This window comes from Canis aureus, chromosome 19 (genome assembly GCF_053574225.1).
Source record: "Canis aureus isolate CA01 chromosome 19, VMU_Caureus_v.1.0, whole genome shotgun sequence".
Classification (NCBI taxonomy): domain Eukaryota; kingdom Metazoa; phylum Chordata; class Mammalia; order Carnivora; family Canidae; genus Canis; species Canis aureus.
Window position 1 is genome coordinate 44,373,108 of NC_135629.1, and position 127,986 is coordinate 44,501,093.

Here is a 127,986-nt window from a genome sequence, read left to right on the forward strand (position 1 = left end):
CTGAGTGAAGGAGAAATGTTGGCAGAGCACCTTAGATTGCTGTGCTTTCGAACGGAGTTTCCAAAAAGCCATCAGGGAGTCGTGAGCCAAAGTTAGGGGACCTCCAAGGCATCCATGGGCCAGCCTTGGTATCCCTTCTGTACTCAGTATTGATGGGTACCTGGGAAGCCTCATGGCCACGGCACAGATGAGGGGGTGGATTCAAGAGCCAGCAGCTGGGGCCCTTGGTTGATTTACTCCCTGTGGTTGGAGGTCTTCCAGGGGCTTGCTCGCAGAAGGATCAGTCGCAGCTGCCTTGGGACATCTGTCTTCTCGCCTCAGCCTGACCTCCTTGAGGGCCCCCCTCACAAGGACTCTAGAAAGAGAAATGGGTGATATGGATGAGTACTTCTTCACCCTCGGGTCAGAGTAGGTGTGTGCTGACTGGATCGGCCTAGTCCAGAACCAAGTCTCTGGTGGGGACTGGGGCTTTGAGCAGGGACGCTGACTCAGCCCTTCGGAGACTTCCCCCTGCATCCTTGATAGATGTGACCACACCGTACCTGTTTCCTACAGACGTGGAACCCCAGGTCTCTGAGCTCTTGCATCTGTCTCTGGGAACTGAGATACCAAGGGAAGCAGAGAAGAGAGGTCCAGAGGTCAGAGCTGTCAGTGTTCCCAGGCCTGAGCAACGCACCCCCTCCCATAAAATAAATAAATACATCTTTTTCTTTTAAGATTTTATTTATTTATTTGAGAGAGACAGACAGCGAGTGAGAGCACGAGCAGGGAGGAGAGAGAGAAGCGGGATCCCCACTGAGCAAGAAGCACCAACTCAGGGCTCAATCCTAGGACCCTGGGATCGTGACCTGAGCTGAAGGCAGATGAGCCACAACTGAGCCCCCCAGGTGCTCCTAAATAAATCTTGAAGAAGAAGAAGAAGAAGAAGAAGAAGAAGAAGAAGAAGAAGAAGAAGAAGAAGAAGAAGAAGAAGAAGAAGAAGAAGAAGAAATACTGTGTGATCCCAAGATTGATAATAAAAGGCATTATGGCTTCCTCCTTGCGTTCTTTCTTGGACCGCTGCCCAGGGGGAAGCCAGCTGCCCTACCAAGGATGTACTCAAGCTGCCCTGTGGAAAGCCCAGTGGAAGGGACCTAAGCCTCCACTTGCCCCTGGCCTGAGTGAGCCTGGTTGGTATTGGCCCCTCCACCCCCAGTCAAGCCTTCAGATGACTGCAGCCCAGCGATCACTGTGAGACAACATCAAGAGGGGAATCTGAGCCAGAACCACCCAGGGAAGCTGCTCCCAGAGTCTTGGCCCACAGAAACCATGACAGTCAATGTTTGTCGTTCTAAGCCACTGGGTTTTGCGATGATTTGTTATGCAGCATTAGATAACACATATCAGTACTACTATCCCAAGTTCAAATCCCAGCTCTACTTAGCAGCTCTGTGCCCTGGGATGAGGTAGCTAACCTCCCGTTCCCTCTGGCTGTCCCCAAACAGCAGAGGAAAGCCACCACTTGATCTTCATGTCCCAAAGTATGCACCAAGCTGGAGTCAGAGCTGGCCAGCTAGGGTGCCCTGAGGGCAGGGGCCTCCCCAGACACCTCTCCTGGTTCCTTTAGGGAAAGAAGAGAGATCCCATCTCCTTCCAAGTATCTCCCATCTTACACCTAACAAGGTCTTTCATACTAGAAAGTTAAAACGTCATCAACTTTATTCTCTGACAAGGCAACGGGTCCTGGGCCCAGCAGTCTGGGCTTGGGGACGGCCCTTGGAATACAAGTGGGGAAATTCAAGATCATGCATCCAAATCTTTCATCAGCTCTGTGCATCCTTCCCCTAGGTTCTGCATGCTTTGTTCCGAGGGCCTGACCCTGCAACGCTCAGAAGATTGTCTCCTTGCACCAGAGCCATTCTGCTCTTATGCAGAACTAGAGGAGCCTGGGAGCCCATCATCTTCTTTCCTCCTGGCAGCCTGAGGCCAATAACTGACTTATGTGGAAGATAAAGCACCAGCTCCTTTGCCTCTGGGTGAAACAAGCCCAGAACTCCCCCAAAAGGATCAGGCCAAGGCAAACTCTTCCCTTTGGGGGAGCTTCCCCCCCTTCCCTTGCGTGCTGTTCCCAAGCTCTCCTGAGAACACTCCCTTAATAAACTGATGGCACATAAATCGTTAGCCCAGGTTCTGGAAGAATCTGGCCTGAGACTGTGGGGAATGCACTGCTTCAGCACCTCCCAGGCGTCATGCCAAGAGTTACCACTATTGGACACATCCATCTGAGCTGGGCTGTGCCCTCCACCTTTACAGCTGAATGTCAACAGCAGCACTTGGGGTTCCAAGTCACATCTGGAGAAACTGGGCATTCCAGGGTTTAAGAGAAAAGCCCAGGGCCCCATGGCAAAGCCAAGTGCCAGAACTCTGTCTCAGATCTGTTCCCCCAAAGCCACACTCCTGGCTGCACTTCACCGCCTCCCTCATCTAGGCTGGTTGGGCCGTATTTCTATGTGTTTGCTTTCTTAACCCAGAAGAAACACCAGCCCACTCATCCGGTTGCCACTAAAACCACATACATGCCAAGGAAGAGGCAGCCTTCAAAACCCAGCCCGTTCCCAGCGCTGCTGGGATCTCAGAGGGCTGGTTCCATCCCCGGCAGAGTGCCAGAGGCAATGCTGCCACCTGTTCCCTGCGGGATGGAGCCTGGTGTTAAATGTGGCTGCTGGTGATGGCGGACGCCCCAACACCATGCCCCAAAGGCCCTGGCAGGACAGAGAAGCACGCTTTCAAAGGAGGCAGCCAAGCCCAGCTCCAGGCTCCCTAGGGAGAAGTTCTCAGCTGGAGGCAGCCCCCCACAGGCACTGGGAATGTCTCAGGGGAGAGGCTGAGCCTTCTCCTTCCCTGAGTCTCCCCAGGTAATCTTGGCACCCTCATGCTCATCTCCACGATCTCTCTCCCACTGTGTCCTCCAGTGACTCTGAGCACAGAGCACAGCGCTGCCTCCTCCTCTGGGTCCTTGGTTGGGCTGTTCCTCTTGCCTGCAGGACCCTCACCGTGCTTCACTCTGCAAACCCCTCCTGAGCTGTTTATTGTGCTGATGGTATTGTGATGTACCGGTTAAGGGCTTTCCAGAGATGAAAAAGATGCAAAGGCACATAGCTTTCTAATGGCGCACTTTGAGGCACATGCGGGCCAGAAGAGAAGTTGCTTTTGGGAGTAGAGACCTCCCCAGTGAGTTGGAAAATCAAGACCTGGATGATTCAACTTGGATGGTCTCACATAAACCGGATTCTGGGCTCAGCCAAAGCTCCACCAGTCCATCAGCAAGGAACTCCATGCAACCTGGGCATTCAGGGTGAAGAATTCTTGATAAAATAAAGCTTCCATTCAGGAAAAGCTGTATGTGGAACTATGCCAGGCCCTTCTATGTTTTACAGTGGCCCAATTACACTCACAACTCTGCAAAGCAGATGCCATTATGCCCATTTTACAGATGAGGGAACTGAAGCACAGAGGCATGGCCACCTGCCCAAGGATATGCACTCCATTCTTGGTGGTGCCAGGACTCCAACCCAGAGTGGACGTTCCCAGGATGAAAAATAACAACTGTGACTTACTGCATGTTACAAATCTTTCTCTCTGTGTCGTCTGATTTGATCTTTTTTTAAAAGATTTTTTTTAAATATTTTATTTATTTATTCACAAGAGACAGAGAGAGAAAGGCAGAGACACAGATTCCATGCAAGGAGCCTGATGTGGGACTCGATCCCAGGACTCCAGGATCACGCCCTGAGCCAAAGGCAGACGCTCAACCACTGAGCCACCCAGGCGTCCCTTTTTTTTTAAGATTTTATTTATTTATTCATGAGAGACGTAGAGACATAGGTAGAGGGAGAAGCAACCCAGGACCCCGGGATCATGACCTGAGTTGAAGGCTCAGGAGCTCCAGCCCTGGAGCCAACTGGTGGTCATTTCCCTAGCCCTCAAATGAATGACGTGAATGGATCTACTTGGGGGTAAGAGCCCTTCCTGGTGCCCTGGCCTGGGGGGTGGAAGCTAATGTGAAAGAAAAGACCAAATGGAAACCCCTGAAAGTGCTCCCCCCGAAAGTGCCCCCCACCCTCATCACATCCCTAGGGGCATGGCAGACTGGTGCTGCTCTTAACGTGGTAAAAGCTGTAAGGATGGTGGTGCCCTACAAAAGCCAGATAAACTCTGGAAGATGACAGTGAACTTCCCCAAACTCAACCAAGTAGTAGCGCCAACTGCTGTTGCCAAATGCTCTTGCTTGAGCAGATTAAGAAGAGCTTACATACATGATATGCAGCATTAGTCTGACAAACACATTCTCCCCGCCCCCCAGACTTAGCAGAAATGATTCAGGTGGTTGCCAGTTTCTACCTGCAACAAACTTCTTCCTACCTGGAACTTTTTCCAAAAGCAGAATGACTTCCTCAGGCCAGATTCCTGAAAGAGAAATGACTTGTCCGAGGTTGTGGGGATTCTTATGTCTCTGGATATTCAATCTTTGTCAAATGACCAGAGACTTTATTTTGTTTTTTGTTGTTGTTGTTGTTGTTTGTTTGTTTTTTCTTCTTTTTTAGAGACTTTATTTTGAATTGCAGTTGTTGTAGTTGCTGCCATTATCATTATGAAAATACAGAGCAAATAACAATCACCCATATTTTCCCCCATCTAAAGATAATCACTATCAGTAACATGTTGGTGTATTTTTTTTCCTGTATTTATTTTTCTTTGTGTAAGTTTCAGGGTTTATTTGTTGCAGTGCATGCGTGAATTAACATTTTTTTTAAATATTTTTTTTAATTTTTATTTATTTATGATAGTCACAGAGGGAGAGAGAGAGAGGCAGAGACACAGGCAGAGGGAGAAGCAGGCTCCATGCACCGGGAGCCCGACGTGGGAATCGATCCCGGGTCTCCAGGATCGCGCCCTGGGCCAAAGGCAGGCGCCAAACCGCTGCGCCACCCAGGGATCCCTGAATTAACATTTAATTATAGTGGTACTCTCTATAAATCGGAGATCACAATTTTCTTTGAACATTATGGCGAAGCATTTTCCATTTATTGCAAACTCTTCATCAATACCAAGCTTAAGAAATGCATAATTTCCACTTGGGGAGACAAATCCACATTTACTTGCCAATTATCCTATTTGGGGCACTTAAACTGATACCCAATTTTTGCTTTTAAAAACATTTTCTATGAATAAATTTACAAGTTACGACTTAAAAAGCAATTTGTAAGTTGGGTAAATAGAAAAATTATGGAAACTCATAATAGAAGAGTTCACTAATTGGTCTTGATTGTGGAAAAGATTAATTTAAAAACTCTTTCCTTAGACTCACAAGTAGAATCTGAATAACCAAGGGTGGTTTTTTGTTTTGGGTTTTTGGTCTTATCTCATTTTCTGACAATTTAAGCAAACCACTGATGAGGAGTCAGGACACCTCTTTTCCCAATAGCTATACCTCCTGCAGTATGACCTTGGGCAAGTCACATGTCCCCCCCCCCACCCCCCACCACCACCCCTGACCTGATCAAATGAGCAAATGGATGATGCTGACCCTAAGCACGGCACTCCCCCTGGCTGGTTCCCTTTCCTATGACCACATCTTTGTAGACAGTGCCTTCGCTAAGCTCTCCTGGACTGCCACATTTGAGCTGCCATCTGCCTCTGGCCCCCTGTGACTCACACGGCAGCCTGGGGACACAGGGCCACAGTCTGCAGGCCTGGGGACAGATGGCAGCAGTGCCCCAGAGCAGAAAGCGCACTCGATGCACAAGTCATTAAAAATGATTCACGTTGCTTCCTCTGTACAGACACGGAAAGATAAGCAAGAATCTTGTTATGCTGGAAGAAAGGAAAAACCCGAGGGGCAGAACAGGTGATAACGCGCTATCATCTGTACACAAATAAAATAGAGCCAGAGACACACAACACATAGTCTTAAAAATGAGGAGCTCAGGACTGGGAAAGCAACAAAGGGTGACAGAGTCACCAGCGACAATTGCAGAAAATGTGGGTACTTGTTCCCCAGGTAATCATTTTATTTTACACATGGATGAGAGTGTGCTCACTGAAGGGGTCCCCTGGGAAATGACAGGCGTGGTTGGACAAAACAAAGGCAGTCTCCCCAAATGCTTCCTGGACCCCCAGGCTGACCTGTGGCTGAGACCCCCACCCCTACCCCACCACCCCCAACCCTTGCCCAGCCCTATCAGCAGGTCCAGATGCAGAGCCCTTAGAAACCATAATCAAGGGGTGCCTCGGTGGCTCAGTTGGCTAAGTGTCTGACTTTGGCTCAGGTCATGATCTCAGAGTCCTGGGATCGAGCCCCCTTATCAGGCTCCCTGCTCAGCAGAAAGTCTGCTTCTCCCTCTCCCTCTGCCCCTCCCCTTGCTCATTCTCTCTCTCTCTCTCTCTCTCTCTCTCTCTCTCTCTCAAGTAAATAAATAAAATCTTAAAAAAAAAAAAAAAAGACAACAACTATAAAGAGCTGGAAGGAGAGAGAAAGGGACAGGGCCGGGGAGAGAAAGAGTGGGCATGGGGGAGGAAAGAGAGTGAGAAGGAGAGATGTTGGCCATCTTTTGAACAACCAGAAAGATCTTGGTAAAGCTTTGATGATGTGTCATTTAGGATGAGCTTGTTAAAGCTATATTCTTTTTTTTTTTTTTTTTAAGACCTGTGTAGGGACACCTGGGTGGCTCAGCGGTTGAGCATCTGCCTTTGGCCCAGGGTGTGATCCTGGGATCCAGGATCGAGTCCCACATCATCAGGCTCTTTGCAGGGAGCCTGCTTCTCCCTTAGCCTATGTCTCTGCCTCTCTCTCTGTGTGTGTCTCTCACGAATAAGTAAATAAAAATCTTTAAAACATAAAAAAAAGACTTGTGTATTATTATTTTAGAGAGAGAGCACGTGCACAAGACAGGAGGGAAAGGAGCAGAGGCAAAGCCTTCTCAAGCAGGCTCTGCACTGAGCGTGGAGCCCGACTCAGAGCTGGATCTTGCAACCCTGAGATCATGACCTGAGCCCAAACCAAGAGCCAGACACTTAGCTGACTGAGGCACTCGGGTGCCCCTTAAAGTTATATTCTTTAAAGGCAGCCTGCCTCTGGGGATGCCTTTCTATCTCTTAGCAGCTCAGAAAGGCAGGGACTGCTCCTGGCTGGGATGGGACCAGAGGCCTCCAGGCCTAGCTCTTGCCTCTCCCGCACAGCAACAGGTGAGCAGGCCCTGCCAGCATCCAGCCTCGGGCAGAGCTCAGCACCAGACCCTTGTTAGCTCACCTGCCGAAACGAGCCACTCCAACAACCTCACAAAGCTCTGGAACAGAGCCGAATGTACTGAAGGCCCCCAGAGGGAGGATAAGAAGTAATAGAGTCAATATTCTCCAGATGTCTTTTTCTTATCTGTTGGGATTAATCTCTGATGACAGAGCAATTAAATTGGACAGAACACATGGGGCAATGAATAGAAAGCAGCCCTCCTGAATAACAAGGAGAGGAGGTGGGAACCCAGGCGACAGCGTGAGTGGACAGAGTCCTGCCCAAGGCAGGGTACACCCCAAAAGGGACCCCCAAAGAAAATTGTTCCCTTGGGGCCTGAAAGCCACTGCTTTTGACTCTTCTGGCGGCCGTTCTGACAGCCTCTTCCATTCAAGGGGCTGGGCCTGCCAGAAGAGAATCACTTTCTTGCTTTCTCCCTTCACTTCCCGGCTGGGGCCAACTCTGCTGGGCGGTCCAGCAGGCCCGAGGAGAACCCAGAGTGAGGAAACATCGCGCATGTCCCAGCTTGCTCAGGAGTTGGCAACTGGCCATCCTATCACTGAGTTTCTGCAGCTTGGAGTCAGAAGCGTCCAGTGCAGCCCCAGGTGACGGACACCCAGCATCTGTTGCTGACTTTTCATATCCTTGGGAGATGGCCCTCTCCACCACTCTTGATTACCTCTCTTGACAAGCAGCTCATCCTTGAACGAAGCTAAAAGCCTCCTTCTACAACATCCCAACTATGCCCAGAACTCTGCTGTGGAGAGGTACAAACATGAAGTCTAGTCTTGCCTCAAGAAAACAGCCCTTCAGACACTAAAACCAATCCTCACGTGTCCCAAATCTGCTGTGATCTGGGCTAATGACTTTCATTTTCTCAAGTGCTGCCTATGTTGCCTGTTCCAGCTTCTCATTACCCTTTCTGGGTTCCTCCATGGACGATCATTACTTCGCCAGGTACCAGAGTGACAGCCATGTGTCCACCAGGCCCTGAGTTCTGTCTCTACCCTATAACACTGAAAAACAGACATTGTGATGAACATATAAAGAAGCTGAAGATCAGAGCTGTACGGTAACTTGTCCAGAGCCACACAGCAGGGAGTCGGTGGAACTGGGATTCAGACCCAGGCCTGCCTGACTCCAGGACTCATCTCCCCAGATCTCCCCTGCTGGTCCTGCCCAGAGGCTTCCCGGACAGCAGACACTCTGATCATCCCAGAAGCAGCGGAACCTCCCTTGGCTTAGAGACTCTCCTAATCTAATCAAACATGAGATTGGCTTAATCATCTCTGTAATGGCCAACCCCCGAAACCCCAGAAGGCCCAACCAGATAAACACTCTCAAAAGAAATTAACTCTGCCACCGATCGCCTCATCTCCCCTACTCCACCTTGGGGGCTGTAAAGATTGTCTGACTTTTCCTGCCCCAAACTTCCCTCTTTTTGCCACTTATTTTTCCTGCACTTTCCTTGGAACTAGCCTCGGATCCTCCGAATATATTTTATTATTTGGAAAATGCAAACAACAGCCCTAGAAAGCAAAACTAAAGCAGCCCATGAAGTAATGAAAATGTTCTGGAATTAGATAGTGGTTTAATGCACAATTTTGTGAAAACTCACAAAAAAAAAAAAACACCCAAAAACAAAACAAACTAAAAAAGACACTGAGTTGTACATTTTAAAATATACATTAAAAAGTGGTGTACATTTTAGGACTCAGTACATTGGTGGCTCAGTCAGTTAAGTATCTGCCTTTGGCTCAGGTCTTGATCCAAGGGTCCAGGGTCCTGGGATCAAGTCCCGCATTGGGCTCCTTCCTCAGTGGGGAGTCTGCTTCTCCTTCTACGTCTCCCCCTTACTAGTGCTCTCTCTCTCAAATAAATAAATAAATAAAAATCTTTAAAAAAAAAGAATTGTGCATTTTAAATTACTTTTTTAAAGATTTTATTTATTTATTCATGAGAGGCACAGAGAGAGAGAGGGAGGCAGAGACATAAGCAGAGGGAGAAGCAGGCTTCCTGCAGAGAGCCTGATGTGGGACTCCATCCCTGAGCTCCAGGATCACACCCTGAGCTGAAAGCAGAGCTTAACCACTGAGCCATCCAGGCGTCCCAAATTACATTTATATGAGTTATACTCTATGATATATGAACAATATCTCAAGAGAACTATTAGTTTGGGGTTTTTTTAATAGCCCATATTTTAAGGGATTACAGTGAATTTGGAAAAGTCTGGAAAGAATGAATGAATATAAGCCTTGTGAAATCCTTAAATACTATTACACTGTGGACATGTTCTGTTTGTATAAGTTAATATTGCAAAGCTGGCCATCCCTAACATCCCCTCAATACATAAAGGAATATTCATTCTGGTCATTGTGTAAAGTAGAGAAGGCTGGGGCAGCATGCCCTGTGAATCTAGGTTGAAAAATAAACTGAAGAATACCTAAAACCAGGGAGGCATAATATCTAACCAGGGAGAAGTGGGGTCTGAGGACCAGGCAGGCTGAGTTTCTTTCTTTTTTTTTTTAAGATTTATTTTTTTTAATTTTATTTATTTATGAGAGACAGAGAGAGAGAGAGAGAGAAAGGCAGAGACACAGGCAGAGGGAGAAGCAGGCTCCATGCTGGGAGCCTGATGTGGGACTCGATCCTGGGACTTCAGGATCACGCCCTGGGCCGAATGCAAGTGCTAAACCACCGAGCCACCCAGGGATCCCCTACAGGCTGAGTTTCTTAATAGAGTTTCCACTTTCCACTGGTTCTGAAGAATATCCATAGTTGTGCCATGAATACTGCATTTCCAGGGCCCCTGGGTGACTCAGTCAGTTAAGCGTCCCACTCTTGATCTCAGATCAGGTCTTGACCTCAGGGTTATGAGTTCGAGCCCCACTTTAGGCTCCACGCTGGGTGTGGAGCCTACTTAAAAAAATACTGCATTTCCTCAAACCTCAAATACCATCAGATATATCTGACGCCATGACTGGAGGAACTTCTAAGAAAGAAAAGACATATTATTTTCTTACCTAATCAGCTGTAAGATGCACCCCAATTTTGGAAATGTTAACGTGTGAGGATGAACATGTGTGTCTCTGAATCAATGGAATATGATAAAAGGCCTCAAGGTGAAATACCTTTGGGAAACTTTTGAGTTGAACAGGCCTCCTTATTGCAGGACTTGTCAGAGCATTTAATATGTTTACATGCACTAGAAGTCCCTATGGATGGGTGAGGAATGAGCTAGTTTCCGCATACATTGCCCCATAGAACCCTTTCTAACTGAGTATCCCAGAGAAGGGGAATTCTGTAGGGCCAATTCAGAAAAATTTTTCTTTAAGGAAAAGAGAAGCATATAGGGACTGAGCCAAAAACCTGGGAATCTTTATATCTAAAGAGAAAAAATATCAAGCGTATGTTGAAAGAAAGACTTCGGAAACAAGACTTTTGGAGAGCAAGGGAAGGAAGAAAAGATGGAGAGAAACACCGGAGGCTGACCCTTAAAAAGAAATCCAAGCTCCACCCTAACTGAAAACGAGCATAACTCCCTATTGCCTAAGTGCAGGCTGAGAAAAGTGACTTCCTTCCCAAGAGTACTGCATGGGACGGTGGGGGCAGGGAGGGAAATCTGACACACACACCCTCAGCCAGGCAGTCAGGAGTCATATTAACAGTGCTACGTCAGGTTGATCATTTAGACCCTTGACAAGATGTGCTGCAAATGCCATTTTACCTCTGTGATCTTCCTCCCCCAAACTGGTCTAACATCCTCAGGGGAAAAAAATCAGACAAATCCCACTACAGGGGCATCTTACTGTACACCTGACCAATACTCCTCAAAACTGTCAAGGTCATCAAGAGCAAGGAAAGTAAAAGAAATTGCACAGCCAAGAGGAGTCTGAGGAGACATGAGAACTGTAAGGTGGTATCCCAAATAGGAACAGAACAGGGAAACTAAGGAACTCTGAATATGGATGTTAGTTAACAACGTACTTACTCCTGTAACTGTGAGAAACATAGCAGAGTAATGAAACATATTAACAGGGGGATACAGCAGGGGGTGGGGTGTACGTGGGAATTTTCTGTACTATCTGCTCAATTTTTCCATATAAAACTGTTCTAACACATAAGATCTGTTAATAAAAAGAAAGAAGGCAGGAAGGAAGGAATCCAAGGAAATGATTATTTGCCCTGTGGGAAGGAAAAGGAAATGATAGAGCTCCTTAAACATAACTAGAAATCACCTACTCTGGTGTGGATCTTTCGAGGCTCAGGCAAATCTTCTGGTTGAGTCCTCAGAAGTCCATGGAGGAAAAGGGACCATGGCTACAGGGTTGTAATTACCGTGTAACTACTGTAACTACCGTGACTGTCTTCTGATTCAAAAATCCAGTCAGGTCCCCTGAAAATAAGGTTATCTTAGATCAGGACCCTTGTAGAAAATCTAAGGTGGACAGTTGAGCATATTTATTACTCAAGTGGAAAAGAAACCGGCCACGTGGCATAGCAGTGGGAGATTTCAGCTTAGCTACAAACATCTGCAGAGATGTGATGAGAATCAGGACAGCAAATTAACACGTTAAGAAAGGGAACTGATTTGGGTTTTCAAAAATTTATTCCCACTATACCTTGTTCCCAGAAGATGCTCATTAAATATATATTGATTGACTGTTGGCTTTATTCCTCTGACAAATATTTTTGAAATAGTCATAAGCACTGAGCTAAGTTCTATGGGGAGGTCACCCAGACAAATCAAATGAGATTTGTGCCAGACACATAAGCAGAAATTCTGTGTTTCATCAATTCCAAGACACATGGTTTTAAAATTTCTAGTATCTCTAAAACTGGGCGGCATCCTCTTGCCCACCAATGGCAGCCCTGGCACGGCCTTGACTGTATACACACACACACACACACACACACACACACACACACACACACACTTGGCCAGAACTGTTCATATCACGTCACCTTCGAACGAATGACAGGCATGGTTGGTTCTATGCTTATGGAGTTCAATCACCATTTTTTAAAAAGTCTTTATTTATTTATTCATGAGAGACACAGAGATAGAGAGGCAGAGACATTGGCAGAGGGAGAAGCAGGCTCCATGAAGAGATCGTGATGCAGGACTCGATCCTGAGACTACAGGATCACGCCCTGGGCCAGAGGCAGGCGCTCAACCACTGAGCCATCCAGGCCTCCCTTAATCACCATTTAAAATAACATCCAAGGGGCACCTGGGTGGCTTAGTTGGTTAAGCATCCGACTCTTGATGTCGGCTCAGGTCTGGATCTCAGGGTCATGAGTTCAAGCCTCACATTGGGCTCCACACTGCACATGGTGCCTACTTAAAAAATAAATAAAATAAAATAACATCCAAAAGATCACAACACGATTCAGTAGGGAAACAAAATGTTGATATAGGCACAGAAAGGCATGGAAACTGGGCAATGGGGCACAAATTAAATAGCAGAATAGCAAATATTTGTCATTATGGCAGTGATCGCAATTCCTTATTTTCTTACAAAGCTATAACCAAGTGCAGTGGGTCTTAAGAAACAGAAGAAACAGAATGAGATCAGGCTGTTTTGTCACCAAGAAGTGTGCAGAGAGCAGAGCACACACCAACAAGGCGAGGGTGGGCGGAGGAACTGCTGACTCCACTGGGATGATGAAGGCCCCCATCCGCTGCACCCCAGGAAGGTGGGAGTGATGGATGCCCCTTCAGCCCAGGCGGCCCCAAGTGCAGATGTCCAGCTGTCAGAGGTGGCCTGCTGACTTTGACTGGACTCCCAGCATGTGCAATTCATCTGAGGAAAGAGTAAACCTCTGAGTTAGTGAAAAAGGAAAATGCTAAACCAACCTTGGTATTCTTCTGCTTGCCTCAAAATCACACTGACGATGGAGAAGGTCCAAGTGGTAAGAAGCATGGTGCCATAGATTAATTCATATAATTTTTGTCTTAGCTGCATAAGATAATAGTGTTTCTGGCCAAAAGTGGTGACTTTGATTTACTGAGATCTACTGTGTGGTGGGGGTGGAAAACTATCTTCATTTAGGAAACACTATGATAAGGTAAGTCCTGAGACTCGAAAGGTGTTGGTACAGAGGTAACACAGTGAGCTCCAAAGGAGCTAACATCACAAAAAGGAGACAACTGGTGGCTCCTGACAGAAGTCCCCATCCCCACCCCGTCCTGTTGAGAAACCAGCTGTGAATCAGGCCAGGCACCTAGATCCAAATATCCGTTTACAGCAGCCATCAAAAGCAAAGACCCTGAGAAATATTACCAAAGACCTGATTTCTTCAAAAATAAATTTTGGAGGGGAAAAAAACAAGAAAGATGGGGGAATTTGTTGACTGAAATGGATTTAAAAGACGTATCACAGACTTAAGTGATTTGCTTTCAAGGAACGGAGCAGGGAAATGGGAAGATAGTAACTTTTGATGGAAGAGCCTAGAGAAGCCGCGTCGCCAAGCAATGAAGAACACTACCAGTGATGTGTGGTGTGTGATCCCCTCCCCCACACAGGAGAGATAAGGGGGCTCCCCCTCTGTGGTGTTCTTACCAAAAACCCACATCCCCAGTGTAATCATGAGGTAGTCGCCAGACAGACTCAGATCCGGGGACATCCTACAGGATGCCTGTCCTGCGCTCGAGACTGCCAAGGCATGAAGAATGAGCAAAGACTCAGAACCACTCACAGATCAGAGAAGACCAAGGAGATATGAGGACTAAATAAATGCAATGTGGGATCCAAGATGGAATCTTGGGATAGAAAAAAGATTTTAGTGGAAAACCTGGTTGAAGCCCAAATAAAGTCAGAGTTTAGCTAATAGTGAAGTACTGGTGTTAATTTCTCAGTTTTGATGAAAGTGTCATGGTTTGCAAGACGTTCACATGAGAAGAATATGAAAGAAGAATACATGGCATTTCTCTGTGCGATCTTGGCAACTTTCCTGTAAATGTGAAACTATTCCAAAATAGATGGCTTATTAAAAACAACAACAACAACAACAACATACCGGGGAGCCCGGGTGGCTCAGTGGTTTAGTGCCGCCTTCAGCCCAGAGCCTGATCCTGGAGACCCGGGATCGAGTCCCACGTCAGGCTCCATACATGAAGCCTGCTTCTCCCTCTGCCTGTGTCTCTGCCTCTCTCTCTCTCTGTCTCTCATGAATAAATAAATAAAATCTTATAAATAAATAAATAAATAAATAAATAAATAAATAAATAAATAAAATACCAACCAACTACAATACCAAAAAAAATCGATTGTTGGGTGAGGACTGGGCAGGAGTTGGAGACTTGAAGCTGGATGATGAGTGCATACAGGTTCATAGTCTTATTTTCCCTATTTTTTCATAATTTTAAAGTTCTACATAAGACAAAAAAAAAAATCACAGTGACAAGGATAATGAAGCCAATCTCAGTTTCCCTGCTGGCAGATCAAAGAGGGACAGAGCCCATGTGTGCATGAGACGGAGCAGAAGAGTCTTCCCAGGGGGGTGTATATGGATTGTTTTCTTAGACCATTAAGTGGCTGTCGGATAGGAGGGCACTGCAGGCAAAAGTGGGGACCAATGGCTTCTGTGTTGTTTGGTTAACCCTGTCTTAGCCTGCTCAGCCCAGTCTTAGCCCCTCGCACCTCCTGAACTAATCTTGGATGAGGCAGCAGGAATGTCAGAGCCTCAGCCCACAACCCTTCCTCACCCTTTCCTCCTTCTGAACCCATCTTCCTGTCCCCAGACATGGTGGCACCAAGGGGAGGGGCTTTGGCCATTCTGGGGAGGAAAGTGTCCTCTGCAGAGCAATGGGGGGTGGAAGCCAAGCTGCAAAGGGCTGAGAGGTCAGGGGCAGGTGGCAGCATGGTGAGTGCAAGCAGAGGGCAGAAGGATACTGGCCAGCCCGAAGTGCCAGCAGAATTGGACCAGGATTATTTAGGAATGAGAACTCATGGGCTCCTGGATGGACATCTGGATTCTGCTCCAAAGGTCACTTGCTGGGTGACTTGTGTCCTACACCCCCCTGAGACTCCATCCAGCAGGAGATGACAACTAGATGAGCTCCAAAGCCTCCAGCTCAATGATTACATGACTCAATCCCTTCTCCAAGGGGAAGAAAATCCCTGAAAGCATTTAGAAAGGCCTTTCCCCTCTGAAACTCCAAGTGGAAACGTAGAAAAGAAAGAAGCAAGGCAGGCAGGCGGCAGGCACAGGCTTGACGTGGGTATGGGTCATATCCGAGGGTGGTGCTCCACAAGGAAGGGCAGGATGCCTTTCTTTGCCCTGCAGGCAAGTGACTTACAGGGAACCGCTTGCATAAGCCTGAAGAAGGGAAGAGCGGAGAGCGCTGGCTCCGGGTCCACTTTCCCATCTTTCCACAGCTTGACGTTCACCTTGACCTCCTCAGTGGCATCACTGGGGAGGTGACAGGATTATGCATCCCTGGGCCCCTGGGGTAGGCACAAAAGTGCTCCCCTCACTACCTGCTTGGTGAGTGCCTGAGTCCGCAGCAGCGTGACTAGCTGCTCAAAATCCTCCGTCTTACTCAGCCTAGGACTGAAATTGTTCCACGTGGTCACCCTCGGGCAAATGACTTGGCTGCCCAGGTCATCCCTCCCACCCCCACCCTCCCCGAAACACCCATCTCATCCCAAGACCACAGCAAACTCCTCTGTTTCAAGACTCACAAAGGGGCTTCTGCCCAAACTGTGCCTGGACGGTTTTCTCCCTAAAACAGTAGTCGGTGTTGCGATGACAGTAGGGGCTGTTTGTGCCCTGGAAGAATCTCCACTTTGTTAACTTGCTTAATTGCCTGGAAAGCAAAGTCTCAGAGAAACTGCCTGATTCAGACAGATGTTCCTCCCACCCTCTGTTCAAACCAGATGAAGTCCTGGCACACCAGACACTGGCCAATCCCACAAGGCCCGGGTTGCTGCCAGACACCTGGTGTGAGCCACAAAGGCCTCATTCTGGAAGCCAGGGGCCCCAGCCCTTTTCCAAATGAACGGTGCATTCATCCTTTCAGGGTCCCAGTTTCCAGGAGCTCCCCAGGCTCAGCTGGCTGGGTTGGCCGGGCAATCCACGCATTCATTGGCTTGACGAATCCATTCATTCCTCAAGTATTTGCTGAGCGCTGATTAGGTACCAAGCGCTGTTTTGGGCACCAGGGAACATCCAGATGAGTAAAGCAGAGACGGCTTCCTGCCTTAGGGAGCTGGCACTTGCATGCTTGAGTGAAACCGTGAAGGTGTTTGTCTCCAGACCTCTCGTTCCAGAACTCTCTCTTCCACCTCCATAGCTTCCACTCTCACCAAGCAGAAACTCACTTTCCTGCCAACCCCCAGGGCGAAGGCAATCTCAGCCAGCCTCACTGTGCATTTACCACATGCCAAGCACTGTGCTAGATGCATATTACATGCACTGTCTCACAAATCCTTACGACACCCCAGGAAGGACACCCTCTCGCAGTCCCGGTGTATGGATAAGGAAACAGAGGCACACAGGGAGTTGCACGTGCCCGTAAGTAGCAGAGCCTGTATTTGAACCCAGGACATCTGACTGCAGATGTAATCTCAGTGTCATTGAACTTCAGCCACTTAGGTCAGGGTCCTTTTTGTAGTGATTCACTTGGGTCGGCTCTCCCTTAAATGTGCCACGGCACCAGAAAAACCTGCTGTGTTTGCCTTAGGATGAGGTTCAGTTACAAGAGACTAGAAGCCCAAACTCAAAGAAGCTTTAAAGAGAGAAGTTTATTCCTCTTTTGTGTGAAAACCCTGGTCAGTATCCAGAGCTGGCGTGTCACTCCATGGTGCTGGCTCCTTGTCTCTTTTTGCCCAGCTGTATGTGGCTCGGGTGCCTCTGGAAAGCACAAGTATGCTGTGGGGTGAAGCCACACATCCTGGCCAAAGACCATTATTATTTGAGCATTGCATCCATAAAAATAATGCTCCAGTTGACTCCATTCTGTCCATCTGTTCACTTGGGAGGGGACCCCCCCACACTATCCCTGGTCACACATTTTACAACCTGACTCTGTCTGGACTCAACTCTAGGCTCTCTAAGCCCGGAGCACGTCACTCTGAGGATTTCTTGCCTCTCCTTCCCACCGGATCTTGTGCTTCCTGTGTGCAAAGGCAAATATACCATGAAGTTAAGAAAACTCAAAGGTCACTTTGCAGCCCCCTCCAAGGGCATGTGCTCACCTGGTCAGATGTTTCTTGTACAATTTGCAAAGGCACATATCTCAACTGCAAAGAAAGTTCTCCCCCACCTCCCCTTCATCACACTTCCCTTATGCAATGCAGTACTGACTAGTTGTGGGCATTTGGGGTCTGGCTAAGGAGAAGTGGAATTAAAAATACATTTAGGGATGCCTGGGTGGTTCAGGAGTTGAGCATCTGCCCTCAGCTCAGGGCATGATCACGAGGTCCAGGATCGAGTCCCTCATTGGGCTCCTTGTCGGGAGCCTACTTCTCCCTCTGCCTATGTCTCTGCCTCTCTCTGAGTCTCTCATGACTAAATAAATAAAATCTTTTTAGAAAAATAAAAATGCATTCAATTGGGATTTAGTAAGATATAATGTAACTGATTCACAGTCACTTCCCTGTACAGTTAAATCATTACTTATCCTTATGTAGCAGTGGCTTCCAGGAATACACCCACCCACTTGGCTGACTCAACAGGTGAGATGACCAAAAGGAATAAAGTCAGAGGTGGTATCCCATTATGAACCTGTCCTACAGTGCCCAACTGGAAATATGTAGGTAGTGGAGGAGGAGTCAAATTTGACCTGTGTAGAGCCAAAAGCCCATCTGCGGAAAATTCTTCCAACTATCAAAACCAAAATTTTAAGCAGAAAATTCTTCTGATTATCAAACTCCAAATTTTGAGACACCTGGGTGGCTCAGTGGTTGAGTGTCTGCCTTCTCAGTTCAGGGCATGATCCTGGGTCCCGGGATCAAGTCCCACATCAGGCTCCCCACAGGGAGCCTGCTTCTTCCTCTCTCTCTGCATCTCTCATGAATAAATAAATAAAATCTTAAAAAAAAAAAAACCACCAAAATTTTAAGCAGAATATTCAGTTCTCATTATGCCTTATGAAAAAATGGAAAGGTTTTTTTCTCTGTCAGAAATAAATGGATTCTGCAGCATATAAACTTATAAACGTGCCATACTAATTTGTTCTTTATATTTAATTAGAATCACATAAATATAATCTGCCAGAGTTCTGGTATTTGTAGGGCACAACAGTGTAGTGTTTCTATGAACAGTGAGTATTTCTGTATGAATTCAACACAATAAATCAAGATGGCATCTTAGCTTAGCTGATGCATCTTGTCGTGATAAAGTCTGGCAGTTCAAGAAGAAAAGAGCACACACGGAGGCAAAACGACTTGAAGAAATGAATGAATGAGCTGCACCTGTGAGTTCATAGCAGAGACACCAGGTTATTTTGCTGGATCTTGTGACATTGGTGGTATTTTTCCTTTTTTTTTTTCCCCCAAGTTTTTAATTTGTGGTGATTTCTTTCCTTGTTCTATATAGTCATTTTTTCATTTTGTTTGTAACTCTGTATTCTCTTTCTTAAGGTGATAAGTTCAGCCCCACAAACCTATATCCACTCATTTCTCTGTTTTATGCATTTCTTCTTTTAATGGAACACAGCCTGCAGTATTCTTCTGACAAAAGGTGTGTGGGAGGGGCTCCTGGCTAGCTCAGTCAGTAGAGCATGTGACTCTTGATCTTGGGGTTTTGAGTTCAAGCCCCACATTGGCTGTAGAACTTACTTAAAAATAACAGAATCTTTTATTTTTTTAAAAAAAGGTTTGTGGGAGTTTGATGTTTGGGGTTGTTTGTCTTAGATCCTGGATATCTAAAAGTGCCCTTTTTCTACCTTATAATTAATTGGTAGTGTAGCTGGGTATAGAATTCTTGGTTGGAAGTTATTAAACCTTCAGCATCTGGAAGCTATTGCTTCATTATCTTCTAGCTTCCAGGGCTGCTGTTGAGAAATCCAAATCCATTTTGATTTCTGTTCCTTTGCATGAGACCCATTTCTTGTCTCTGGAAGTTATAGAATCTTCTTTTTGATCATAGGTTTCCATGCCTTGATGTGAGCCTATTTTATCCATTATGCTGGACATTCCATGAATCTTTAAATTTGGAAACTCACATCAGGCAGGCTTGGGGGATTTCTTGAATTATATCACTAATGATGTCTTCTCTGTTTCATTTGCTCTCTCTTCTTAGCATTATCATTACTTGAGAGATTATTCAGATGCTGGCTTTCCTGAACTGGATCTCTAATTCCTTAATTTTTCTTTTCTATTTTTTCTTTTTGTCCTTCTACTTTGCTTTCTAGGAAATCTTCTAACCTCCTATTTATTTGTTAATATCAATTATCTTTTTTTTTAATTTCCAAGAACTCTTTTGTAGATATCTGAATCTTCATGTTTCATAACAAGCTGTTCCTTGCTTCATAGATGTAATGCTGCCAGCTATCTCTCTAAGGAAGTTAGTAACTGTTTTTGTTTTGCTTTGTTTTGTTTTCTTCTTCTTATATAGTCACTTTCCTCCAAGTTACTTTTTTGTGTTTGGCTAGTTGGTTGATTTTGACTACATGTTAGAAATTTTCCTCAGATGTCTGTAAATTCTAATTGGTCATATTTTTTTAAAGATTTTAATTAATTAATTTGAGAAAGAGAGAGAGAACGCAAGCAGGGGAACAACAGGCAGAGGAAGAGGGAGAAGCAGTCCCCTCACTGAGCAGGGAACTGATGTGAGATTCGAGCCCTGGACCCTGAGATCATGACCTAAGCCAAAGGCAGACATTTAACTGACTGAGCCACCCAGGCACCCCTGTCTGGTCATATTTAAAAGAGAGATTAAAAAACTGAGTTGGTGGGAGTTACCAACTGGGAGCCTCATAACTGTGCTCTGGTTACCCTGCTGATGGGGACAAATGTCCCTATCTTTAGCTGTCTCCTCTTGGGCTGGTCAGATTCTCCAGGAGAAGATTCCATCTCCAGGATGGATGATAAAGTCCTCTCTGTTGCATTCTGGGAGGCAAGTTGGGGCTAGGCACCTGGAGTGTTCAGCATTCAGAACGCATAGGCATACGCTCCTTTTATCTATCTGTTATTCAGAATGATTCCTAGGCCTTCAACTATGCCTGGCCCTTCTGATCCAGATCCCTTTGTTTTAACCTCTCCAGCAAACAACACTTCAGACTTCTGCTGCTGCAGAGGGCCAGTGGCCCAGCCAGGAAGAATAGAGGAAAGGTTCCAGGGATTGAACTATAGCACTTCTTAGATAGTTTTCTGCCAGTTTTCCTTGTTTTAGCTCTCTTTTATGGTCCTATTCCATACCTTATACTACTACTTCCTAAGTTGTTTTTTATTTTACAGGTTTTTGTGGGGGTTTTCTGGGTTTTTTGTTTGTTTGGGGGTTTGTGGGTTTTGTGGGGTTTTTTGCTTTGTTTTTTAGTTTTGATTTTTCCATGGTATAAATCATACTATTTCTCACTTCCCCACCACCACTACCACCACCAGCTTAGGGTTCTCCTGCCTCCAGGCTCCTATGGCAGTTACTGCTTATCATGCTTTCCAGCTTCTAAGAGGATCTTGCCATTATCTTCCCTCTGTTCTCTTGTCTTTGTAGGCTTAGGTTGTTGTTGTTGTTGTTGTTTTAAGCTCTGTTTTGTAGCATGTGTAGAGTTTCTGGAGGGTCCAAATTACATGGAATAGTTTGTTTTAAAATCCACCCTTCCATCTGTCATTTTTCTCTGGCAATAGACGTGGCTGCCTATATTTCTTTCCAGCTCAGAAATAACCTTTGAAAACTGACTCCTTCCATTCAGCCACGTTCATAAAACAAAACATTTCCATACCTTGACAATGCTTTGCTCACATTCCACTCCAAGAGCCAAGACTTTCCTCAAGATATCTTGACTTCAACTGTGTGGTTGGGTTGTCATGCAAAGGATGCAGGAATACCTCCCTGCTTTGCTCACCTCTTTCTCATTGCTGCCACTGCTGTTTGCGACCATCATCAATCCTTCATATCTGAGAATTATCAACACCATTGACGGAAAGTTGGTGTCACTATCCTGGGGAAGACATTTAAGCAAACTTCAGAGAAGTAAGACAGTAATGAAGTAATTTGTTCCTTAGGCTTAAATTTGTCAAGCAGTCATTATGATATTTTGAATTCAACATACCACCACTCTAATAATAATAATAATAATAATAATAACAATAATAATAATTATTATTATTATATGTGGGAAACAATGGTGCTATGGATGCTAGGAGATCGTGCTGGGGTATAGAATTAGGAAAACAGACAAAATCTGTTTTCACTCTCTGGGTCGGCATAAACATTTTGAAAGAGTATTGGAACACCTGGGTGGCTCAGTCAGTTGAGCATCTGCCTTTTGGTCAAGGCTCAGGTCATGATCTCACAGTCGTGGGACTGAGCCCCATGTGGGACTCTGTGCTCAATGCAAAGTCCCTTCAGATTATTTCTCTCTCTTCCTCCCCTCTACCCCTCACTGTCACACCCATGTGTGTGTGCTCTCTCTCTCTCTCAAATAAATAAATAAAATCTTAAAAAAAAAAAAAAAACCAGGGTAGCCCAGGTAGCTCAGCAGTTTAGTGCTGCCTTCGGCCAGGGCATGATCCTGGAGTCCCAGGATCGAATCCCATGTCAGGCTCCCTGCATGGAGCCTACTTCTCCCTCTGTCTGTGTCTCTGCCTCTCTCTCTCTCTCTGTGTGTCTCTCATGAATAAATAAATAAAATCTTTTTTAAAAATCTAAAGGGTGTTTAGATTTTTCTGAGCTTGCCCTCAGCTCATGGGGAGAACCAAGATCTTCCCTACTCTTCTCATCTTCCTTCTCCTCTCTAGGCCTGTTTCCCGAACTATCTACCTGATGAGGGAAGTGGAGCAGAAGATGAGCTCAGAGGTCCATGCAAGCTCACAGTCCAGGCCTTTCTAGGAAGAGGAAAGGGTGGGGTCCATGCCCTCAGTCTGGACATCTCTGCCTCCCTAGTGGACTGTGGGCTCCAGAGGACAGAATTTGCTTTATTCTCATCAGGGAAGACACAAAGAAGAAAGGGCAAGAAGCTCCTAAGAGATGACTTCTTACCCCATGTACAAGGAGAGCAGGGGCTGCTGGGAGATGTTCAGTGCCCCCAGGTATTAGACAGAAGTTGGGGCTGAACAGTAGGATGATGGTCTTGCCTGGACTGGGATTCCCCTCCCAGCTCTCCTAGACTACTCTGGATGACCCTGGCCCAGCCTCCGGCTGCCCATTGGCACAGGTAGCTCGGGGTGGGGGGCATGGAGTCATTCTTGGAGACCCTTACTCTGCCAGCTGAGTCCCTGAACGTCTACTGCCTTTCCTTGCAGCCACCTGCCGCTAGGCTTGGTGTGTGGCCTACAGGGTGAAAGGAGAACCCACAAGACCACGGAAGCCAAACACAGGAAGCACACAGGCAGCTGGGAGGAGGCAAAGGACCCAGGGCAGTTGATTTTTACAGCCCCACGACTGGCTTGGAGGCTCTGTGCCCATACCGCACATACTACTCCACACGCAATTCAAGGAAGGTGCCCTGTGGACGTGTTTAGATTTCTTCTCTTGGACCTTTCCAGCCTCATGCATTCATTCATTCACTCATTCGTTCGTTCTTCAAACACCTACATTCTTCAAAGCAACTTCGTTTGTGGAAAACCCTTCCTGCTCTGTCAAACCCTGCCTCTGTATATTCCTAACTGGCCTTGGGCAGCGTGTCTCCTCGTAATGTGGCAGGGGTGCTGTGAGCCTTAGAGACGCGCCAGGTAAGGTGCCTGAGGCTGCAGACTCAGTTCCGCAGCCAAATCCGGTAGGAGGCCCACAAGAAATCAGGTCTTGGGTGATCCACAAGTATGATTCCCTTGCAAAATAGGGCTCACAAGGGCTTCCTTGTGGGCCGGACAGCGAAGGGGGAGAGCGGACGGCTTCCCCAAGGGCGACCTCCGCGCCTGTAGACTAAAAGACTTGAAGGCTCGGCCTTGAGAGGGAGGAATTACCCGGGAGAGTGGCCACAGGTCCCCGCGCCCTGGAGGGAGGGGCGGGCGCTGCGGCGGGAAGGGGAGGAGGAGGCAGAGGAGGGGACAGGCCGGGCCAGCTCTGGCTCCGGGGCGCAGGGCGGAGCCCAGGCCGGCCCGCCCGCGCGCAGGTGAGCTAGCCGGGGCGGAGCGCAGCGCAGCCCGTGCCAGGCCCGCGCGCCCGCGGCCGCCGCTCCGAGCCGATCTCCCGCCGAGGCCGAGGCGCCGCCGAGCCATGGGCGGCCAGAGGTGCGGGGTCGCGCTCGCGCTGCTGGGGGTCCTGCTGCTGGGCGCCGGGCGCCTGCCGCGCCGAGCCGGTGAGTGCGCTGCGGCCCGGGGTGGCGCGCAGCGGGGACGGGCCCCCGAGGAGGGGAGGAGGGGTCCCGCGGAGCCCAGGGATGCCGGGTCCGGGTGACGGCGACGCGGCCGGGACGCCCTGACTGGACGGCCAGGGTCCCCGGCACCGCCGGCTCCGGGGCGCGCCGCGTCGGGGGGTGGCCGTGCGCTCCTGGTTCCGAGCGCCGCGGCACCTGGGAGTGTCCCCGAGGCGGGGGAGCCCGGCGCGCGGGGGGGGGGGGGGGGGGTGAGCGCCGCGCGCGCAGACGGCGCAGGAGGAAATAGGGTGCGTGCGCCCCGCCGAGCCCCGGGGACCTGCCGCGCGCCCGGGGCTTTACCTGGGGGCGCGGGGGCGGGCGCGGGGGCAGGCGCGGGGAGCGAGCCGTCCTGTCGCCCGGGCCGGGGAGGAGGTGCAAGACACCTGTGACTCGGCGCCCCGTAGCCCGGCGGATCCCCGCTTCCCCGGCCCGCGCTCTCCGTCCTCAGCTCCCCCGAAGTTCGGGAACTTTGATTTGAAAATGAAAGCGCGGGGCTGGGGAAGGCCGCCGGGCGTTAGTGCCTCGGGGGCGCCGCAGGCCCGCCGCGCCCCGCCCCGCCTCGGCCTCGGCGTCGGAGTCGGAGTCGCGCCTGCACTTTGCCCGCCGAAGGGGGTCGGCGAGGGGGCGCTCCCGAGGAGAGTGTGCGTTTCCAGTTATCCCGGTTGCGGGGAGGTGCCCTGCGGGTCCTGCGGGCATCGGAGCCACAAAGAACCTGGGGTCTCCGTGTAAGGACTTGAGGCCTCACTAGCGCAGGTGTTGTGATTTTTAAAGAGCTGTCCAGGAAGCGATTATGGCCTTTGATTATTCTTTGCTGCACCTAAGGGGGGAGGGGGTGTAGTTGGCAGGCGGGTAGGTTAGTGTGAATTAAATTAAGGAACAAAAAGAAGAAGAAGAAAAAAAAAAAAAAACAACCAAGCGGGTGCGCTGAGCTTTGGCGTTCTGGCACCTGCCACCATCATACACCCACGGGAAGGCTTCCTGGTTCCTGCCTCCGACAGCATCGGGGTGACATTGCTGCACATTCCATAGAACGTCTTAAGGCCTCATTTAAAACCTGGTGCACGGATGCATGTTTACTGTAATACACGTTCCCCGTCAGCCTTAACTTTCCAGATTTCCTTTGGAGACGAAAATCAGTTTAAGAATAAAGAGGTGATTTCGCTAGTGAAAACATGTGGCCTTGTGTGTGAGAGAAGGAAAAAATACATGTGTCCAATCGCACTTGGGAGCTGTGCTGAAACTCGGGATGGTTTGAGAGGTTTTGCATGGTCTGTGACAACCAGAACTCCTCCGGTAGGAATGTGGTGTAAATTAAGGCATTACTCATGACAAAGAGGACAGGCTGGCCCCAACTGGCCTCTGTGAATGCGCCTCCTCTGCTCCCCTGTGGCCTGGAGAGGCTGCCATCTTGGTCTCCGGAAGCTCCCGCAGAGTCCCTTCCTTCCAGGAAGTTCCTGACGTTTGGGTGTAAACACCGGGAGGCCTAGGAACTACCCGCTCACTTTCTTAAATCCTTCCTGTGGTCCCCAGACCTGGCTCTGTGTGGCCAGGTCACTGGGCCGAACTGAGGGCTGCGTCTTGGAGGTTAGAGCTGTTGTGGGGTGCAGGGGCCTTGCCTGAGGTCCTGCAGCTGGCCTAAGGGGTTCGGGGCCTTTGAGGAGTCACTGGAGTCTGTCCAGAAAAGGTGGAGAAAGCCAGAGAGCCCCGCACAGTGGATTGGTTTTTTAAATCTCTGAACTTTCCACGCAAAGACTCAGCAGAGTGAAAGTGAACTCGGTGTCCCTGCAGAGCTGAACCGCAGAGGGGTGTCTGTGTCTCAGGGTGCTGTGTTTGGGTGGGTTTGGTGTAACCAGCTGCTCTCCCACTTCCACGAGTGAAGAACTGGTTGAGCTGGAGTCATAACCTTGTTAAAACCTCAACCGGGGTGGCTTTTTGAGAACTGCGGAGGTACCAGAGTCTGGGCCAGCGACCCCATTCTTGCCGCCATTGTTTTTTGTCAGAACTGTGAGTAGACGTCAAGGCATGTGTTCACTCACCCTGGATGAGTGTGTGTTCATCATTCTTCAGATTCAAATGAGGAGCTGGCAGCTGTTGTCTGGAATGTGTAACTGGTAGGACCGAGCAGTCTCCCTCACCCCCACGGATCTCCGTGACTTACGGTCACAGACGCGGCTCTGCTGACTGTGGGGATGTGCTCTGGTGCTGGCCCATCGGCCTCCGGGCTCCCCTCAGATGCTGCCATTTTGTCTCGAAGACCTGCCCTGCCCCCACGCGTGCTCCTCTGGGGGTTCTCCCAGGCTCTCAAGGTAGGGGAAGGAAGTTGAAAACAGCAATTACAATGTTTCAAGTAATATATACTTATTGTAGAAAAATTGGTAAAAAGTATAACCAAAGTAAAAAATAATAATCTGTGAGCAAAGCACCTTGGTCACTTTGGTGCAATCTTATCATCTGTGTGTGTGTGTGTGTGTGTGTGTGTAAAGCCAAAACTGGGGCCATCCATCGTGTGGCTTTAACTAGTCCCCCATCATTGGACATGTAGGTTGCTTTCCACTTTTCCTGCTAAAAAGACAGAACATGTCCGACGATAGGGGACTACTTGTATCAAGTTTGATAAGACATTAAAAATTACGTAGCACAGTTCATATACTGACATAAAATGGTGTCATCTTTGTGTTGTCGAAGTTATAAAATAGTATAAGCTGGATAATCCCATTTTGATATATCTGAGAACAGGTTCTTGTTTACTATATTATTCTGCACTTTCTCGATGATTCTGTCCCACTGAAACTCTAGAAATGGAATTCCCGGCGTGAAAAGTAGAGAAAATGTTAGGGAGGTTGGACACCTCCTCCCCTTTGGCCCTGTGGTGAGCTCATCCTGTGGTCCTGGTGTACGTTCCAGCCCGCGTGTGCGAGTGTGTGGTTTCCACACTCGCAGGCTATCCTCACTGTTTCAGTGACATCTATGGAAGAAGCCTTTTCCTCCCTCTAGTTCAGCAAGCAGGGTCTGACAGTGTTGGCAGATGTTCAAGAATCTTAGGGGCACCCCAGCTAGATGGTACTAATAGTCCAGCAGTGGTTTTTGTTGTTGTTGTTGTTGTTGTTTTGCCAAAAACTAACCAAACAAACAAAAACCCAGGGGTGCCTGGGTGGCTCAGTCGGTTAAGTGTCTGCCTTTCATTTCAGATGATGATCTCAGGGTCCTGGGATCAAGCCCTGTTCAACAGGGGGTCTGCCTCTCTCTCTCTCCCTCTGCCCTTCCCCCCACTTGTCTGCACTCTCTCTCTCTCTCTCTCTCTCTCAAATAAATAAATAAAATCTTAAAAAAAAAAACCCAGAACTGAATCCCCTGGCTTATAACACAAGTCTTACCTAGGACTCTGACTTGGGTTTAGGTCGGGGAGGGGATGGAGTTTGCTGGTCAGAAGGATTCCTGATTGAGCTCAAGGTAGGTGGGGCGGTAGGGGTGACAGGACCCCTGATGTGTGAGACCCATGGCTAAGGCTCTCCACCTGAGTGATTAAGAAAAGTTCATACCCTCTAATTATCATTCTAAATTATAAAAATTATCCCACAATCAAATTATTTCAAACCACTTCCGACAGCCTTGTAATTAGCCCTTCACCTTCTCCCAGGCAGCTGGCAACGTTCTAGACAAGCAGGCTAGGAGAGCCAAGTTTGCTACCTCATCTCCCTTTAGCCTTGGGTTTGTATTCAGTACATCATTTTTTAAAATCACTAACTACTACTTGTCATAGCTAACACATATTGAGCATCTGCTCTGTGCCAGCCACTCTTCTGAATATTTTATATGTCAGCATGGCTTGCTTACCATCAGTAAGTAATTCATTCTTTAAAACCAGGCATTCTGCATGAAAATACTAACTGATGCCCTATGTTTCATTATTTCATATGGGAAAAACAATAACAACCCAATGCACGACAACCTAACCCCACACACACACACAGTGTCCAAAAGCATAATGAAACACAGAAAGACACCCATCTATAATTAACACCCAATTTTATTCAGTGTGAAATACATAAGACATCACTTCCGGATTGCCAAACCGTGTATATGGTTCTTTGCAGACAGCTGCTTTGTGTGTAGGAGCTTGCTGTACCCCCACCCCACAGGCACTCGGGGCATCTCCACTAGATCCTGACACTCCACCTATTGTATTTGCATTGTAGATTGAGACCTTCTGAGTTCCATTTTGTTTAAAATGTTGTGTTTGAATCTATAAATATTCATGTTTCCTCTATAGACACCCAGAAAGAACTATGATGGAGGAAACAAGGTTTGAGTAATAACAACTCCTCTGCTTTCTCCTGAGAAAATGTAAATTGAGGAGGTGCTCTTGAGTAAACCTGCTAGTGTTTTACCTCTCCATCCTCAAGCAAGTACCCCCATGAAGACCCCTGTATTGAGCACAGAGAGGTCAAGTAACTTGCCCAGGGTTACCCAGCTGGTAGGTAGTGGTGCTGAGATGGCAGCCCAGGTAGCCGGACTGCAGAGCCCAGCTCCTGTCACTGGTGTGCCGTAACCCCTTTGCACAGTGGGGCTCCTGAAGGCAGCATTCGCTAGTGCTCTCAGAGGACTACACATCTGCGCTCCAGACGTGTCTTTTCATTTAAAACAAAACAAGCAACGCTTATCAAGTGCTGTGTTCATATTTGTTCTGGGGATGTGTATGTGCTTTTAATATTCAAAGAATTTAAGGACTGTGCTTTGAAAACACCTGGACATGGTAACAAAAATTCAAAGAGTAGGAAAGGGCACATGGGAAGAAGTACGTCCCTGTCCACCACCGACCCCAGGCTTTCTCGCAGAGGCAGCCATGGTTTCCTGTGCATTGTTCTTGAGCTATTCTATGCGTGTACACACTTACAAATGTATGTGCCTCCCTTCTTTACACAGCAGGAGCATAACCATAGTATATGAGATAGGATATGTCTCACATGCTGCTTGATTTTGTTCATCTTTTGTGATTTTGTCCATCCCGTGCTCACTCCAGATTAGAACACATTCTTTTTGCCGGTTGCATAATATTCCTTGTCATGGGTGCACCATGATATATTTCACCAGCCCCTGACTGGTAGGTTGTTTCCAGTCTTTTGTTCTTATTTATTTAAAATTTTTTTAAGATTTTACTTATTTATTTGAGAGAGAGAGAGAGAGAGCGCGTGTGAGCAGAGGGAGGGAAAAGCAGACTCCCCACTGAGTGTGGAGCCCAACGTGAGGCTTGATCCCAGAACCCTGAGATCATGACCTGAGCCAAAGGCTTAACCCACTGGGCCAGCCAGGCACCCTGGTCTTTTATTTTTATAAACAGAGCTTCAGTGACCGTACTTGCAGTTGACTTCATTAGGCATATAGACAAGTTAACCTGTGAGTGAAATTCCTGGAGGAGGGAATTACTGGGTCAAAGGATTTGTATAGAAAGTATCAAAGAACAAATGGAGCGAAGTGAGTAACAGAAGTGAGATAACCTGCCCAGGGTCACAGCTAATGAGTGGTGGCTCGGATCTGTGAATCTGGGCAGACTTGTTCCAGAGTGCAGACTCGGTACCTCCCCACGCTGGGGTTTACTCCTTCCTTTAGTCTTTCCAGTTCAAACTAACCATAAGTTTTAGGGGAGAGAAACGTTTTTAACTTCCTTCTAAGTATCTACTTTCCCCTAAGCACTCAGCCTGCCAGGAGTCCTGCAGATAGTGGTAGCTTGAGAGCACCTCATGTTGACACTGAAGAGTGATTTGTTTTTTACTGACTTTTTCATAGGTGAGTCTCATGGTTAAGGTATAACCCACTCTAAGCTGCTGTAACACAAAAACCCAAACATGGGTAATGCCTTGACCACATCAGGTGTGTATTTATTGCTCATCTAAGATCCCAAACAGGGGATCTTCTCCAAGCAGTGATGAGAACCCAGACTCCTTCACCTTCTGGCTCATCCACATCAAACTGATGGAAGACAGAGGACTGCAAAGTGGCTCACGTGGGAGGGTTTTATGGCCTGAGCGTGGGGGTTGTTTCACATCCTTTGTGCTGCCTTTCTCTTGGCTAGAACTCAGTGGCATGGCCCCATCCCCCTGGAAAGGAGACAGAAATGTAGTCCAGATGTGACCCTGGAAGAAGTTAGCCTTGTCCAATTGGCAAGTCAGTGGGCAGGGTAGGAAGAGTACCAGACTTAAGAGTCAGGGGCGCATGGTGGTGACCTCAAGTCTTGTTAACGGTGAGCTTTCAGACATGAAAAAGTTGCCTCGTCTCTCTAGGTCCCGGTTTTCCAATCTTTAATGTAGGGATTTGGACCATGAAGAGGAAGCACCAGCCCTAATGTTGTATGATCTGATTTAAACCAAAGCTGATCTGTGGACTCCTGGAGATCCCTGAGTTGGAGGAACAGATCAGACCGGTTCATATCCAACCCCCATGAGTTTAGCGGGTGGAACTGACTGGCACATGGCTGGCATTTAATAAATTATGTGTGGAATGAATAGACGGGTACTCCAAGTCAACTCTCAAGCGAGTCTTTTTAGGAGGCAACAAGCTCCAGAAGTTAGATGACTTCTTTGGGTCACATTGTTGGAAGGAGCTGAGGGCCGGAAGTAGTTTTTTTTTTTTAAGATTTTGTTTATTTATCCATGAGAGACACACACAGAGAGGCAGAGACATAGGCAGAGGGAGAAGCAGGCTCCATGGAGGGAGCCCGATGTGGGACTCGATCCTGGGACTCTGGGATCAGGCCCTGAGCCAAAGGCAGATGCTCAACCCCTGAGACACCCAGGTGTCCCAAGGGCCAGAAGTTCTAAACCTTGGGTCTTCTGGCTCCAGATCCAAGGCAGATCACACAGAAGGGGAGGAAGAGGGAGGCTCGGTCCTGGAGAGTAGAAAACAAGAGAATGTGGATTGACAGAGAGAACCATAGCTCTCTGTGTTCCTGCAGAGGGTAGAGGAGACCTCCCTAGTGATCCAGGTCCTCGGCCTCTCACCAGGACCTGGGGCCTTCACTGCATAGAGCATGTGCTAAGTCTCTGCTGGTCCCCTGAAACCTGTGCTCAGGAAGCAGTGGGTGGGGTTGGCAGTGGATCCACCGAATGCAAACTCCCTCCTGGAAACTTGCCAGGGAATCACCAGAAAATGATGAGGACTTGCTTGTGATGCAGTGAAGGAAGCAGGGAGTAAAGTTGTGTGCGTGTGTGTTTGTGTGTGTGCATGTGCACGCAAACATGACTCATGTCATCTTACTATCTTTCTGTCCATCTTATGTGAGCTCAGGAAAAGAGACTGGAAGGAAAGAAGTCCCACCATGAAGTGCCTGGCCTCTCGTGGTGGCTCAGCACAGTCCCCCTCTGTGGACGGTTTGCTGGTGGCAGTAATGATTGTGACAAGGACTTTGTATTGTCCTGTATGTTCTCCCCATTTTAGCCATATTGCCCCCACAGCATCCTAACTGGGTGGTTTGGTTTGCTTTGGTTTTCTCTAAATAGTGATCCTGGAATCTGTGAGAGAACACAATAGAAAATCAGAATTTGCCTTACAGAGATGCGCTTCACAAACTTGTATGAAATTAAAAGTTCTTTCTTCAACTGCTAGACTTACAAAAAGTAATCTGCCCTTCTCGAATCTCTCCTGAGCAGAGGAGCCCAGGACCGGGGCACCTCTGATGGCCTTACTGGCCTGACTTTGCCCGGGAGGGGCTGTCCTCTTGCATCAGCCATCCAGTGCAAACACCACTCAGCACTATGACTCCAAAGCCATTACATGCCCCACTTCACAGGAGGAGCATCTTTAAGTAATAAATTTGGAAATATCTTGAAAGAATAAAATAAAACCCTTCCATAAACACAGACGATGTAGCTTTCTTTAAGTTTTAAGTGAAGTGCAGATACTTCTGACCCTCCGTGACAGAAGACCAGAGGATTCTGGGTGAAATATGCCATTTCTACAAAAATATGCGAAGTACCAATCTGCTGCCTGTGTCTGGGATGATAGAACATAGTCTCCAGAAATGAGTTTCATCAAATTTTATGAGTCCCAAAAATCACATGGAGCATAAGTTAAGCTGTTGTTTTGGGTGTCGGGTCTGCCACGTGGCCATGCACGATACCACACAGTGCTTGAAGCCACAAGGAGCCTTCTGTAGCACTCAATAATGTGTGGTCCAGCTGGGAGCTGGCCTGGGATAGTGTCTGTCCAGGCACATGCTGTTCATCCAAACAGATACCTTATCTTCTGCTGCTGATCTGGTGGAAGGAACATCAGGCTATTTCAAACAGAAATGTTTGGCTAAAAACAGCGTTGAACCTGAAAACCATTTGCAAATGTTTGGTGAGAGGTCCAGAGACATCATGAGGGATGCAGAGATAAAGGCCCTGATGGGAAGAGCTCGTGGCATCTCCTGGACCGAGATAGACACCTGGCTCTTGTGTGGAGTGGTACAGCACCATGGAGGTGAGGCCAAGAGCCAGCAGTGCAGTGGGAGGCACTCTTATATGTGCTGCTCCTGCTGGAAGCCTCTGCTTTGCTGGAGGCCTCCGACAGCTGCGAACACGGTCGTCAGGAGGATTCAGCAGTAGTGATGGGCTGTCCTCACTGCTGAGCGCCATGTGACAAGTCTGACTGGAGCTGGCCTTGAAGCATCTCCAAGTCATAAGCCCAGCACTGCTCAGTCACCATTGGCTTCTGGGTTCTTGCTCACCTCTGCATTTCTCACGTCCTCAGACCATGCATCCCCAAGGGCCCAGGAAACTGGCAGAGGGAGAGGGGAGCAGAGAAATGGAAGGATTTGAGCCAGAGGTCTTAATGGGATCACAGTTACCTGCTGGCTTCTCAGAAGCAATCTCATTCAGACAAGCATTGGGATAGGGCAAAGCTTGGTTCAAATCCTGACTCCCCCACCTCCTAACTAGGTGGCTTGGGCTAGTTACTTAGCCTCCTTAAGACTCAATGTCCTCAGTTCCAAACAGGGACCCAGCAGCACCTCGTGGGTAGCTGGAGGTTAGAATGAAATCATGTCTGTAAATCACTTAGCACCGGGTCTGGACTGGAACAGATTCCTCAGCTAATGAGAATTGCTATTTCTTTGATTATTTGATTATTTGACTTGAGCCCAAGAAGAACTTGGAGATTTTTAAGAGCAGACAGTCTGGATGTAGCTACCAAGCCATAGCCTCTGTAACCAGGTCACTCGTGAGAGACATTTAGGTAGTTCTCAGGCCTCTGCTACCACATGCTGTGCTTGGGTTTCTATCCCAGCACAGTTGACTTTGGGCATGTGTGAGGGCATCTCATGGGAAGTGCCTAGCAGTGAAGCTGCTGGATTTAAAATTGAAAGAAGTCATTGTCAGTGACACTAGAACAAGTTTTTAAAAATTGCAAGTGAGCACCTACACACACATACACACATTATATGTGTATTTCTTGTTAGCCAAGGAACTGACCAGACCAGTTTTATATAACTTTAATGCCATGCTCAATTACTCTGAGGAATGAATGAGAACACCCCAGTAGGCTTCTGAGGATTATAGCTATTCTTGTGAGCAGGTGTCATACCCCGAGACCTGCCAAGCTGTGGAAGCAGAGCTGGACCCCTGCCTTTAATCCCCTCCCAGAGATGAAGAATTACCCAACCAGCCTAGAAGTTGCTGACAATCTTATCAGGCACTTCAGCCTTGGGCTAAATCTATCAGGAGCAAGTTCTCAACTTGTCAGAACATGGAAGACGTTTTCAAATTGTAAACAGTGCTTGGGTCGTCTTACAGACCATCACTGAACACTTGCATCAACATCTTCCAGCCTCCCTGGTCTGTGCCTGTGTGGGGAATATAATCCAAGTTCAAGCCAGGACCCTGGGACCCAGGGAAGGTATGTGTCACTGGCACCTTGAAACTCTAGGTAAGCATCTAGATAAGCTCCTTGTCCTGGTAGCTAGAGACTGGGAAAAACCCAAATGTCCATCGTTAGAAGCCTGGTTAAATAGATCATGGTACATCGCAACAGTAGAATGCTATGTAGCCATTTAAGGCAATTGGGTAGTTTTTAATATACTGATGTGGAGTGACATCAAGATATATTATGGACAAAAAAAACGTAAGATTCAGAACAGTGAGTATAGCATGTTGCCTTTGGCAAAAGAAAATGAAATGAAATATAATCAGGGTGGCATATAGATATATCTTACATATTCACAGATTCCCTGTGTAAGGACACACAAGAAGCTGGTATCAGTGGTTGCGCCTGTAGATTCAAGATAAAAGTAAGGCTTTTTTACTGATCAAAAGACTCGTTTTTTCTTTGTGCTTCATGTATTATTTATATAAATGTAAAAGATATCTTTCAGCCTTATTAAGATATAAAATAAAGCTATAAAATTAAGCTCTAAAATACACGGCAGAAGATTCACCAATCACAATGGCACTATTCCATGAGTCCTGTCAAATGCAGGATAACATCCCTACCACCCTGCAAAGTTCCTCCAGACCCCTCTGCAGTCAATTTCCAGGCAACCATTGATTGGCCTTTAGCCTTCTATCACCAAAGTTTTCTTTAAAAATAATTTTAGGGCACTTGGGTGGTTCAGCCGGCTAAGCATCTGCCTTTGGCTCAGGTCATGGTCTCAGGGTCCTGGGATCCAGCCCCATATTGGGCTCCCTGCTCAGTGGGGAATCTGCTTCTCTCTCTTCCTCTGCCTGCCACTCCCCCTGCTTGTGCGCTCTTTCTCTGTCAAATAAATAAATAAAATCTTTTAAAAATAATAATAATTCTAAATTTAAAAAAATGCAAAGCCAGGTATGCATCAGCGATCAATAGTTTTGTTAAAAAACAGATCTTGTGGGCAGTCCGGGTGGCTCAGCGGTTTAGCGCTGCCTTCAGTCCAGGGCGTGATCCTAGAGACCTGGGATCGAGTCCCACGTCAGGCTCCCTGCATGGAGCCTGCTTCTCCCTCTGCCTGTGTCTCTGCCTCTCTCTCTCTCTCTCTCTTTCTCTCTATCTCTCATGAATAAATAAATAAAAATCTTAAATTAAAAAAAAGATTAAAAAAAAACAGATCTTGTGAATATAGATACTGTCTGCATGAAGCCTACAGTTGCTTCCTGCAAGAATTTGGTTGTGTAGAAAGATTGCAGTAAAGGACAGTAAAAATTCCTGTCACTAGGAATTAGGGAACTAATGACGAAAGCCACCTTCTCCACTTGGAGCAACTTTTCTTGAAGAGCAAATTGCTGCATTTCTCCCCCAATGCACTCTTAGAGTCTAGTACTGAGCAGGCCTAGAGAATTTGATTTTTGCCTAGGAAGTCTTTGAAAAATCTTGTCCAGCCTTAAGCCATTTAGTAATAAGTCCCAACCATTCCACAGACCTTGCAGGGCCCCTGTGCTAGATGGTAGATATACAGAGGTAGGAAACTTGAGTCCCTTGCTCTGCAGGGACTCACCATCTAAAAGGGATTCAAACATGTAAACTGGGGGCTGCAAATAAGAGGTCTCGGCTTGATGTGTTTTGAAATAAAGCTGAATCACAAAGTATTTAGTAGAGCATGCACCCTCTGATTCCGCAAATACTCCATGTTGGCTTTTCCTCATTTACTCTGCCTGCGGCCCAAAAGCTGAGTTTGAGACACTGTCCAATGTGATAAGTACACTTGAAAGATATATGTATAAAAACTGCAGTGAAGTTTGGGGATGGAGACTAGCTCTCATAGGCAGGAAAAGAGAAGGAGGAAGACAAGGTGTTCTGGTGTCTGAGGTCTGTGGGACATCACAACAAACCGTGAGGTTGGCTCTGTCATTCATTAACAATCCCACAGTGTTGTTTTGACATTTCCAGAGCAACCTTCCCACCAGTTAGCAAGACAACTTGCTAACTGATCCATTATCTGGAAAAATGTAATTAAAGGTGATCCTTCAACATCCAGATGGCCAACAGACACATGAAAAGATGCTCAATATCACTCGTCATCAGGGAAAGGCAAATCAAAACTACAGTGAAATACCACCTTACACCTATCAGAATGACTTAAATCAAAACCACGAGAAACGACAGGTGTTGGCGAGGATGCAGAGAAAGGGGAACCCTCTTGCACCGTTGGTGGGAATGCAAACTGGTGCAGCCACTCTGGAAAACAGTATGGAAGTCCCTCAAAAAGCTAAAAATAGAACTACCCTAGGATCCAGCAATCATACTACTAGGTATTCACCCAAACAATACAAAAGCGCTAATTCAAAGAGATACAAGCACCCTGATGTTTACAGCAGTAGTATCTACAACAGCTAAATTATGGAAGCAGCTCAAGTATCCATCAATTGATAAATAGGTAAAGAAGATATGGTAGAGATATAGATATCTATAGATACCACACACACAATGGAATATTACTCAGTCATAAAAAAGAGTGAAATCTTGCCATTTACAAAACATTGATGGAGCTAGAGAATACCATGTTAAGTGAAATAAGTCAGCCAGGGAAAGACAAATACCGTATGATTTCACTCATATGTGGAATTTAAAAAACAAAACAAACAAGCAAAGGGGAAAGAAAAAAAGAGAGAGACACACCAAGAAAGAGACTCTACTATAGAGAATAAACTGATGGTTACCAGAGGGAAGGGGAGGTGGGGGGGGGGGAATGAGTGAAGTAGGTGAAGGGGATTAAGGAGCGCATTTGTCTCGATGAGCACCCAGTATTGTATGGAAGTGTTAAACCACTATATTGTATACCTGCAACTAATATTACACTATGCGTTAACTAACTGGAATTTTAAAACTTTAAAAAAAAAATCATGATCCTTCAATGTATGATTTATAACTGGAACCAGCTCTAGGAGCAAAACAAAATGTAGTTGAATGAGGATTAAATGCCCTGTTGCTCTGGGAATTTCTAGCTGGTTTTGTTCCCATCCTCCTCTTACTTCCTGATAATAACACTTAACAGTAGGATCAACTCCTGTTGTACGGAAGGAATGTGGCTCATGAAATGCAAAGTGCTCAGAACCACAGTGTCTTCTCTCCCTTTCAGGAATAACCATCTGCTTTTTTCTTCCACCTGCCAACACAATGTGTTTTGGGGCCAGGCTCCTCAAAACCCTCATCTTGGTATTCTTGATCCCTCAATGCTGTTTTTTTATCTCCCTGAATGTTTAGCATGATAACCTTAAGATCACTGGCTAGTCCCAATACTGGCACTGTCCAGGTGTCAATACACCTAGCCTTGTTGATGTAACTTTTTCCATGATGGTTGAACCCCTATAATATCCATTCTTATTGGTTTAAGACCTGCCATGTCAATATCTTCTGTAACATACCTCCTTGTGGACATAACACTTTTCCGTAACAACCACCGTTCTCTTATAGTGGTCCTCCTCAGTGATGAGACATCTTCCATAATCTTGTTGACACCTCCTATAATCACCACCTTCTGATGTAATGATGTAATGTATCCTATAATGGCCCTCCTCATTGACATAACACTTCTTGGAAGCTGTCCTAGCCCCAAGGTGAGGAAAGCATATGCCTGTCTGGCCCCAAAGATTTCCGGGAATGTGCAGCCTTCCTTCGCTGAGCTATTTTACCCTGGGCCACCTGGTGTGCCAAAGAAATCACTTTATTGACCTGGCCTGTGGTCATTTGAGATAGCCTCATCCAGAGACTTGTGTTGACACCCCCTTACCCTTTAAGAATGCTGGAAACATCAATAACAGCAAGAGGCACTGATCCCTAATCACTAAAATGAGAGATTCAAACAGAAGGTTGTATTCCCTGTAGGCTGCCCTGGCTTCTGCAGTGGTGATACATGCACTCTCTCTAGTTATATCCCCATGAATAACCAAGAGTTTGGGCTTTTGCAGTCAAGAAACTGGTAGACCTAAGGCCCCCCAAAAATCCATTTCACCCCCCCTCTCAGCTGCCACTTGGTGACAGCTGACATCCCCTGGCTGCACATGCTGCTGTCTGTCCTTCTGGTTGCAGCAAGGTTGGAGTGAGGGGTGAGTCAGCTGGTGGTCACCCTCCAGACTGTGATAAACACAGAGTAGATCCCTGCCAGAGTATCAGGAATAAAGGTAGGGAAGGAGGTGGTAAGATGTCAGAGACGGCAGGGTGAGTGGACATCATTCTTTGCCTAGGACTTGTCATTCATGAGGAGAATTGGGATCAGGGCTCTGAGGGGCAAAATGACAGGCCAAGAAAGGGGCTCAAACGGGGCAAACAGGCTTGTTTTGGATGACTAGGCTCCTGCCTACCTATAGAACACAGCCTGTGTCACAGGGGCCTGGACACCAGGGCAAAGGGTAGTGTTGATATTCAGAGTGGGTGTTGGAAAAGCAAACATGACACTTCTCTCTGTGTTGGTGGTGCTGAGTGCTATAACTGAAGCAGACCCCTCCCTGGACGGGGTTGGGGCAAATGCTTGGTTTACCCCAAACCTACCCAGCAGCCTGTGACCTTGAGTGTGATATCTTGGAGTAACAGGCATGCCTGGGCTTTGGAGTCAGGCAGTCCTGGGTTTGAATCTCAGCAATGCATCTTCCCAGCTGTGAATGTGAACAGTTTACCAAAAGGATATATAGAGAAAGTACCCAGTACGTGGCAAATATTGAACACATGAAGGTGGTAAGTTATTGCCATCATTCCCAGAGGCCACCCTCCACCAGCCCTTAGCTTTGGCCAGCCCCTACACAGCCTAACATTTCTGGACTCTTGGGGTGTTAGGGCCAGGCTTCCCGCTGGCTCTCTCCTTGGTTTCTGGGTTTCATCAGAGGATACTCTTCTTACTCTTGCTCTGCCCACTGGGCCAGGTGAGATGACCAGGCATTAGCTCTCTTGACCACATCATCACCTTCCCTCTGACCCACTCACCTGTCTCCCTGTCACCTTCCAGCATCTGGACACTAAAGTTTTACAGTAAATACAATGTGTTTGGACATCCTCATTGATGTACACTTCCAGACAAGCAGTCCACTTGACAAGCACCATAATGGTAACTCAGCTCAGAAGGGAAAGCTCCAGAGCACCTGAGTGCTTCAATTGGTTGAGCATCTGACTCTTGATTTTGGCTCAGGTCATGATCTCAGGATTGTGAGTTTGAGCCTTATATCAGGCTCTGCACTTAGCAGAGTCTTCTTCTCTCCCTCTGCCCTCCCTGCATACTCTCTCTCTTAAATAAATAAATAGAAGAAGAAGAAGAAGAAGAAGAAGAAGAAGAAGAAGAAGAAGAAGAAAAAGAAAAAGAAGAAGAGGAGGAGGAGAAAAAAAGAAGAATGTATGTGGGGTTTATTTGTGGGTAGTGGAAGGATGAGTACTCTCTTCCCTTTTTTATTTTTTACCACAATTAAGTGAAGCACCCCTATGGTCCCAAGCCTTGCTTTGTAACATGTACCTACCAGCACATCTGCTTCCAACCCTACCCTCAAAGGAAGTCTTGGCACACCCCACAGCGTCCCTCCCACATGGATGCACAAGCCTAACTCATTGCACACCAGGTTCAGACCACTACTCAGGCTTCAATCAGAGCCCAACAGGTTTTCATCCTCCTTCTTCGGAGTTGAATAAACAACAGTTTGTTGGGGTGCCTGGGTGGCTCGGTGGTTTAGCGTCTGCCTTCAGCCCAGGGCATGATCCTGGAGTCCTGGGATTGAGTCCCACATCAGGCCCCCTGCATGAAGCCTGCTTCTCCCTCTATGTCTCTGTTTCTATTTGTGTCTCTCAGGAATAAATAAATAAAAATCTAAAAAAAAAAAAAAAAAAACAGTTTGTTGTAGCCAGAAGTGTGAAACTCTGCAAGAGCCTAAGACCTGGAGGGCAGAGATTTTGAATTGTTTGTGGACAAGAGCTGGTACTCAGCACTCTGCAAGCACAAAGAGGGACTCAGAAGAGGTTTGGTGCATGCCCAGGAGGACAGAAGGAGGCCGGGGTAGAGGGTTTGAGTCTCTCATCAGGGCAGGTTTCAAATAGCCTTTTGGGGGTGGGAGATTAAAAACTTTTTTTGAGGCATAAAAAATACATAAAAAGTGTACAGCTTGATACATTTTCCATATGTATATACATGCATACATATTTGTGTGTGTGTGTGTGTGTGTGTGTGTGTATACTTCCAGTACCCCAGAGTTTTTCCTTCCTTGTTAATACCTGTCTCCCAGAGGATCACTGTTCTGACTTATGTAAGTACAGGTTGGTTTTTCTTCCGAACTTGATACAAATGGATTCCTACCACATGTAGTCTTTTGTGTATGGATTCTTGTGCAGTCATCTCTGCTAACTTTTTGTTTGTTTGTTTTTGTTTGTTTTAAAGATTTTATTTATTTATTCATGAGAGACCCACACAGAGAGAGAAAGGCAGAGACACAGGTAGAGGGAGAAGCAGGCTCCATGCAGGGAGCCCGACACAGGACTTGATCCCGGGTCTCCAGGATCAGGCCCTGGGCTGAAGGTGGCACTAAACCTCTGAGCCACCCGGGCTGCCCAACTCTCTGCTGACTTTGTATCAGAAGAACCTGGACAACTAATCTCCATTGGCAAGGCAGGGCCATGGGAACAAAGTACTTTAGGGCTGGAACACTAAGGAAATTAGAGATCCAGCAACTGCTAAGCATTTGGCAGTTGGGCAAGGGGAACTCTGGGTCCGCTGTCCTGTGTTTGTCCATGAGCATGCATACAGATGGGTTCTTCAACTTGCTTCTTTGATTCTTCCCCATCCATCCATGGGATCTTTAGTGACTTTCACAGTCATGGTAACTCACACTTCAGGGTCTAACAAAATGAATCTTTTTAACATTTCATAAAATGTAAATGTGATTTAAACTGGCCTTATGGCATGTTAGCATATCATGAATTATTCATAGTGGTCATAAGCTGAGTTATGTTTGTTGTTTAATTCTGCGATTCCCATGTTCGAAGTCTGTTATGATGCAACTTTTTCTCCCTCTGTAGCCCTCTTTGAAATTATTCCTTCACCCAGTGCAATTTGCTTCAATCTGGAATTAAATGTGAAAGCCCGTGTTTGGGGTTGGCCACAGTCCCAGAGAGATTTATATGTAGATGGATTCATTTGCTCCAGACCGTGGTGCGGAGGATAGTCCACAGCCTAGTTGGGGTCTCTAACATGCATCTCTAAAATGGGGTGTGTCTTTGATCATAAAAGGGAAGAATACAGCAGAAGGGTTTGGATATGCACACCCATCACCATTTTGGAAAAATAATTCAAATCACAAGCCCTGCAGACAGTTGATTGCTCTTGTCCTCTTCAGAGGATCATTCGGTTACTTTAGAAAATGAACAACTGGGAAGCCTGGGTGGCTCAGCGGTTTAGCGCTGCCTTCAGCCCAGGGCGTGATCCTGGAGTCCCGGGATCAAGTCCCACGTCAGGCTCCCTGCATGGAGCCTGCTTCTCCCTCTGACTGTGTCTCTGACTCTCTCTCTGTGTGTGTCTCTTATGAATAAATAAATAAGATCTTTTTTAAAAAATGAACAACTTGCATCTGTGTGTATAAATTTTTGTCTTAAAGAGTTTGGGAATTAAGAGTAGGAAGTGAATGGGTAGACATAACCGTCCTCTGTTTTGATCAACTATTTCAGCAAGTTGGATTGACTCGGGTTACACACAAATTGCTTTTCACATTGCTCTTTGAACTTTAGTTTATCTTGTCCTTTGGAATTACTCTAAGAGCCATGGAAATGGTAAACTATTTTAAAGATACCTGTGGGTCTCTTTCACTGAGGGGGTGGGAATGTAACATCCTTGGAACCCTGAAATCCCCAGATGTGACTCAGGAAGGCACCTGGCCTGGACAGCAGCTCATCATTACCTTGGGTCATGTGGCCAGAAATCAGCCTTCATCAAAACTGCAACACCAATTGTCTGTGGCCCTTCTACTGTTGCTGTGCTTGCCGTCTTCCCTGCCCTGACCTCCCCAATGAGGTCCTATGTCACAGTCCTACCCTTTCCCTGGTGGGAGGTGGTGCTTATTCACCCCCAGGCCTTTTATTTATAACTGTGGTCAATGTCCAGCCCTTGCAGGTAGGTTAGCTGTTCACTGCAGTGTTTAGTACATGAGCTTAAAGTGAGACCCTTACCTTTGGAGAACCTGTAAGCTCTAATGGGGCCATGGTCAGTGAGTTCTTGTGGCCACCATGGCCCAGCATCCTCAGTTGGGAGGTACCCATGCTGTTTGGAGCTGGAAAATGGTCACCTGTCCTGTTACCCACCCCCTCCTCTGGACTTCCAATAGTAGCCTGAAGCATTCCCCCAGCCCAACCCCTACCACCACACTTGCCCCAGCATCTTTGTGGGGTGCCTTGTGGGCAGCCATCATTCCATATCCCTTTGTCTTGCTGCCTCAGCAGGCAGCTTTGTCCCAGCCAGTCTGGGGAGTGAGGCTGCTGGAGTGGAAAGGGAGACTAAGTAGTGGTGGGAGGTGTTGGTGTGCCTTATCAGGGCTTGCTTGATTTCCAAACCAATGAAGAATGGGTGAGGGTCTCTATCCAGGAGCATATATTCCCTGCCAAGCCAAACTGGAGGCCTGGGTTGAGATTCATCCACTCCAACTAAACAAGAAGGAAATTCAGTAGATGGGGACTTGGGGAATTCTCCTGAATTTGCCTATTGAGTCTGAATTTGCCTGCTGAATCTGACAGTGGCCTCAAGAAGTGCGCCCAATGGGTCCAGACTTCTGCAGGATGCTTTTCCACCGAGACCTGGCATTAGCTCTTTATACCCAGTTCTTTCTACCAGAAATGTGGCTGCTCTTTCTTTGCCACCAGCTTGGCCACATGCCTCCCATCCCACAACCCCTAGGCAGACCCCACAGAGCTGCGAAACCGTTAGCACCTAAACATGCCAATTTCCTTTCCTTGTGTCCTTGCGCTGAGACCTGTCCAAGAAGATGCACAAAAAGAGAACCACATCCCAAACATTTTGAGCTCCAGGGAGCTTTAAATCTTACGTTTAAATTCAGACTAGAGTTGCAAATTACTTTGACATGATGAATGATTTCTGCTAATGCAGGGTGGCTATTTGGCCATTTTAAACTAACATCTTTCCCTTTTGATAATCCCGGAGATCCCCTGGAGACCCAGCAGCCAGAGCATGTTTTATTCCATCCTGACTGATTGGCGGTGAGAACAAACCATTCTCACAAAGTCCCTGGCTGAGAGTGGAAGTCCTTGGGCAGAGCCAGCTCCGCAGAGTGGTCATCTCTCACGCTGGGTGTCCTTCTGGGCTCCAGTGTCATACCGCTTGGACACAGAACCCGGCCTCGCCTCTTACTAATCATATACCCCTGAGCAGATTACTTAAGCTCTCAGAGCCTCAACTTCTTTGTTTGTAAAATGGGCATTAATATTAGAACCACTCTGTGGGGGTGGTGGGGATTTATAAATACTTTTACCGAATATGAGCAGAGACTGCACGTACTCATCACTCATTGGGTGTTCATCATAATTATTATGTAGGCATGCCTGGTGCCTAGAGTCCAGAGGCTTCTCATCCAAGAGAGACTGGTTAGTTCCAGAAACAGCAACTTCCATTGTGTTCTGTTTTATGTAACTGTGAACGGTTAATTCTTTACGGGTGGGCAGACAGGCGACTTCCTACCATTGCTAAGACTTTCCCTTCAGCTGACCAGGATGTAAATAGACCTGGCCAAGCAGATGCCAGGAGGACTTGGGGTGTCTAAACCAGATGTCCCTCCTCTGTCTGCTGGCCTTACTGCCCCAGGTCCATGGGATTAGTAAGATTCTGAATTTGGTGGTGTGACAGTCCAATACCCCCTCCCCACAGCAGACCCCCTTAAATGGGTTATGTTGTTGGTGATGCCTAGCCCCTGGTGTCAATCAGCAACTCCATGAACTTCCTAAGGACAGCGGCACTTCGACCAACCTTGGCAGCTTCCCAGAGGGCAGCTCAGGGGGGCCTTCCGGGCGAGCAGCCAGCACAGGGGTGCTGGGGTCAAGCAGAGTGTCCCAGCTGCCTCCTTTGTTCATCAGACATGGGGAAGCAAGGTCATATCTCTGAGCCACAAAGGGTTACTGGATCCCACAAGTCAACATACATAGAAAAGGTTCGATAAGCAGTGAATAGGGCCGAGCCAGGGCAAGGAAGGCGTGGAAAAGCTAGGGAGGCCTCCACACTTGCACAACCCTGCGAGGGAAGGCTTCCTTCAAGCTTGCCCCAAGGTGCCTCACCTGCCTCACCCTCCTCCCCGCCCAGCCCTGGGCTTTCAACTATCAACAATAATAGCAGCTAACCTTGATCTCTACCTGGCACCGTTCTAAGCAACTTCATAGGTATTAACTCTTTTAGTCCTTACAATAATGCCAGTATTCTCTCCATTTGCAGATGAGGAATGTGAGGTACAGAAAAGTTAAGGTATTTGCCCAAGGAGACACAGTTAGTGAGTGATAGAGCCAGGAATCCATCCCAAGCAGTCAGATTCTAGAATCTAAGCTCTTAACTATCATGCAAAGCTGCTAAGTTATGCTAGTCCACAGAGGGAAGCCCAAACTGCAAGGCCATGACCACGCCCCTTCCCAGCCTGTCCCCTGTCTGTCTCCAGCCTCTTCTTCCCACATATTTCTTGCCCTCCAGCCAGAACAAATACCTTGGATCCATGTTCTTCATACCACTGTGTCTTTGCACCTGCTGTTCCCTCCACCTATCCTTCCTGACACCCATCTCACTATCCCTGGCTGGCAAACTTCTATTGATTTTTCAAGATCCACCTTAAGTTGTGCCTCCAATGGGAAGCCTTCCTTGACCACCACCCCTAGACTGTGAATAGCTGACCCTCAGTGTCTTCAGAGTTCCTCGATTTTCCCTGGTGCCTTCAAGTCACTGGCTATCAGGTGGGGTCTGGCGGGGCAGGCAGGCACATGTATACTCAGCTTACATGAATTCAGCAACTGCTTTCTGCAGGGACTAAAAGCAGAAGAGACTGTATAAAAGGTGTGAATGTCGCCACAGGGTGGATGTGAGGCGGAGAGGTGTGAGGCTCTCTTTATTTGAGAGCACTGTCCCTTCTGCTAATGTCACTTCCTCAGGCTCTCGTGGTCTGAGCATCCCATGCCCCGAGGGATCATCTACAGTTTAACAAAATGTATTTTGCAAACCTGGTGCCTAAAATCAAATCCTTACTTTGTCTGGTGCTCAACCCGAGAAGCAGGGATCCGCTCCACGGATGAGCAAACAACAGCCAGAGCCAATGGACTTGAGAGAGGGGTGTGGATGTGCAATGAGACATCTTCCTAAGAGAGGATGGGGATGGGGCTGTTTTGGCCAGAAAGACTCTTCCTCTTATAGACAGACTTGCTTTGGAATCTGACTCCCACACAGGCTGTGACTGATCAGCCACGCTGATTCATGATTGTACCATTCGGCTTCTGCATTTTGTCTCCCTCGACATCCTGGGCTCTCCTGCAAGACATCATCCATCTAAATAGGTGTCCTAATAGTGTCCCCTCCTGCCTGGGCTGGACCCAGGCCCTGCTGGGAGCTGCTTGGTCTGTCTTTGGTGGACAGAGAGTGAATGGAAGTCAAGCTCCTGCCAAGGAACCACACCCAAGAATTAAGGCCGCTGGTTCTGACCCATCTAAAAAATCTTTAAAGCACATTTGTCAGTCTTTTAAACTGTTCTTGACAAATCTGAGAGCAAATAACTTCCCCAATTTATGTCTGTTGGAATCCTTTTCTCGGAGTCTCTTTTCCTTGGATGCGTGTCCCTTGCAAAGAAAGAAATAGGACAGCAGGGTGAAGATATAACAGGGGCATTTGTATAATATCCTGTGATATGGTGATTAATGAATGGTGAATAATAATTGGTGATTAAAACTATCAGAAATTCCCGCCAGAGAAGCTGCTGGTGAAGCAGAAACTAACAAAGTTGTCCTAATAAGGAGAGGTCGAAGGCAGGAGACTGAAGAAGAGAGGTGTGATTCATGAGCACCAGCTGGGAGCCTGGGAGCCCACACGCTGCTTCCACGAGCCTTGGCTTGGATGTCTTTCAACCCGGAAGACCTCAAAATCTGCCAGAATTTAGAGCATTGTCTGAGTTTCTGTGAACCTGGATAATAGATCTTCCCAAATACTACTCCAGAGAAATACCAAGTTCCTGGGGAGGCAAAAGAAAGAGATGCTGAAGGAGAAAACATCCAATCACTTTCTTTAAACTACACTGCATTTGTCAAGCCCTCACATGTGCTGACCTGGTTGGGGGTGGCTGTGGTGGATGGCTGAGATTTATTCCACAGTGTTGGGATTTCCGGTTTCAAGGTAGGATTAATGATGGTGAGTGTAGAAGAGGGAAATATGCAAGCAACATGTCATTCTCAAACTCAAAGCATCTGTGATGAGTTATGTTATTTTACTCAAGCCATGAGGGTCTCTGCTACGGAATGGTGGAGCTGGGTGTAGGTGAGTAAGGGGAGTCCAGAAATCAAGCATGTCCATAGTTGGATCTTTAGCCTCTCACTCCCCATCTGCCCCCTCTGCTAATATATACATCATTGAGGATGAGGGAGGCAGTCCCGTGGGTGATGTGTCCTTGGCCATGACCCCAGGAAACAGCCTGTCACGTAAATCATCCCCTCCTATTGCAAAAGTGGGTGAGCTTTGGCTTTACTGTGTGTGTGTGTTTCCTCTGGGCAGTGAGCTGGGAAGCTGGGTAGGGATTCTCTGATCTGGGGTACTGAGGAGAGCTGTGAACCATGGCTGTGTGGTGGAATGTACTGGGTTGGCCACTGGGGCGGCAGAAACATGGTGAGATGATAAAAAATAATGCTCACCTGAAGTGACCCATTGATCCCTTTCAATGGTTCATCTTCTTGGTTGGCAAAATGAGTTAGAATGAAAATCTCGGTTATTTTTTTTAAGATTTTATTTATTTATTTATTTATTTATTTATTTATTTATTTATTTATTTATAAGAGACACAGAGAGAGACAGAGAGAGGCAGAGACATAGGCAGAGGGAGAAGCAGGCTCCATGCAGGGAGCCGGATGCAGGACTCGATCCCTGGACTCCAGGATCATGCCCTGGGCAGAAGGCAGGTGCCAAACTGCTGAGCCACCCAGGGATCCCTGAAAATCTCAGTTATTTAGACCCAAAATAAAAAATATAAATAAACAGGTAGCATTTGCAATTCATGAAAGAAGGATTGGTGTGTTCAGTTGGCTTTCCATATGAGAAAAAATAGTAAAAATGAATCCCTACCTCCTAGCACAAAGGGAAAAAAAGTGTTTCCAATATAGATTCCCAGGTCCTGTGATGAGCATCCTGGACCCTGGGATTTTATCATTCTTGAAGCCTTCCAGAGACCATTTAGAAACCCCTGGGTGGCTCAGTCGATTGAGTGTCTGACTTGGTTTCTGCTCAGGTCATGATCTCTGGGTTGGGGGATGGAACCCCACATTGGGCTCTGAGGTCAGCAGGGACTCTGCTTGAGATTTTCTCTCTCCCCCTCTGCCCCTCCTCCCAATTTCTCTCTCAAGTAAATAAATAAATAAATATTTTAAAAACAAAAACAAAAACGGCAGACCGGGTGGCTCAGCGGTTTAGCGCCGCCTTCTGCCCAGGGCCTGATCCTGGGAACCTGGGCTCAAGTCCCACGTCGGGCTCCCTGCATGGAGCCTGCTTCTCCCTCTGCCTGTGTCTCTGCCTCTGTGTGTGTGTGTGTGTGTGTGTGTCTCTCATGAATAAATAAAATCTTGAAAAAAAACAACAACAACAAAAAGACAAAACAAAAGAAACCCCTCATCTAGACTATTAACTCCCTAGGGGCGGGAACTCCAGAGATTTTTGTCATTAAATCATTTGCATCAGGCATGGGCCCCTAGAACATATTATGAACCCAGACAATTCTGAAGATTCTAAAAGAAAAATAATTTTTCTTTTCTTTTAAGATACTTTATTTATTTATTTATTTATTTGAGAGCAAGAGAGAGAGAGCACAAGCAGAGGGAGAAGCAGAACCTCCCACTGAGCAGGGAGCCTGATGCAGGGCTCGATCCCAGGATCCTCCCAACTGACTGAGCCACCCAGGCACCCTGAAAAATAATTTTCTAAAAGAGATTATCCATTTTTCTTTGGCTGTCATCAAGAATAGAACAGATTGTTATACACCCAGAATTAGTTGGGGGTACAGGCCTGTAGGAAGGAAAAGCTGAGCGGAGACATCGTGGTGAGATCAGCCTTGTTCTTGAAATCTAATTTAAAGATATTTGAAAATATCACACATACCGTTTGAGAAACAAGGCCCACTCCAAAATATTATTAAACCATATTTTAACTATGGTCATGACAACCCTTTGTTTCATTTATTAAGTGCCTACTTTGTGTAAAAACACAATCTTCCTAATACATGTTTTTTCCCTTTTTTTTTTGTTTATTAAGGCATAATTTACATCTATAATCAACTTCACCAATTTTAAGTGTACAGTTTGATGAATTGTGGCATTTGCATACAATGTGTAATCACCTCCATGGTCAAGATACAGAGTGGTTCTTTCATCCTGCAAAGGCTCCTCTCCCCCTGGTGCCTCTATCCTCTGCCCCCACCTCCCCCTACATCCCCATCAGGCAACTGCTGATCTGCTTAGAGTCTAACACTTAATTTGAAATTTTTTAAAATTTATTTTGAGAGAGCGAGCTTGCTCAAACACATGCATTGGTAAAGGGGCAGGGGGAAGGGCAGGGAGAGAGGGAGAGAATTCCAAGCAGAGTCCCCGCTCAGCATGGAGCCCAATGCAGTCTCATCTCAAGACCCTGAAATCATGACCTGAGCTGAAATCAAGAGCCAGATGCATGATTGACTGAGCCACCCAGGTGCCTCGAGTGAGGAATTTTTAAATAATGCTGTGGCCATGGGCAGCCCTGGTGGCTCAGCGGTTTAGCGCCGCCTTCAGTTCAGGGCCTGATCCTAGAGACCCCAGATCCAGTCCCATGTTGGGCTCCCTGCATGGAGCCTGCTTCTCCCTCTGCCTGTGTCTCTGCCTCTTTTTCTCTCTCTGTGCCTCTCATTAATAAATAGATGAAATCTTTAAAAAATAATAATAATAATAAAGCTGTGGCCAACGGGTGTAAACACAAGGGAGAAATAAGAATGGAGAAGAAATTGATAACCTAGCTAGCTGGGCTGCAGTCCTGAGACTAGACATGGCTTCCCTTGATGGTGAATTAGCCCGACTGGAGCCTCGGGGTTGGAGGCCACGAGAGAGCATGCCATGCCTTCCCGAGACTGAGTGTCCCAAGAATTTTTTGCAAATAACATGGTAAAGACATTTTTACAATTATAGAAGAAGAACAGAAGGTTGACATATACCGGTTGAATATCAGTCTGACAACTGGGTTTCTGAACACGGATCTAGATTCATTTTCATCTGATGTTTTAAAGAACCCCTGGGCCTTCAGCTCTCATCTCAGAAGATTCTAAATGGCTACACGGCTTGAAAATGAAGCATTGGAGTAAATAAACCTCTGCCTCAGAGAGTGTTTTCACGGTTAATTAAGAAGCTCGGAGCCCCTGGTTCCCACCAAGATTTATTAGCCCAGACTGAAATCCTGGAGGGGTGGTATGTCTGTGAGGTACATCCAGAGGCAGCCAAGACAAGAATTTGGAGACTTTCGTTTTCCCCGGAGCTGCTGAGAGGCTTGTGACTTCTGCTTCCACACGGGCACCAGGCACTGGCTGGATCCCGAGGCTACCACTGAAAAAGGCAGGCAAATTCTTGCTGCCTTCCGGTAGGAAGGAGCTCACATTCTGATCATGGACAGCAAGAACAGATGAACAAGTAACAACGTGCTCTCAAAGACTAGAGCGGGGAGGGACATAAAGCAGGAAGACTGGAAGTGGGAGGTGAGGGGAGCCCTTGAGGGGGCTGGTCAGGGAAGGCTGCTCTGAGGAGATGACCTTTGAGCTGAGACTGGAATGACAAAAAGGACCCAAGTCTTGCTAGAGAAAGAACATTTTAGAAATCAGGACCCAGAGCGCCAGAGTGGCTCAGTTGGTTAAGCGTCTGCCTTCAGCTCAGGTCATGATCTTGGGGTCCTGGGATCAAGCCCCATGTCAGGCTCCCTGCTCAAATAAATAAATAAATAAGTCTTTAAAAAAGAAAGAAATCAGAACCAGCATGTGCAAAGGCCCTGGGGATGGGAGAGAGATTAGTGGGTTTTTGTTTTTGTTTTTGAGGTTAGTGTTTTCAAGAAAGAAAGCAAAGGTGGCCTGAGCACAGTGATCAAAGAAGAGAGGGAGTACAAGCTAAAGGTGGAGAGATTGGGACATTCTGCTCCAAAAAATGCACCTAAGCCATCTTGAAAGCAAAATCAGGGAGGCACCTGAGCTGGTGCCCTGGCGCTCTGAGACATGTGTCACTGCTGGGCAGTGGTTTGGAATGCTTACAGTTGCAAAGTCACTTCTCACTTAGTCAGATACTAGTCATAGACTGGGAGCTGGCAGGAAATGTAAGTAGAGTTATTCTAGCCCAACCCCCTCATTTTACGAATAAGGAACAGAGGCCCAAAGAGGGTAAAGGTCTTAATGGTAAAATGGAGAGAATATTTGCAGTTCGTTATCACAGATCAATTCCCACACTATATAAAGAGCTGCCGGCTGGCCAGGCTACAGCAGAGCGAACAAGGGAGACAGGTTCCCAAGAAGACGTTGACAGTAGTCCCAATGTATGATCACACACAGCAGCTGGCCTGGGGAATACAAGTGTGCTCATACCTTCCCGTGACAGGGAAAATGTATATGACACTCATGCAGGCTAGTAGTTTGGATAACATTAAAGCACATGGCTGGTCAAAAACTAGAAAACCTGAAATGTCACTCATCAGGTGCATGGATAAATAAACCGTAGTTTATGGTGATGATGGAATACTACTTATCAGTAAAAAGAAACACACTACCAATCCCTGCGGAAACGTGGATTAAACTCACAAGCGTGCTGGGCAAAGAAACCAGGTACAAAAGAGAATACACTGTAGGATTCTGTTTATAGGAGGGTCTAGATCAGGCAATGGATAGTTTTCTGGGACCAAAAGCCAAGGTTGACCATAAAGGGACATGAAAAGGGGTCATGAAAAGTTTTTATATCTTGACTATTGTGCTGGTCACATGTATATTCATTTGTTACAACTCTTAAAATGAGTGGGCCCTTTTTAACGTATATGAATTATATCTCAAGTTGATTTTAAAGAATAAATTTTTAGGGGCACTTGGGTGGCTCAGTTGGTTAAGCGTGTGCTTTCAGCTCAGATCATGATCCCAGGGTCCTGGGATCAAGCCTTGCGTGGGTGTCCCTCCTCAGCAAGGAGCCTGCTTCTCGCTCTCCCTCTGCCCCTCCCCCTGCTTGTGCTCTCTCGCTCTCTCAAATAAATAAATAAAATCTTTTTAAAAACAAAATAGGGGGCAGCCTGGGTGGCTCAGCGGTTTAGCACCACCTTTGGCCTAGGGTGTGATCCTGGAGTCCCGGGATCGAGTCCCACGTCGGGCTCCCTGCGTGGAGCCTGCTTCTCCCTCTGCCTGTGCCTCTGCCTCTTTTTCTCTCTGTGTCTCTCACGAATGAATAAATAAATCTTTAAAAATAAATAAATAAAAATAAAAATAAATAAAATAAGTAACTTTTTAGGGGCATCTGGGTGACTCAGTTGGTTAAGCGTCTGACTCTTGGTTTCTGCCCAGATCATGATCTTGAGGTGCTGGGATCAGCCCCAGTCCCTCTCCCTGCTCTGGGAAGAGTCTGCTTCTCCCTCTCCTTCTACCCCTCCCCACTGCTCTCTCAAATAAATAAATAAAACCTTTTTAAAAAATTTTTTCTTAAAAAAACAAAAAAAAATTTTTTTTTTCTTCCCAGCCTCCACTATGGTTTACATGTATATACTGGGCATGTAAAGCTCTCAGAGCAGGAGACAGCAGCTCTTTGCCAACAAATATGTCCCTGTATAGATAGACGGTTTCTGTACATGGACTTTCGTCTAGTCATATGAGAAGAGGTGTGACAGTTTCTCTGATTGCTATTTAATGCTACACAGATGGGGTATCTGTGCTCACTGCTCAAAACATTTAGGAAGTGGTCCGGTGTTTTTAAGTTTTAGAAAAAATAATAATGCAAATGAGACACTTGTCAACACCCCATCAGCAATAGCCTGCTTCTTTCCCATTGGTCAGGATAGCACTGTCATGTTACATCACCTCCCTTCTCAGACCAGGAGGGAGGGAACAAAGTTGTCAAAGAGGGTTTATCCTTCCTGGACCAACAGAGGGGACGGCAGTAAGTTTGGAGACCTAAATTGTCCTGCTCACTCCATGTTTCTTCCTTCCTCTAGAAGCTTCTGAGATTGCCCTGCCACAAGGAAGTGGCATTACAGTTTTCATAAAGCCTGGGACCCCAGCTCTGCCAGTGAAGCCCTGTTACATCATCAATTCTAAAAGACATAAAACCACGTTGACCATCAAATCTGGAGAAAAAGAGATCTTTTCCTTCAGCTGCCAGGACCCAGAGAATCACTTTGTCATTGATATCCAGAAGAATATTGGTAAGTACACACTCACCAACTGTTTGGCCTCCCTGCCTCTCTTTCTGGGGCTAAACCAGCCTCAAATGCTGAAACCCCATGCTCTATTTAGCTGGTATGTGGCTGTTTGTGGTTCTCAGTGCTTTCCACGGTTTAAGTTGTTGAATCTACAAAACAGCTCTCTGAGAAACACAAAAACTCACCTAAGTTAGCATGGCTAATGAGTCACAGCAGGACAAGAACCCAGGTACGCTGGCCCCAGGCTTTACCTGCCACCCCTGTGCCACACTGTTTCTTGACAGAGCTAAGGATCTTCGAAGCTTCAGGTCTGGGATGCTCCAGCTGAGGTGCCGTAAGTTTTTAAACTAAAGTTTAAAGTTGTTAAACTAAAACTTTAAAGCTAATTTAGTTCAGGGGCACCTGGGTGGCTCAAACCGTTAAGTGTCTGCCTTTAGCTCAGGTCATGATCCCAGAGTCCTGGGATTGAATTCTGCATCAGGCTCCCTGCTCAGAGGGGAGCCTGCTTCTCCCTCTCCCTCTGCTCCTGCCCCTGCTCATGCTCCCTCTCTCACTCACTCCCTCTCAAACAAATAAATAAAATCTTTTTTAAAAAAAGTTTTGGGACAGCCCTGGTGGCGAAGCGGTTTAGCACCGCCTGCAGCCCAGGGTGTGATCCTGGGGACCCAAGATCAAGTCCCACATCAGGCTCCTTGCATGGAGCCTGCTTCTCCCTCTGCCTGTGTCTCAGCCTCTGTGTGTGTGTGTGTCTCTCATGAATAAATAAATAAAATCTTAAAAAAAAAAAAAGTTTTGGGGGATCCCTGGGTGGCTCAGTGGTTTAGTGCCTGCCTTTGGCCGGGCGTGATCCTGGAGTCCCGGATCAAGTCCCACATCAGGCTCCCTGCATGGAGCCTGCTTCTCCCTCTGCCTGTGTCTCTGCGTCTCTCTCTCTCTCTCTCTCTCTCTCTGTCTCTCTGTGTGTCTCTCATGAATAAATAAATAAAATCTTTAAAAAAAATAAAAAGATTGTTTAAAAAAAAGTTTTAAACCTAATTCAATTCAAATTTAAATTAACTAATTTAATTTTAAGCTAAAATGTTGCTGATGAAGAGCAAAAAAGCAAGGGAGGGGCAGCCCAGGTGGCTCAGCGGTTTAGCGCTGCCTTCAGCCCAGGGCGTGATCCTGGAGACCCAGGATCGAGTCCCTCGGGCTCCCTGCTTGGGGCCTGCTTCTCCTCCGGCCTGTGTCTCTGCCTCTGTGTGTGTGTGTGTGTGTGTGTGTGTGTCTCATGAATAAATAAATAAAATATTTTTTAAAAAAAAAAGCAAAGGAGTTGAAAGACAAAGAAATTGGGAACGCCCAGGTGGCTCAATTGGTGGAGCCTATGACTCTTGATCTCAGGGTTGTAGGGTAAAGTTTCACACTGGGTGTAGATATTACTTAAAAATCTTTAAAAAAAGAAAGAAATTGGAAGGTTGAGGACATAAGTGTGGTAAGGTGGGTCCGAGAGACACAATGGGGTAAACAGTAGCTTTAAGGCTGAGAGAGCTAGATCTGGCTTCAAGCTTTAGGCTCCTGATCATGTGAGCTCATCACGTGGCTTTGAATGAGTCACTTAACTGCTTTGTGACTTGGTTTTTTTTCAACTGTAAAATAAGTCATTGTACCAACCAACAGGGCTTTCTTGAGGGTGAAATAAACTAATGGACTCAAAATGTTTGACACACAAGGTAACAAACTATGGCTATTTGGGATTATTGTTATTCCTTATAATTTGAATTTAGGATAGGAGATTGACATAAGGTATAATCACCAGGCAGAAAGAATTAAATCTATCATTTCCCAATTGCTTTAGGTGAGCATGTTGGCTAGGAACCTAGAGGTCATAACAACAAGGAGAACACTATTTGAGATCCAATCAAAGCCATACCCAGAAAAATTTATTTTGCCTTTCATTGAAAATTAATGAATCGGGCAATAGATAAGAAAAGGGAGTACAATAAACCTTAGAAAAAAGAAGTTCAGAAAAACAAAAGGAGCAATTAAAGTATTACCAGCAGCTTTAGAACTACATCTGATAACTCAAGCTAAGGCATGGTTTTTATAAAGACTAATTAAATAGACACATCTTGATTAGTCCTCTGGAAAAAAAGAAAGAGAAAAATACAAATATACAGCATTGAAAGGATAAATGTTGATTGAATGACATTTGCAGAGCCAATTTCTAAAAGAGACTATGTACAACATTATTATAATAAGTATGAAAATCTGAATAAAAGGAATAATTTGCAGGGAAAGTGTTGTGAGCCAGATTGACTCATAGAAAATTAGGGAACCTGAAAAAATAAATAATGGAAGAGGAGATTGGAAACCACGTCCAAGAGGGGGGAAAGCAGGGTTTGGGTTAGTTAGACATGGTTTCATAGAGGATCCTGTAAAACTTCAGGCAGATAAGTTCTTGTGATATTGAAACCATTCCAGAGGAGGTAAAGGCTGAATAGTAAATATCTCAGATCATCTTTGTCCCAACCACTGGGCTCCACTGTTGCAGCGTGAGTCAGCCACTGGTAGTAGGGAAACGCCTGGGCAGTGACATCCCACATCTTTATGCTCGGTGGTAGGGATTGTGCTGAACTGGGCTCATGAGCTGTGACTTGCTGACCCCTGTTCGAGAACACGGAAAGAGGTGGATTTTCTTAGTTAATGTAATAAGGCTCTTAAAACCCCAATATCAAAATGTGCCAGAGCATAAAAAAGAAAATCACTGCCTAAAGAGGGTGAAGGGGTACGCCTGGGCGGCTCAGCGGTTGGGTATCTGCCTTCAGCTCAGGGCGTGATCCTGGTGTCCGGGGATCGAGTCCCGCATCGGGCTCCCTGCATGGAGCCTGCTTCTCCCTCTGCCTATGTCTCTGTCTCTATGTATCTCTCGTGAATAAATAGATAAAATCTTTTTTAAAAATTAAAAAAAATAAAAAGGGTGAAGAGATCTCAGGAGACCCCCAGCAGGAGCTAATCCATGTGGCCCTGGGCACTTGGAGGTATGGATGGATGGAAAGCTCTGAAAAAGGTGGCTTTTTTTTTTTTTTAAAGATTTTATTTGTTCATCTGAGAGAAAGAGAGAGATAGAGCGTGAGAGCACAAGCTGGTGGGAGAGGCCGGGGGAGAAGCAGACATCTTGGTGGACAGGGAGCCTGACGTAGGACTGGAATCCAAGCCCGGAATCATGACCTGAGCCGAAAGCAGATACTTAACCTACTGAGCCACCCAGGCGCCCCAAAGGTGGCTTAATATCATGAAGTCTCCATGAGCTCCTAAAAATAGGTCCTATCTTTGCCCATACACAAAAACTAATTTTAGCCACCTTTGTCACCTTATCATCTCACCCCGTTTCATGGGTTAGGCAACGCAATGTGTTGCAAGAGCTCAGGCAGACCAAACACAGCCTGAGCTTTCGTCCCGGGATTGTGTGCACTGCAAACATGCTGGTCACCCAGATTCCAAGGAGTACTTTGCAAAATTGAGAGTTTGAGTGTGAGTGACCCCAGAGGTCCTAGCCAGCTCTGAAATTCTCCCATAATCCCACTTCAAGTTGGCAGTCCTTTCAGACACCCCAATGGAGCAGCACTAGGAGCAGGAAGATCCCTGCAACAGGGGCCTGAAGCCACTGCACCTTTCAGATTCCCCACACTGGACACAACCAAGTCTCCCTGTTCCATCTGCCTTCATCACTTCTTCCACAGGCCCATTTCTTCCTTGCGAGCAACATTTCTTGCTTTGTTTTAAAAGGCTTAGGAAACAGGGGCAGCCCCGGTGGCTCAGTGGTTTAGTGTCGCATTCAGCCCGGGGTGTGGTCCTGGAGACCCGGGATCGAGTCCCACGTCGGGCTCCCTGCATGGAGTCTGCTTCTCCCTCTGCCTGTGTCTCTGCCTCTCTCTCTCTCTGTGTGTGTGTGTGTGTGTGTGTGTGTCTCTCATGAATAAATAAATAAAATCTTTAAAAAAATAAAAAAAAAATAAAAGGCTTAGGAAACAAAATACATCAAAGGATGTCATTTGGCTATTAGCTTTTAAAAAAGGAAAAATTCAACTGCAGTGGTGGTAAAACAGCAGCATTACAGCCACGAGGCAGGACAATCACTGGGCCTCTGGGCTCCAGCCATTAAGGGGGCTCGTAAGTTCAGAGTGTTCTCAGTGTGTTGAGGAGTATGTGGATGGAAAAACCAGTTTTGAAAGGTGGAACTCGGCACTGTGCCTTTGGAACAGTGAAACCGTGACTGTCTCAGACCCAGGGGACCTGGGCTAGCCCATCGCACTGGTTCTGTCACAAAGGGTCTCCGTCCGGCTTCCAGGAAGGCCTCGCCAGGTTGTGTCACTCGAAGGGAGGAGGTCAGGCTTGGCTGGTTCACCCCTGCCTTGCGGGCGGTGACTGGCTGTGGGCTGCTACCCACCATGGGAGGGGAAGCAGGTGCAGGGCGCCCCCTCAGGCTCTCTAGCCCAAAGGGGCTCCCCCAGCCCGAGCACACATACGCCCCCCAAGAAGAGTGAGCTAGCTCTGGGCCACTGACACAGGCACAGCCAGGAGATCGTGCATCTGCCTGCCGGGGGGGCCCCCAGCAATCGCCCCAGGGGTCAGGGGAGGCAGTGAGTGGCCCCGTAGTGTTTGTGACCAAGCGAGCTTTTGTGACTGTGTTTCAGACTGCATGGCAGGCCCCTGTCCGTTTGGCGAGGTTCAGCTTCAGCCCTCAACATCGACGCTGCCCACCCTCAACAGAACTTTCATCTGGGACGTGAGAGCTCACAAGAGCATTGGTCTAGAGCTACAGTTCGCCCCGCCGCGCCTGAGGCAGATCGGGCCCGGGGAGAGCTGCCCCGACGGGGTCACTCACTCCATCAGCGGCCGCATCGATGCCACCGCCGTCAAGATAGGGACTTTCTGCAGCAACGGCACTGTGTCCCGCATCAAAATGCAAGAAGGGGTGAAGATGGCCTTACACTTGCCCTGGTTTCACAACAGGAACATCTCCGGCTTCAGCATCGCAAACCGATCTTCTATAAAACGTGAGCACGCCCCTCCATCCCCACTGTTTGCTGAGGCTGAGACACACACACACACACACACACACACACAACACACGGTTCTAGGTCAGAAACGGGCAGATGTCAGCGCTCTCCTGTGACTACCTTGAAGGAAGATCCCACTCTTCCAGAAGTGGTGCGGATCTCCTGGTGTGAACCCACCCTTCTCTGTGAAACAAACTGTGCACCCACTCTCTTTTCTTGGCCCTTTGTGCTGTGAGGCTTCTTTTCAAAACGTGAAGTGGAACTGGCCCTCCACACCTCCCTGGATTACCTCATGTCTCATGTCTTAGTCCCAAGTTGTAGCCCTTTCACCTTTTATGTAATTGTATCCGTGGTGTCCTGGATCCGGTTCGCACCAGTTCACGACAGCTGATGGTTGAAGGTTCAGGAATTCTGCGAGCTGATGCTAAACAGGGCCGTTAACAAAAATGAAATTAGGCAGACTTACAGTTAAAATAAATTCGTTTAGGGGGGATCCCTGGGTGGCTCAGCGGTTTGGCTGAGGATCGAGTCCCACATCATGTTCCCTGCACAGAGCCTGCTTCTCCCTCTGCCTGTGTCTGTGCCTCTTTGTCTCTCTCTCTCTCTCTCTGTCTCTCATGAATAAATAAATAAATAAAATCTTAATTAATTAATTAATTTTAAAAATTTGCTTACAAGCAAAGGTAATAAAGACTCAAAACTCATCACTTCCTTTTTTTTTTTTTAACTCATCACTTCCTAATGAGTTCACTACATTTTACTGTTACCTGTGCTCTTGAGGTTACTTATGTCAAACACACCTCTACAGTGGAAATGCCATACAATGGGGAGCTACTGCCCATCTGCTCCAGACTCCGCATTCATGTCACGTTGGCAGCTTGAAATCAGCCATGGTGGGAATATTTACAGCAAGGAAATGGACAGACACTACAAATTAAGGCTCCCCCACCCCATCTCTGGGTTGGTCATTAAGCATTTAGTCACCCGCCTCTGATGTATCCTCATTGGAGATAAGACAACACCCAGAGCTTAGGACCTGAGAATTGCTCTCAACGCTTCCTAACCCTGCTGCCTCTCAGCCATGAGCAACCAGGGCACGTTCTAACCACCTCTTATTCTTTCTCATTTGGGTCCTCCTCCCAAATAGGACTGTGCATCATCGAATCTGTGTTTGAGGGTGAAGGCTCAGCAACCCTGATGTCTGCCAACTACCCAGATGGCTTCCCGGAGGACGAGCTCATGACGTGGCAGTTTGTCATTCCCGCGCACCTGCGGGCCAGCGTCTCCTTCCTTCACTTCAATGTCTCCAACTGCGAGAAGAAGGAGGAGCGGGTGGAGTACTACATCCCGGGCTCCACCACCAACCCCGAGGTGTTCAGGCTGCAGGACAAACAGCCCGGGAACATGGCTGGGAACTTCAACCTCTCTCTGCAGGGCTGTGACCAAGATGCCCAAAATCCGGGGATCCTCCGGCTGCAATTTCAAGTTTTGGTCCAACATCCACAGAACGAAAGCAGTAAGTGAGCCCCACCTTCTTTTCCCCTCCTCCTCCAGCTCTTTTCCTTCCTGGGTAGTCTGCTTGGTGTGAGGTTCCCTTCCTATTGCTCATCTATGGCTTCTGGAACACTTGGACTCTGGACCCTGTAAGAGTTTCAGGAAGTGCATTGCCAGGCAATAAGACAGGCTCTTGGATGAACGCCTGGCACGCTGCTCCATTTCAACACAGTGAGAAGCAAACGAGAACTTGCATTCAGGCTGTTGTTTTTAATGAAAGTGTTGGAAGGTCACTTTTTTTCCCCTTAGAGCACAAGCAGTGTGGGGGAGGGGCAGAGGAAGAGGAAGAGAGAGCATCTTCAGCAGGCCCCATGCACAGCAGAGAGCCTGACGTGGGGCTCCATCTCAGGACCCTGAGATCATGACCTGAGCCAAAATCAAGAGTCAGAGGTTAGCTCAACCTACTTAGCCACCCAGGTTCCCGGAAGATTACTTTCTAAATTACATATCTTAACTCTCAGTGTAAATCAGGATGGTCTCAGCACCATCAGTAGTGATAATGATCATGAACCCTGTTTAATTGGCTGAGTGCCCCATACCACGCACGCATACTCCGTGCCCAGCCCCGACCTAAGCATACCACTTAGCCTCGCTAATCCTTATGACAACCCTATAGGGGAGGCAGGAGTTATCCTCAATTACTGCTGAAAAACCAGGAGGTTCAGAGAGCTTATTGAACTAGCCCAACATCACATAGTTTGTCAGGAGCAGAGCAAGCTCAGAACCCAATGCCTGTGCTCTGGATCATTCTGAATCCCACGTGGGCTGTTGAGAATGAGGTTGCACATCACTCTACACACATTTTACAGAGATGCCATGAACCCAGAAAAGGTTGAGTCAGGGCCAGGGTTAGGGCAAAGTGCCCAGCATGCAACATTGAAGGAGGCATCCGCTCTGAGGTGCTTGCTCTTCAGGAGGTGCTCACCGTCAAGATCATGTAAGTGCAAAAAAAAGAAAAAAAAAAGATCATGTAAGTGCAAGGCCAGCTCCTGAGAGTAAGTGCCTCCTTAAACTTTGCTCCATGAGGAGTGGCGCGAGTCTTGAAATAAAAGGTACAAGATGGGGACACCTGAGTGGCTCAGTCGGTTAAGCGTCTGCCTTCAGCTCAGGTCATGATCCTGGGGTCCTAGGCATCGAGCCCCAAGTCAGGCTCTCTGCTCAGCGGGGAACCTACTTCTCCCTCTCCCTCTGCCCCTCCCCCTGCTCGTGCTCTCCCTCTCTCAAATAAATAAATAAAATCTTTAAAAAAAAAAAAAAGGTACAAGATGAGTTCAGAGTGACTGTTCCTGGGGCCCATCTGTAACCTGGAGTCTGCAAAGGAGCAAGTGTGTGACAAGTGGTCTTGAACCTGTGACATGTGCTCAGGACAGGTTCTATCCCGAGGACTGATTCTCAGCCTTGTTTTGATTAGTATTTACCTCCAGGAAGCAGGTGCAGACCCAGGCAGAAAAATTAAATGGAAGAGTAATATTCATTTTAGTAGAGCTGATAAAACATCTGGAAAGCGACAGTGTGGGACCCGCCTGTGGGGTTGCCTGGCTGGCCTTGCCTCAGCAATTCCCTCTGGGTTTTTCCAGAAGCTGTAGCCCTGGCGTAACCTGACCAAGATGCCTTTTGATTTACAGTAACCATGTAGAAGTAACTGTGTGTGTGTGCGGATGCGTGTGTGTGCCTGCTGACACATTTTTATGATTCCACTGTCACAATTTCATCATCGGAATGTTGAAAACAGCCACATAAGAATCTGGAGATGGTGTGGGTTTGAGGTTAGGAGACAGAGGGATCCGTTGATCATCTCAGCTATGGTGAGTGCTGCCGATTTATTGCATTTCCTGGAAGAAGAGCTGAGCTGATTTCCGCAACTAATCAAATTCTTAAACAGGCTTTAACCAGCATCCATCCAGAAGGGCATGGCTTTAGTTTCCAGATAAGTAAAGAGAGTTAACTGCAATGTAAAGCCATTTGGTGGTGTCACAGCTTCACATAAAGTGTAGAGTCTGCCCACGTGGATTTGAATCCTGGTTCCTCTATTTACCAAGTGATTGTGGGCAAGGCCCTTAACATTTGTGTGACTCGGTCCCTCGTCTTAAAATAGAGGATAGGCCCACCCTCGTTAGGGGTGTTTTAAGGATGAAATAAGGTACACAGTGCCTGGCAGGCAGTAAGTACTCTTTGAGTGTTATCCTGCAGGGTTCTAGATCAGGGAAGGGACACAGGGGTGAAAAAGACACAGTGCTTGCCCTTAGAGATAGACTACAACCCAGTCACTTCCCAGGAGTTTCACTGGTATGCCATGGGTTCAAGGCAGGGTACACACAGCAGGCTGGTAGGAGTTTCAGGGAGAGACTCGTGGCAGAGCCTGGCGCTTTCCAACCTACCTGGGAGGCCCCGGAGGGTTGGTGCCCCTCATTGCCACTGGAAGGGGCTCTGTGTATTGTTTCTGCTCTTTCTGCCTTGGACATGAGAAAGAAGCAGCTGCAAGGAGTGCTTCCAGAGACTGAGTCCCTTGTGTAGGAGCCTCTGCCCTTCCTTCCCCCAAGAGTGTGAAGGCAAACCTGGGGCTGGTCTCCTGCTGTCCCTCCCTGAACCCAGGCCAGGGCCTCATGCCCCTCAGTTGTCCTCCTTTGCCCCCAGTGGGGGAAACGACTACCCAAACCAAAGCCACTACACCAAGAGTGCTCCTGTGGGGAGTTTGCATTCATCACATACCCTGTTGTATTTATCTGACTGCACATCTGTGTCCCACTAAACTCCTCCCAATCAGGAACCTGTTTTATTCTTCTATCTGCCTACACGCACCACAGTTTCTGGCACATTTCAGGCCCTTTGTAAATTCTTACCAAATCTCAAGAGGCAGCCTCTTGCCCAAAGTAGCTCAAGAACCAGATACCATCCAATGACATAGCCCATCAGAAGGGGCAAGATGGTTATGCTTCACTGGGGGCACCCGGGAGAGTGGCTGTTCCAGGAAGTCAGATGAGGGGAAGAGCTTGAGAAAGAAGAGCAGGAGACCTTCTCAAGCCTGGAGATTGATTATCATAGCAACTGTGCAAAGCCAAAGCCTCAGCAAGGGCAGAGGCAGTCATCAGAGCCCCAGCAGCACCTATAGCCCTCATCATCCACAGCAGGACCTGACCATGCTGGGCCCACACTGCAAAAAAACAAACAAACAAACAAACAAAACAAAATATCAGATAGGCTCAAACTAGAGCCAGAGGAGCTCTAAGGCATGTCTTTCCATGGCTTGACCATAAATATTCTATGTTGGGATGGGTGATGGACAGTCTGCCCTGGGCCTGAGGAGTAACCCATCTGGCTTGCTGTGAGCATGTTTGTGAGCACTGACAGCTTCTGCTGCCCAAAGCACACAGCTCCACCAGAGCTCAAGCCATATTCATCTCTACCAAACAAATCTTGTTTTTCAGTGTTCCATTCTGCACTCTCTTTTTTATTTTTTATTTGTTGATGGTACAATACAGGTCTTGAATAACACAGGTCTAAACTGCACAGGTCTACTTATACAGACTTTTTTTATTTCAATAAATACAAATATAACATCGTAAAAGTATTTTCTCTTCCCTTTTGATTTTCTTTTTTTAATATTTTGTTTATTTATTTATCTATCTGACAGAAAGAGAGCACAAGCAGGGGGACGGGCAGAGGGAGAGGGAGAAGCAGGCCCCCCACAGAGCAGGGAGCCCAATGTGGGGCTCAATCCCAGGACCCTGGGATCATGACCTGAACCGAAGGCAAATGTTTAACTGACTGAACCACCCAGGATCCCCCCTCCTTATGATTTTCTTAATAACATTTTCTTTTCTCTAAATGACTTTATTGCAAGAATATAGTACATGGTACCTATGACATACAAAATATATGTTAATAGACTGTTTATGGTATTGATAAGGCTTCTGGTCAACAATAGTTAGTAGTTGGGATCCCTGGGTGGCTCAACGGTTTAGCACCTGCTTTCGGCCCGGGGCATGATCCTGGAGACCCGGGATTGAGTCCCACATCAGGCTCAGAGCCCACATCAGAGCCTACTTCTCCCTCTGCCTGTATCTCTGCCTTTCTCTTTCTCTCTCTCTGTGTCTCTCATGAATAAATAAATAAAATATTTTAAAAAAAAAAACAATAGTAGTTAAATTTTGGGAGAGTCAAAAGTTACAGAGACATTTTCAACAGTGGGGCAGGAGGTCAGCACCCCTAACCCCACATCATTCAAGGGTCAACTGTACTACCGTGTCATACCTGGTGGTATTGCCACATCATTACCTGGAGTTTCATCTGACAGTCACATAGAGAGACAATGTCTCTGTTGTCTCCCGCAAACTGTTCCTCTTTTTATATCATTTCTGCAAGATTCAAGTGGCCCTGCTGATGCCGAATCCTACAAGTTAATAGTAGTCTCCCTAAGTACATGGTTCCCTTTAGCCAGAGCAGACCGCTAGCCTACTGCTTTACACATCCTCCTACCGCTGTTAGGAGGTATGTTCACTTGCTCTGAAAGCACCAAACAGACTAGTATCTTCAAAACCCAAGGGCTTCTGAGTTATCATGACTTATACAAGGTAGACGAACAGGAGTTTCCAGCTTGTTACACCATGTGTTTCAATGAGTCTCAACACCAGTCTGAGTAAATGCTGGTTGGGGAAGCAGTTGTGTTGCTTCTTCTTCAGCAAGACCTCCAACCCACCTGGAGCCTTTACCTCAAGGTTGACTTTGTTTTTGTCTTTTGTTGGATAACTCATGCTCTGTGGGACTTAAATTTATCCTGGCAGAATTGACACATATCGTAGCCCCTTATTCCCATGGAACACATTTTTATTTTAAAGTAAGGAATCTCGGGGCACCTCAGTGACTCAGTTGGTTGAGCCTCCGACTCTTGATTTAGGCTCAGGTCATGATCTCAGAATCGTGGGATTGAGCCCAGCATCAGGCTCTGCACTAGTGTGGAGCCTGCTTAAGATTCTCTCTCTCCCTCTCCCTCTGCCCCTTCCTACCTTGCTCTCTCTCTCTCTCTCTAAAAAAAAAAAGAAAGAAAGAAAGAAATGAAGTAGAGAAATCTCTATCTACAGATTCCACAAAAATAGGGACTTTTTTGAAACTTCAGTCAATAAGCTAATCCCTGTGTCAATAAATATCAAATAGTGAAAGTTTGTCTTTTTTGCAGGGGGAGGTGTCTTCTCAAATCTCCAGCTCAAGGATTTATTATAAGAAGGAAACATCTGTAGTATTGTAGAAAGAATATGGGATTCTCTTGCAGTAGGAAACTATCCATTAGGTTCCTAGATTTGAGCAAATACGTGGAGCCTCTCCGAGGTCTCTTTCAGCCATAAACTGGTGACTGACACACCTACCCCTCCTTCTCCTGGTGTGAATAGGCTAAGGCAACTTATCAAAGCACAGAAGACCCTGAGTAAAATCTGTCTTATTTTTCCATAGATTTACAAATGTAAATAGTGACAATTCTATTTAAAGCACGCCACCTGTGACAGGTGAGGGCCACATAACTTCCCTCCTGCCCAGACTGCTGAAGCCACTTATGAACACATACCTTAGGCAGCATGGGAATTTACTGGGTCTACCCCTGCATCTCCCCTGAGAGCCAACCAAAATAAGTATGGAAAGAAGCCGCATCCAATGACTAATGAATGGGATGTGTCTACAGAACTGGAAAGCCAGACACATGTAGTGTGAACACAGAGGCCAGGGTCCTCCTGATGTTCCCCTCAATACAAGATCCATCTTGCACCAAAATCAGAATCATTTTCCTCGACAAACTCCACTCTCTGTTTTGGCTCAATTGCAGTACGTCTCATCACTGTCCCTTGATTATTCTACAGTGACCTTCAAAGTAAATATGAATCATAAAACCACAGTACCATTCCACGCCTACCAGAATGGCTAAAATGAGGAAGGCTGGCAACACCAAATGTTGGCAAGAACATAGGGCACTGGAATCTGGACTTGCTGCTTGCAAGAGGGTAAAAGGACAAAATCACTTGGGAGAACAACCTGCCAGTTTCTCACAAACTTACACCTACCTATGACCCAGAAATTTCCCTCCTAGGTAATTACCCTAGAGAAATGAAACCATAGGTTTACTCAAAGATCTATAAAAGAATATATATACAGCAGTTTTATTCATAATCAGAAACAACCTAACTCTCCATCAATCTAGAAACAAACAAGTGTGGTATCTTTGTTCTATGGAATACCACTCAGTAATGACAAGGAAAAAGGGGCTTATATCCACAATAACATGGATGAGCCTGAAGTACATTTTCCTTTTTTTTTTTTTTAAGATCTTATTTATTTATTCATGAGAGGCACACGCAGAAAGAGAGGCAGAGACACAGGCAGAGGGAGGAGAAGCAGGCTCCATGCACGGATCCCAAAGTGGGACTCGATCCTGAAAATCTGGGATTAGGCCCTGAGCCAAAGGCAGATGCTCAACCGCTGAGCCACCCAGGTGTCCCTAAGTACATTTTGAGGGGAAAAAGCCAGATAGAAGAGTACATACTGTATGATTCCATTTATAGGAAGTTCTAGAACAGGTGAAATCTACAAGATAGGAATCAAGAAGCCATGGCCTTTGGCGGGGCATGACTAGAAGTCAAACAGAATTGATTGGAAAGGAGCACAAAGGAACTTTCTGGTATAATAGGAATATTCTAGATCTTGCTTTGGGTGGTAGACACAATAGAAATATAAAGATGCCAAAGCTCATCAAACTGAACACATAAGATCTGTGTGTTTTATTATATAAATTACATGTCAAAGAAGTCAAGGGAAGCTATAGTCAGTGGTTAGTGGGTGTGGGAGTCAGACTACTTTGGGCCTCACTAGCAAACTATGTGACTTTGGACAAGTTGCTTAACCTTTCCAAGCTTTGACTTTGTAGTTTATAAAATTGGGATGATAAAAGCGGTATTACCTTAAACAAATCAAAACTTTGAACTTCCCAAAGGAAAGTCCATTTATGGTTGCATATCATCACTGGAGTACAGTGTTGGTCATAAAAACAGGCCCTCCATCAATATTTGAAGAAGTATCCTTGAATTAATGCAAGTCTAATAAATTTGGTGCATTTCTAATGCATATCAAGGAACTATTTTGCTCTCATCTTGAGATCAGATGGCTGTTGGTACGTTTTTTCAGAGGGGGCATCAACCATATATGAGCTGCAAGATGCCAGGCCAGAGGTTCCCATGGCTTCTTGTCTCCTCTGCACAGTACCAGCCAGAAAAGAGGAAGCTGATGTCCACAGAGGCCACAAGTGTTGTAGAAACAGCACAGGGTTTTTAACCCAGAGGTTATGGGCTTGGGTCCTAGTCCCACCATCTCCCAGCCTTAGATTCCCTGTCAATCAAATGGAGTTGATGAAGCCTACTATGCTAGATTGAATATTTGTTCCAAAATCTTCACCACCCCTCCTGGGAGAGGATTAGCTTTGCTGCCCCCATTGGATACAGGGTTGGCCAAGTGAGTTTGCTTTGGCCAAGGAAGAAGAAGTGAGCATGCCCCTTCTAAGCAGAAGCTTCAGAACCCATCCTGTGATTCACCTTTCAAACTCTGCCTTGAGACTCGCATGTCACAGAGGCTTCTCCTTCAGCCTATATCTCAGAATTAAAAAGACATGCACCTGCAGTCAACCCACAATGGATATGTAAGATGAATGAAGAATAAATCTTTGTTATTCTGACCCTTCAGATCTGGGGACAATGTGTTACTGCAGCATAATTTAGCCTGAGCTGACTGACATGTTCCCTCTCAAGGATATCATGAGCATCAACAACTTATCACATCATGGACTCTCGACCATGTGCCACATATGCAGCTTATGGAGATCCACGAAGCTCCCTTTCTGGTGGGAAAAACAGACAAGTAATTGGAAAATGAAGACTTCCCAGTAAAGAGAGATTCACTTCCTTCTTGAAACACACCGTAATGGAATTTAAAGCATTTCTAAAAGCATAAATTCCAAGGGAAATGATGAATGTAAAGGCAACAATATTCTAGCATTTCTTGGCATGGGGTAGAGAGGGGTAACTGATTCAGCCAGCAGATCTAAAAGTGCAGAATCCAATCCCACAGTGGAAAACACCAAAAAGAAACTTTCAAAGGCCCAGGAATTAGCAGCAAGTCACCTCGAGAACCAGGGCTAAAAGTGAAAGAAGCCCTGCCAGCCCCAGACCCACCAAACAGCCCAGGAACACTCCTCCCCCAGGCAACAGAAGATAGGAGTTTCTTCCCTGGAGAAGGGAAGTTTTTGCACCAAAGATCCTGGTTGCATTGAAGGTAGAGGTGCTAGGTTGAACCCAGGGGGCTTGAATAAGGTTGATGTGCTGGCTATCAAGGCCCCATCCTGCTTCCTTCTTGAGAAGCCCTGAGAGTGTTTCCTCTACTTGGTGGATGGTGGGTTCTTCTCTGGAGGAATCCAACCAACCCAAAAGAAGAGACTTAAACATGCAGGTGTTACGGGTTCCACAGGAAGCTATCTGGTCAGACCACCCTCCAGAGAAGCTCGGTCAACAAGCAGAAGTATTCCAAATACTGTGCGGTGCCCCACTCTTAGGCCCCTCTCCGGTAATGACCACATTACAGATTTGTTGTATTTCTCTCCAGATCTTGTTTCTCTTCATTTACATACATAAGTATATACACGTAGACATACTATTACTTTGGATGCAGAGATTTTTTTTTTAAGTGGTTCTTTTTCTTATGATTTTATTTACTTATTTATTTGACAGGGAGAGAGAGAGAGAGAACTAGCACAAGCAGTGGGGACCTGCAGTGGGAGAGGAAGAAGCAGGTTTCCCACCAAGCAGGGAGCCCGAAGTGGGGCTCGATCCCAGGAGCTGGGATCATGACCTGAGCCAAAGGCAGACACCCAACCAACTGAGCTACCCAGGCGCCCGATGCAGAGATTTTATAATTAAATGGTGTCACAGCCTACATATTATTGTACACTTGCTGTTCTAGTCAATCCTGCATCTTGGAAGTTCTTAGAGCAGAGTATATTTAGATCTCCCTCTTTCTTTCTAACTGCTAAATAATACTCCGTTCATGAATGTTCCACGGTGTATTTAACCCTTCCCGTGTTATGTGGTGTCTGGCTTTGCACAGTTCCACACCTGTGGTACAAACAAGGGTGCAGGGGTGGGGGCTTTCATCTTTATCCTCTACGCTGTGTTTTAATTTGCTTTTCTGTGATGACAAGTGATACTAAGAATTCTTTGTACTTTGAGTCTGTGAACATTTCAGTTTTCCTCTCTGAGAACTGCTCAATCCATCTGTCTTACAAATATTTTCTCCCGATGTGTCCCTTGTCCTTCAACATTTTGGAACTTCCTGTCAGTTATATATATTTTCTTTCTTTCATAATTTGCACCCCACATTTGTAAGGATATTCTCTTTGCTGTGAAATACCAGTCTAATTTTATTCTTTTACTAACGGGAGAAATAGTTCTAGGTGAGCCAGGAGTGGTTCATCTTTTTCTCGCTTGTTTGAAATATAGCATTTATTAGAGACTAAGTTATAATATCGGTGGACATTAATAATACCTATGAATCTCCTATCCCTGCGCTGATGCCACACTGCTGCTAATTACTACGGATAGCAGGAGAATATTTAAATAAACAGTGGTGAATCTCACTTATTAACTATCCCGCAGCCACTAAATTACTGAATATTTTCAAAGACTTGTGAATATGAAAACTATATGGAAAAATAAGTAAACTTGTGTGAAGTAATAAAGCAAAAGCTGAGTATAAAACTTTATATATACCATACTTTGAAGCAGCTGAAAATATGCATGCATATGAACAAGGATTAAGATGAACTTGAATTCATTTTGGCCTGAATGAATTCAGGCCATTATTTTTCTTTCTAAATTTCTTCTAGGGGCCCCTTGGTGGCTCAGTCAGTTAAGCGTCTGCCTTCAGCTCAGGTCATGATCCCGGGGTCCTAGGATCAAGTCTCTCATCATGCTTCCTGCTCAGCGAGGAGTCTGCTTCTCCCTCTCCTTCTGCTTCTTCCCCAGCTTGTGCTCTCTCTCTCTCTCTTTCTCTTGCTCTCTCTCAAATAAATAGAATCTTTTGAATAAATAATAAATAAATTTATTTCTTCTAGATTCTTGTACATTCTCTTAATAATAAAACATGTTTCCAACACTCCCCAGCCACGAGACGTTTTGTGCTAATTTTTAGCCTTTCGTAGGGTGGCTTCTCATCCATACTTCAGACCTGTTTTCTCCTCGTGGTTTCAGATAAAATCTACCTGGTCGACTTGAGTAACGAGCAAGCCATGTCGCTTACCATCGAGCCACGGCCCATCAAGCTTAGCCGCAAGTTTGTCCCTGGCTGCTTTGTGTGTCTGGAGTCACGGACCTGTAGCACCAACCTCACCCTGACAGCCGGCTCCAAACACAAGATCTCTTTCCTTTGTGATAACCTGACTCGCCTGTGGATCAACGCCGAGAAAACCATAAGTACGTCCCCTTAGTTAGCACCGTCCTCCGGGGCCCATGGGCAAATCTCCCTGCCCCACCTTATCTTCTTAATGGGGTCTGCTGAGTAGGTTGTAATAGTGTGATCAGAGATGCCCCCTGCAGTGCAGGGTGAGCAAGGGCAACCAAGCAGCGAATGGTGAGGTGGAGACGTCCCCCACTAGGACCAGAGCCTCAGCTGGAACGGGTGTCCTTCAGAAGTGCATTGCACTTCCAACTTCATGCTTGTGTCCTCTGCTTAGCCTTCCAGCATCTTTCATGAGATCCTGTCCTCTGTGTAACCGCCCCACCAACCCACCCCACCCCCACTTCCATGTTCAATGAGCCCTTGTCTCCTCTTACATGAGATTGAGTCTTGAGGTCAAGACTGTGGCTTGTTTCATTTTTTTGTCCCTGTGTCCCCTGGTAGTGCTGGACATGTATTGATCATGAAATAAATGTTTGATGAATGGAGGGCAGCAAAACCCCTAGTCACCTCCCCACTGGGCCACCATGACCTCTGACATGGATGTTTAGAGTTTCTATAGATGTGGCAGCAGAGGCCACAAGACACAAGACAGCCAGCCATGCTAAGAAGTGACAGATATCTCCCCAACTCCATCCCTGCTCTGCCTGCTGCACAGAGCCACCTCCCCAGAGTCAGTCGGGGATGCTGGGAAGCAGGGTGGAGGAAAAACCTATGCCCTGCCCATACTTAGCATCTGAGACTCAGATACAGAGAAGAGAGGCTGACACACAGGAAGAGAACGTTTCAACCCTAAATACTCCCCAGAGGTTGGTCTGCCAGTTTAGGGCAGAATAAGAATGTGAGAGGGTGGGCCAGAGGGGCAGCTAGAAAAAGAGCATGGAGAGAAGGAGGCCAGGAGAATGGAGGACAGAGTGGGTGGGGAGAGACCAAAGGGAAAAGCCAGAAAGTCTAGGATGGTCTCTACAGCTGGGGAGGATGCACTCCCGCTCTCCTCCCTGCTGGTAGCACGAGCCCCTCTTTTCCAGGCTGCCTGGACCACCGGAACTGCCGGAGGAGGCCCTACTCCCTCCAAGTGCCTGTGGACATCCTCCAGCTGCCTGTGCAGCTGCACGACTTCTCCTGGAAGCTGCTGGTGCCCAAGGACAAGCTCAGCCTGGCACTGGTGCCTTCCCAGAAGCTGCAGCAGCACACACAAGAGAAGTTCTGCAACACGAGCTTCAGCTACCTGGTGGCCAGCGCCGTCCCCGGCCAGGATCTTTACTTCGGCTCCTTCTGCCCTGGAGGCTCCATCGAGCAGATCCAGGTGAAGCAGAACATCTCGGTGACCCTCCGCACCTTTGCCCCCAACTTCCAACAAGAGGTTTCCAGGCAGGGCCTGACCGTGTCCTTTATACCATACTTCAAAGGTAAGGAGGTCTCCCTCTCTCTCTCTCTCTCTCTCTCTCTCCCCATCTTCCTGCCCCTTTCTTGTTTGGGGCATCCATCTTATTTTGCTTTGTGATCGTCTTAATTAAGCTGTCAACTTGAAGAGTAGGGAGAGATGAGTGCGTTGGTCCTCTCACAAGACGGTGCATCCTCATCCCAACTCTTCCATTAACCTACTGTGGAAAAATCCCAGGAGTCAGAAATAAGACTCTGAAAGTGGGAGGTGACAGTTGGCAGCAGCAGAACAAATAATCAGGTTCAAGCCTTTTTTGGAAGCAGGCAGGGGCATACATGAGAGCTAACCAGATATTCCCGAATCTTGGATTTTTTAAGGTGGGAGCATAAAAATCCTTATGCAGGCATTTCTGTGAGTCCACTTTGACAATTCGGAAGGTGGTGTGGAGTGCACAGAGGAAGGCAGGTGGGGGAGAGATGGGTCTCCAGAGTGCCAGGGTCCTGTTCCCAGCAAAGAAACACAGCCCCTCCTGCCAAGCAAGTGTTTGATCTTCAGGGTGCTGGGCAGCCAATGGGATCTAAATCCTTTGCAACGGGAAGCTCTCTATGGTTGGTTTTCAAAGTCACAGTTGCCATTACAAGTTGCTCAAAGTCAGAGGCCACTTAAAAATTGACCAAGACTTTTATCTGAGGTTTACTTCAGATTTTGTTCCCAGAGGCCTTAGTGGGGAGGGAAGAATTCTTTGGCCATAAGATTAAGGTTAGTCCAGGCTGCCTGATATCTCTGCAGCTACCCAAAGAACTCCTCCTGGGGAGTCTTTGAAAACAAGACATACCTTCCTCAGTGTAGACTGTTGGAGTTGATCTCACCGGAAGGTCAGGTGACATGTTGGGGGTCTTTTGCTTTGCAATTCTGTTCTTCCCAGAACCGGAAGTGATTTAATCTCTGAAACAGAAACCAGTCCCTACCAGTCCCACTGTAGAGCAGAGCATCAGGTAGATGTTAGCTATGTCGAGGGCGTTTCTGAAAGGAAGCTTTCAGAAATAACCAGCGGTTTGGCAAACTAGCCTTGGGTTATTTTTTTTTGGTTGGTTGGTTGGTTGGTTGGTTGGTTGATCGATTTTGTTCAAAAGACCTGAGCACTTAACCTGAGACTCTCACCTTGTGCTGACCAACAGTTACTAGCCACGTGTGGCAATTTATGTTTAAATTAATAACAAAATTAAAAATGTAGCTCCTCTGTCAAGCACATTTTGGGTCTTCTACAGACACACATGGCAGTGCCTACTTGCTTGGACAGCATGAATTGGGGTACCCAGGAGATAACGCGGGTTTGGTTTCAGACCACTGCAATAAAGCAAGTGAAATGAGTTTTTTGGTTTCTTGGTGCATATAAAAGTTATATTTACACCATATGGTAGCTTAGTAAGTGTACAATAGCACTGTGTTAAAAAAAACAGTATACATACCTTAATTTAAAAATTCTTTATTGCCAAGGTGCATGGCTCACTCAGTTGGCAAGAACATGCAACTCTTGACTGCAGGGTTCTAAGGTCAAGCTCCACATTGGGTGTAGAGATTACTTAAAACTAAAATCTTCATAAGCAAAAAAAAACAAAAAAACAAAAAAATTCATTGCTAAAAAATGCTCACCATCATTTGAGCTTTCTGTGAGTTGCAATCACTGATCACAGATCACCATAGCAAATATAATAATAAAAAAGTTTGAAATGTTGCAAGAATCACCAAGATGTGACACAGAGTCAAAGAGTGGCAAATGCTATTGGGAAAAAAATGGCGCCACAGATTTGCCCAACACAGGGTTGCCACAAACCTTCAATTTGTAAAAAACAAAAATAAAAAAAGCGGAATCCACAAAGCATAATAAGAGGAGGTGAACCTGTGAAGAACTTCTGTGTCATTGCAAAAAAACTCTGTTGAACAGTGCTCATCTAGGCAGGTTGACATCCATTTTGATTCAGTGAAATATCTTGTGTGGATTCCCTCCCCTGTTTCTGCAGAGGAAGGTGTTTTCACGGTGACCCCAGATACAAAAAGCAAGGTCTACCTGAGGAGCCCTAACTGGGACCGGGGCCTGCCATCCCTTACCTCGGTGTCTTGGAACATCAGTGTGCCCAGCAACCAGGTGGCTTGCTTGACCTTCCTAAAGGAGAGGACGGGAGTTGTCTGCCAGACAGGGCGTGCCTTCATGATCATCCAGGAGCAGCGGAGCAAAGCTGAGGAGATCTTCAGCCTGGAAGACGAGGTGCTCCCCAAGCCAAGCTTCCACCACCACAGCTTCTGGGTCAACATCTCCAACTGCAGCCCTGTGAGTGGCAAGCAGCTGGACCTGTTTTTCTGGGTGTTGCTTACCCCAAGGACTGTAGGTAAGGGCCTGCAAAGTCTTGTGGGGGTGGGGGTGGACCACAAATTGGCAGCTGGAGGGTAGGGCGCAAGCCTGGGGGGCAAGTCAGAAAACATGGGTTTGAGTCCTGGCTGGCAGGTCAGCTTTTGCAACGATAATGCTGCAAAACAAACCACCCCAGAACTTAGTGGCTTAAAGACAGCTATTTGTTATTGCTTACATGTTGGCTGGGCAATTCTGGTGTAAGTTGGGCTTATCTGGGTTCACTCATTCATGAACCTGTGGACAGCTGCAGGTGGCTAGAGGACTCTGCTGTTCTTGGCCACACACACTCACTAGGTTCCTTGGCTCTCCTTCCCACGGTCCCTTACACTCCAGCCTGGACCTTGTTCTCATGGCAGAAGCAGAGAGATCCAAGAGAGTCTGGAGGAAGCATGTAAGGTCTCTTGATGCTTGGGTTAGGAACTCACACACCAGCCCTTCTACAGGTCTTCTTTGGGCCTGCCCAAAGTCAAGGGATGGACAATAGGCTCCACCTGTTGGTGGGAGAAGCTGCAGAGTCATGTAGTAAAAGACGTGATTCAGGGAGTGGGGAGAACTAGGGAAGTTTTATAGTCCATCTATCACTGTCATTTACTATTAATCTCTCTCTAGTGTAGGGGAAGGCTCTCAAAACTCCTTTAACCTTCCTCATTTTAGAGGGTAGATAGATGATAATAACTACTTCGTAGAAGTATCATTGGGAATTCAAGTGCTGGAGATTCAAATGTGGGGACCTGAAAAGTGTGACAAAGATACTTGGTGCTAGCATTTTTTAAAGATTTTATGTATTTATTTTAGAGAGTGTGTGCGCACGTACAAGCAGGGGAAGGGAGCAGAGGGAAAGAGAGAGAATGCAGAGCCTGATGCAGGGCTCAATCTCATGACCCTGAGATCAAGACCTGAGCTGAAATCAAGAGTCAGACACTTAAGTGCACCCCCTGGCACTGGCATTTTTTATTCAGTCCAGTGAAACATGGGAATCCATGTAATGCCCTTGATGACAGGCCTTATGCTCAAAGTTGCAGGATCTGCTCAAGAGTCTCCAATGAGGAAATGCATGTGTGACAGGGCAGTCGTGGTGGGGCCACATTTGCCTTTATTCCAAGGTAGTCACAGAGCACCACACAGTGTTGGAACCAGAGGGACCATGGAGGACGTTCCTCCTGGCCCTTTCTCTTTGTGGCACTCAGAGAGACGAACAACTGGTTAGCAGCAAGAGAATTGAGAAGTGAGAAGTGAGAAGCTCTCCCAAACTCAGGTTAGCTCCTGAGTTTTCTGACTCTCTTACATTCATTTTCTGTCATTTATTTCTATTTCCTTTTTTTTAAAGTTTATTTATTTATTTAAGCAATCCCTACACCCAGTGTGGGGCTCGAACTCATGACCCTGAGATCAAGAGCTGGACACTCTTCTGACTGAGCCAACTAGATGCCCCACTTCTTTCTATTTCTATTTCTCTCTTAATTTCTCCTTTCATTTTCTTGAACAGGCATCTAAATCTCTGTTTGGTGCAGGGCTCTCTCTCTATCTCCTTTACAACTGTAGGAAAAGGACAGCACAGATGAAACCACCCTGTCCTTAATGCCCTCACTTCTGACTTTTGCTACCCTTCTCACCCAGTTAGACTGTGACACCTGGGTGGACACACCTGGGGGTAGGCCTAGAGTAGCCTTTGAAGGGGATCTAATAGGGCACCTGATTTGTTTTAGTTATCTGTACTGCATGACAAACAGTCCCAAGATTCAGTAGCTTATACAATAACCATTTTGGTTGCTCACAATTCCGTGGGTCAGGAATTTAGGCAGGATACAGCAGCATGGCTCTTATCTGCTCTTAGATATCAGGAGCTGCCACCAGATACCTTGAACAGTGAGAGGGTAGCTGGGATGGTTCACCTGGGGACAGACACCTACAGCCTTGGTATTTTCAGCTGGCTTCCTTAGTTTGTTTTCCTCATGGAGTCTCCGCGTGGTTGGCTTGGGCTTCCTCCCAGCATGGCGGCCTCAGCATAGTCAGACTTCTTACGTGGTGACTGACTGGCTGTCCCAAAGACAGAAAGTGCAAGAAGTTCCCAGGCCTCTAAAAGGCCCCAGAACCAGCAAGTCAAGAAGAGTCAAGAAGAAGGGAAATAGACTCCTCTTACTGTGAAGAGCAGCGTGTGTGTACTGGGAGGGTGGGGAGGGATGCTGGCCATCTCTGGAGACTGTCTACCCTGGTTCATCATTGGCCTGACCACCCCCATGCCTCCTCATCCCTCTCCCTCGTGTCTTTGCTCACAGACCTGACTGTCGTCATCATCGCGGTTGTGGGAGGTGGCGCCTTACTGCTGTTTGCCCTCGGATTCATCATTTGCTTTGTGAAAAAGAAGTAGGTGGAATTTCTCAAACTGTCTTCAGCTGATCTGACGCCTCCTTAGATCATACAGACCAGAGCTGTCATTAATTACTGACTTCTTTTCTGGCTTCCCATTCCTCTCCCAAGGATCGGTGTTAAATAATATTGCCAGATGTGAGTTATACTTGGAGGGGGGTGGGGACCGAAGACTTGGTGGGTGACATTTTAGCCTGAAGCTTTTACACAGCTGTCTCAGCCCAAGTCCCCTGGGAATCATTTACTGTCTGCTCATCAGACGGTGGTCATGATGGGGATGATCTTAGCAGGAAAATGCTCAAGTCAGCCCTGCCAGACCAGGCCGCTGAGCCTATGTCCTCTGTCACTTTGAGAGTGAACGCATGCGGCCCCAGCTTGTTCTCCTCGGTTTCTTAAACATTTTTGTGCTTGTGTATTGGACTCCAGACAAGCACCAAAAAGCTAGCCCTGTGGGCGAGAGGAAGAAAGACCCAGTTACCTGACTCATCTCACCTTCCACCCCCTCAGGATGACAGCTGCTGTTTTATGAAAGCAAAGTGTTGACCTTTTGAGATAGAATATGTGCTGCTACCAGATTTTATCAATTCTGCGCATATTTCTGATTAAAGCCGTGAGGGAGAGGGAAATTGCTTTCCTTTGCACGATTCAACCTTGCAACAAGACAAAGAGAATTTCTTTTTATTAACTGGGGCCATGAGCAAACAACTGAAAGTCCTGATCAACAGTGAGACTGTCTAGAAATGTCTCCACTAATGAGGAAGGGGCTGCCCATGGCAGATCCAGGGAAAAGTCTCTTCTCCATGAAATGGGATTGTATAGATACCACACAGGGGGTGGAGGGGGGAAGGACTCCTTTCAACAAATTATCATTGTATGGTTTCTCTGGGAAACTTTCTTGTCTGGGGTGCAGTCTATACCGTCTGGATCAGAAAGCCCGGTTAACATCGGGCTCGTTTCCTCATCAGGAGGGAACCAGACAAGGGGAGGGTCCAGCTCTTGCCTCCATCTCTAAACTGCCCCGTTCCTGGCAGGAGAATCCTTAGCCCTCCCCAACCTTGCTGTGGGGCCATAGTTGACAGGTTTGCTGCCAAGTTGTAGGAGGGTGGATGGGTTTTGCAGTGAGAATGGAGGACTCGTTCATTAAGCAAGGTGTTTCTGAGCGCCTCCTAGGCCCTAGGAACCATGCACAGTGCTGGGAATATAATGGTGAGCAGGACACAGTCTCTCCTCCCACTGCCCAGGGCAGGCAGAGGGACGAAAGAGGAAGGCAAATGAAGGACCGGCTTCAGAACCCCCAGAGAAGAACATTGATGGAGACAATCACAGCTCTGTGGAGCTCAAAGGAGGGGCATCCATCTCAGGGCTTCAGGCAGGAGCCTTTGGAACCCATCATCCCAGCCAGAGACTCGGAGTTACAAGCTAAATGTACTAGATTATTTTTATTTCAGAAAAGGACAGGGAGCCTGTCTACAATTAGTGAGCCGTCAGCCTGTGCATTATATGGTCCATTATGTTAATTGAGCTAATGTCCTCCATTTGAATCACCAGTCAGCTAAAAAGCCAGTGTCCCCTGTTTTTGGCTCTTGGAGATGGAGGATGGAGCTTTGTTTTCAGTGCCAGAGAGTGCTAATGCCCATCCACACCCAAGTACCAAAGAACATTACAAACCAAAGGTTAATGGTGTTATTGAGGAACTCTGGCATCCCAGCCTGAACGTTATCTTCTTTTGAGCTCTGTCCCCTTATGCAGGCTGTTACCCTCATACAGCCTCCTGCTGAAGGGACTAGATCCCTCTGCTAATACTGAGTTTCACTGTCCCCGACCCCAGCTAAAGACTAAGATACCCTGAGTCTTCTTCTGTTGTGTCATTTAGAATCCAGATGGCCAGCACTTCTACCCATGCAAAAGAGGGATGATGAAGCATTAGCTACGGAAGATCCACGTCATAGAGGGTTAGCAGGGGCACGACACAACCACACCCGATGTGGTCGGGCTGGGGCACCACCCTTTCTCATGGGAAAGAGGGGCTGGTTGTCAGCTCTTTCCACCCCTGCAAATCCAAGTGCAGACAGTGTTAAACATGCCCTCTCTAAACCACTCTCTGCTCCCTGTTTCCACTGTGAAGACTGGAGACAGAAGCTGGTCCCTTCTAAATGCTCCCGAAGGACAGTAGTTTCAGTTTCAAGGGCTAAGGGATTTGAGGGACTTGGGAGAGATGTGCGAGAACCCCTGAAGGACCTGAGTTCCAGTAGGGATATGCCAATGGAGCACAGCGAAGATCATCCTGTCCTTTCTGACTCTGACTTGTTCTCCTTCTCTCAGTAGGAAAAAGAAGAAAACCAAAGGCCCACCAGTAGGCATCTACAATGGCAACGTCAACACCCAGTTGCCAATGCAGTCAAAGAAGTTTCCGAAAGGACGAAAGGACAGTGAGTCCCACGTGTACGCAGTCATTGATGACACCATGGTGTATGGGCATCTGCTACAGGATTCCAACGGCTCCTTCCTACAGCCGGAGGTGGACACCTACCGGCCCTTCCAGGGCCCCACGGGGGACTGCCCTCCCTCTCCACCCGCCATATGCTCCAGGGCCCCAACTGTAAAGTTGGCCACAGATGAGCCACCCCTTGGCATCCCTGCCGAGTCTGAGAGCGAACCCTACACCTTTTCCCACCCCAACAACAGGGACACAGACATTCCATTGCTGGACACCCATGAGCCAGAGGAGCCTACAGAGTAACTTGGACCCATCCCAAAGAGTTTGCCTAAAGCTCAGCACTGAGACACCCATTAGGGGTCTCGAGCAGAAATCCTAAAGAGGAATTAAATGGAAGGAACAGCAGGAGGTTTTTCAGGACACCACCAACCTCTCTGATTTCCAAGTGGATTCTGAGTCCAAGTGGATTCATTTCAATGATGAGATGTTGAAAGTGATGAATTCCGATCTGGATACAATCATCACAGTTCATGTCCTTCTAAACTCAGGTTGGGTTGTAAACCAGCCCGTAATGAGAGGGGAGAGCTGTGAGTCACCACGGTTGCAACAAGCCCTGGATTTGGATTTGGATTTGGACCTCTTCGGGGCAACAATTCCAATCCCTTGGAGCTCATGCAAGGTCCCTGCTCCTGCTGGAGCCCCTGGATGAAAATGACAATGTGCCTTATTACTTTATTATTATTATTTATTTGGTGGTCCTATATATATAAGAAGTCAAATTTACAACCATATAGCTCTTTTTACCTGACATAGTAACAACTCACGCTAACTGGTTGGATGGCTGGGTTTTGACTTCTGTCGACCACCAGATAAACATGTGCCTGTCCCCTAGAAGGTGGGAATAATTTGCAATCTGTCCAGCCAAAACAGGGTGTGTATGTTTGAGGGCATTGATAAGGGACTTCCCAGTTCTCTTGCTCTGCGTGCGTGTGGTCATCCCACTGCATACGTTCATCTTCAGTCCTAGAAGTAAGAAAAATTTCCTTGCATTGCCATGTGCGTGGCTGTCCCTGCTCCAGCAATACTTTGGCATTTAAACAGAAAATTAGAGAGTATTTTCAACCTCTAAAACTGTTTAAAAATATAGGCCACTATATTAGTTCCCTCTTCCTACTGTAACCAATTACCTCAAACTTGGTGGCTTAAAACAAGATAGATTGCTTATCTTATGGTTCTGGAGACCAGAAGGGCAAAATGGGTCTCAGTGGGCTAAAATCAGGGTATCAGCAGAGCTACACTCCTTCTAGAGGCTCTAGGGGGAGAATTGTCTTCCTTGCCTTTTCAAGGTTTTAGGGTCTGCTCCTTGCGTCTGATGGCTGGTCATACTGTGGCACTTGCACCCACGATGACACTGTGACACTGATTCTCCTTCCTTCTTTCCTGTACATGGACCTTTCATTTATAAAGCCCACCCACCCAGATAATCCAGGATAATCTCCCCATCTCAAGATCTTTAATTTCATCCCACTGAAAAAGTCCCTTGTGCCAAGGAAGGTAACATATCCTCAGGTTCTGGGGAATTAGGACATGGACGTCTTTGGGGACCCATTACTCCACCTATCACACCTTCCTGCCACTGCAGGAGAGACTAGGAAATAACCCAGGCCACAAGGTGTGTTTTGTTTGGCCTGCAGAATCTTTTTGATGAAGTAGTTACTAACATGTAAAATTATACAGTTTTTGCATAAAAATCCAGACCAGGAGATCTGGCCGTTGCTGGGGCTCACACTGTTCCCTAGCAGCAGCCAGTGGGGCACCTGGTTCCCCAGTTCACCCCAGTCCCCACCACTCCCTCTTGTCTCCCTCACTGATGCTGAGTATCTGACTACTGACGAGTGTCCCCCCCCACACACAAAGGTCGCTTTGTTCATAGTGAAATGGAAAGTTTGGGACCCATGTCTTGTGTCAAAGGAGAAGACTGGCCTTGGGGCTGGTGTGTATTGTAGGAGAGTTGTTTTCTCCCGCACAGCCCGCATCCCTCATTTACACTAATGACCGGCCCAGCTCCCAGGAGCATTTGCCTCTGTGGCCCCTGCTCTCATCTGGAGGGAGAGGGATTGTGCTCCGGCTTGCTGACACGGTCCAAAGGTCAATGTTTCTGCGGCCAAGCCTCCTTTAAAAAATAAGTGTGCTTCATTGTGTTCAGTGAATTCACCTCGGAAATGCACCGCCTAGACTTGTTCACGTGCTACTTTGCCTCCACAAAAAGGAGTTTTGCAATCTCCTAAATGGTGTGTATTCCAAGGCCTCTAAGACTCTTTCCAGAAGGAAGAGTCTGCTGTTTGGGTGATAGGCTGGGTGCTGCCCTGGGCACCTTTCCCTTTTAAAAGGCAGGCTCCTGGGCAGCCAGAGTGCCTCAGCGGTTTAGCGCCGCCTTCGGCCCAGGGCCTGATCCTGGAGACCCAGGATCGAGTCCTGCCTCTGGCTCCCTGCATGGAGCCTGCTTCTCCCTCTGCCTGTGTCTCTGCCTCTCTCTCCCTCTGTCTCTCATGAATAAATAAATAAAATCTTTAAAAAAATAAATAAAATAAAATAAAATAAAATAAAATAAAATAAAATAAAATGCGGGCTCCTGCCCAGTTACCCTTGTTGGCCTCTTGGCCTGAGGTGCTGGCAACACCCCCATGAAAGGCCAGAGGAGGGCTGGGGCGTCCTCTCCTCAACTGAAATTGTATTGTTACTTAAAATCCCCCCTGGAGCCCTGGCCTCCGCTCTGTGCCTTCTCTGACCTCCTGGGCTCTTCCGAAGCTCCCTCAGCCTGTGGTCTGCATCTCGCTGCCCCACGTGGCCGGCCACCTGTGGCCTGGCTGTCGTCACACGCACCACCTTTACGTACAGGGGTGCCATGGGCCCAGGTTCTTTTAACTGTTAGCTCAAAACTCTAGGCCCAGTTACTGTCATCTTAAGATCTCAGGAGAATTTAATATTTTTGGAGGTGCCAACCCGACATACGCCTGGCTCTTTCTCTAAAGCCCAGACCCCACTTAGGTAAAATATTTCAGGGCCCCTGGAAACCACTTGGACACACCTGCTGATGCCTACTGTGTGCCGGCACCAGGTCTGCGGACGCCTGGGTGGCCTCCACGGCCATCCGCAATGCTTGTGTGGAAGCCGGTGGAAGCCCGGCTGCTACAAGCCCGGGTTCTAATGCCGCAGTCATTTTGTGCAGGAGAGCAACGTCTCAGGAAGAGTGGGGAGTGGAAACACAAGTCCTTGGGGATGCAACCTTGGTCAAGGTTAGAGGACTGGTTTGTGTGGATCTGCAGTGCTTCACTGGGAATAATTTATTTCATTGTAGATACTTTTTAGGTACCATTTTATTCATTTCCTACACTTTTTTAAATAAACAAATGTACAAAAAAGAAAAATGGGCATCGCATTGTTTAAATGCTTCCGCTCTTTGTCCCCTAGTTCGGCTGAGGCCCTGATTCCCCAGTTTATTGTGGCAGGTTCAGCAGGGAATCAGCAGACATTGTCTTGACAGTGTGTTTATGGTACAAGATGCCAGGCTTTGGGCTGCCAGTGGGTAACTGAGAGGTCAGAGCCTGTTCTGTTCTCTGTTGAGACACCATTGGCCTCTGTGTGTGATGACTCCCGGTACCCCCCTAAAGATCTTGGGCCATCCTTGCCATTGACTGAAATTGAGCCCTAAGCCACATGTGGGTCACCAACCACCAGAACAGAAGCAAAAGGGAAGCTGGTGAGAGAAGAAAGCTCCAATAGGCCCCCCACCATTCACCTTACCCAAGTGCACCAAGGAGATAGGATGTTGCTGCATAACAAACCACCCAAACTTAAGTAACTTAAGAACAACCTTTATTTTGCTCACATATCTAGCAGAACTCATCAGGAATGGTTTATTTCTGCTTTGGGTGGCCTCTCTGGGCAGCTCAACTGGAATCTACTTTCAAGATGGTGGCATCACACAGCTGTGGAGTCAGTACCAGCTGCCAGCCAGGAGTTTTGATTCCTCTTCCCTTGGACTACAGGACTTTGGGGGCTTTTACACAACACGGTGGCTGTGTTCCAAGAGCGAGTATTCTCAGAGCAGAGAGTCGGAGCTGCCAGTGTCTGGAGACGTGGGCCTGGAAGCCAGCATGGCATCACTTCCATTCTAGTCTCCGGGCACATCCATCACTGAGCCTGCCCACACTTAAGGGGAGGAAGCAAAGACCCCAAGTCTCGGTGGGAGAGGAGTCAAAGAGTTCACAGCCATCTGCTACTCGCGGGGGGATAAGAGCCAAGTGTCCAAGCCCCTAGACAGCACTAACCAACACCTGTTTTTTTTCTTTTTCTTTTTTTAAAAAGATTTTATTTATTTATTTATTCATGAGAGACACAGAGAGAGAGAGAGAGGCAGAGACACAGGTAGAGGGAGAAGCAGGCTCCATGGAGGGAGTCTGATGTGGGACTCGATCCCGGGTCTCCAGGATCAGGCCCTGGGCTGAAGGCGGCGCTAAACCACTGAGCCACCTGGGCTGTCCCTGTTTTTTTTTCTTGATCACCATGTTCACATCTAGGCCACATCCCACCTCTCTGCCCTTTGTCCTGGATTTTGTTCTTGGACTTCAAGAATCAGTCTTTGGGCTTCTGGTTTTTTCTCTCAGGGTTCTTAGGGTTCTTCTCTTTTTTTAAGATTTTATTTGAGAGAGAGAAAGAGAGCATGAGCAGGTTGTGGGGTTGGGGGGAGCAGGTAGAGAGAGGGAGAAAGAGAAGCAGGCTACCCACCAAGCAGGGAGCTCAATGTAGGGCTCTATCCGAGGACCATAGGATCACAACCTGAGCTAAAGGCAGACACTTAACCGACTGAGCCACCCAGACACCTTGCCCCTTGGGGGCTCTAACCGTGTCCTCTATTCTATGATGAGAGTGTCCCAAATGCTAGCTGATACCTCCCTGGGTGCCAGGCCCACATTTTCAGCAGCCTGATAGATTCATATGTCCCCATATGCCCCAAACCTGATTGCTCCAGAGGCAAATGCATTGTTTCCTCATCCCCTTGCCCTAAACCTTTACTAGGAGTTGGCTTCCTGACTCTGCCCCTACCTAGCTGGGTGGTCTTGACTTGCGTTCTGTTTTGCAAATGTCTGCTCAAGAGTAAATCTTCCAAGATCACTTCCATCTCTAAAATGCTTTGACTCGGGCAGCCCGGGTGGCTCAGTGGTTGAGCGCCTGCCTTCCACCCAAGGCGTGATCCTGGAGTCCGGGACCGAGTCCCACATCAGGCTCCCTGCATGGAGCCTGCTCCTCCCTCTGCCTGTGTCTCTGCCTCTCTCTCCCTCTCTGTCTCTCAAGAATAAATAAATAAAATCTTTAAAAAAATAAAAATAAAAATAAAATGCTTTGACTCTTCCAGTCTCCCAGGCCCGGATATTGGTGGCCCGGACTTTAGTTCATCCCTGTCACTCACCCAGATTGCTTTAGATGCTTCTCTTCCTCTACCTTCCCATTCCCTCCCACCGTATTTTTGTCATCATGTGACTGCCCTGCTCTCATACCTGTGCCTGCATATTTGCCCCTCAGAAGAAAATCCTTGATCTGCTGAGGAGATCCCTCCTGGTCCTCTTCACCTCTCCAGATCTCTCCCTCCATTCAACCCATGACCTCAGAGATCTGTCCCAATGGCACTCAAATGGCATCATGGGCACTCCTGCCCAATTATTTACTCATGTCGCTGTTCCCAGAAGACTCTGCCAGAAGCTGTGCTTCCCACCTCCTTTCCTGTGGAGACCGTACTGGCACTTCAGAGTCTACCACAGTACCCACTTCCTCCAAGAAGACCTCCAGGCCCATCAAGTTCTCCTCAATGGCCATAGTCCTTAGGATGCCTAATAATCAGTACTGAGGTACATTAGTATCATTAGTTGGAAGTTTATACTTGCACGTGTTTTGCTTAGCATGGATGTCCTTGTCTCAGAGTAGGAGTTCATGTTTCCTACTTGGCTCATCCTCCCCGCGTTCCCCAGCACAGCAGGTGCCTAGCAGTAACATCTGTTATGTTCATTGTCAGGATAGAGACATCTTGTACTTCAGCAGTGTCACCAGGCAGGTATCCTACTTGAGACGGCCAGATGGAGGGAAGGAATTCAATGCCAGGCAAATTCCTTATGCTGGAAGCTCTCAAGCTTCTCTCATGGCAGCCTCTGATGATTCCAGCAGCGATGTTCCATCTCCAGTTTACTGGTGAGCAAAGGAGACCCAGTAAGATGGAGTTACTCGCCCAAGGACACAAACACACAAGAGGCAGGACAGCAGATGTACAGCCTTTGTACCATGCTCTGCTGCTCAGTTCCGCCCAGGAGGACAACTCCTGGGATCCAGGATGAGGTAAGGGGCCGCCAAAGTGGTCCAAGTCTCCCCCACCCCACTCCCATCTTTTTTCCTTCCTCCAGGAGGCCATGAACTTTGATAGAAGAAGCTTCAGGGACACTGAACCCACCCATAGGCCCCCTCTGGACTTTGTGTTGGCAGCTCCTCCCCAGGTCAGGGATGCCTAGGAATCTGGTGTTACAGCCACAGAGCAAAGCACCTGTAGCCCTCCAGGCCCTGCCAAATCCAGCTCCCCCCACACTCAGCCCTGCTCTCAGCCACACCTCTGATGGATTCCTGCTCTCAACAGGAGAGGGGAGTCACACTTCACACCTGCGTGATTTCCAAGATCACTGCCAGGATATGCCACGCACCCTCAGCCCAAGTTCTACTCCAGAGGTAAGCAAATAATTCCCTACCCCAGGGCTCACTGTTCTCTGTTTGGGGATTTAGAGGGCTGCTTCTTGGCTTTAAAGGTACTTATGAGAAAACAGAAGAACACGGAACTCAGTCTAACCCCCCAAATCCCACCTTTCCTCTGGCCTTTTGAGATCCTCTTGCCAATCCATGAGCTACAGGGCTGAGCCTATATGGCCTCTTGGCCAGCGTTTGATGCAGGTAATTACCAGGAGCTAGACTATGGTCATTTCAGACCCAGACAACAAACAGGCCTAGAAAAAGATTTGCTGTAAACTGGTCTAAGGACATGGAAAGAGGGAAGACCCAGAACAGATGACAGGAAAGATCTCCCTCCCCAGCCTTCAGTCCAGGCCAGCCCAACAGCAGCAGCGAACACTCCGGTCTTGGCTCAGTCCCGTCTCTATTACTATTTCCAACACTTGGACCACCCAGCAGCCCTTCACAAACCCTAGAGACAGCTGTGTGTGCCACCTTGCAGTCACACGGGCCACACGCTCAGGAGGGCCCACACATAGCTCAGTGCTCCTCTGTTGCCAGTTTGAAATTCTTGATTTCAAACAAGGGGCCTCGCATTTTGATTTACCCTGCAAACGATGTAACCACCTCTGGCTGGAGTTCAGGGCTGTTAGCACCCCTCATCTCAGAGGATGAAGCTGGCTTGGAGAGATTCAGGAACTCATTAGGGGCCCGCAGCTAAGTGCGCAGGAGAACCAAGCTATGAGTCCTCGGGAGACTCGAGCTCTACCCCACTTTCTTCAGAGTTCTGGCCTTTGCTTGCTCACACAATTCCCTTTCCCATGCACCTGACTTGTGAAACTCTACCGAAGGGCCTTTCTGTACCACTCATTTATTTTTTTTAAGAATTTATTTATTCATGAAAGATACAGAGAGAGAGAGGCAGACCTAGGCAGAGGGAGAAGCAGGCTGCCTGAAGGGAGCCCAATGCGGGACTCAATCCTAGAACCCCGGGATCATGACCTGAACCAAAGGCAAAGTCTCAACCACTGAGCCACTCAGGTGCCCCTCTACCACTCTTATTAACTGACTGAAACTCATAATTATTAGACTGATAATCAGAAAAGAGAACATTTATAATAGGGTCACAGGATAGACTATGAACCGTCCTATCCAATACAGTAGCCACTAGCCATGTACGGCTGTTTAAATTTTAATATTACATTAATTTTAATGTAATCAAATTTTAATCAAGCTGGGTGCTAATTGGTACATCAAAACTTACGGGGGCTTCCTTTTTCAAATCAAGGGTACATGGCTGTGTGTTGAAGGGACACTAAGGTTGGGGGTGGGAGGACTAGGGAAAGGGTATAGAGTTCACACTTGACTTGAATGTATACCTCAGGGTGTTTGTAGAAGTTACACTTCCTCATCTTATTTTGTTTGCCCCTCCTATAATGTACTTTCTCAATTGTACTGGGCACAAGTTCAAATGTTCAGTAGTCACCTGTGGGTAAGTGCACAGGTTGGCAACATTTTCATCATCACAGAAAATTCTGCTGCACGGCACTAGTGCAGTGTGTGTGCACAAGTGTGTGTGTGTGTGTGTGTACAGTACCACCCTCCATGAACTGAATGCTTACTATGTACCAAGGACTCTTCCGAAGTGTTTCTATGGCCAGATTGACGAGCAATGAACACCATCTCTCACTCTCTCCCCACTAAATTTTTTTTTTCTCTTGGCCCTGATAGCCTCGGGCTTGCTGGTTTTCCTCCTTCCACTCTGGTTTTCTCCACCTTCTTCACTGGTTCCACCTTGCCTCCTCACCTCTAAACATCAGAGGGGCCTGTGGTTCAGGGTTCAGATCCCTTTCTTTCTCCACACTCACCCCTTTAGTGACCTCCTCTAGTCACATGACATTGAAAACCATCTACATCCTGATGGCTCCCAGGATGGACCTCGCCCCTGAATGTAGTAGATACTCTTCCTCCTAAGAGGAAAAGTGACCATCTCCACTCAACCTCTCCACTTGGCATCTAATGGGCATCTCAAATTCAAAACATCCCAAACTGGGGTGCCTGGCTGGCTCAGTCTATAGAAGGTACAACTCTTAATCTCGGGGTCATGAGTTTGAGCCCCATGGTGGGTGTAGAGATTTTTTTTAATCTTAAAAACAACAACAACAACAAATATCCAAAGCTGACCTCCTGCTGTTCCGTCTCCAAATCCACTCCTCCCATTGAGAGGAAGGGTGGAAGAAATAGGTTGCTCCAACTCAGTTGATGGTGGCTCCATCCCTCCAGTTGCCCAGAGTCTTCCTTGACTCTCTTACATGTATGTTTGATCCACCATTAATCCTTTTTCTTTTTTAAGTAAACTCTACTCCTAATGTGGGGCTTGAATTCATGACCCTGAGATCAAGAGTTGCATGTTCTACTGACCAAGCTAGCCAGGTGCCCGGGGGGCCACCAATGATTTTAATGGCTCTTCCTTGTATACAGGATCCACCATCCTCCTACCTCCACTGCTTTCACTGGTCCAAGCCACCATTACCTTTCACCTCGATGATGCTGTCACCTCCCCATCAGTCTCTGTGCCTCCACCTTTGCCCTCTGCTGCTTCATCTCAATACAGTAACCACAGTGATTCTGTTCATATATAAGGCAGATTTCATGACTCCCCTGCTCAGAATACTCTGCATCGCCCCATCTCATTCAGAGTAGAAGTCAAAATCCCTCCTATTGCCCATGAGGCCCTGCTGGACCTGGCCCTATCACTTCTCGAACATCAGCTCTTAATACCTACCCCCTCAATCATCCTGCTGCACCCACGCTAAGCCCTTGTTAATTCTTGAACATTTGGTCTCATTCTGGTCTCATTTGTGCTTGCGTTTCCAACTAGAATGCTCTTCCACCAGAAATACCTCTGTTCTCTCCCTTATTTCCTTTAAGTCTTTATATAAACATCACCTCAGTACCTTGATAAAATCCCATGTGGCTTCTGTGGCCACACTTGAAAATGTTAAGGCTTCTCCCAACCTCCACACTTCATATCTGCTCCCTTGCTTTATTTTTACTCCTCAGTAATTATTACTATCCTTAGTAATTATTCCTATCCTTAGTAATTATTACTATCTAACAAACTATATGTTTTATTTCTTTGTCTTGCTTATTGTTGCTCTTCCAACAAAATTATAAGCTTCATGGGGCATCTGAGTGGCTCAGTCAGTTAAGCGTGTGATTCTTGGTTGCAGCTCAAGTCATGATCTTAGGAACGTGAGTTCAAGCCCTGCATTGGACTTAAAAAAAAAATTACAAGCTTCATGAGGCAGGAACTGTTGGTACGTTTTACTCATCCTCATCCTTAGTACCTGGAACAGTACCTGGCACAAGATAGGTTCAAGTTCATATAATAAAAAACAATACCTTCTACAAGATAAAGGCCTATTTTCTCATATATAGGACTTTCAGAGGGGACCGAGGTTCCTATCTTTCCCCTTCACCATCCTGGCAATGGCTTCTAACTATCAAGTTTGCTTCATGGTCTCATTATGGCTGCCAGAGCTCCAGAAGCCAAATATACATTCCAGGCAGGGAGCAGAGAGATGAGGAATAAAGAACTTTCCTGGGAGCTCCACTTAACTTTTTACTATATCATACCTCTCTCTTTAAGGATGACTGGAAAATTAGCTAAACACATTGATGACTCTGGCAATGTAAAGGTCTATTACAGGGGAGAAATGAGAAAATGGATACGGGTTAGGCTTTGCTTCAGTTCTGGTGTTTTATGTATTTGTTTGTTTATATTTGAAAATGACTGTAAATCTCTCAAAAACATGCAGTGCTGTTTCCAGCATAATGTAGTGGTCACATCTGATTTCATAGCTGGATTCTCTTCACTCAGACATTTATACATCCAGCTCATTTTTTTTCTGTTTCTTGCCTTATCAATTTAAGAACCTCTAAGGAGATTTCCCCTTATCCCCTCTCTTTCCTTAGCTGATTAGAGACCACACTAAAAAGTCACTGGGTTTTAAATCCTGTTCTCATGGACTAGAGAAATGTCTCCATTAAAAAGTATTGTGTCATTTGGCATTTATAATTTTTTTCGAAACTGAAAATGAGCATTTTTTTGGCAGGCATCAAATGAGTGCTATCGTGTAATACAAATGCAGCCCATTATAACACCATAGAAAGATCTTGAGTCTAGATGTAACATGATGATGTTTTGTTCTGTTTCATTTTGTTTCCAAATGGGCATTAATTAACCTCAAAGTACAATTAGCCACTGAAAGTCTATGCATGTGACATAGAGCAATGGTCACCAAGGAGGCCCAAGTGAGCTGAGCTGGACAATGAACACACTAATTGGAGTTGTTCATCCATTTAGAAGCTTTCATCATATTATAGTTCATTTTTATTTTCCCCAGTTCTGAGCAGGGTCTGAGTCAGTTGAAACTCAAGGCCTCTCGAAGGCTGACTTGGGCTTCAGTGGAAAAGAAAAGCTTCTGGATCTTTTCTGCCCTGCTCTAGCTAATGTCCCATTCCAGGGCCAAGAGTGTCTCAGTGTAATTTCTTGAACCTGTGTCCAAACTGCCTGGAGTCCTTAAATCAAATGCAAATTCCCAGGCCCCATACATAACTACACAAGATCTTTAGAACTGGAATTCTGACATTCTCAATGAGCTTCCCAGTCTTTGGCCAATTGACCAAGACTTTTCTTCAGAAAAGAGACTCACAGTTGAGGAGACTGGAGCCCACTTTCTAGTCCACCTGTGCCACTGTTTGCTGCTCCTTGAGGGGCCTCAGAGGATCAAATGAGGAGCCAACTGGTCTTTGAGGGAAGTCACCGCTGCTACAGCCCCTCACTGAAGAGTGTTCCAGGAGTAAACCCATGGAAGAAGCCACAGGCCACTGACCACCATGTGTCAAGGAGATGAATCAGGTCTATCAATTTATGCACACAGGTATGTATATTAAACACAGCCTATCTTGTTTTGGGGAAACATTTGTCCTCAGACTGACAACCACCTCATAACTGCTGAGAGGCAGCTCTGAAGTCCAGCCGTGTAATCCAAGCAAGCAACTTAATTCTTCTGAGCCAAAATATCCTCAATTGTAAAATATAAATTCTGATATCTACTTAACAAGATGATTACTGGGGTACGAGAGGTGTCATAAATGACAGCATCTGAATTTAGTAGCCACTCTTCATTAAATCTGCACTGAAAAGAAAAACCATTGCCAATAGTCAGTTTGTTTTGGCTTGGTCTCATCTTCAGCAAGCTGGTTGCCTTTTCCTGTGAGTTGACGGTTCTCTAGCTAACTGTGTCAAATTTGATGATGCTATTCTCCTCATCCTCTCCAAACTCATTTAGCTGTCAGCTCCAGCAAGCTGGCATGTGATCCTACAGTTTTTGTGCAGCCCTAGAAAGAGACATTCCTGGAAGAAGCATCACAGTGTGAGCTGTGGGGGCTCAACAAGCCAGAGAAGTGGAAAGTGCAGGGTCTCATTTTGTGACATGAGAGCACCGAGATGAAATATTTGTTGCCCATGTCTGAGGCAGCCCTGGGCATCAGAGCCTGCCTGTACAGGGCACCCGGATCAGAAACAGACCCCATTGAAGACATGTGAGTGGGGGTGGGGAAGTACAGCACTCCCAGCTCTGTGGCTTGCAGTAACCATAGCAACCATCCAGCCTTTTCTCCCTGCTCCATCTCACTCCCCAAAGGACACCTATCCTCAATGACAAGGGTATGGACAGACAACACCACTCCTTTAAATTTGGTGCTGAGGAGGAAACATTTTTCTCTGTCCTTCCAGATTCTTCTAGCTAGTCTAAGAATTAAACTGACAGAAGACAGATTCACAGGAGAAAATCTAATTTAGGGAATCCCTGGGTGGCTCAGTGGTTTAGCGCCTGCCTTTGGCCTGGGGCGTGATCCTGGGGTCCCGGAATCGAGTCCCACATTGGGATCCCTGCATGCGACCTGCTTCTCCCTCTGCCTGTGTCTCTGCCTCTCTGTCTCTGTCTCTCTCTCCCTCTCTCTCTCTGTCTCTCATGAATGGATAAATAAAATTTAAAAAGAAAAAAAGAAAAAAGAAAAAAGGGAAAAAAAGAAAAAGAAAAGAAAATCTAACTTAAAATGTGTACATATGGGGAATCCATATACACATGAGATTCCAAAGACAGTCAGGCAAAATGAGGTATACATGTCATCCTGAACTAAAGAGAGGAGGTAGAGGTGTGAGACTTCAGAGGGAAGGCAATTCACAGGAAGAGGAGAAAGTAAATGTTTTGGTAAACAAATGTTTGCTGGGGAAACAATGGGACATCAGGAGGAATTTTAACAAACAGACTTGCTAAATCCCTCCCCGTCTACCACCCTGGTTTGTGTTATCATGCAGTGATTTCATGTATCCCTCTTCTAAGAATCCTATCTTCATCTAAATTCTTTTAGGCAGTTAGGCAGAAAGGCCAAAGTTTCTTCCCCAGTCTTTGGGCCTTGATTACTTTGCAACTTGTTCTGAACCCCTACAGTGGTCGGAAACCATATCAATTCTTCTGCAATGTGGAGTTCAGTCTTTGCCTCTAAATAGCCTCTAAGCAGGAGAGAAGTTTTAAAAGCAGGTTAAAAAAAAAAAATCTTGTTAAATGGGAGGTGTGAAGTGTTTGCCTTCATGGAAGGAAACTGTGGCTCTGGGAATCTTGTCATTGCAATACCCTTGTGTAAGTTTTAAATTTAACCTTGAGAAGGTACTTCTTATTTTAAAATGCAGTAAAATGAGGGCACCTGATTGGCTCAGTCGGAAGAGCATGTGACTCTTGATCTTGAGGTCATGAGTTCGAGACCCACATTGGGTGTGGAGATTACCTAAATGAGTGAATAAAAATTTGTTTAAAATAATAAAGAGGGCAGCCCTGGTGGCTCAGCGGTTTAGCGCCTACCTTCAGCCCAGGGTGTGATCCTGGAGACCCTGGATCGAGTCCCACGTCAGGCTTCCTGCATGGAGCCTGCTTCTGTCTCTGCCTCTATCTCTATCTCTCTCTCATGAAAAAATAAATAAAATCTTTTAAAAAATAATAAAAATAAAGAAACAATAAAATGAAAACTCCCTTTTTTAAAAAAGATTTTATTTATTCATGAAAGACACAGAGAGAGAGAGAGAGAGAGAGAGAGAGAGAGAAGCAGAGACCTAGGCAGAGGGAGAAGCAGGTTTCATGCAGGGAGCCCAATGTGGGACTTAATCCCCAGACCCTGGGATCACACCCCTGAGCTGAAGGCAAATGCTCAACCACTGAACCACCGAGGCGTCCCTGAAAACTTCCTTCTTAAAACTTGTTTAAAAAAAAAAAAAAATTTAAAACTGGGCAGCCCGACTGGCTCAGCGGTTTAGTGCCGCCTTCAGCCCGGGGCGTGATCCTGGGGACTCAGGATCGAGTCCCACGTCAGGCTCCCTGCATAGAACCTGCTTCTCCCTCTGCCTGTGTCTCCGCCTCTCTCTCCTTCTGAGTCTCTCATGAATAAATAAATAAAATCTTTTTTTAAAAAATTAAAACTTTTTAAAACTTAGGGCACCTGGCTGGCTCAGTCAGAAGAGCATGTGACTTTTGATATCAGGGTCATGGATTTGGACCCCACATTGAGTGTAGATATTACTTAAATAAATAAACATTTAAAAATATAAATAAATAAATAAACATATATATATAACTTGTTAAAACTGTTAAAAAGATTCGGTGGTTGTTAAATGTCTCAAAAAGTATTGCAGTCCTGCCGACCTCTACTAAGTCTAGTGTTTCAGATTTGAGCCTCCCTTCCACCCTCCTCACCCCAGGTGTTGTGACTGGTTTGGCCAGATTTCACCCCTCTCTGGTCAGAGATCCCAGGTTACTCCCTGAGAGACTACTGGCTGGAAAAGACTAGAAGGTGTGGCAGCAGAAACGCCTGCTCACACCCTGCTGGAAGCTTCTTCTACACACCTCTAGTGACTCGGAACTTTATTGCTTCCACACACTCCTTAACTGTTGATCCACTCAGCCCTTAACCTTGGGACTAGGGCCAGGAGAGGGTCAGGCTGTTCCCTGGGTTCAGGGAAAGCAGGCTGCCACATGGGAAGGGCTACTCAGAAACTCGTTTTGTGGCTGCTCTGTAATTTTAAGGGAAACTATATTTTTAGCCAAAATTCAAGTCCACGGGCCTGTGGGAGTGAATGAAAGAGCCACTTGGACCCTGGGTGGACTCAGTGGGGCTCAGGAGGCCAGTAGGGACCAATTCCATTCTTGATTCTTTTTCACACAACTAATTACTTGGCTGCCGGCCACTCACCCTGTTGCCTGAGCTTGTCTGCAGGCTGAACACCAGCAGGATCATCGGACATTCCACCAGGTTAAATCTCTTCCCACCATCATCCACATCTTACCCCTGGTCCCTGCAGCCACCCAGGAGGCCCAGCCCTCAGGCTAACTGTCATGGGTCTTTGATCTCAACTAATTACAGCTTCTCTTTCGATTTGCAAAGTATCCTCGCAAACATCACTGCAGTTTTATTTCACAGTGCAGCAGTGAGTGCCTGGCACTTAACTCAATAAACTCTGAATTGGTTCTTAGAACCATCCTGTGAGTCCTGCAGCTAACTGTCTTATTCCCCTTCTTTTTCTTTGAAATTTAAATGAAGAGATACAAAGAATGTGTGACTTTTACTTAAGGTCACCTGGAAGAAAGTGACAGACCTAGGAGGTGGACTCCAGCCTCCTGTTTGAGGAGTGGGGGATGCAAAGGGAGGGCATTCCAAGACAGCAGGTAGCACTCCAAATGCATTTATATTCACAACAACATGGATGGACCTAGAGGGTAGTATGCTAAGTGAAATAAGTCAGACAGAGAAAGACCAATAACGTAGAATTTCACTTATAAGTGGAATCCCAAAAACAAAACAGATTAGGGCCTCCTGGGTGGCTCAGTTGGTTAAGCACTTGCCCTGGGCTCAAGTCATGATCTCAGGGTCCTGGGATCAAGCCCCACATCAGGCTCCCTGCTCAGCACAAGCAGGGGATCCTGCTTCTCCTTCTCCCCCTGCCATTTCCCCTACTTGTGCCCTCTCACTCTCTGTCCAATAAAGTCTTTTTAAAAATTAAATTAAGTTGCCAAAGAAGAATGAATCAATCCTTTTACTCAGAGTCCCAGGTTTTTTTGTAAGATTTATTTATTTATTTATTCAGAAAGAGAGAGAGAGAGAGAGGCAGAGGGAGAAGCAGGCTCCATGCAGAGAGCCCGACGTGGGGCTCTATCCCAGGACTCCAGGACCACACCCCGGCTGCAGGTGGCGCTAAACCGCTGCGCCACCCAGGCTGCCCAGAGCCCCAGTTTTGGGGGTTTTGTTTGTTTGTTTTTTCAGGAAAGCCAAACATTCCTGAGCAATGGTCCTTTCCATTATAGGAAGACATCAAACAGGCAGCTGCAAGAAGTAACTCATTCATCAGATTGTACTGAGAAGGTCACCAATTTGCCCAGGTGGTAGAGGAGAGATCTGGGGTGAAAAATACCTGATATGGCAGTGGTAGTAGCATCAGTTGGCAACAGCTCAATAGGCCACGGAAGAGACACTTGTCCCTCTGGTCTAATGAAGGTTGGTTATTATTTTGCAGGAGTATGGTCAATCACATTAAGACAGATTATCCAAAACTTGAAAATGATGCAAAATGATGGACTGAATGTCCTTTCTGAGTCTCCCAGAGCACTGTCTAACAAGTTCACCTAAGGATTATTCAGTGCTATGAGGAAATGAAATTTTTGGTTGATTTACTATTGATTGGGACCTAGATTCTATTAAGAGTGTATGTTCATTTGTATAAACTGATAAATTGCGAATGATTTTTGTAGAGATGCAAATGAACTCTGTCCAGTAGAAAACATAAACCTCAAAGGCTATGGTTTCATGGCACCATGGGACATTAACCAGGCTTGTATCTAACTTGCCATCTTATTCTACGTGGTTTGTCCCACTGAGGATACATTTGCCATACATCATGATTCTTCAGAAAATAAATAATTCCTGGGGACCGAGTGTTTTTCTAAAACAAGCTACCATCTTCTAGAGAAGGAAAACAAAATGCATCTGAAGAACCCAGTAATTCTGCTCCCGGCTGTTATCCATTCAGAGCTCTGGGATTGGCTTCCCACACTGTTGAAAAAAAAAAAAAAAAAAGAAGGGAAGACTTCATTGGCATTCAGCTGTAGGAGACAGAGTAAGAACTTCCTCATCCTGTGGGCGAAAAGTGATTTGTTTCAAGGGTGAGGGGAGCCCCCATGTGGGGCATCCTCCAAAGATCTGAACAGTCTTATCTCCTTATCCAGTAAGAGAGGTTGAATTAGTTAAACTGGGGCTTGGGCTAGCTGAAGAACTGCTCACCCTACCGAACTAGCATGTAAGCCCCAAGTGCAGGGTTTTGGCCTCTGTTCACCTCTGTGTCCCTAGGAAAGTAAAAAAATGGGATGCAAAGGGAAGATGTATCTATATTAAAGACCAGTCTGATGAGAGCCTTGGCTACAAAAGGATATGAGGGAACTTTGGGGGGTGTTGGGGAGTGGTTTCCCTGGGAGTAAATATTTGTCAAAACTGATCAACAGTTCAAAAACGTGCATTTTAATGTAGGTAAATTACATCTCAATAAAATTGATTTAAGAAGAAAAAACACTAATTAAGATTTTCAGTATTTTTTTTTTTTTGATTTTCAGTATTTTTAAGATAGTCTGTGACTCATTCTAAGCAATGCCTGGTTTACAAGAGGCCAGACTTCACTCTCCTGCCATTGTCAGAGTTTCTATTTGAAATGCAAACACTTACTTATAGACACAAATACTTTGGGAGACAGTGAAAGCAGAAGTCATTCCTTATAGAATCACTTTTAAGAGCAAAAACACCCTAAGATTCACCATTTGGTAGTAGCTGACCAAGTGCCCTTCATTTCGGCTGATAAAAAAAAAAAAAAAAAAAAAGAATGGTGAAAGTTATAATTAGAAGGAATGTTAAAGATTATCCAGGGACCAGCCCATTCATTTTACAGATGCAGACACTGAGGCCCAGCTGAAGGGAAGGACAATGGGGAAATAGGTTATTCAGAGGCGATCCTTCCAGTCAGGGGTTAGATCTTTCCAGAAAACTTCCTCACTTCCTCTTAAATGGCAACCCAGTGATATTTTGGCAGATGGTCTCTTTGAGAACCACTGCTACAGAGACACTTACAATAACAAAGATAAAAGTGCCTTATACCTTTTTAAAAAAAAAGTCTAGTGTCAAATCAGTCCACTGTACCCAGGATGAAGTTGTATTTTCAATTATGTTTTCCTTAAATAACATGGGTAACAAACCCTTCTGAGATAACGAAGTTTCTGTCTTCAGTGTTAAAAAAAAAAAAAAAAAATCAATCTAATTCATTCTCTCCAGGCCAGAGACATCGATTTTTAAGATAAAAATTTACACTTGCTACAGATGCTGCAAGCACAGACTTCTTGCACAAATAGATCAAGATGTTTCTATTTGTCTTCAGATCCTTGTCAAGGGTTGAGCCATAATTGAACATGGTATCACATCTGCTTTGGTCTGCACAAAGAATTTTAGCACAGGTAGAGCTAAACTGTGTGGTATTTATTCTGCTGCGTACCCAACTCGATTCAGTTATTTCAATTCACTGCTATCAAATACATACGATGTGGAAGACATGGTGCTAGGCTAAGCGTGGGTGGAGAAGCAGCTGCCACATGAAGTGCTATAAGGAAAGGTTCAGACACACAGCAGGTGGGACAAAGGGGGGGGGAAGATTACAAACCTTTGGTGATAGCATTCACTCATTCATTCAAAAAGTGTGGCATGCTCTCTGGAGCTGTTAAGACACCTCTAAACTAGTAAAGGAATGTATGTGGGGCTGAGACTGCAGGGACAGCAAGCAAATGTGATGAGGACTCTTTGCCAATTTTCATTCAGTTTTCCCAATTCAGTGCTTTTGTTTCTAGCTTTGCTCCCAAGGCAACAGACTACATTGCAAGTTATTTACATTAGCAAACAAGCTGTATTAATCTATAAACCGATTACAGCATATTGCCATGATTTCTTAGCAATATCCTTTCACTAATAACTTACATTTTGGATGCTATAAAAAGAAATCATGCACTCTCTCATGGTCCTCATCAATGCTGAAGGCCAGGGCAGCTAGAAGATGATAGATTCTGCTCCTGTAAGAGACAGGCTCACCTCAAGACTTAATCTTGATTCCAAGCCTTTGCAGAGAGAACTACTGTTTCTTTAACAGCAACCTAATATTTTTCTCACCTGAAGGGGAAAGGAAATCCATATTCAGGTGAACCAGAAAATAAACAAATAAATAAACAAATTAATAAATAAATAACCAAACCGGCTCACGTGGAGAGGGTGGCACTATAGAGTATTCCTAGTCCACCTCAGCATACCCAGGGTTTGGGGTGGACACTTCTATGATATTTAAGTCCTATCTCAAGTTTCTGAAGTGACATATTTCAGGTCCTCTTTCCCCGGTTCTCTAAGGACCCAAACAATCAGGAAGGTTTTGAAGACAATGGCTATTTTAGGGATGAGCTTCTGCAGAATAGACATCACCCTTGACCTTCTCTGAACAGATGCTCCAAGACACTGAAAAGCAATTACAGGAGGAAAGGGGAAGAGGGTCACAAGCTTTGTCTCTTTGGCTGGTCAAATTCTTCCAGCAAATCCCAATGAAAGAGCTCTTGCCACAAGAGGACCATTACATAAAGGACCAGTGGTACTCAAGGGACATCTTCCTCCCAGACATCTCCAAGAGCTGCCCCCCAAAAATGCCAACAACAAAAATCTCCATCCAAAGATCCCGGGTTAAAAAAAAAAAAAAAAAAAACAAAGATCCCGGGTTACCTCGGGCCCCTCATGTTTCCAGATCTTTCTATTTCCTAAGGTAACGCTCTCATGCTGGGGCAGGGAGGCAAGAGTCCAGAGGCCAGACCTGCAGATGCTTCCCAGGGAGAATGAGGCAGGTCTTGAGGCCTGTGTCCGAATCAACTGTCTCTCCATCCTGCCTCCCACTTCGAAGCCACAATTATAAACTATGTTTAAAATGGACCAGGTCTCTGAAGAAAGTCCACGGTATTTTGATAGGGATTGGATTAAACGTGTAAATTGCCCTGGGTAGCATTGACATTTTCACAATGTTAATTCTTCCAATCCATGAGCATGGAATATTTTTCCATCTCTTTGTGTCTCCCTCAATTTCTTTCAGAAGTGTTCTGTAGTTTTTAGGGTATAGATCCTTTACCTCTTTGGTTAGGTTTATTCCTAGGTATCTTATGCTTTTTGGGTGCAATTGTAAATGGGATCGACTCCTTAATTTCTCTTTCTTCAGTCTCGTTGTTAGTGTATAGAAATGCCACTGACTTCTGGGCATCGATTTTGTATCCTGCCACACTGCCAAATTGCTGTATGAGTTCTAGCAATCTTGGGGTGGAGTCTTTTGGGTTTTCTATGTAGAGTATCATGCCATCGGTGAAGAGGGAGAGTTTGACTTCTTCTTTGCCAATTTGAATGCCTTTTATTTCTTTTTGTTGCTTGATTGCTGAGGCGAGGACTTCCAGTACTATGTTGAATAGTAGTAGTGAGAGTGGACATCCCTGTCTTGTTCCTGATCTTAGAGGAAAGGCTCCCAGTGCTTCCCCACTGAGAATGATATTTGCTGTTGGGCTTTTCATAGATGGCTTTTAAGATGTTGAGGCATGTTCCCTCTATCCCTACACTCTGAAGAGTTTTGATCAGGAATGGATGCTGTATTTTGTCAAATGCTTTCCCTGCATCTATTGAGAGGATCATATGGTTCTTGTTTTTTCTCTTGCTGATATGATGAATCTCATTGATTGTTTTACGAGTGTTGAACCAGCCTTGCATCCCGGGGATAAATCCTACTTGGTCATGGTAAATAATCTTCTTAATGTATTGTTGTATTCTACTGGCTAATATCTTGCTGAGAATTTTTGCATCCATGTTCATCAGGGATATTGGTCTATAATTCTCCTTTTTGGTGGGGTCTTTGTCTGGTTTTGGAATTAAGGTGATGCTGGCCTCATAGAACGAGTTTGGAAATATTCCATCTCTTTCTATCTTTCCGAACAGTTTTAGTAGAATAGGTATGGTTTCTTCTTTAAACATTTGATAGAATTCCCCAGAAAGCCATCTGGCCCTGGACTTTTGTGTCTTGGGAGGTTTTTGATGGCTGCTTCAATTTCCTCCCTGGTTATTGGCCTGTTCAGGTTTTCTATTTCTTCCAGTTCCAGTTTTGGTAGTTTGTGGTTTTCCAGAAATGCATCCATTTCTTCTAGATTGCCTAATTTATTGGCGTATAGCTGTTCATAATATGTTTTTAAAATCGTTTGTATTTCCTTGGTGTTGGTAGTGATCTCTCCTTTCTCATTCATGATTTTATTAATTTGAGTCTTCTCTCTCTTCTTTTTTTTTTTTAATTTTTATTTATTTATGATAGTCACACAGAGAGAGAGAGAGGCAGAGACATAGGCAGAAGGAGAAGCAGGCTCCATGCACCGGGAGCCCGACGTGGGACTCTATCCCGGGACTTCAGGATCGCGCCCTGGGCCAAAGGCAGGCGCTAAACCGCTGCGCCACCCAGGGATCCCCCTTCTCTCTCTTCTTTTTAATAAGGCTGGCTAATGGTTTATCTATCTTATTAATTCTTTCAAAGAACCAACTCCTGGTTTTGTTGATCTGTTCCACAGTTCTTCTGGTGTCTATTTCATTGAGTTCTGCTCGAATCTTTATTAACTCTCTTCTGCTGGGTGTAGGATCTATTTGCTGTTTTTTCTCTAGCTCCTTTAGGTGTAAGGTTAGCTTTTGTATTTGAGTTCTTTCCAGTTTTTGGATGGCTGCTTGTATTGCGATGTATTTCCCCCTCAGGACTGTTTTTGCTGTATCCCAAAGATTTTGAACGGTTGTATCTTCATTCTCATTAGTTTCCATGAATCTTTTTAATTCTTCCTTAATTTCCTGGTTGACCCTTTCATCTTTTAGCAGGATGGTCCTTAACCTCCACGTGTTTGAAATCCTTCCAAACTTCTTCTTGTGATTGAGTTCTAATTTCAAAGCATTATAGTCTGAAAATATACAGGGGACAATCCCAATCTTTTGGTATCAGTTAAGACCTGATTTGTGACCCAGTATGTGGTCTATTCTGGAGAAAGTTCCATGTGCACTTGAGAATAAAGTGTATTCAGTTGCTTTTGGATGTAAAGTTCTGTAGATATCTGTGAAACCCATCTGGCCCAGTGTATCACTTAAAGCTCTTGTTTCTTTAGAGATGTTGTGCTTAGAAGACCTATCGGAAAAAAAAAAAAAAAAAAAAAAAAAGACCTATCGAGTGTAGAAAGTGCTACATTGAAGTCACCAAGTATGTGTATTATTATCTAAGTATGTCTTAACTTTGCTTATTAATTGATTGATATATTTGGCAGCTCCCACATTCGGGGCATATATATATTGATGATTGTTAAGTCCTCTTGTTGGATAAATCCTTTAAGTAGGATATAGTGTCCCTCTTCATCTCTCACTACAGTCTTCTTCTTTTTTTTTTTTCCACTACGGTCTTCTTTAGTTTATCTGATATAAGGATGGCTACCCCTGCTTTCTTTTGAGGACCATTTGAATGGTAAATGGTTTCTTCAGAGAGTTGGAACAAATTATTTTAAGATTTGTGTGGAATCAGAAAAGACCCCGAATAGCCAGGGGAATATTAAAAAAAGAAAACCATAGCTGGGGGCATCACAATGCCAGATTTCAGGTTGTACTACAAAGCTGTGGTCATCAAGACAGTGTGGTACTGGCACAAAAACAGACACATAAAAAAAAAAAAAAAAAACAGACACATAGATCAATGGAACAGAATAGAGAACCCAGAAATGGGCTGTCAACTCTATGGTCAACTAATATTCGACAAAGCAGGAAAGACTATCCACTGGAACAAGGACAGTCTCTTTAATAAATGGTGCTGGGAAAATTGGACATCCACATGCAGAAGAATGAAACTAGATCACTCTCTTGCACCATACACAAAGATAAACTCAAAATGGATGAAAGATCTAAATGTGAGACAAGAGTCCATCAAAATCCTAGAGGAGAACACAGGCAACACCCTTTTTGAACTTGGCCACAGTAACTTCTTGCAAGATACATCCATGAAGGCAAGAGAAACAAAAGCAAAAATGAACTATTGGGACTTCATCAAGATAAGAAGCTTTTGCACAGCAAAAGATACAGTCAACAAAACTAAAAGACAACCTACAGAATGAGAGAAGATATTTGCAAATGACGTATCAGATAAAGGGCTAGTTTCCAAGATCTATAAAGAACTTATTAAACTCAACAGCAAAGAAACAAACAATCCAATCATGAAATGGGCAAAAGACATGAACAAATCTCAGAGAGGAAGACATATGTAGCCAACAAGCTATATAGATATAGCCAACAAGCACATGAGAAAATGCTCCGCATCACTGGCCATCACAAATCAAAACCACAATGAGATACCACCTCACACCAGTGAGAATGGGGAACATTAACAAGGCAGGAAACCACAAATGTTGGAGAGGATGTGGAGAAAGGGGAACCCTCCTGCACTGTGGGTGGGAATGTGAACTGGTGCAGCCACCCTGGAAAACTGTGTGGAGGTTCCTCAAAGAGTTAAAAATAGACCTGCCCTACGACCCAGCAATTGCTCTGCTGGGGATTTACCACAAAGATACAGATGCAATGAAACGCCGGGACACCTGCACCCCGATGTTTATAGCAGCAATGGCCACAATAGCTAAATTGTCGAAGAAGCCTCGGTGTCCATTGAAAGATGAATGGATAAAGAAGATGTGGTCTATGTATACAATGGAATATTCCTCAGCCATTAGAAACGACAAATACCCACCATTTGCTTCGATGTGGATGGAACTGGAGGGTATTATGCTGAGTGAAGTAAGTCAATCGGAGAAGGACAAACATTATATGTTCTCATTCATTTGGGGAATATAAAAAATAGTGACAGGGAATAAAGGGGAAAGGAGAAAAAATGAGTGGGAAATATCAGAAAGGGAGACAGAACATGAGAGACTCCTAACTCTGGGAAACAAACTAGGGGTGGGGGAAGGGGAGGCGGCCGGGGGGTGGGGGTGACTGGGTGATGGGCACCGAGGGGGGCACTTGATGGGATGAGCACTGGGTGTTATGGTATATGTTGGCAAATTGAACTCCAATAAAAAATAAATTTACAAAAAATAAAAAATAAAATGAAACGGACCAGGGTGAGGACAACCGGTGCCAAAGATGCCGGAGCCTCACAGAGGGTGAGAAAGACCTTAAGGCTTGGAGGCGGAGCCCCCGTGGGCGCTGCCCTGGGGGAGGGGAGGGAGCTCCAGGCAGAGGCGGAGCGGGGGCGTGGCGGGGGTGGGGAGAGCGGGGGCGGAGGGGGGCGACGGCCCTAGGCTGTGGGGGTGGGGACACGGAGGCGGTGGGTGGTGGTGTAGGCGGGGACTTGCTGCGGAGGGGAAGGCGGGAGTGGGCGGGGCTGGACGGGGGCGGGGCCGGGGGGCCAGGGCGGGGCGGGGGCGGGGCCGGCGGCGGTTGGCTGGATCTCACCTGGCGGTTGGCTGGATCTCACCTGGCGGTTGGCGCCGCCGTTAGTCTCTGGAAGTGAAGCCGGTGCTCCGGTCCTCTCTCCTGCACGCAGCGGAGAACGGCTCTCTGGTCCCGGTGGGACAGCACGGGGGAGGCCGTGAGCCCGCCCGGCCCTGCCCGCGGACGTGGCTTGCAGGTGGGCCTCCAGGTAGAGGGCACGGAAGCGGGCGCAGAAGCCGCTGGAAGGCAGGTTTGAGGCCGCGGCGGCGGGGCACGGCCGATGGACCTGCTGGGACCCCAGTCGGGGACTTTCTTGGCCGGATGGAGAACGAGCCCGTTTATCCATGAAACTGTGCCACGGCGTCGCCGACTGAGCTTCTGGTGAACGTTTTCACCGCTGAGGACAGAAGAGGTTTGCTCCGGGAGACCCCTGGCCTCACGGTTGGGGCCTGCGATCTGGGGGGCGAGGAGGGGGAAAGCATGCATCTCCCTAACTGGGGCCCAACAGCTCTCCCACAGTTTAAGTCCGCAGCTCCGAAGGGTGGCAGTGTGCAAGGACGGCGAGGCTTCGGGGTCAGCCTGCGCACCTGCACCTGCACCTGCACCTGCACCTGCTGCTGCTCCCTTCTAGGCGCCTCTCTGCTCCTTGTCTTTGGACCCACAGCCCCATTCGTCTCGTCCCTCCTTGGAAGCATTTGTTTTCCTAACTGGTACACTCTGCTTCCTCTCACTCGCTGGAAGCTGGACTGTTAATTTTGACCTCTTGAGTCTCTGGAAGGCCACCCTCGTTATTGATCTGTTGTTTCTCTTGAAAGGCGACTGATTGGTAGCTGCTCGGAGAACCCAAGAAGTCTTGGGGAGAGTATCGTAAAGGCTGCAGTAAGGCTGGGCCTTGGCATCTGCTCCGGAGTCTTATCTTTGATAGTTTCCTTCTGACACATAAAGGTAAGGGGAACACTTGCCCAGTTGAGGCTCCCACTCAAGTCACACTCGGAGGTGAATTTTGAACCCCATTCCCAGGAGTGGATGGCCCTCTCCTCTTCTCCCTCACTTTGGTGTTTATCTGCCCCACCTTTCCAGCTCCTGCCCCCACCATTTCTCCCAGGGCCTCCCCGAAGTTGTTGTCCCTTGGCAGAGATATACTTCAAGGGCAGAGGATTCACGGTCAGGATGAATTTGGCCTCTTTTCCTCGTCTCTGGCCCCTAGGGTCCATTTGCAGCTCTGTTTCCTTCTGATGTTCTTAGCTCTTCTCCTTCCAACTTGCACTATCTCTCAGTTCACTTCCTCATGTTCTCTGTACCTTCCGCTTTCCCTCAGCGTGCTGCTTCCTCCCAGCTGGGGCAAGTGGTTTGTCTGTAAGTCGGCCATTGGGCCCACCTTGCTCTCATCCCTGACTTGTTGAAAACTTACTCTGCAGGCCTGTGAAGGATACATGTAGCTCCACTTTTGTATGAATTGTTCAAAGCCCAGAGCAATTCATTAGAATTGGAACCATAGGGATCCCTGGATGGCTCAGTGGTTTAGCACCTGCCTTCGGCCCAGAGTGTGATCCTGGAGTCCCAGGATCGAGTCCCACATCAGGCTCACTGCAGGAAGCCTGCTTCTCCCTCTGCCTGTATCTCTGCCTCTCTGTGTCTCTCATGAATAGATAAATAAAATCTTAAAAAAAAAAAAAAAAAGAATTGGAACCATAGTCAGGAGATTCACCCTAGCCGTACATATGAGACCTTTTTTCTTGTTATGGTCTTGCCTTCACTTTCTTCTCTTTTTTCTCTCTCATAGGATGCATGCAGCACCTTGGAGACAGGCCCGGGAGCTAAAGTGCTAAGACAAGCCAGGGCCTGGCCACCTGTGGACCACCTGTCTATGCCCATTGCCAAAGACCATCAGGAACAAAGTTGGATTTACTGATTTGCTGCAGTGAGGGAGACTGCATAGGTGTCTAGATGAGTCTAGATGAGGAGTCCTGGACCATCCCAGTCCGTAGGTGTTACAAACGACTTATAATAGAACTTGTGTTAAGTACTGTGGGGGCAGTTTCAAGGAAGCAGGAGTTCCTTCTGGATTGGGTGCTTTGAGGAAGCAGGATCAATTCTATGATTGGGTATCTTGATTTTTATATAGAAGCTCAGACAAAGGCAGCAAAGCTAAAGCTGTGTTTGGTAAAAAAGAGAACTGTCACTTGTGTTAGCTGGCAGTGGGGGACGTTGGGTGGTTTTTGTGGTTTGCACAGTGGCCTTGATTTTGTCTGCCCTCAGACATGACTGTGGAATGGACCTGTTTTGTCAGACCTCGTCTGATGTTGGTGATCTGTGAGGTTGGCTCTGTTTGGCAGGAGAACTTCATGGTATACCTGTGAGCACCTGGCTGGTCGGAGCCTGCTACTGGGAACAACTTTTTTTCACTGCAAAGGCAAAGCCTTGACCTTCAAGTCCCAGCCTTCTCTCTATCCTAGTCTCATATCTTCATGGTGGGATAAGGATCATTACATTGGAAGAGGAAGAAGGGATGAATGAGAATAAAGAGAGGGATTTGTGTGGGTGTGGGGGTGAAACAGCACCCTAGTTTAGAGTATCCCTATGTCGGTCACCTGAAGAGATCTATGGTTCCCTTTATCTGGATATGATGTGATTCCAAATCCATGTTGGCAAGGGAGGTGGGGGAAGCAGGGTGAGGGGAATTAGGATAACATCTCTGTGCAGGTGCCTTCTGAATTGGAGGAAGTTCCTGTAAAGGGGTGGGGAAGGCAATAAGAAATGGCCATTCTTAGTACAGATAAATCCTCACTTAGAAATACAATCCGCTCTCAGAAAACATTAGTGGTATGATCACACACCCCAATCTTCTGGTACATCCCTGCTTTTAAGTGTTAGAACTATTCATTGCCTGGGATATGGTTTTGCTACAAACTATCTTGTTTTATACAAATTAATTTATTTTTAGGGAAGGGAATCCATTACTTGTCTGATCCTCTGAGAAGCAGACAGCAAAATGGGATTAGAAGTGCAAGAGATTTATTTGGGGAAACACCTGTGAGGGATCAAGGGTTTGAGGGATCAAGGGTTTGAGTAGGGGGGGGGCTCTGCAGTATAGGGACAGCCCCTGCATAAGCAGAGGAGGAGAGAAGGAAGGGGGGGGTGGGGGGGTGGGGGGAAGAACCTAAGGCCGCAGTGCAGTCCTGAGAAAATCTGGGCCAGGCCGCTGGGGACTCCCCAGGCTGAAATTCCCCATTAGAGGAGTCCCCTCATTGGGCAGGAGGGGTGTGGCACCTGCGCCCCTGCCGTGCTCAGTCTTTGCCCAGAGGCAGCCAGGGGAAGCCTGGCCCCACTCTACTGCTTTCCTCGGACTCTCATGCAACCATCTGAGCCCCACCCACCAGGGCCACACATGTCTTCAGTGGGCAGCACCACTTTTTTTGAGTCATTGAACCAGTTTAAGTCCTCCTGGAAGCAGGGACCAAGATGGGATTAGACATGCAAGAGATTTAATGGGGGGGATGGCCATGAGGATAAAAAAGAGAAAGGAAGGGGAAAATTTTTTTAAAACTACACAAATGTGGGCAGCTCGGGTGGCTCAGAGGTTTAGGGCCTCCCACAGCCCAGAGCATGGTCCTGGAGACCCAGGATCGAGTCCCACGTAGGGCTCCCTGCATGGAGCCTGCTTCTCCCTCTGCCTGTGTCTCTGCCCCTCTCTCTCTCCTGTGTATTCTCATGAATAAATCTTAAAAAAAAATAAAACTACATAAATGTGATACAAATTGTGTACTGCTGGTGAAGAAATAAATTCACAGAAGAATTTTTGTTTTGTTTTTGTTTTGTTTTGTTTTTTAAGCCTCCATTAAGTCACATGTGCTGAATTTGGCTTGGGAAATATGGTTTCTTTATAAGTCACTGAATTTGGAGCATCAGACAAATAGGGTCAATAGGATCTGCCTCCACTATTTTTTGCAAGGCTCTCTTGAAGGGCTTCGCTGGTATCCTCCCTCTCACTGCTTCTCAACTTCTCAGTGATGGGGAGGGGGAGATTTTGTCCCCCAAGAGACATCTGACAACATCTGCAGACATTTGGGCTGTCAACAGCTGAAGCCCACACTGCTGGCATCTAGCGGGTGGATATCAGGGATGCTGCTGATGTCATACAATGCACAGAACAGCGCCCAGAGCAAAGGATTACCACTCCAAAAGCCAGTAGTGCTGAGGGTGGGGAAACTCTGCCCTGCCAGTCCTCTTCACCCTCTCACAAGGAAGCCAGCAACATGGGCTTAGGAGACCCCCAGGGCCTGGAAATACTCCTCCCTGAATTGATCTCAGCAATAGAGCTGCAAACAGCCAAAGATTTCCTAACAGAAGACCACACCAGAGCATGCAAGCATTCAGCAGAAGGCCAACCAGAGCCTCCTTTCTATTTAAATAGCAAGTTTTTGTTTAATGAAGGTCCCAGACCCCCCAAGAGATTGCCAGAAATGTAACTAAAGCACAGGAAATGCCTTATATAAGTTACAGAAACTCCTAGCAGAGAGGAAAATGCTTGAACACTTGATCCCAAGCAATATGCAGTAACATCTGAGAGATGTACCCACGCCTGCCCTGACACTCTGTCAGTTGTACTTAGAATGTAATTTGAAACTTACCCAGCCCATCTTGCTGAAAATCGAGTCTGGGGTACCCTCAATAGAAATGGTTCCTATAAATGCTGACTGAAGACATGGGAGTTCTTTCTCCTTCCGGTTGACCCTACGTCTGTGTGTTGTGTCCCAGCCAATATGCCAAGCAGCACCAAGGGAAATTCCAGGACACAGCAGGTGTTAGGAGTCCTCCGCTGGAAGAATAGAAACCCAGATTCCCATGTCTGTTCACTTAGTCTTTACTAAGGTAAGATGTTAGCACTGAGCACCTCAGCTGAGATGCAGGTGACTGTCCTCCAGTATAGGGCATGGACGTAAAAATGGCAGCACATGTTAAGTACTTACACCCCTGTCCAGGCACAGAGCTCTCTTCCCATGTGTTCCTGGTCAGCGGCTCCAGCAGTACTGCTTGCCACCCCCCCACCCCCACCCGGGACCAATCCTACAGGATAGGATGCTCCCTGCTGTGGCTATCCTTTGCCCCCTTGCTGAGAACGCCCATATTTCTGTAAATACACAAGTCCTCATCATGGTTTGGGGGCTGTGAAAATGACCAAGCAAGCTGCAGCTGTGCAAAATAACCTTAATGATCCATGAGGAAAATTACGATTGACCTTTCTTTTTTTTTTTTTTTAATTTTTATTTATTTATGATAGTCACACACACAGAGAGAGAGAGAGAGGCAGAGACACAGGCAGAGGGAGAAGCAGGCTCCATGCACCGGGAGCCCGACGTGGGATTCGATCCCAGGTATCCAGGATCGCGCCCTGGGCCAAAGGCAGGCGCCAAACCGCTGCGCCACCCAGGGATCCCACGATTGACCTTTCAAAAGGTTTGTGAAAGCATGAAAACCCTCTTACTGTCGGTAAGAGAAAAAGTAGTACAAATATAAATACACTAATTTGAAACTTTACAGACATTGAGAATCAAAGTGTTTCTTTGGAAAAGTCTTGCCAGAAGGAGTTTGAACAGTACCTTGCCTATTCCCAATTCCCATCTGTATTCAGATTTCTCTTCCGGCATTATCACATTTCATTGCTTTGCTGCATTTTCCTCTTTATTGGCCAGTTCCCTGTTTGTTACCCATCTTTGTAAAATGTCCCCTGAGTTCATCAGTAGGAGACAAGGAGGCAACACAACTGCATGCTTTGCTGTCTGTGCGTGAACTGAGTAATGGACGTGCAGTGGCCACTCACCCACAGTCTTCGAAAGCGGTGACATAATTGGTCACCGATCATACTATGTATGTGCTGTTCACATAGTGATTTCTGGATGAAGAGCTAGCAGTCCAACTACACCTTAGCAATCGAAGCTTCATGCAGTTTATCACAGTTAACATACCAGCATAACTGAAATTGTAACCATCTTCTTGAGGGCCTAGTGTCATTTAAAATAATTGAAATTAGTGATAGTTGAAACTCACATATATCAGAACCGTGCAAAATGAGGGCTGCCCTCCTTCCTTATAGTCCTATGAACCCTGCTTCCTGCTGAGACCATAACCGATACAGTGTGCAACTACCTCTCCAGGTGGAGTGAAAAAAGAAAGCTTCACAGAACACAGCCAGGGTCTGCCAAGATATGCCCTGTGCCTTCTGACTCCAGACCAGCAATCATCTACTCTGCCTTCCAGGCAAGGGCAGGCACAGCACCTTGGGTGTTAACAGCCTTCTTGGTCTGGGCTCTTGAGGAAGAGGGCTGCTCTGGGAGACAAATGACCCAAAAGTCAGGCTAAGATGGCTGTACTTAGGAACTAGGGATTTGTTGAAAAGGAACTAGGGCCTGACCCAGCTGCCCATTAAAAGTAAGCTTCTCTTGTTGAAAGACCCACAGCAACAAGTTTTTGGGAACCAGATGAACCATTTCTTCTTCAAAATCACTTAATTCTTCCTCCTAGCTTCTAGTTCCCCTCCACGGTCAAGTTTTGGTCTGCAGTGGCTCCATGCTACACCCGCAAACTGCTAGTTACTGACCATTTGCCCCTTCTTCCTTAAAGAAGTTTGATTTTATTTGGGGAGTGAAGGTAGCTACCTAAAGGGTTGTACTTCTCAGCCTTCCCTGCAGATAGACATTTGACAAAGTTCTGGCCTATGAAATATAAGGAAAAGAGAAGGCTCCTTAAAGGAAGCTGACTGGAACCTCCTTGCCCATGCTCCCATTTTCTTTTACTTGATGCCTGGAATATGAATAATAATGGTCGGTGCTCCAGCAGCCATTGTGGACCATGAGGTGATCTCAAAGATAGAAAGCACACATTATGGTAGAATGGGAAAATAAAAGGAATCTTGAATCCCCTATGACCATAGAGATACCACACCAGCATTGGACTATCTGCCTCCAGATTTCTGTTTTAAGGCTCTGTTATTTGGATTTTTCATTCTATGTAACTAAATCTAATCCTAACTGAATAAACATGCTCAATAAACATGCCTACCTGCTACCGAAATTAACTTACACCAACTCCTTCAAGTTGAATCTCTACTTCCTGTCAAAATCAATAGAGAACAGTAATCAGGGGCACCTGGGTGGCATAGTCGGTTAAGCATCTGCTTTCAGCTCCGGTCATGATTCCGGGGTTTTGGGGCAGCCCAGGTGGCTCAGCAGTTTAGTGCCGCCTTCAGCCCAGGGCCTGATCCTGGAGACTCAGGATCGCGAGTCTTGTGATCCCACGATCCACGATCCCATATCAGGCTTCCTGCATGGAGCCTGCTTCTTCCTCTGCCTGTGTCTCTGCCTCTGTGTGTGTCTCTCATGAGTAAATAAAATCTTTAAAAAAAATGATTCTGGGGTTCTGGGATCGAGCCCCACATTGGGCTCCTTCTTCCCCTGCCCTGCCCCCAGCTCTTGCTCTCTCTCTCTCTCTCTCTCAAATAATAAAATATTAAAAAAAAAAAAAAAAACAGTAACCAAACTTACTTTGGCCAAACTGATTAGTGTGCATGGTACCACTACTCAAGGATTAGAATGGTAGGAAGTTCAGACTGAGGCAGACCAAGGAGGATATTCTGGAGCTGATGGGGTTCTTCCAAAATCCTAACCTAGTAACCAGTGGTTCTCAACCTCTCTGGCTTGGAATCACCTAGAGAGCTTCAAATACTCCCCGTGCCTGGTCCCACTCCCCAGAGATTCGGATTTAATTGGTCTATGGTGCAGCCTGGGCATTGGGGGTTCTTTAAGCACCTCAGGTGATTCTAATGTCTGGCCAGGACTAAGAACCACTGACCTAACCTCAACACCTACGCGAATAAGTGAAAAACTGTGTGAACCACTGGGGTACAAAATTTAAGGAAGCACCAAAAAAAATTACAAAAGTATAATTAAAAAAAAAATCTCAGTAATCATGCTAAATAATATTTGAACGGGAGATTTTTAAAAATCAAAATGAATGCAGGAAAATCCATGAGGAACAAAGTATCAAGAGTTAAAATAAAAACAAGATCCTAGGACAGGTGTACCCCGTGTTTACAGTCCGAAGGTCTGGACGTTCCTAACCAAGAGCTGTGTGGCCTGCGATTCTCTGGCCCATACCGCCCCCTGCTGCTGGAAACGGGAAGTGCTCGCCGCCCGCCCCGGAGGCATCGCCACCGGGATCCCTGTCCTCGCGCAGAGACACGGTGCCCTCTTGCGGGCAGCCGCCCACTTCAGGAACTTTGAAAAGGCCCGGGTCACCTGCATCCTGCTAGATTATACCTGAGTAGGATTTTTAAAAGCCCAAAACTGAGGATTGCAAGATCCAGATTTGAGTCTCAGCTTTGCCTCTGGGCCGTCTTGAACAAATCCCATCAGCCTTCTGGGCCTGTTTCTGTTCCTAACGTGGATCTTATTACCTCTTCCCATAATTATTGGATTACGGGAGAGGTGTTCGGTGACAATGCCCAGTGGACACGCAGTTCACAGGAAGCTACCTCCCTCAGCTCACCCCACGGCCATGGAGCAAATGAAACTGTCATCAATTTATTACTGAAAGCAAGACACTAAAAACAAAAAACAGGGAGGAAAAGGGCTGTGGATGTCTAGATAGTGGGCTGATGCCATGACTGATGGGACAAGGAAGACTTCCCCTGGGAAAGGGTCATGCCAGGAGCTGGCCAGCAGCTGCTGGGGGTCACTAGGCCACTTTTCCGATGTTTTATTTCAGGAAAGTTCCAGTACAGGAGGCAAGCATCACAGTGGTGGTAGAAAGCCCAAGGCCCTTGGAATCAGCCCTGGGTTAAATCCTGGCTCTGCCACTTAAGTAGCTGTGTGACCCTGAGGGAAGTCATTTAACCTCCCTGAGTCTCAAACTTATTTTTCTACAAAATGGGGATAATAACACATCCTGTCCTGGTGGATAAGACTTAAGTCATACAACATAACTTCGAGCGCCTGCACTCTGGTCGGCTCAGCACATGAGAGCTGCTATTGCAAGCATGGAGCTTTTGCAAGCAGTGGGAAGGAGGGGACACATGGGTTGGGCGGTGTTGGCAACTGTCCTATTGGACTCCTAGGCCAGCCCCCAGGGTGTGCTGGGGAAGGAAGGGGGTGCAAAGTCTTCAGCAGGCAGCCTCTGCTCTTTTCTCCCTCCACCTCTCAGCCCCCAGCAGGACTCAGATGTCAGTGCATCCTATCAGTAGATCCACAGCAGGAGGGGTTGGGGGTGAGGGTGTCACCCACTTCCGTGGAGCTGAGGAGGGCATGCTGGATTCCAGCACGGGGAAGCCGGGAGATGGACATCAGGGAAATAGACATCAGGGCGCTAACTTAGGCAACAGCGTGTCGGTGGCAATTTCCCAACTTTGATAATGGTGCTGTGCGGATGTAAGGAAACATCCTTGCTCTCTGTCAGTAAATACACCGAAGCATTTAGGGGTAAAGGGGAACCATGTCTGCAATTCACCCTCTAAGGGTTAAGGAAAAAAATAAAAGGATATAGCAATATGGGGAAATGTTACCGTTGGGAACATCTGTATGAAGGGTATCCAGGAATTCTTGCAACTTTTCTACAAGCAGGAAATTATACGATAATAAAAAGTTATGCAAAGAAAAAAGTGCAGCAGCAGTGGGGGGTTCTCTATCTCCATTCTTTTCTGTCCTGCTGCTGAGAATCCGTTGGTGGTGAGAACTGTGTCTGGCTTGCCTTGGGTCTCCTCCCTCTACCCCCTCCCCTCCCCCGTCCCCTCCCTTCCTCTCCTCCCCTTACCTCTTCCCCTCCTTCCCCTCCACTCCTTCCCCTCCCATCTCCTCCCTCCCCCTCCCCTCCTCCCTCTCTCTTCTTCCCTCTCCCCTTCCCTCCTCCCCCTCCCCTCCCCTCCCTCCCCTCCCATCCTCCCCCTCCTCCATCTCTCTTCTTCCCTCTCCCCTCCCCTCCCCTCCCATCTCCTCCCCCTCCCTCCCCTCCCCTCCTCCCCCTCCTCCCTCTCTCTTCTTCCCTCTCCCCTCCCCTCCCCTCCCATCTCCTCCCCCTCCATCCCCTCCCATCCTCCCCCTCCCCTCCCCTCCCTCCCCTCCTCCCTCTCTCTTCTTCCCTCTCCCCTCCCCTCCCCTCCCATCTCATCCCCTCCCCTCCCCTCCCATCTCCTGCCCCTCCCTCCCCTCCCTCCCCTCCCATCTCCTCCCTCTCCTCCCCTCCCCTCCTCCCCCTCCTCCCTCTCTCTTCTTCCCTCTCCCCTCCCATCCTCCCCCTCCCTCCCCTCCCCTCCTCCCCCTCCTCCCTCTCTCTTCTTCCCTCTCCCCTCCCCTCCCCTCTCCACCCTCTCCCCTCCCCTCCCCTCCCATCTCATCCCCCTCCCCCCTCCCATCTCCTGCCCCTCCCTCCCCTCCCATCTCCTCCCTCTCCTCCCCTCCCCTCCTCCCCCTCCTCCCTCTCTCTTCTTCCCTCCCCACCTTCCCCCCTCCTCCTCCCCCTCCGCCTCCCCGTCTCCGTCCCCGTCCCCAGAGCTCCCGCCCGAGGGCCCAGCACCAGCGCAGCCACTCGGGGCCCAGCGGCACCAGCTTTATTTGCACGAGGAGCGGGTTGGGGCGGGTTGGGGCGGGTTGGGGCGGGGGCGACGCTACACGATGGCGAACTGGCAGATGTAGGGCAGCCTGTCGCGGCAGCGCTTGTCGAACCACTTGCCGTTGGCGGCGCCGGCCAGGGCGGCGCAGTTCTCGGCCTTGCCGCCGTCGGGCTGCGCCGTGATCTCCGTCTCCCAGTTCTTGTAGGCGATGTGGCCGCCGGTCATGTCCACCCAGGCGCCCTCGGCCGCCATGTCGTTGAGGCCCAGCCACGTCTCGGCCTCGGCGCCCGCGCTCTGGCGCAGGTAGTCGTGGAGCGCGTCGTTCTCGGAGCCCGACTGCGGGGTGCCCAGGGTGCCCCCGCGCGAGATGCAGTCCTCGCTCGCCTCGTGGAAGGTCTTGGGCTGCGTGAAGGCCAGGAAGCATTTCCTGTGCACCTTGGTGCCCTTCAGGCAGACTGCGGGGGGGGGGGACGGCCGTCACGCGGGGTCCGGGGGGACCCCCACCCCAGGCCCCCGACGGCCCCTGCCCGCACCCAGCCTTGGGCTGCGATGGACGCCGAGGTACAGCCCAGATCCCCCGGCCCCTCGGCCCATCGGCTGCGCAGGCCGTACAGGTGCAGCCGCAAGCTCGAGGCCACGCCCCTCCCGGTGCAGCAGGCCAGGCCGTGCAGGTGCAGGTGCAGCCGCAAGCTCGAGGCCACGCCCCTCCCGGTGCAGCAGGCCAGGCCGTGCAGGTGCAGGTGCAGCCGCAAGCTCGAGGCCACGCCCCTCCCGGTGCAGCAGGCCAGGCCGTGCAGGTGCAGGTGCAGCCGCAAGCTCGAGGCCACGCCCCTCCCGGTGCAGCAGGCCAGGCCGTGCAGGTGCAGGTGCAGCCGCAAGCTCGAGGCCACGCCCCTCCCCGCGCTGGCATCCAGGGCCTGGGGGATGTGGCAGCGTAGAGACAGGTCATCCCTGCCTGAGGCAGGGCAATGCTGAAGGGCCCTGCCAGCTCGGGAGGCCCTGAGCGTGTCCAGAGAATCAGCAGCCCTGTGGGGTGGGGGTGGGGAAACTGCCAGACGCCATGGACTCTGTGGGGGGAAATCCCCACCACATCACCTCACCTCAAGGGGCTCTGCCCAAGCACAAAGCTTAGACGGGAGAGACACCTTCGAGCGTGCCCTGCAATCTCCCCCCAGCCTTCCTCTCTGCAGAGGAGACTGACACCCAGAATGGCACTGTGCTTCTGAAAAACATTCCCTTTGTGGCAGGTACTGCTGGTTGACTCAGTCAACATCCGTTCTCAACCCCCTTCTCTCAAGCCCCTTGTCTGCCTCCACTACAGAGGCTGGGTAAGCTTCATTTTTGCATCCAAGCTACAGGTGGTCATATGATAGAGCCGTGATCAATAAGGTGGAAATGGAAGACTTTCACTCGCCTGATGATTGGCCGGGCCACCTTTTCTCCTACCTCTTGCTTTGCATGCACTCATGATGTCTGGAGCCAGGGCAGCCACCTTGGGACCATGAGGCAAGGCTTCTGAACAAAAACTTAACAGCTACCCTCTTTCAGACTCACTTTTTGTTTAAGCTCCTGTTAGGTGTTCTATTTACTTGAAGCAAAAACATGGTGGACGCTTCCCCTCTAGAGCCCCTTCACCCTACCTGCTGTATTAAGCAGGTTGTACAAAATCATGTGTTTGTCCTCCCTTCAACAAAAATTTCCCGAGTGTTGATATGCGGTAGGCGAGGTGGTGGGAGAGAAGGCAATCAAACGTGGCCCCCGTGTTCCTGGGCTTATCACCTAGCAGGGGAGGCAGACATACATCACCAAAGGAATCTATCGTTACAAACTGCAATAAATATGATGAAGGAAAGAACATCATTTTGCGAGAGTTATGACTGAGGAGCCTGATTGAGACAAGGAAGTCCTGAGACAGGAGCATCTGGGTGGCTCAGCGGTTGAGCCTTTGGCTCAGGGCATGATCCTGGGGTCCCAGGATCGAGTCCCACATCGGGCTCCCTGCAGGGAGCCTTCCTCTTCCTCTGCCTGTGTCTGTCTCTCATGAATAATAAACAAAATATTTTTTTAATTTTAAAAAAAGTCTTGAGACAGTGATGATGCTAGAGGTGTGCATATTAGATGGATCTTGGGGGAGCCATTCAGGCTGCCAGAACAGCAGGTACAAAGGCCCTGTGGTAGAGGGGACAGAGTATGGCACGTTAGAGGGAGAGAAGGATGGCCAGTGTGCCTGGTGAAAGAAAGACCTGGGTGGGAAGAAGCGGGTGTAGACTGCCCAGTGAGAAGGATCTGGAGGTCGAGGGAGGGCCCAAAGGTCAGGATATGCTGTCAGAGAAGCAACAGCTGAGAGGATGGCTGTGAGCACAGGGAGATTTATAGATTGCCCAGGAAGGGGCCCAGGCGGGTCCCAGGAAGATAACTGGAGAGGAAGCATCGACAGAGCTAAGAGCAAGACTCTGCCCTTCGGGCTGTTAGCAAGAGACTCAGCTTCCTGGTGGAAAATGGAGGTGGGGTTATAGCAATAAGCCCACTGCATGGGTTTTCTGGGAAGAAAATTAAAAGTTAATATACATAAAGCCCTTGGAGCAGTGCCAGGCTCACGTGTGTTATCTTTTTTTTTTTTTTTTTTTTTGAGTGTTATCTATTATTGTCAGTCTGTATTCTCTGTGTTCCCCGGGGCAGAGGAGTGGGCGAGTCTGAGACCCTATGGTGGAGAGAGAGAGGTTAGGTGGCCCTGGAGGAGACCCGACCTTGCCCCCAGGCTCTGCAGCTGTGTGACCATGTCCATCTTTGCTTATCCGATTAGTGCAGGGCCGGGAAGACCGAAACCAACCTCTCCTCACACCCAGCATGCACCCGCTGCTCCCGCTCAGATCCTAATCTGCACTAACCAGCCGGGTGAGCGTGGGCAAGGAACAGGACCGCTCTGTGCCTCAGTTTCCCCATTTAAAGTAGGTATGAGAAGCCCTGCCTCGGCATAATTAGGATGATTAAGAGTAACAGCATCCACAAATTTGCTGACACACAGGGGAGCGAAGCTAACGTGCCCCTTAGGGCTGCGGGGGCTGGCGGAGTGGAGGGTCCTGTGGGAGCTCATTAGGAAGGCTGCTGCCCCTGTTCCAGGCTGCTCCTGGGGCCATGCTTCCGGTAGGTGCTAATGCAGCCTTGTGGGAGAGTCTCTGTCCTTTGAGAACATTCCCAGTTGCACACACATCAGGGGATCTGGCGGAGAGGAAGCAGGCTGAGGAGGGGGCTCCCTGAACCCAGAATCTGGGCCTACAGGGCTGGCCCAACAGCCAGGGCCCTGGTACTGACTGGAAGCTGCAAACACACTCACTGCGGCTGCCCTGGCCCAAGCCCTACTCTGGTGCACTGCCGTCCGCACTCACCTGTCTGCAGGGCCTGCTGCTCCTTCAGCAGAGCCACCTCCTGGGCCAGGCTGTCCACCTGGCTCTTGAGCTCCTCAAACATCTTGGGGATCACAGCATCTAGGACAGAGACAATCTCAAACACGTGAAGAAGGCAGTAGGGATGGGGCAGGGCAAGGACGGGGTAGGATAAACCCGCCCTCCATCAACCACCCAAGGGGACAAGGGAAAGGATACCCCTAGACCTTGCTATCTTGGTCTACTTTCTCTCTCTCCCTGCTGGTGACAGTCTAAGTAACTGCTTGTGATTTTCCATCTGCTGAGAAACGTATCCTTCACTTGGTCTTACTCAAGTGAAACCCATCCACGTGTTTAGAAGAACTGCTGGGGGTCGGATGGGGTTGGGGTTGGAAGGGGCCGGGAGTGCTCCGCCCCCCCAACCACCCTCCCAGCTCCAGGGGAGAGCAAAGCATAGGAAGCAGAGCCAGATGCCCTTGAGACCTGCCAAGTTCACCTCCCTAGGCTAGAGCAACAGAGCATGGACAGGATGGGCAGGCGCTCCAGCCCAGGGCTGAGTGTGACACCACAGGTGCCCGCATGCTTGGGCTCTGAGGTCACAAGGATGTGAGTGACCCGGGGCAAGTTGCTCCGCCTCCCTGAAGTCAGTTTCCTCATCTGTGAAATGGGTTGATAAGAGCCCCACCTCAGGGGCACCTGGGTGACTCAGTAGTTGAACGGCGCCTTCAGCTCAGGTCGTGATCCTGGAGCCCCGAGATGGAGTCCCACATCGGGCTCCCTGTGGGGAGCCTGCTTCTCCCTCTGCCTGTGTCTCTTGTCTCTCTCTGTGTCTCTCATTAATAAATAAATTAATAAATTAATTTAATTAAATACAAAGAGCCCCACCTGAGAGGACTCTGAAGAAGAGAGAGGTCAAGCGTGTGAACAGTGCTTGGCTCACAGTCAACCCATGTGACCCGTGTAATGCACCCCTCCTGTAGCACCACTTCACAAGCAGGAAACTGAAGCCAGGATGAAGCGAGTGGCCGAGGATGGCAGAGCCGGCCGCCAGCAGGCCTGTTCCGAAGCCAGGGGCACGTGGCGCCAGGTCTGATCCTCCCCACGCTTGGGACGGCTCGGGAGCACGTTCCTTACGTGAGCCATCCTGAGCATTGAGGCCTGCTGGGAGCTGGTTATGCGGGAGCCAGCAGGGGCAGGGGGGAGGTGTCTCTCTGTGTGTGCAGGCTGAGGGCTCTGTGGGTGGACCCCAACCTTACTGAAACCCCAAGGGCTTCAGGAAAGGCTGCGTGGGGTAGAGGGCAGGGAAGCGCTTCCATGGACCATTTAGCTGTGCCTGTGTAAAGTCCAAGGTCATGAGCAATGAGGGCAGAGCCTTTGTCCACTCATAAGATGCTTTTGCAAGGAAATCTCAAGAAACAAATGCGAGCAAGAAACGTGTATATGCAGAAATTAGTGATGTAACTTATCAAATATGAGGGATATGAGGGAAATAACACCTGGATAAGCAAGCAAAAAAAAAAAAAAAAAGTGGTAGGGGGAGGAGGGTTTAGGACTGGCAAACTAGCCTGGCAAGGTTACGTGTGCCTCATGTGCTGGGCCTCTGCCTTGACAAGCTCGTGGCAGCTCTGTGCCCAGTCATGTGATGCTCCGGCGCAGGGTGCCAGGTGAGGTTGTGCAAGTTGCCTACGGCACAAAGGTACTCAGCAGAGGGGACGAGTGTGGGCTCATGTCTAGTCCCTAAGCTTTGCCCTGGCTATGCTGAGACAGATCAGAGAAAGGGGTGCCCTTCTACAATTTGGCAACTCAGAGGGGTGCCTTCGTAATTTGCACCGAGGTACCCACGTGTGCAAGGGGCCCTCTGGGGACTGGTCAAGGAGGAAGGCACCAACAGTGCTCCACCCGAGTGTAGGAGTAGGGAATGTCTCTGCAGCTCTGGGCAAGGAGTCAGGAGGCTCTGTGCTACCCCTCTCTGTTTCGGAGCCTCAGATTCCTGATGCATGTTATTGAAAGACTTCCAGGTCTCCCTGTTCTGAGGGCCTGTGACCCCCTGTGAGGCCATCCTGCCCACCTGCGCTGCCCTGGCAGGTGAGGCCACATGGCCACTAGAGCTCCAGCCACCTGCGCCTCCCCCACATGCCTCGCCTCCTGCTGACCCCTATGTAGCCGGCCAGAGTTACACCTCCCACCATGAGCAGATGAGCTCCCAGAAGCACCCAGGGCTGTCCCCTGACCCGGAGGCCAAGGTGGGGGCTTTGCACACAGCCTCACCCTCAGGCACCAAGCAGCCCCAATGGATAGCCTCTCTTCTGGACTCCCTCCCCTTGTGTGCTCTGGGTCTACACTCTGATTAGTCCTAAGAATCTCAATCCTGGCGGGTCCTTGGAGTCACTGGAGATGTGTGGAAGAGGCAGATGCTGCCCGGGCCCCTGACCCCAGATCCAGCCTTTCCAGAAGGACCAGCCTTCTGGATTGTGATGTACTCCTGAGAGTGCCCGAGTGAGAACCATCGAGGTTCTCGGGCCGATTTGCACCTTAAGGGCACGGTGGTGTCCCTTTGCTAGGCTGCTCAGCGCATATATCGGCCCTTTTGCAGGGAAGCAGTCTAGAAGCATCTGTTGTGTATGTGGACAGTGGGTGGAAGGAAGAAAACCCAGGGCAAGTCAGAGAACACTGAAGTGGGCTCCAGCGAAAGGTCAGGGCTGGACAGAAGGCTCCACCGGCATTGTCAGCTGTTCTGCAGGCCTCAGGGCCCAGGGTCTCCAGGGGCCACCTCCACGGAGAGCGCCTGGGGCCAAGTTCCAGCGTGACAGCTGCAGAGGGCCAAGCCACCATCTGGTCTGACCTCTTTTTTTCACATGCTTTAATAAATGATTTGAATGATTAAATAAATCTCTGGTACTTGAGAAATTAGCAACTATTTTCCACATTTAAAAATTCTAGGGGCGCCTGGGTGGCTCAGTCAGGCGTCTGCCTTTGGCTCAGGTCATGATCCTGGGGTCCTGGGATTGAGCCTTGCGTTGGGCTCCCTGCTCAGGGGGGAGTCTGCTTCTCCCTCTCCCTCTGCCTGCCACTCCCCTTGCTTGTTCTTTCTCTCTGACAAATAAATAAAATCTTTTTTTAAAAAAATCCTATAATTTGCCTTTGGAATTGTGCCTCCCCTACAAAGAACCTCCCTAGGTGGCAATTTTAGCGAATACTTGTGGACACAATTGTGCGTGATATTGACTCTTTTTAATGAAAATTTTATAGAAGGTAACATCTGCATACAACTTTTTAGAAACCCAAACAGGGGATCCCTGGGTGGTGCAGCGGTTTGGCGCCTGCCTTTGGCCCAGGGCGTGATCCTGGAGACCCAGGATCGAATCCCACGTCAGGCTCCCAGTGCATGGGGCCTGCTTCTCCCTCTGCCTGTGTCTCTGCCCCTCTCTCTCTCTTTGTGTGACTATCATAAATAAATAAAAAAAAAAAGAAAGAAACCCAAACAGTTCAAAACATTAGTCTTCTTTCCGACGGAGATTGCCTTCAGCTCCCCAGTTTTTCTTCCCAGAGGTTGTCACTGTCACTCTTATGGATCCTTCCAGAAAAAATATCTATGAATATATAAGCAAATGTGTATTTGTATATAAGCCCACTTTTCAAAGTAAATGTGGCATCGGCATGGTGTCCATTCTGTTTTGGATTTTCTGTCGTTAACTTTATAAACTGAATCTTGGAGGTCATTATCTGTCAACGCCGCAGCTGCTCTGTTCTTTGTCACAGCCCTGGGGGTCTCTGCTGTCCTGAGGCACCTTCCCACACTCCACTAGTCCATGGCCTACAGGCAGCTGTCTGTTTACAGAGGAGGCTCAGAGAGGGGCCTGAGGGCGGCCCACGCCCCCTTGCCCTGCCTTTTCCAGGCTCTTGGCTCTGGCCACCCTTTTCTCTGCCTAAATCCACATTCTCATCCCCTGGAACTCTCTCTCGGAGCCTCGGAGCCCTTTGGGGGTGACAGCCCGGTTCATCGCCATGGCATTTCGCTCATGTTGTCTCAACACACCCTGGGGTGACCTCACCCCAGGCAGGGCTCCAAGGGCAGGCTCTGCAGCAGCCAAGGCAACCCAAGGACACCCCAAACCCAGAGGCAACAGAGAGAGTGCAAACCCACTTCTGGCATCCTGGTTTCGGGTTCCCCCATTTCTGTTTTCTCAAGGTTGTGTGATACGCTGTCACACAGAGAATTAACTGGGTCCCTTCTTCCCCTGTGCACTGGGGATATCGCAAGTGCCAGGCACCACGTTGGGCACTTGCATGTTTTGTAGCATTAAATCCTAACCAGAAGCTTTTCAGCAAATGCCACTATCCCCATTTTATAATGGAGTAACCCCAGGCTTGGAGGTTACAAAGCAGAGCCCCTTGGCACTGCCAAACCCAAGGTTTCATTTCTTTAACATATTTGGGGGGTGAAGATGGGGGGAGTGGGTGTGGGCTTAGATGATCTGGAAAGTTCTTTCCCACTCGGAGAATCAGTGATCCTTACAATTCTCACAACCGCGCCTGGTACCGGAGAACTCTCCCAGGCTTCGGGGGAACTTCCCTGAAGTTCCCTGGACTTATCAAGAAGGAAAATGAAGGGAAGGAGCATCAGGAGCAGTGAAGGACAGGCTGACCAGCTCCCTGGAAGATGGGGAGGAGCCCTGTCCCCCTCCTTACCTTTCTTGGCATTTACAGCCTTCTTGACCTTGGGGGTGGACTCCTGGGCCGTGACCTGGGTCAGGAGGGAGAAGAGGCAGAGGAGCAGGTAGGTGCCCCAAAGCTCCATGCTGGTGCACTGGCTGGGGCTGCTGCCTGCTTCGGCCTGGGTCGGAGAGCAGTGGCAGCTGAGGCCCGGCCTGCTCGTCTTAAGGCAACAGCCACAGGGTCCTCTGTCCAGGAAACCCTCCCAGACTCGTCTGCGGGCCTGCCAACAAAAGCCTGCAAAGGAAGAAGGCCTGGGAGCGCCTCACTGCCCGGGGAACACCCACCCAGCGTCCTGGCCCTGCCTTCTAATACAGAATCATTGTTTTTTATAGAATTCTGAAAAACACGATGGTTGTCAGAGCTCACATCTGTTGAGCAGTTAGGGTGGGCAGGTGCAGGGGCATGCCCTTCCCTGGCATTAGCTCCCGGAGGCCTCACGCCAGCAACAGGAGGGAAGCTGCTGTCATCCCCTCATTTTACATTTGAGGAAACTAAGGCTCATAGAGGCTAAGGAACTGGCCCCAGCTCCCCAGGGGCAGCACTGGTATCCGAACTCAAGTGGGGCGACTCCAAAACAGGTACACTCCGAGGCCTCTTGACAGTGTGACCTGGGGCTCACTGCCTGATTTTGTAGAATGTTTATTATGATTATTCTGTGGTTCTGTCTCGATACACTTGGTGCATCTTTGGTTACAAATACCAGGGAATCCTCTCCTTGCTTCATGTTCTGCTTCTCGAGCAACCTATCCTGAAGCAGAGGTGACTACAGTGGGAGAGGTGGGAGCCACGGTGCCCCAGAATGCTATCGAAGGTGGAGCAGGGAGCAAATACTGTCCTGGCCCAGCAGGGTGGAGGGAGGCAGAGGCTCTGCACGGAGCGTGGGAGTCCAAGCGAGGAGAGAGAGATCCTGCATGGGAGGTGGGGGGTGGCAGGGATGAGGGGTAGGTTGCATACAGGGCACCACCCATCAAATAAGCAGATCTGCTCCAGACAATGGGAGCCAGGCTACTCCTCATCAGAGAAGGGAGGCACAAACATGGAGAGAGAGAAAACTAGAATGAATCACGTGGTGTAGGATTAAAATTAGAGCCATCGGTGTGCAACTGTGGGCTTGAACATATAAAGATGAACCTCTAAATTTAGATGGAAACGTGCACGCCTGTTCCCTAGCTGTCACTGGAACGACCATGGAGCAACCCCTCCAGGGCCCCCAGCCGCCCTCGGGTCCAAGGACTGACTGGCTTCTCAATCCAGCTTCCCACTAAAAGGAACCAGAGCACCTGGGAGGGAGACGTGCCTGATTCGAGGGCTGGGGCAGGAAAGTCGAAAAGGAGCCCAGAACAAGTTGTTTTGCCAGAAAGCAGGAGAGTGCTTAAGGGATGATGGGGACACGCGGTAACTGCACACAGGGGCGAGCTGGGGGAGCGTCCAGGGCCCAAAGGTCAGCAAGGTCGTGAAAGCGACAATGACAACAATGACGTGGGCACCCTGGAGCACACCCACAGGTAAGCACGTGGATGCTCCAATAATCAGAGGAGGAACGGGATCTTTTCCGAGCCTCATGTTACCTGCCCACGAGACATGTGTCCCTTACAAAGGGAAGAGTGACCTGCAGGGAAGAAGCTGGGCAGACGCTGCTTAATCAGTCAAGTGGCCCAAGTAAGCATCACGGATCGAGGCGCAGGTGGAAGGCGCGCGGGCCCCCTGGACTCCTGGAGGGAACGCAGCACCACGTCTGTCTGTCGGTCCAGAGATTCCTGCCAAAGAAACGCGGCGGGGGCCCGACTGAGGGCCTTCTACAAAACGACGGCCCCGGGTTCCTCAAAACTGGCCGGACTGGGACGGAGGGGACTGCGTCAGACTGAAGGAGACAAAGGCACAGAGCGGCAAACACGGCCTGCGATTCTGGACAGCCCCGAACAGAGAAACCCATGGGTCCAAGGAGCTCTTGGCCGTGAGGCGACCCTGCCGCTGTCTCGGTGGGGACGGCGTGCTGTGACCTCGGGGGGAGCCGCCTGGCCTGGAGGAGCCGCACGCTGAGGCCTGGCGCAGACACCCTAACTCCCCGGGGCTTCAGGGGACAAGCGCTCCGTACACCGGAATTGCCAATTTCCTGTGAGCTGAAGATTGTTCGCGAAGAGAATACAGCATTGTGTGACTGGGCTTTTCTTCCAAGGGAGCCTGCCATCAGATTGGTAGGGAGGGATCCTCTGCGGCCAGGGATCCGGCTGGCGGCCTGGGGCACTGCGGGGTGGCGAGTGCCCTTAGTGCCAGGGGGCTCCGCCTCTCCATCCTCCGAGCACCGGGCTTTAGGGGGCAGCTGGGCCCCTGTCTCCGTGACGCAGCTGGGGGCCGAAGGGCACACTCTTAACGGGGAGCCTTGCTTCCTGGAGCTCGGGGTGGGTAGCACATGGCAAGAAAGGACTTGCGGTTCTCTCTCTCTCTCTTTTTAAAGATTGTATTTGTTTATTCATGAGAGACGCAGAGAGAGGCGGAGGCACAGGCAGAGGGAGAAGCAGGCTCCCCAGAGGAGCCGGATAACGGCGCTGACGCCCTGCTCTGGGTGGTCCGTGGTCGTGCAGGAGCCACGCACGAGCCATGCTGCGCCGGGATGTGCCTGGACCTGTTAGCGTCCCATCAGCCCCTCACCCGCTCCACAGTGTGCCTGGATCCCGGGGGGTTCAACAGGAGGGGACCACTGTGCCATCAGGTCTGCAGTGGGGTCTCACAGGACACCTAATGCAGTGGGCAGGGGCAGGAAGGAAGGCGGCCCCCAGCTGAGGAAGGGCCTCAGAGGGGAGGGGAGGGGGGTAGGGGAGGGAAGGGGAGGGGAGGAGAGGAATGTGGACCGGGCTTCTGGCGCTTCTGGTGGAGGAAACACTGCACATTCTCAATCCTGAACACTAGCGGGAGGGGTGTGGGCGGGGTGGAGGTGGGAAAGCAAGCAAGCTGGAGATGTCGACAGGGCAGGTCTAGAAGCCTAAAAACACTCTGGACCCAGATTGAGGGAATTGACGCCAAAAAAATAAACCAAGCTAGGAGGGCTGTGATCAGACCCTACTATGGGGAGAGTGTTGGGGCTGGACCAGGGGGCCCCAGGAGGTAGCAGGGACACATGAGGCCTCTGTCCCCCATTGGCTCCCAAGCAAGGCGGGATCACACTTTCATTGGGAGAGTGCGCCTCTTTCCTACTTAACCTGACAAGTGAACTCTCTGTTCTCCAGGAAGGCGGCTTTTGTAGAGAGCTTTCTAGTAACTAGTGAGCAAATATCTTGCAGCTTTTCACAGGTGTGTATGTGCATGTGTGCATGCGTGTGTACATGTGTGCATGTGTGTGTGCACTACACAGAGCTCCTCTACAAGTGATTAAGAGTCACCTCACTGTTACAATGACTTCTAAAACCAGGGCAGGGGGGATGTCTTTTTGGCTTGAGGCTTCCTCAGGTTTAGGCTTGGCACCCAAGGAGGGTCTATACGGCCTGGGTGATATACCGACAGCCCCGAGAGAAAAGTTCATCACACACTTTTTTTAAAAGATTTTATTTATTTATTTATTCATGAGAGACACAGAGAGAGGCAGAGACATAGGCAGAGGGAGAAGCAGGCTCCATGCAAGGAGCCCAATGTGGGTCTCCATCCCGGGACCCCAGAATAATGCCCTGGGCCGAAGGCAGATGCGAAACCGCCAAGCCACCCGGGTGTCCCAACACACACCATCACACACTTTAAACCTGTACCTATCAGTGGGCCTGTAGCACACTCAGGATGATGTTTTAAAGGGGAGTCCTGTCTTATGAATAGCATTTGCCCTGAATCCTATTGTCTGTGTTAAAAGTGCAATTTCATTAAAGGTAAACTTTTTTTTTTTTTTTTTTTTTTTTTTTTTTAAGATTCTATTTACTTATTCATGAGAGACACACAGAGAGGCAGAGACATAGGCAGAGGGAGAAGCAAGCTCCCTGCGGGAAGCCCAATATGGGACTCGATCCCCAGACCCAGGATCACCTGAGCCAAAGGCAGATGTTCAACTGCTGAGCCATCTAGGCATCCCTAAAGGTAAATATTTAAAATATATCACTATTTTGGGGGCCCCTGGGTGGCTCAGTTGGATGGACATCCAACTCTTGGTTTCAGCTCAGGTCATGATCTCAGGGTTGTGAGACAGAGCTCCCTGTTGAGTTGGGCTGTATGTTCAGCAGGGAATCAGCTTGAGATTCTCTCTTCCTCTGCCCCTCCACCACACCCCCTCACATTCTCCCTCCCTCCCCCACCCCTCTCTCTCTCAAATAAATAAATAAATAAATAAATAAATAAATAAATAAATAAATAAATCTTTAAGTCTCTAAAACATATCACTATTTTTATAACCCTATTTTGGCATTTCCTCATTTTTAATTGCTGAAAAAATGCAAGTGGCTCACTGTCTCTCGACCTCTGTGTCAAAAAGCAGGTTGGAAGCTGCAGTCTGGTATAACCGTCCCTCAACGTGGGATGCCCCTTTCTTTCCATTCACCCTCTCAGGTGTCCCCCTCCCAGAACCAGCAGCTCCCCACTCTGCAAAGGAGCGGACTTATCGCAAAGATCCCCCGCAGGGAGGCAGGGGGCAGTCCTGGAAGAGGCCAGCAAACATCTGACATTGGCCACTGTGACCTCTCTGTGTGCCTTTCTCCTTTATCTCCCACATTCCTCTACAATATGGTTCCCGGACCTTTTTTAACCTTCTGGAAAATCACCTTTAGACAGAATTCTGCTTGTTAAAGTCCTCATTGTGGCAAAGCTCTGGAACAAAACATGTCCTCAAGGGGCTTGCCTGTAGTCGGAATGCTCACTCTTCAAAAAGACAGATTCACGGGCTCTTTGTAACAACCATGTCAATGTTGAGCTCACAGCCATTAAGTATCGGGCTCCCCTTCATCCACCACCCACCGTCCCTGGCCAGGCGAGGGCCCCCACTGTGGCCACCTGTGGTGCACCCACTGACAGCCCTGGTGGAGTCTACGGTTTCCTCCTCTCAGGAGGATCCCCTCTGCTGGTCTTGGTCCTGAGGCCTCAGTCAGTGGGAAGAGAGCAATTCGGAGGTGGTTTCAGCCAGGAGAGGGGTGCCCCCCCAACACATCGCCCTCAGGGTCCAATCTTTTTGTCAATTTCCCTGTTCAAAGATTGATCTTGATAACAAAGCCCGGAGGCTGAAAAATCAGAAGAGAGCTCTAAAAAGAACATTTCAGGGGCACCTGGGTGGCTGAGCGTCTGCCTTCGGCTCAGGTCGTGATCCCAGGGTCCTGGGATCGAGTCCCGCATCGGGCTCCCTGCATGGAGCCTGCTTCTCCCTCTGCCTGTGTCTCTGCCTCTCTCTGTGTGTCTCTCATGAATAAATAAAAATATTTTTAAAAAATAAAAGGCACATTTCAGCTTTTAAGTTTTGTTTTTTTCTATCTCCAAGGCTGTTGGAAGTCTGAGTTATATAAAACAATCTCTGGCCACCCCACCCATGTCAGCCCAAACAACATGCAAACTTCTGGCTCAACGAGGAGCCATCCCCCACCCCTGCCCCTCACCCTGCACAGCTGTTTCCTTTTAGTTCTGCTGTTCCGTGTCAACAGAAATGTGGCCTGCCTGTGGAGGCAGAGAACTTTCCACACTCTCTCCAAAGGTAAGAGCATCCAGGGTACACATCTCCAAAAATATGGCAAAGGCAGTCTCAGACCCTTAATCAGAGCCAAAGCCAAATGGCCTAGAACTTTGGCCTCAGTGACCCTCATTAGGAAAGTCCTTTGTTCCTTTTCAAAGCTTGTTGGCCTGATGCTGTCATTCATGCTACAAGTACAGCTTCCACCCTTGTGTGCCAGGCCCTGGGGCAAATGATGCTGGGAGAGGCAATATACCACCCCATCAAGGTCTCGGCTCTCATGGGACCCACATTCCTTGGTTGTTTTATCCCTAATGATCAGCCATGTTCCAGTGAAGAGAACTGGAGTCGTGGGTTTCCAATCCAGCTCAGGCACCTGGCACTTGCATCCTTTGGGACAAGTTATTCAAACCCAGAATCCTCATCCATAAAATGGGGCAAGAGTCTCGACCCTGCCTACACAGTGGGATCCTTGCACGGAGCGCATTGAAACCACCCTATGTGTGAGACAGCTGGACAACCTGCAAAAGTGTGGGAGGAGGAGGATTGCTCTGAGAAGCCTCTGGGCTCTCAGCCCTGAATGGCCTCCGTCCACCTCTTTATTCCCTCCACTCCAAGGGCAAGACCTTTGTACATTTGTGAAGTTCATAAACTAAGCATGCTCAGCCCAGTTTTGCACTTACCTGATGTCTTCAGCTATATAATAGCTCACACAAGAAGAAACAGAAAACCGATTAGCTCTATAGGATACAACAGTTTTCTTACTAAAACTCCCTGCCCTGCGGACAGCCTAAGAATTCAACAAATGTAAATCCAGCTGTGCCATTAGGGATCTTGAAGTTTCCAAATCATCACCCTAGCCCTCCACAATCTTGCCAAATGTTTTGCTGGTTTCTCTTTTGCCCCCATAGGATCCTTCTAGGTGCACCAAATCTGATCCTCAACTCAAGGCCGGAACCTGCAAATGGCCCCAGGGAAGAACATGGCTGGTGATGGTCTGGTGGCTTCTAAAGATCTCTCCCTTCTCTAGGATTTTTCAAAGTACCAGCTTTTGGGTTTCATTGATTTTCTCTACTGATTTCCTGTTTTCAGTTTCATTGATTTCTGCTCTAATTCTTGTTATTTCTCTTCTTATGCCTATTTTAGGCTTAATTTACTTAGTTTCCTAAGCTGGAAGCTTCACAGACCGATTTTAGATCTTTCTTCTTTTCTAATAGACACATTCAATTGCTCTCAGTTTCCCTCAAAGCACTGCTTTAGCTACATCCCACAAATCTTAAGTTGTGTTTTTACCTTCATTTAGTTCAAAATATTTTTTAATTTCAC

The 127,986-nt window shown here is 47.7% G+C and overlaps 2 protein-coding genes and 2 long non-coding RNA genes across 4 annotated transcripts; 2 read left to right on the plus strand and 2 right to left on the minus strand.

Moving 5' to 3' along the window:
• The first annotated feature begins 23,516 nt into the window (after positions 1-23,516).
• On the plus strand, positions 23,517-81,355 carry CDCP1 (CUB domain containing protein 1). Its single transcript, XM_077859197.1, has 9 exons — positions 23,517-23,675; positions 52,048-52,257; positions 56,931-57,293; positions 58,444-58,812; positions 69,125-69,346; positions 70,358-70,738; positions 72,735-73,100; positions 75,400-75,487; positions 77,816-81,355. The coding sequence occupies exons 1-9, from the start codon at positions 23,594-23,596 to the stop codon at positions 78,228-78,230; spliced, it is 2,496 nt and encodes an 831-aa protein (XP_077715323.1). The 5' UTR covers positions 23,517-23,593; the 3' UTR covers positions 78,231-81,355.
• Positions 54,150-57,722, minus strand: LOC144290210 (uncharacterized). The gene is made up of 2 exons (XR_013357997.1): positions 57,627-57,722; positions 54,150-54,900 (listed from the first exon to the last, which is right to left on the minus strand). It is a non-coding gene; the product is annotated as an uncharacterized LOC144290210 (long non-coding RNA).
• A 20,987-nt stretch (positions 81,356-102,342) lies between the features above and the next one.
• Positions 102,343-106,139, plus strand: LOC144290211 (uncharacterized). The gene is made up of 3 exons (XR_013357998.1): positions 102,343-102,747; positions 103,151-103,280; positions 104,119-106,139. It is a non-coding gene; the product is annotated as an uncharacterized LOC144290211 (long non-coding RNA).
• Positions 106,140-112,910: 6,771 nt separating this feature from the next.
• CLEC3B (C-type lectin domain family 3 member B) lies at positions 112,911-121,282 on the minus strand. Its single transcript, XM_077859198.1, has 3 exons — positions 121,008-121,282; positions 116,322-116,420; positions 112,911-113,390 (listed from the first exon to the last, which is right to left on the minus strand). Exons 1-3 carry the CDS (start codon positions 121,114-121,116, stop codon positions 112,990-112,992), a joined length of 609 nt encoding a protein of 202 aa, XP_077715324.1. The 5' UTR covers positions 121,117-121,282; the 3' UTR covers positions 112,911-112,989.
• Positions 121,283-127,986: the final 6,704 nt, after the last annotated feature.

Excerpts from the sequence above, each read along its gene's own strand:
- CDCP1 (XM_077859197.1), top strand. The coding sequence starts at position 23,594 with ATGGGCGGCCAGAGGTGCGGGGTCGCGCTCGCGCTGCTGGGGGTCCTG. Across the intron at positions 58,813-69,124 it reads ACATCCACAGAACGAAAGCA|ATAAAATCTACCTGGTCGAC; the intron begins GTAAGTGAGCCC and ends TCGTGGTTTCAG. Across the intron at positions 70,739-72,734 it reads CTTTATACCATACTTCAAAG|AGGAAGGTGTTTTCACGGTG; the intron begins GTAAGGAGGTCT and ends CTGTTTCTGCAG.
- CLEC3B (XM_077859198.1), bottom strand. The coding sequence starts at position 121,116 with ATGGAGCTTTGGGGCACCTACCTGCTCCTCTGCCTCTTCTCCCTCCTG. Across the intron at positions 116,421-121,007 it reads GGCTGTAAATGCCAAGAAAG|ATGCTGTGATCCCCAAGATG; the intron begins GTAAGGAGGGGG and ends TCTCTGTCCTAG. Across the intron at positions 113,391-116,321 it reads GCAGCAGGCCCTGCAGACAG|TCTGCCTGAAGGGCACCAAG; the intron begins GTGAGTGCGGAC and ends CCCCCCCCGCAG.